We start from the raw sequence: 121,896 nt of genomic DNA, 5'->3' as shown, positions 1-121,896 counted from the left end.
ACCAGCTCACGTCCTTTGTGCCCTCGCTATCAGTATTTCCGTATTACTCTTATCTATAAGGAAATGCAGTTAACAATTTTAGTCAAGCATCTTCCAGGAAGCGCAAATGTTCTGGCGGATAATCTCCAGGCGGCGCCAGCTGGTTATGACAGAACGGCATCTATATCCCTCGACCTTTTTGTCTCTTTTCTCAAAAATCAGTTGTCAACCTTTGTCTCTCCGTGGCAAACCAAATGGCTTGGGCCATGGACGCAGGGTTCTACAGAAGTTTCCGCAGCATTATTGCTCCTTCTTTCCGATAGCGCCACTGTTGCCGCGTCAACCCTGGTTTTCGGAGCTCTTGTCGTTTCTGGTGGCTCGTCCTCTGGTTCTCTCACCAAAAACCAATGTCTTTCGTTAGCATCGGCACCAGACGTTACCTTCACGCTTGGACGTGATTTCAGGAGTCCTAGCTCAGACAGACTTTTCTTCGGATATGTCAGCTCGCATCGCCCGATCAATTAGGTCTTTCTCCTCTGCCGCCTTCCAGTCACGCAGGAAGATCTTCTTTGATTGGCGTCAGGAAGATTGATCCGGTCATGGCCTCTGCCCAGCTGATTGCGAGTTTCCTTCTCTGTCTTGTTTAGGGAGCACAATCATGTACTATTGCAGGCTATCACACAGCTATTGCCAGTGTACTTTCTTTCCGTGGTAAACCAGAGGTAGGATCTTCATTTCTTTGTCTGTCTTTATTCGGGGGTTCAATCTGGACAGGCCTAACGTACAGTAGTTAGCTCCACAGTAGAACCTAGAACTCGTTTTAGAGTCATAAATGGGGGCTTCGGCTTCTAATGGGCCTTTAGGATCGGACTCCATAAAGTTTTTAACATTTAAGACTGTCTTTCTGCTTGCTGTTGCCTCAGGCCACATGAGAAGTGATATTTATGCATTGTCTTTTCGCTCTTCGCGTATTTCATGGGCAAGAGCTAGCTCTGCCGTTACCCATTTCAGTGATCCTGAAATTTGGGCAAAGAATTGGGAACCAGGTTTTTCGCCCCATTCCATTAGAATTCCTTTCCTGTCAGTCTCTATTGAGTCTAGGGAGAATTATCAGATGCTTTGTTCCTGTCGGGACCTTAAAATAGGGTCAGCAGGATATCTCCTTCCAGTCCATCTCCACATTGATATGTCAGGTGATCAAGATTGCTTATGAGCCGTCTAATGATCAATCTCATGCGGAATGCAAGGTGAGGGCTCATGAGGTTAGAGCCCTTGCGACTTCTTTGGCTCTCCGCAATAGGTCCTTGTACCAGGACATCAATGTCTTCTGCCGTTTGGCGTGGTCAGTCTACTTTCACCTCCGGTCTCTGTCCTTCCACTCTGATGGACTGTTTTCTGTTTGTGACTGTTCCTCCTCAGTAGACATTAAATGCATTTATGGTCTTTTAACCTTATGCGAGCAGGTTTCACAATGGTGCACCTCTTTCCACGGGGAGGTATATCCGTTTTTACCTTTGTTCATTCAACCCTGTTTTATATTCTCTGCCTGAGGCCTGTCCCCTACATTTACCATTTGACTGGGCTGCCTGGCTTCGGACTCGCCATTACGGTAAGAAAGACAAATTCGCATACTAAAGTTATAGTAGCGTATTACTGTAAAGAAATTGAGGTTTTTCAATATAAAACCAATTTACATGATGTAAAACTAACAATGACTTTATGGGGTTCCACTCTTCTGTCCTCCCTCCCTTTCCTCCTCAGTCATTTGGCCTCGTGGCTACATAGAGGTGTTTAGGAAGGGACATCTTATTTACATTTTATATACTCTCGTCGAGTACGAAATAAGGTACGGTAGGGAGACGGGATTCTCAAATATAATGTTTTCAGGGCTATAAAAATTGGTGTATGTAGTGAATTTGAATTCTAAAGTTATAGTAAGTATTATATCATGAAAGTGGCTTAACATTGAAAAAAAACTCTAATTTCCTTATAAAAGACTTCTTCTCTAAAACTAAGCACGATATATAACAACTCATATTGCAAAGGTAGTATCTGTATGGGGCGAGGATGCAAAATTATAAAAAGGGTGTGGCTTATCCCCTTGGGCCTGAGGGGCGGGGCCAAAAGGGGTCAATTTGTTTATTTCCATATAAACGACTTTTTCTCTGAAATTAAGTATGGGATAGTACTCATATTGCGATGGTAGCATCCTTAAGGGAATTCAAAATTGTAAAAATGCTGGGACTGACTCTCTACCACTATTGATTAGCACTCATAATCATATGATATTAAAAGCATCATTATATGATGGAGATTTAAAATTAAGCAAATCGTGGAGCCTGATTTGCTATTTCCAATTGTAAGAGTTTTTGTGACAATTACTTCATAAAACAGGTGATTCTTCGTGATCTATTTTGTTGACTCACGGAAGGATATTCTTAACCAAGATCAATAGGTACAATATACGTGTATATTTCGAAGGCAGTTTTGGTTTATGCTTGCAGTTCGATAAAATGCACATCAATTTAACAAGATATTAAAAAAAATATTATTAGAATATTAGAAAAATATTAATTTGAAATACTCCTTCACATAAAAATAAAAATAAATGGAGAAAAATAATCTGGAAATCTAAATATTTCGATGAAACATTGTTAGATTTAAAATTAAAAATAAAATCCTTTTACCATGGGGATTAGATAAAGATAAAAGTAAAAATCGTATGTACTGGGCTTAAACGGTCTAGGTCTGTTGCTAGGAATTTCCATTTAATTTCAAAAGAATTCCGGTCTCATTCATAAACGCCACACGTCGCGTTATCACATAACTTCACTCGGTCCTTTGGACCAGTTGAGCTAAAATGAGTAAATGCTATGGCAAGCCAATTTAAAATTTATTGAAGGAGCCATCCAGAATTTGATCGAATTATATAAGATATCATATATTATTATATTCGATATCAGGCCCTTCAGGTCAGATGAGCTTTACAAATGTCTATACAAGCGTGGGGTTATACGGAACTCAGGTCTGGTTCCTAGTTCAGTTAAAGCTTAAACGGAACTCGGGTCTGGTTCCTAGTTCCGTATAAGCTTAAACGGAACTGGAGTCTAGGTGTCAGATCCGTTTAAGGAAACTTGTGATAAGGAGATTAATTCTGTGCTGTAGTATTCATGGAAGCTCTAAGTTCGATTCCTGTATATAATAGGTAATTGAACATGCAGTTAGAGATAGGAATCCTAATAAACGGAACTCCGCTCGTTGGCCAGTATGTTTGTTAAACGGAACTCGGGTCTGGTTCCTAGTTCCGTATAAGCTTAAACGGAACTCGGGTCTGGTTCCTAGTTCCGTATAAGCTTAAACGGAACTCGGGTCTGGTTCCTAGTTCCGTTTAAGTTAAACGGAACTGGAGTCTAGGTGTCAGATCCGTTTAAGGAAACTTGTGATAAGGAGATTAATTCTGTGCTGTAGTATTCATGGAAGCTCTAAGTTCGATTCCTGTATATAATAGGTAATTGAACATGCAGTTAGAGATAGGAATCCTAATAAACGGAACTCCGCTCGTTGGCCAGTATGTATGTTAAACGGAACTCGGGTCTGGTTCCTAGTTCCGTATAAGCTTAAACGGAACTCGGGTCTGGTTCCTAGTTCCGTATAAGCTTAAACGGAACTCGGGTCTGGTTCCTAGTTCCGTTTAAGTTAAACGGAACTGGAGTCTAGGTGTCAGATCCGTTTAAGGAAACTTGTGTTAAGGAGATTAATTCTGTGCTGTATTATTCATGGAAGCTCTAAGTTCGATTCCTGTATATAATAGGTAATTGAACATGCAGTTAGAGATAGGAATCCTAATAAACGGAACTCCGCTCGTTGGCCAGTATGTATGTTAAACGGAACTCGGGTCTGGTTCCTAGTTCCGTATAAGCTTAAACGGAACTTGGGTCTGGTTCCTAGTTCCGTTTAAGTTAAACGGAACTCGGGTCTGGTTCCTAGTTCCGTTTATTAAACGGAACTAGGAACTAGGAACTCGCAACCAACTTCAGCCCTCCATCTGTATCTTCCACAACTGCATGTCTCACTTCATCACAGTTTATCACCAATGTCTGCCTTAGTAATCTTGTATTCATATAATCTTGGCTCTCTGAAGTGACGATACGTCTGCTCAAGTCGCCATATTGAATTCTTTCGTTTCCCATATTTGGAAAGTGGCATGCATTTAATGTATTCATGCGCGCTTGTTAAACATATTCCATACAATATTGTGAATAATTGGTTTTTTTTCGTATGCTTTTTTGTATTGAATTGAATAGCAAAGACTTTTATTCATAATCCATTAGCATGTAAACATTTTTTTATTTATTTTTATGCATTTTCAAACAAAATTAAAGTGGCTATTTAAACACGACAAACACTTTTAGCACAATATTGAGCCTCAGATAGGGAAGTTAATAATAATAATACAATGTAAAACTGGTATCATAGATGTGGTAATAGTCCTAGGGTAACATGGGTAAGAATTGTATGTACTCTAGTGTAACCTAACCGAGACTTATTGCCACATGTTTCACAACTGAAAGAACAACAGAATACAATATTTACATTTATTACAATTTACAGCATAGACTATACAGAATATACAATATCCAATAGCCATCCACACTCCATATACACTCCCACAATACTCCCACAATACTCGTTCAGTGAATCACACTTTAATAAGTATATATTATATATTTATATTACAATACTATATGTTACAACAACTTTAGAATTTACACCTATCTAGTAATAATACAACAATTTCCTAACACTAATTCATTCCCTCTATATAAAGTTCATGAGCTCCATACCGCTACATTGTACACTGCTGCTTCCACAAATCCCATACACAATGTCAATGATATCCCGGTGTGTTCCCTCTGTCATTCCATATACTCCATATACAGATATGGCCAGTTGTGCCTGACATCAGGCGCTGTACTGTAAGACCGTATCCAGGACTAACAGCAGACGGTAATTATACATGTGTAATAGTTCTCGAGCGCTCCTTAAGGTATATGGTCGTGAACCAATCATCAACGACCTAGCACTAATAATCTCACTGCCGTAACACACAGCTGGGCCTCCATAGTGTACAATATATCGTACATGTAGTGCACCATAAATCCTGTAAGGGTCTCAATCCCTCACCAGGAATCATCCCACCAGGCATCAACACCAAATGTTCATATTTCTGGGTAGTTGTGTATCTGTATATGACTGTTCAGGCTCCCATATAGTGTAGATGATATGGCGTAGACATGTGCATGGAGCTACAATATATAATTAATAAAACCTATCAGAATACTACCTAACTTTGATATAGTATAATTATACTATAATAAATACAGGTATTGAATACCAAACACGGCAATACACATCATCGCTCTCTACGTCGCATACGCGTACCTGTTAGTTCAATACTGTCAACAAATCATCATTCACGAGCTTATACACCTTTACGCTCACGGTAGTTCATATACTGTTACACGACATATACAGGTAAATTAAACATATATTGACTTACCGTGACTGCATTTCACGCTCCCAATGACTATATGGAATGCAAGTACCTCCTAATCCATCAAGATGTCTGCCGTATTCCTCAAGCTTAGCTTACCTTTCTGACTCACGCATGCGTAGTTCCTATTATGAAGTTACGCGTGAGAAATGGCGCGTAATTTAAATGTGCAAACATCTATACTTACCCAATACTTTACTAAACATATGTACACGTCATGAGGCGGTATGTGACATCTAGTATTATCACCATACCCCTAGTTTAAGCGTCTTGTTTAAGCCGATATATAGACACGTCATTATTTTAATATGAGTAAAAGTAGTTTTTCAAGGAGTTATACTTTAGTGCAAAACATGCATTATATAAAGACACATATTTGATTTAAGCCTTATTGGGGGATTTGCGGTCCTTTAATTCTCCCAGAATTGCAGACAAATTGAATAGCGGCGTTATAATTAATTTGTCTACAATCCTGGGAGAGTTATAGAACTATAAATCCCAAAGAAGGCAATTTAGTGCTTATACTTCCGTTTTTGTTATGCTCAAGCCAACCTGTTATGTACACTGTAATCATCTTTACATCTTTATCATGGACAATTGTTTATAAAAAGTATTAAAAAGATAAATAAAAAATGGTTCATTTTCAGGTATAATAATGTATATTATAAAACATTTCTAAGTTAAAAAATACGTAATGGAAAAAAAAGATAAACTGATAGTAATTGACATTCTAATTTCATTTCGGCTGAATAAACGAAATATGCTGAATAACAATTACATAATATTACTCCTCACTGTAATATGACAAAAGCCACTGAAAAGAGTATGAGACAAAAGCCACTAAAGAGAGTATGAGACAAAAGCCACTAAAACGGTATGAAACAATAGCCAATAGAAGGTGTATGAGTCACAAACCTTTTATAGAAATGTAGTGCTCGACTTATGTTGTAATGATATATAGGTTTTTATCAATAGATGAATTTTGAAATCATTATACAATCCGACAATTTCATAGGAATATGCATATTTAAAGGGATAAAGGCTTTAAATTATTTACAAGGACTTACAAAAACGCAGTTTGAAAAAAATCATATGTACCCTCTTAACGCACTCTTAACGCACGTTAAATCTGATGTAAGTCAACGCAGTTCGAAATATTTTTTTCAAAATGGTTTGTAACACGCCATTCTATTCAACTTTCTTCCGGATGGGCTTCATATCAACGGTATGTCCAATCTGGTAACAGTTTAGCGCTTAAGTATTGTAATAACTTTGTATACCTCATTATTGTATACATTATCGACTGAGGTGTTATATATATTCATTACCGTTACAATGTTGATTTTTGTTGTACACTAAATAATGTCATTTTGTTAGCGCCGTTATTATGATTATCATGAATTATAGAGGTCACACAAGGAGTGGTTGTTGTTCAATGTTGTTTCAGCGCTCAGTTGTTTCTCACGAGTGAGTTATTTTTTAAAGCAACAAAAATTCACAACCAAGCTTATTGAACGATTTTCATGTCCTTTATATTTAAGAAATCAACAGTTCCCAGAGACAAATACGGCGATCAACAATAGTATTCTTTAATAAATAATCTGACGAGTGAGGACTATCGGTAGACATCTGATGTAAAGTTTTTGAGCGTCAACTGAACTAAATTTGAACCTTAACATTCAGAACAAACTCACCCGAAATCTTTGTTAGCCCCTTAGTACATTTACTAATCTTATCTGTAATATACTCTACCGAGAACATTCCTCTTTCACTGACTTCGAAAGATAACGATTTTGAAATCCATCTCGGGTAAAGTTTGAATAGTTAACAGGAAAGTTACATAAACATTAAGTTCAGCAGGGAGAAGGGTATCGGCGGTAGAAGATGAAACTTACAACTTTCATTGGATTGCTGACTTTTTGTGTCGTGCAGGCAAAGGTAAATTTTTATTTTATCGATCGTTTTTTAATCAGCTGGTTCCATACATGTATATCTTACGTCGATCTTCTAAACACAAGTAGGACATAGAGCCACATTGTTTCGTTGCATAAAACCATCCACATCGAAAACGCTTCGTTAATATTTTCTCTCTACAGGAGATACTTATTGCCAACTGTTTTTCGCGTCAACTATATTTTTTGCGACAATTTAATTTCGCGGAATTCACACATGACGGTGTTCTTAACACCTGCAAAATGTTATTCAACGCAAAAATTTATTTTTTGTTTGATATATTTAGATACTCTATAAATCAGATGTTCGTCATGTAAATATGATGTTTTCGCGGCAGCATTTGCACCTCGAATATAACACCGAATTGTTTTTTTTTATATAATTCAATGTTAAGATAATTTGTTCTATATGCTAGCTACGAATATTTCTGTGAATTGATGTTAATGTTCTAAACCGCGAACCCATGAATATATGTTATGTAACCACTGAATGTCGGTGTAATCATATTTTGTAAGTATGTTGTACTTTCGTCTTTTAGTGCATAGGTGTTGACGTGCTATAAGTATGATTTTCACTCTTATTATTTCGCTTTTTGAAGTTTGTTAAGTCGTTTTATATGTTTTAAAATTCCTTTTTTGTATATAATATCTGATGTATCTCCTTCGTAAAATTATTTCAAAGCAATTATACATACAATACATACAGATAGTCAAATATTAATACGACTTTTGCTATATATTTGGTTTTTGTATTAACAGATTACTCTTTTTTTACAACCCGAGAAGAACACTTTATGGAAAATGATAACTCAGCACAAACAATCTTTGAAAATGAAGCACATCGTTTAGTTCATGGTGTTAGTGTTGTTGATAAGGAGATATCACATACATATATATTTATCCTGCAACTGTCCCACATACTGATGGATAACTACTGCCGGATTAACTTGTGCTTTATCCGTCAATACGAAATCCTTTATCCGTCAATATGATCACGTGAATTTGTTCCCCATCTGATGGAACAATTTCTAACTTGACCCCGAACTTTAACCTTACGGTGAATGAAACGTCATTCAATCCCGCTAAAAAGTGACGTCACTTTCATCGGAATTGTTTTAAGATATCGATAATCTCGTATGGCGGCGTCGTCTTTTTCTTGGCTCATGATAAAGGTATGTACTGTAAAGTAACTCTTTGAGGGGTAATTATTGTTTTTTTCAGTGTTTTCACATTGTTTCAGGGATATTACACATTTAATAGAAATGTTATTACTGTTTGCAAACGCCCTTATATATTTCCCACGGCAGTAAAAAGGAGTACACTCTCATTCGGTTTCAAAGAAGCGTTTCGCTTCGAGCGAAACCAAGTAAATAACTGGCAATTTGCATTCGTTTTTAATGTCAGAATAGTTGCAGGATAAACAGAATACACCATTAGTATCTTACAATACAAGTTTTGTTTTGGCGCTCGACACGGAAAGCCGAGATGACCAGTCAAAGCCTCGTCATCTCGGCTTTCCTAAGTCTCGCACCAAAATAAACTTTGTATTGTAAGATACTAACCATGTATTCTCTATTTAGATGTCGTTTAAGTTAACGTTGCGGTCTACTGTAGAGTTAATAACATGACATACAATATCAATATGCATTAAAATCTAAATCATTGGCGTTGAGATGTAAAGAAACAGAGAGAGAGAGAGACCGACACAAACAGTAAAAGAGAGTGTGAGGGAGAAATAAGTCATTTGGCATAGATGACTCGAAAAGGAGCCTCTGAACCAAAGACACATTTACATCATAACAACCGTGTACATTTCGTATTTCTGGGGACTGAGGCTATCTACCGATAAAGTATACAGAATACCTGATTCACGCAAATAGACCTTAAAACAAACAACAGCCTCTGTAAAGTTTACATATAATGCTTATCATTGTTGGTTGTATTTCTCACATATATTCATTTAGGACATTGGTGTTCAGTCATAGAACAGAAATAAACTGAAAACCTAATTATTTCCTTGGAAGAATGTCAGGAGTTTGAATCAAAATGTTCGTGGTTTTTAGGTCATATTGTCATCGTGTTTTGTCCGTCGTCGTGCGTCGTGCGCCGAGCGTCGTGCGTAAGACTATTTATACAAAAGCCTACTCCTCCTTCATCCTTTGATGGATTTCATCCATATTTGGTTTGAAGGACAATCATATTTTATATAAATGAGTCTGGTCCGACCCCTAGGGTCAGAGGGGCGGGGCCCCAAATGGGCAAATTTTCTTAATTTGAACTTTAAAAAATCCTACTCCTCCTTCATCCTTGGATGGATTTCATCCATATTTGGTGTGAAACTTCATTAGGGAAGGACAATCATATTTTTTATAAGCCTGGTCTGACCCCTAGGGTCAGAGGGGCGGAGCCCCAAATCGGCAAATTTTCTTATTTTAGCTTTAAAATCCTACTCCTCCTTCATCCATGGATGGATTTCATCCATATTTAGTGTGAAACATCATTGGCGAAGGACAATCATATCTTATATATATGAGATAGGTCTGACTCCAAGGGGCTGAGGGGTGGGGCCCGAAAAGGGGAAATTTTCTTAATCAAAGCTTTAAAATCCTACTCCTCCTTCATCATTGGATGGATTTCATCTATATTTGGTGTTAAACATCATTTGAGAAGGATAATCATATTTTATATAAATGAGCCTAGTCCGACCCCTTGGGGCTAAGGGGTGGGCCCCAAAAGGGCAAATTTTCTTAATTTTAGCTTTAAAATCCTACTCCTCCTTCATCCTTAGATGGATTTCATCTATATTTGTTGTTTAACATCATTTGGGAAGAACAATCATATTTTATATAAATGAGCCTGGTCCGACCCCTAGGGGCTGAGGGGTGGGCCCCAAAAGGGCAAATTTTCTTAATTTTAGCTGGCCCACTTCCTGTTTTTAGGTTTCGGTCTCCGATCTCAATGAAAATTGGTCAATAGGGGTTTTATATGATGCCGAACAACATGCAAACATTTTCGTAAAGATTTTGGTATTCCAAGATGGCCGCTGGCCCACTTCCTCTTTTAAGGTTTTAGTCTCCGATCTCAATGAAAATTGGTCTTAGGGGGTTGATGCCGAACAACATGCAAAAATTTTCGTAAAGATTTTGGTATTCCAAGATAGCCGCTGGCCCACTTCCTGTGTTCGGGTTCAGTCTCCGTTCTCGATGAAAATTGGTCTATAGGGGTTTTAATTGATTCAGGAGGGGGAATTTTAGGTGAGGACAATCATATTTTATAAAGGACCGAGCTAAGACCCATTGGGATAGTACAGCGGAGGTCCAAAATGAGAGCTTTGCTGAAATTTGGCTTTGAAATCTGACTCCTTATATTAATCCTTGAATGGGTTACAACCATATATGGATGGAGGGCTACCAAGTTTGTTCAACAAATGACATTTACCTATTTCAGAAACTTACATATTCAATTAAGGAGTTCCTTGTATTGTTTATATTAATTATTAACCACTACTTTATAAATACTGTGACTTTGTTGTTTTGTGCCATGAGTCAGTTGACCGTTAAGGCCCATGGGCCTCTTGTTTTGTTTTTTTGTTTTTTTTTTGCGACCGGTAAAGACCTGCATATATATAAATATAATGTAAACTAAAACATTTTATGTAGCTGGTTATTTTAGCTGCTTCATTTTTGTCGTAGAAAGTCTTAACCGTTTTCATTTGCAGCCATTACACATTTTATCTTTCCTAATGCCTCCCTTGGCACCGCCTCACTTTTGGCCTTGAGTTGAGCGTTCGCCCCTGTGAGGAAGGCTCTGGGTTCTGTCCCCTGGCCGAGACACACCAAAGTCTATAAAAGTGGTAGTTTCTGCTCCTGCTTAGCGTTCAGCATACAGGGAGTGGGACGACTGGTTCGCCCGTTGTCAGTATAATGTGACCGGGTGGGGTGTATTGCTTGGTGTCTTCGGCGGCATGCTTCAGTGATATAGCACTATAAAAAGGGCAACAGTTCCACTATACAAGAAGACACAACATGAATATACCGCATTCTCCCAAAACACGCACCTCGCACAACATACACGCAACACACCGCATACATGGGAGGCCGTCCTTACATGACCATAGCTGTTAATAGGACGTTAATTAATCAAACAAACAAACAAACCATTACACATCATACAAAAAGGGTATACAAAATGGAGCATGTGCAATTAAGATATATCTCTCAAAAGATAAAGTTATAAATGATTTGAAAATACCAAATCATGAAAAAAAAATAAAGTTCATTCTACCTTTCTGAACATGTAGACTTTTTATTACCACCTTATATATTTTGATCTCCATGATTTGATTTAAATACCTAAGGTACCAAGACCTACGCCAACCCGTCATTTCGACCATTTTGTCCAACTTGATGCAACGGGTCAGTACTGGCTGTTTTGGACCTCCAATGACACCCACGTGACCTTTGAGACTCACGTGAATACGCATGGATATGTCGGATTCGGAATCTCGCCGAATGGAAACATGTTTCCGGCTGATGTTATCGTCGGAGGGGTCAAGGACGGACAAACTTACTTCAAGGTACATTTAATTTCTATTATTTCATATTATAATGAGAGTAACGTTCCTATTATTATACTACTGTCTACTTTCTTTTTATTTTGAATTGTTTCATGATCACATATTCACATGTAAATCAAAAGAAACAACTCACGTTCGTGTTTTATCTAACTTCATGTACATTATTGCAACGAAATGCCGAAAACGCCGAAGACAAACAGCATGCCACATATTAGCTAATAATGACAGGTTCTGCTGTCCGACCGTGGAAAGCTTACCAATGACATAATTTATGATTGGTTTGGAAGGCGGTTAATGGCTACGAGACAAAGCCCAATAGCCACCTACAGTATTATACGTGCTTAACTGGAATATGGAAATCCGGTAACAAGTGTGGAAATAATATCAAAATTTAACACGATAAAGCAAACGTAAACGATGCGAAAACACGGAATTTCTCGGAATAGAACGTAAGTTGTTTGAATATGCTTCTATGCTAATCAATGAAGACTATGAATTTTACATGTACATTTAATTTATTTTAAAGGATTATCATACAACTGCACATGCGCCACCGATCGAAGATCAATCACAAGACTGGATTCTCATCGCTGGTAAAGAAACTGCTTCCGGTACTGTCCTAACGTTTGTGCGCAAACTCAACACCTGTGATAGCGCTGGTGACATAATTATTACGGTAAGAATTGTTTATGTTACGTTCATCCAGAGGATTAAAAGTACAAGATGCGTTATAGAGTTAGTAGCTTAGTGATTAGTAGTAGTACTAATTAATTAGTTATCAAACTACTTAATATTGTTATCATATTGACTCATCGTTGATCATTCACGTTATTGATTTCCTGATTATTTTATGTTCCAAACTTTAATAATGAGTAAAACAAAACAAAATAAAATATTTCAATTTCAATTTTGCAATAGCTGTTGTGTATCGTTTAATAGGATGACACCACTAGAATCATCTACTCCTACCACCACGACGATGTAGACGGTTATCTCCCCTACCACGGCGCCACCAGGCGGGGAACAAAGAGCATCATGTTGCTATCGTCGTCTCTGACCGCTGAGGACGTCAATATTCCTGATGATGTAGTCACATACGACTTCGTTCGTGACAATGTAAGCAGTTAAAGTCATAAGCATTTGTAATATGATCTTATCCATGTTGCCTGACGAATGTTGTGTATGGAAATTGCATTCCGTAATTCTTTATCATAATATGTTATATCGGATTTATTATAAAGAAAAATGGAGTATAATTCAAGTAGAGCGGGGCTGCAATTGTTGAATCAGGTATACAGCCTTGACATTTATATTAGACTATATACACAAAGATGGGTGGAGTTTTGCAAAGTAACATTTACCATTTACCATGATATTTTCAGCAATATTTCCATGGTAACGGAAAAAGTGCAAAAAATGAAAACCTAAAAACAGCAAAAGGCACTACTAGACCATAAGAACAATGTGTCTATGAGGTTTCGTGGAAATATCTCTGCTGGTTTTAGAGTTATGCTCCGGAAATGAACCTGCTACAAAAATATGATATTTTCAGCAATGTTTCTATGGTTACAGAAAAAAAGCACAAAAAGTGAAAACCTAAAAATAGCCAAAGGCACTACTAGACCATATGAACAATGTGTCTATGAAGTTTCATGGAAATATCTCTGCTGGTTTTAGAGTTGTGCTCCGGAAACGATTCTTTCACAAAAATCTGCCATTTTCAGCAATGTTTCCATGGTTACAGAAAAAAGTACAAAAAGTGAAAACCTTAAAATAGCAAAAGGCACTACTAGACCATAAGACTAATGTGCCTATGGAGTTCCGTGCATATATCTCAACCGGTTTTCCAGTTATGCTGCAGAAACGAACCTGGTACAAAAATATGATATTTTCAGCAATGTTTCCAAGCTTACGGAAAAAGTGCAAAAAATGAAAACCTAAAAATAGCCAAAGGCACTACTAGATCATAAGAACAATGTGTCTATGAAGTTTCATGAAAATATCTCTGCTGGTTTTAGAGTTGTGCTCCGGAAACGATTCTTACACAAAAAACTGCCATTTTCAGCAATGTTTCCATGGTTACAGAAAAGAAAAAAGTACAAAAAGTGAAAACCTTAAAATAGCAAAAGGCACTACTAGACAATAAGACCAATGTGTCTATGAAGTTTCGTGGAAATATCTCTTCTGGTTTTAGAGTTATGCTCCGGAAACGAACCTGGTACAAAAATATGATATTTTCAGCAATGTTTCCATGGTTACGGAAAAAATGCAAAAAATGAAAACCTAAAAATAGCAAAAGGCACTACTAGACCATAAGAACAATGTGTGTATGAAGTTTCGTGGAAATATCCGTACTGGTTTTAGAGTTATGCTCCGGAAACCATTCGTACGGACGGACGGACGGACGGACGGAACCCATTTGTATATCCCCCGCCAACTTCGTTGGGCGGGGATAATTATGTGATCTATTTACACTACTGATGTATTTTTTTAATATAACTAAACTGACTAAGATATATTATTTGTGTTAATAATTTTTCTTCCTCCCAGTATCATGTTCCGTCTGATACCACCACCTACTCTTGCCGAGCCTTTAAATTCCCTCCCCTGGCCAAAAAACATCACATGATCAAGGTAAGTCAGTTTTCACAGTAAAATGACATTGTGAGTTAACTATTTTCAGAAAAAAATGTCCAGCAAAATTTTCAAACTAATAATTTGAATGAACGTCTCTAAATATTTTCTTTCTTTAAGATACATATTTCACGAGAAAGTTCAAACGCTCAAAATTTGATATTTTGCGTATAATTGCATGAAATGTAATTGCATTACTACTTCATAGTCTTAAATCGCAAATATATGTATTTACCTTTTTACACTCTTAGATTGCGAAAATGTTTTTTTTTTTTCGAAACCGCAAAACAATTTATACACGAAAGTAAAGTGATGTGCGTTATTCAATGAGACCAATCATATACTTGTTAGCCATATTTCCGGAAAATAACTTAACTATATAGTCCGTAATTGAAGACCTTTCTTTTTAGTACGAACCCGTTGTAACTCCTGGAAATGAACTGAACACTCATCACATCCTCATCTTTAAATGTCCCAAACCTGCGTCCGAACTGGCAGCTTATGATGGCGCCACCTTTCGGTGCGAAAGACCCGAGACTGTACCGGAGGCTCTTCGTGAGTGTGTAACACAAGCGGTCGTTGCATGGGCGATAGGCGGAGAGGTATAACGATATCTAGATATTGCTACAATTGTATCGATAGGCGGAAAGGTACCGATATCTAGATGTTACTATCGACAGAAAAAAATTACTAAACTCCTTGATTAGACATGGCTTTCTATTCTTGTTTCTTATCACAACTAGGGCAGGATCAATATATTGATATACCGATATGTATTGGTTTTCATAAGCGTATCGAATATCGATACGCAAACATGCTGTATGTCGCTGTATCGTTTTGATACCTCAACCTACTCTTTTTATTATAGAAAGAGGAAATTCCAAACAAAATTTATACTTAAACATCATTCAAGTAAAAGCATTTCAATCAAAAGGAAGTGTTTAAAGCATGTGTCACCTAGATGGATTAGAAATGTTTTTTTCATAGCTAAGAATATGAATTGACAGAAATTAATCTACATAAATGGTGAACCAAATCAAATGTTTGGTAGGTTTTTGCCAGGTTATAGAATGTTTTATCAAAATTGTCTTTTATCATCACAATATTCAAAACACAATGGTCAACTGAATTTGAAAAAAAGAGGTCCAGTATATCGTCAATACGTATCGTGTATTGTTTCAGTGTTTTGTCAATACGTATCGTATCGTTTAGACCTTCCAATACCCAGCCCTATCAATAACAATATGTTATAAATTAATGTTTTTGAGTTCGTTTCTGAGATTTATTTGTAACAGTTTCTTATGTCAAGTGTAGCATTCAAAGTGCAAGTCACCTTTCATTATTTTTTTTGAAAATATGATTTATGTTACAAAAAGTGAAATAGTTTAATATAGTTACTTGTGACCTCCTTATATATTTTTTGAAAATATGTAAGTGTCTTTTTTATAATTATATCCTTTTATCATGTTTTTTTGATGTTCAAAAACATTTGTGTGGTTCAAAGTGTCAGGGACTAGTTAACGTCTCTGAAATAATTTACTGATCTGAACTAAATAATGCATCAACAACTTCCATTGTGTTGTCTGTATAATATTTCCAAGCTATAATTATCCTTTTGGCCGTGACGTCAAAGCCATTGAAAAAATTCGGTTCCTAGTCTGAAATCATGACTCAAACTCATATGATAAAACAATTATTTGGTTCCATAGTCTTCTTTGGTCTGACGATAAACTTTGTTTGCTGATGAAGTTCAACATTATTTCTGTAAATTTCGGGTATTTTTGTGTGTTATTTATTTCTCTTCTTTCAAAGTCTATGTCTTCATTAAAAAATGTCCCTATATTCCTCTTATACTAGTGTTTATCTTTTTCTTAGGCGTTTTATTACCCGCCTGAAGCAGGATACTCCCTTGGAGCTCCTGGGGACCCAGACTTCTTTGTTATGGAGACCCACTACGACAATCCGATGGCAAAATCAGGTATGTGATGTCACTGGTATAAACGTATGTCAATGGCCTGTCTCATTTGTCCATTGGACAATCTATTGTTAATTACATAATATGCGACCATGTATATTTTTGTGTGCCTTTTCATGCATTCCTTTTGTCGATTCATGCCAGTTATACTGAATTGGTACCGCCTTATGGCACTTTTGGATTTTTAATATTGTATTGTTACTCGGGTATTAAACGTAAACATGATTGTATGTATATTTACAGACATTATTGACAGTTCTGGGATCAGAATCACCATGACACCAACACTCCGAACACACGATGCTGGGCTCCTACAGGTTGGAATCTCTGTAACCCCTTACCAAATTGTCCCTCCTCACGAACCAGCGTTTGTTTCTCAAGGGTTCTGTGCGTCAGAAATTCTTGCAAAGGTTAGTACTCCATGCAATCTGATTAAAATACAGATCCTTTTTATCACTACGTTTGATAAGAGGATCTGAGAAAATCCCATTAGGGGTCATGTCCAGGTGACCTTTGAAAATGGCCAATCAAATAGCTACTTGCAAAAGTCAATTTTAGGGGACGAGATTGTTTGAAAAAACTGTTAGAATTATTTTGGTTGACGTAGTCATCTCGCCCAAAGAGCACAACAAAGCTTAAGATGTATATTTACTGCGACGAAATATCGTTTTCAATTAATGTAGCAATGTGTAGAAAAAAGATTTGGTATGATTCCATGTGGTATAAAGGTCATCTGGACGTGACCCCCTATGGGATTTTGTCAGATCCTCTATTTATCGGAGTGGTTATGAGGATCTGTGTTTTAATCAGATTGTACTTCATGGTTTTATCTATGTTCTGTGCTTTTCTCCCCTTAGACTAATATATGACTCTCATAACTTTGTTAAAACGTCTATATTGCACTGATGTATGATGTAAAATATTGAAGCAGGAATGTTTTTTTACACTTTTTTATATAAGAGTTGTCTCCCCTGAATTATTTGATGGAAATTAACAATACACTAATTAAATTAATTATATACAAGCATGATTTAGATGTAGTAATAGGTAAATAGTGAAAATATCTCTAGCTAATGTAAAAGTGGTAAAAAATTGTGTTCAAAATTAAAATAATCAATTTGGATATGGAAATTGGTTTGGGAGTCCTGTTAAAGGAAAATATTGTTATCTACATGTATAATATAAATACTGTTTCTTGAGATAGAAATATACTGTAACAGTTAAGTCAGTATAAATTTTCAATCGGAAAAAAATTACATATTAGTGTTACTGTATGTAAAATCTGCTTATTTCTAATGCAATCACATTTTAACGAGATGATCTTTAAGCTGTCAGCGTAATGATAAATTCGTGCATTGATATGTAATGGTAGCTTTATAAAGCTTTTATAAAACATGTAATTTGCGCAATCATTTGTAAATCGCAAATTATTATTCTTTCGTAATATGCAAATTCAATTTGCGAACATCTAGTGCAAACTTTTCTAAAACAGTATTACTACTCGCATATACAAATTAACAGTATTCATGTTCACGTGTGCATTAGAACCTTGTTATTTACCTTACAGGGTGTTCCTGTAGAAGGTATAGAGGCTTTTGCCATTCTACAACATTCCCATTTGCTGGGTAAAGAGATGATCTCGCGTCACTATAGAAACGGACGAGAACTTGAACCGCTGGCCTCCGACAAACACTACGATTTCGACTTCCAAGACATGCGATACCTTCCAAAGAAACGAAAAATATACGCTGTATGTTAAACCATATTTTATACAGATCTCTTATGTTTACTGGAGTTTTATAACTAGGGATATCTCTACAGATTGTAGAAATATTTATAAAAAGATGGAATGTGTTTATCATTTGACAATATTGATGCCATTGAAGAAATAACACTTATTCAAATAATACAAATACAAAATAGGTTTGTATCTAATCAGATATTAATTTGAACAGATTTAAGAATGGAACTGTAGCACGACTAATAGGAGTGCATCCTGAAAAAAGCATTTAGATTGCAAAATGATTTACCATACAAGATAAGTTAAAATCCTGAAATAATTGACGTGTAACAACAAATTAGTCGTATTCATCGTCTTTCGTTTTTCTTTTTATTATTTATACATATATTTGCAGACTGACAAACTGGAAGTAAAATGTGTTTATGACACGACACAGAAGCAGAACCTTACCTTTGTAAGTACCTTATGGTACCAAATAAAAAAATGTAATTTAAATATATGAAAAAATGTAGAAAAATGACAAACATCGGAGATTTCTTAATTTACTATGTGATGGAGATAGACTAGTCAAACATGGCTATAGCGAATATAACAAAATACCTAAACATGGTCTTAAAAGCTAAGTGATATTTTAAGGTTTAAGACCCTATTTAAACTAGTAATTTTTGCATGCCTGTTTATCACTTGTTAGGTATACTTGAACATAGTAAAGTTGATACGGAGTGCGTATGCATCAGTCCATACCCGGCATTAATGTTGCTTCGAAGATTGTTGTGTTTGTAAATTTGGGCAAAATATGCAAAGAACTGTACATTTCAGTCCTGATAAGTCCACAGGGTTCACTACATATTTCTATCACCAAATAACCATACCATTATCTCTACTAGTGTTGATATCATTAACAGGGAATCTGGTTTTCCCGATTTCGGCTTTACAAATATTTGGCAAGTTGTTCATTTCGTCTTTGATTTAAATGAATAATTTTATCTATGCTTATAATAACATTAAATGGAAGCCGATAATAGTTTGTAATCAATACTCAGACTACCAAGGCTTGAACAAAATAATAGATTTACTTGTTCTGTTCGTAATGTAGGGAGGCCTTTCTACTCAGGAAGAAATGTGTCTGTCTTTCATCGCCTATTACCCACGTATGCCCCTGGAATTATGTCAAAGTTTCCCCCTGTATAACACCGTGACGGATTACAATCACGTGATTCCTGTTTTGAAATCCTGGAACTGGACTGATCCTGACGTCCGGTCTAAATTCCAGACAGTCCTGGACAAGTCAATCCATTATCACTATGGAACCGGAGATTCAAAGGCAATAGAAGTAAGTTTAAAATAATATTTTCGATAAGGAGCGCGTTAAACATTAATAGCCTAGAAACACACATGTTCTAATGTCAGTTAGTGTAATGTTTATAACCGTGAAGTGTCTAGTACCGTGAACAGTGTATATTAGCTCGCTCTCCGCCATTACACATTGGCGGGGCTACATTGTGGGCCGAACCGGAATCTGTGCTAGTAGAGTAAAGTAACTTTTTTGTAAAACTACTGCAATCACTAACAGTAGTGTGTTTTACCTTTTAGATGTTTAATAATGTATTGAAAGTTCTTCTAGTTTACAAAAGAGAACAACTTACAGGTAGCTAATTGTTGTAGTTGCGAACCTTACGCGAGTTCGGCTCAGTTTTCGGTATAGCGTACACATCCGACCTACTTTATCGTACAGGGATAGGATCAGGGATTTCAATATTATCAATTAAGATTTTTAACACTACCATGGAATTTGCTGATATTTTGTGTTTTATTTTTCAAGGAATATAGAACAATAGTTTATGAAATAATTTGCTTCGTGTTTTTGTGAAAATATTTCATATCGAATTATCCTTTTAAAAGTTTCATAATGTGACAAAGGCATGTTACCTTGGTAATACATCTACACTAATATCTCCCTATCTTGTGAACACATTTTGTTTCTGTGTATGAACGCAAAACGTTCTTGTAGTCCAGTGACGTAATATATCTGTGGATGGAAACGCCGGATTTCTTCTGTTTTCAATCAATAAATTTTGATAAATGAAAACTCACACTTATGGGTATGGAATATAAAGGAATATAAACTTTATCAAACTCGATTAATAATTTGACATAATAAAGGCTAGTGACATAGTTCATATATAAAATACAAGATCCTAATTTACAGCACCATTTGTAATACGTTTATATAAGATATGATTTATTTTGCAGAGCAACGTAATAACAACAGAGTACCCCACAAATTACCCGTATGTAGAGCCTGATGACACCAGCTGTCGCTACCATAACGGTCCGCTTCCTGATCTTGGCTTCATCGGTAGGAAGTGACGTCACAATCAACGTCATAATCTTGACATCGCTATAAACGGATCTGATAAACGTTTACCATATCATTCTTTCAATTGAAATTTAAATTCTTTGTATTTTGTACAGTTTATATGTCGGCCTCACCGGATGAAATGTTCTGAGGGTAATGTATATTGACGAAAGTAAATGTAAGCAAAACTACTCATTCAATTTCTCCTTTCTTTGCAAATAATGTTTTGTTATATTGTCATGACCTTATCACTATCATCTACAGAACACACTATGAACGCACTGTCATATACTACAAAACCGTACATTTGCTTAATGTGTCTAAAGTGCCTCCCTCTACTGTCACATTAATATGTTTGTATCTGGGCTACGTTCTAAAGTCGGATCTTCGTTATCAACACGGATGGCTTAAAGGGACAATTCGCTCTAAGACTTCATTAAAACTTGCACATATTTCGGAAACAAACCAGTTCTAATGGAAATTAGATTAGTTGGTTTTACTGTGATATGTCAGAAAAGCCCACTGCAGTCAAATGTATGTGAAATGTTCAATCGCCATTACACATAGCCTTGTATGCCGAACCCTGACCCTTGCCTGTGTAGTAAAGCATTTTTTGTCTAGAAATACTCAAATCGCTCTTACAGTTGTGGTAACATTATTAGATGCATGTTCTTGTCTAAAAATAATTTCATCAACTCCTCAGTGGTTATGTATTGCATTTGTTTAACGTGCGTGACTTTGACTCGGGTAAGGGAACAGCGTACATGTTGTATCTGCTTAATCGTGTTGATCAACGATCTGGAATTTCAATGGTATTAATCAAAATACTTAACAATGTTGTGGAATTTGTCGCTATTTCTAGTCATATGTTTCATAAGGACTGTAGAACAATACATTAATGTCATATTTTGCTTCGTGGTTATGTAACGAATTAGCCTTACTGAATTGTCCCTTTAATTCTTTTACGTAACCAAGAAGCAAAATATGGCATAAATGTATTGTTCTACATTTCTTATGAAACATCAAATATTGACAAATTCCACGTCACTATTTAGTATTTGAATTGATACCGTTGTAATTACAAATCGTTGATCAATACGGTTAAGCAGGTACAAAATGTACGCTGTACCCATACCCGAGCCGAAGTCACGCATGACACACAAATGAACTACATAACCCCTGAGGAGGTGATAGAATTATTAGAATTATCTTTAGGCGAGACAATTCACCTAATAAGGTAAACACACTACTGTCAGAGCGATTTGAGCAGTTCTAGACAAAAGTTGAATTACTGTACTAGTAAGGGACAGTGTTCGGCATACAAGATGTTCGACCACAGTGTGTAATGACGGACAGCGAGCGGGTTTTAACATTACACACGCATTTCACCAATATAGGCTTTTCTGGCATATCACAGGGAAATCGACTGATTTATATTCTATTAGAACTGGGTTTTTTTCCAATATATGTACAAATTTCAATTTTCTCTTAGACTGAATTGTACCTTTAAAGGTACACTATACGTAACTCCTCATTTTTTTCTTCTGTGATCAAAAACATATACAATGATCGAACATTGAACCAATTACCTAGAATAAAGATGATAGACGTATATTTTAACATTAGTCCGTGCAAATAAACCTATGGTATCGAGCGGTCGAAAATCATCTTGTTAACAAACCTGCCAATCTGATTAAAATACAGAACCTTATTATCACTACGTTGGATAAGAGGCTTGAACGGATTGGATATAAGGATCTGTGTTTTAATCAGATTGCAAACCTGCCATCTTCAAACATTTGTCATTGCATAACCGACAATTACCGAAGCCGTATTAGGTCTACACATTTACTCTTTGATGTAAAACACAATCCACTTGTTTCAAAGTAAGTTTACTAAAAGTTATCCAGTTTGTAATTACGTTGTCGGCTATTTAAACCTGATCTGTAGGTATGTGCGGAAATTTGTTAATAATTCAAAACAGTTTTTTTTACCTAAATTGTTCAGTAAAATCAAGTCTCAGGATAATATACAAACATAAACATATGGACAGGCCGAGCTTATATTTATATTAAATGAGATGGTACAGAGTACATGTAGCGTTATTGAGTAAGCCTACATTGTATATATGTACATACATTTGTATCTCTTTCTATATATGCATGTACATGTAGATACAATTTAGGTGTGTGTGACATTCAATACTACCAGAAACATATATGTATATTGTACAATATATGTTTCTTGTGCTAGCGTGTAGTTTCCGTCGCCGACTTTCATTCTCTGAAAATACACTTCATATAAATGATTAGTTTCTTGATTAGAATCTATATTATTAAGTATTTCGAAGTATGATTTATAAACGAGTAATAAAGTAATTATATGTATATATTGTGTTTATAATATGTCTTAATGATTTTAAAAGCCATGTTTACAACATATATGCCGGCTATACTACATGGCGCAAAGTTTTTTTTTTAATTAGACATATAAATCATATATCAAATGATTATATAAGTAAGATGTAAACTATTGATGTTTTATTTCTCTTTCATATAATCTAATTTCATATGTTACACTCATATCTATTAGTTTTAAAGTTATTTTTTCAAAGACCGAAAGAATTGTACGTCTAGAATTGTGATTTTCGTATTTTACATACTTTTATAATAATACAAATTTAGTTGTGGCGCAGTGACATTTTATCCAATACTTCAGTATGGCCAAAGACTGCCGCTTTTAAATTTCCCCGCGAAACCATTTTGTGTCTATGGGGATATGAAGTCATAGAAAAAAAACCGGACGGACACTCTTAATCATAGACACTATGAAAATAAAAACAAGTATCCGAGAATGGCACGGATACCCGACGTTATCGTGACGTCACAATATAAACATTAACGTTGCGTATTGATTTGGAAACAAATCATCTGGGATGATCCTTTGGAAAATCATAGGAATCCTACGTGGAAACATATTTTATTTTGTCAAGCAATCTGAAAAATAAATAATAAAAGTAGTTATGTTACTATTTTTAATTTTTTATGAAATTTTATGTATTTTTTATGAAATAAATCTTGTTTCTTTCATACCCAGATGAAATTAGAAAATAGTGACACCAATGCTTAAGAAACAGAAGAGAAGAAATGTAGCGGCCAGACTGTGATTTGGACCCGGAAACTCCGTACACTAGCCGAATGCTCTACTGCTGAGCTACCTGCAGCTAGTCGCCGATGATCGACTCAGTCTCACTACAAAATGTACACACTGATTTAGCCAAACAATGCTTATTTTAACAAAATATTTTACAAAATGGAATAACAATAAATATGTTTATTTATTCATAAAACATTACTTACTTCCCCAGAAGAACTGCTCGCAATCGTTCGGCCTAGTTTATAACATTAATATTATATCAGGTTTATATAGTCGATAAATTCGTAGTTTGTTTTAACGCTAACATGTTTGTTTCTGTTTTTCCCGCGTGAAGTCGATCGGGTCACGTGATACTTACCGGAAATCGAGAGCTTCGTGAACTTTTTCGTATCCTTTCGGTTTGTATTTATTGTGGGCTGCGATTAATTTAATTTTTTTTCGAAGCTTCACAGTTGGTGTCGATAACATTTAACCTTACTTTAGTCATTATTTTATGCAGAGAAAACGTGTATATTTCTTGTAAATGTTATTGATTACAAAGAAAACTGAAAAGTTACGTATAGTGTGCCTTTAAGCGGGGTTCAATTCAAATACGGACATAAATAAGTTGCCATTGACAGCTTTCAGATGCCGTTCTTTATTTACCTTTTATTGCACTATTTGCTGTTATAGGCACCCCGTGCTGAATTATTTGATAAGTTAAACAACCGGTCAATCAACACATTGCATCATAGATCTAAATTGAGTTTGATTTGTTAGTCAGGTAACAACATACGATAACTTGCATTTCTTTAATTAATGAAATATTAGGGTATCGTCGTCATCCTTAATCTTTTAGGGTTTATTTTCATTGTCGTTATACTTACCCATGAATTATGTGATAGCTTGGTGATCTGTGTGCTTCAATCTATGTGTATATAAAATCAGGGAGTGTGATCCATTGGTACACATAAAAAACCATAGAGTGATTGAATAATGATACAATATTAATACTCTTCAATCCTGGAGGTCTTTGTTAATGATGTCTCTGCAAACCTGTGATTGTATTCTGAGAGTCTGAAAGACTGGCAGTCCGGACACAAAAGTCAGTGACCGGATTCCAATAACGATACATATTGACTATAAGAATACAAACATTGTCAGGCCGGAAACATTATAATCTGGACTATTTAGGCAGGGAATGAAGGCGTTCGGATTATCAAGATTTCACTATATATACTACCAATAGCATTGATTGTATTGATGTTGTTATAGTTAGCCCTACTCACAGATTTTACGACGCGCAAAAAAACAAAAGAAAAAAAGACAGAAAGAAAAGTGCTAAAAATACTGAAAGGTTGTTTACTAGGCTTTGTAATCCATTTCCAGAAAATGGGGTAATTATCTTTAAATTGCTCTGAACACCACAAAAATCAGAAAAGATATTTTAGCTTATATTAAAGACACTTCCGTACTGATCAATGTGGTATATGATTTGATGGGATTATAGGCGAATTTTATTTCATATCAAAAGTCGAATTACGAGGATTCGTGTAAAATTCGTTAGTCGGAAAAGTACACACTGTATAGGTTTTATTGAAAAAGCTCACCGCGTATATGATTCGCAAACTATAGCTGTGTGATCTCAGATAAAATATAAGGTTGGTTTACGTGACTGTTTGCAAAAGAGTTTCACACGAAAGAAGATGTCGAACAAATATCTAAATTTACACGAAGATATGACTAATTATCTTATTTCCATGACTACTGTCAACAACTTAAATGGACCAGATGTTTTTCCTGGTGATATTCCAAACAATTTTCCTGTCAAAATCATTCAATATAAATCCCCTAGATATTTTGACCTTTTGAAGTTTAACTTATTCAATCGCTATAAATATATCGCAAGAACTACATACACGTTAGATATTACAAGTTATCTAAATTTTTCAGAAAGAATGTATAATACATTTTTTTTTTATTAACGCTGTTCTTATAAAACTACAACACGTACGAATACAAAACAATGTGGTTTTAAGAGGCTAATACATTTCAATTTTAATAGATACAATGTACCGTAGCAGATATTACATTTAGTGTTTCATGCTTGTTAAAACTAAGGCAAACTATTATGCTTTCGAGCCCTTAAAATTTCAGAAAATCCCGAGTTCCGGTAGAAGACACAAATTTTGCAACAGATCTGACGTTAAAAGCCTAGTGACAGACATCCTACAATCTTTTCCTTTTATTTTGTTCGATACAGATACACATGACGCAGCAAATAAAGTTATAGTGTTTTCAGATTCTACGTAAAAACAAATAATAGACGTGATCGAAGTACACATGCACATCCACCTGTATCTCTCGAAATTATCAATTAAGGACGTTCCCAACAGTGATCGAATGCGCCGTTCGTTCGGACCTCCTCGGGTCAATGAGTGCATTCGGAACTGCACATGAAAACTCTTTTGTGACTAAGATTATGAAAGAATAGCGATCTATATGTTTATCCAATCTGATTAATTTTAAAAATGCAGATCCTTATAACCACTCCGTTAACTAGAGGATCTGAGAACATCCCATAAAGGGTCGTGTTTCGGATGACCTTTCTACCACGTATACTTCAGATCACATACATTTTCTACACATTGCTACGTCAATTAATAACTCCATTTTGTCCCAGTATACATATACATTTAGCTTTGTTGTGCTCTTTGGACGAATTGACAACGTACACGAGAATGATTCGGACAGCTTTTTCAAACTATTTCGTCCCCAGTCAAGACTCTGGCAGTGCCAATTTGATTGGCCATTTCCAAAGGTCATCTTGACGTGACCCCTAATGGGATGTGGTCAGATCCTCATATCAAACGTGTAGTGATAATAGGGATCTGTATTTTAATCAGATTGTTTGATATCCTTCTACCAATATCTTACCTTTTAAACATTTAAAATAAGGATCGTATAAACAGATAAACGGCGGTAATTTGTCGATATTGTACTTAGTTCAGTTTGCCTGAAAGTTGACACCGGGTGAAAAATCAAAGTTTGAACGATGCAGCGACCTAGTTTTGACAAAAGTAGAAAAAATATTGTCATAATCTTTGAATTGTGGCTAGGCTAATGCTACATGTATCTATTTTGGAAAAGCAAATTACATATAATCGTAACAAACGGTCTGATATATGACGATACGGTCTTAGTAACTGAATAAAAATGAGATTTCATAACAATCAAAGAATTAAAACAATTTCTGTTCAAACTCCGTTTTAAACTGTGAATATTCGACACTTGATATACATGTTTTTAAGGGAGATGAATAATTAAACCAAGATATTCCAATTTTGCCGAGTAATCATCTAGTATAAAACTACAGATACATAAATACGTTCATCTCTCCATCGCCCCATCACTGCTTTTCGTTCAATTTGTACAAGCCAATTTTATGAATATTGCTAATATGATCTTCAATAAGTACTAACACGTTCGGGAAATAAGACTTTTTTTTCTCTGTATATATGTACGATAAGCCATAGCCCTAACTACTGTAATTAGATGATGCATATTTTTTCTGTTTTGTTTTAATGCATGGAAGTACTCAGATTCAGTTGATCAAATGCTATCTAACGAAAAAGCACATGTAAGCTAGTGTCAACAACAGCATCATATCTGTGATTTAGAAACAAAACATATACTTGTAGGCATAGACAAATTACTTTCCTGTCTTCAGTAATCAGCTGAACGTAGATCGAGGATTCTGAATAAGAGATTTTTTTCTTAGGCGCACACCTGCAGTACAGTTAATCTTCAGGATCCAAAAATCTGTTTTAGTTTACTTCTGATAACAAATAGATATCTACATGTATTAAATATGCATGCAGATATCTCCTCAACAAGAGGCCCATGGGCCTTAACGGTCATCTGACTATTGACACAATACAACATAGTCATTTCAAAATTTTAGCCATTTTGACCCTTGTGATCTTGAATGAAGGTCAAGGTCATTCATTTGAACACACTTGGTAGTCCTTCATCCCAGCATGCTATAGGCCAAATGTCAGTACCATGGGTCTGTCAGTTATTGAGAAGAAGTCGTTTGAATGAAAAGTTTACGCACGGCACGGCGCGACAGCGCACGACGACGGACGGTGCATGATGACATTACAACCTTCGGGTCAGATGACCTAAAATGACATACAAAGACATACAGTTGTGTAGGATGACATCGATTTTAGCGACATTTTTGTGATCAAGTTGAAGTAATCAACTTCGATCTTTGTCACGTAGACGCTTTTCATCGCTACAATTTTGGCGCCAAATTCAAATTTATGTTTGAATATCTGCCTCAAACGACTAATGAAGCTAAGATATCTTGGCAATGGAAAGGTAGATTTTGATAAAACATTTGTCCGCAAAAACAATACAAAAACATGGATTGTCTAAAGGGTAATTGAAGTGGAATCTTCACACGGAATTTTCCATAATAATTTTTCGGATATTATATCCAAGCGAAATAATGGCTTATTTGTGCCATTTCTTAGCTTTGTATAGCATCAAATCGGTGGCATCGTGACACAAAGTTAACAGTTATAACAATTTATATTATCAGACTATTACATTTTATAATGTTGAATATATAAGATGTACTTCATACAAATATTACCGCTCGATTTCGGTCTAATAATATAATTGTGAAAAAAGTCAATTTTTAGGGGGTAGGGGTATAGAAAGGCTAATTACTCAAAAATCCCGCGGTCATTTTTTTATATTCTCTCGTCGTAACCCAAACAACTGTCTTATTGTGTTGACAAAAAATAAAGAAAATTAAACGACACAATTTTTTGATATTATGTATTTAAGTTGAAATTCAAATGTAAAAATTGGCCCATTTAAGGCCTCATTTAATGTATTTTTAAGATTGGAAACGACATTGAGGTAATTGATAGCCATATAAACTTGCATATCAACGATAAAAAATGTTTTTTTTTAATATTTAAGTCAATCACCAAGTTTTGAAAATATGTGGATAAAATTGTATATTGAGAAAAACAGACGGTAAAGTAGGGTTTTTGAGAGTACAATATTTCCAAAATCGCTCTTTCAAATTTCAAATAAAAGCCTTAATAAACAGTTTATAAACCAGTCTTTCAGTGAACAAATTTTAGAGAAAATTAAACGAGAGGAAATTGTTTAGGCCTACCTGTATCGAACCACCTTAACTATTATTATAGTGTTGGTTTTTTTCGAGGGTCAATATTTTGGTCTTTGCATTTTCATAACCTGGTTATTAGGTTATATATTATTCAACATTTTTTCAATATTTCGCGAATCAAATTTTAGCGATTACTGTAATGTATTATGCAATCGCGACAATACCATTCTAACGATAACAAGTGGCTATGCGCTAATACCATTCGTTAGCAGTGTCGCATTGTTTAAGCTCACTTCCATTGACCACCTGATTCACTTCAGCTAAACATTTTGAAATCTCTGAGCCTTTATCTACACCATACTCCTGACTAGATCGACAACATTCCTGTTTTGCTGACAACAGCAGATAAACATTGCGAATTCCACTTCAGTTAAAGGATAGTCACAAAGGATTATTTTTAGGTCAGTTAGAGGACGTTCAACATGAAACTTTTCATCGCACTGCTGGCGCTATATTTGGTACAAGCCAAGGTACGAATTTATATGTTTTAAGTTGCAATGAAGTTTTGAAATATAAGCAAATTTGTATTTACAATTGCTAAAGTAACAATTAGTAGTGATAAAAGATAAATTGCTATTAAGGCATTTTCTATTTGTTTTACTAAACATATTTGTATAAAACAAACAGTGATTGTGTTAAGTGCACTCTCGATTAATTTATTACCGTTTATGTTCAATTTTTAATAGGGTCATTGCTAGCCGTTACTTATCAAGTTAGAATTTCATTTTATGTCTTGTAAATATACGCTAATCAAACCACAGTGGTAGAATGATATCGTGCGGTATCGCATTTGTTTCATAAGCACAGCATTTTAACATTTTCTAATAGAAATCCAGCTCACTATTATATATTCCGCATTTTTGACAGTCAACTCTGACAGTCGATGCAATTGTTTTACAGCAAAAACTAAATATGTATATAAACCTAACCTATTTATTGATACACATATCGCACATAACTACGCAATTAAAAAACTCTTGTTGTTTACTTTTAAAATAGGTAATGCTTGTTCTGTTTTGCAATCAAATTACAAACGTTAGGCAAAATGAGCTATTATATATCACGTGAGGTTCACGTGAAGCGAGGCAAAAAGTCATGTGAAAATCACGTGAAAGGGCCTTCACATGAAATTCATGTAAAGAAATGTTGCCTGCGTATAGTCATTGATGGAAAGCCCTTTATTAATGCGTGAAATGATTGTGAGCTTTTCCGTTTGTAATTTGATCTTGAGTGAATAGGTATCAGTAATGATTTTGATATGTTTATAATGTCACCTGCTATATCGATACAGTATGCTTTAACTGATTAGCCATTCAGGGAGAGGATTACTTGATGTGAAGGGATAAACAAAGATAAACGCTGTAACATAAACTCAGATAAAATGGGCGCCAGGGTTGTTCCTGAAGTCTGGAACTGTTATTGTTTGTTTGTTTGTTTGATTAAAGCTGACAATGCAAATTAAAAAGCATGCAATTGAAATTTAAGAATTTTTTTTTTTTTGGAAAATTGTTTTTGAGACATTCCCCAGTTATGACGGTGTCGTATCCAAGGAAGTGGCAGCCATTTTTATTTTTGCTCTGCTTAGTAACCTTCACTGGCCAACCCCCTATATAAAGCACAGGACTAGACAAATGTAAATGACAACTTAGAGGATTTGATGTAATTTGTTGCCAAACAAGCTCCATATACTTTTATAGGTAAGTGTTTTGTTTACGTAATAGTAGGTGATACACAGTGGACAACTGACAGGTGTGTATGTACGTGTATAGACTGAGCGCACGTGTGTCGATTCACGCACTTTATGTAGGGGTCGGTGAGAGCACCGGATACAGACAAAGCGAAAAACAAAAATAGCTGACCTCGATAGGGGGTTGTCTCATAAACGATTCTTGAAATACAAGTGTGCTTATTTTTTTTAATCTCAATTTAAAACTTTTTAACTTGCATTGTCAGCTTTAACTAACGTAAACAGAAACAAAAGATCTTATCTTTTTTTTTACTTGTTGCTGATATCGGTATTGCCTCGGAGCGACAGTGTTAGGATCGACAAAATGATTGACTTATTGCGATCACAGTACGCGACACTTTGACAGAACAATCCTGTAGCCATATCTGGTAACTTTGTTGTATTGTCACACTGTCTCTCTTCGCTTTGTCACACCGAATTCATCTCGTCGGGGCATACGCGTTTATAAATACCACAAAAAGAGTATTCTGAATCTCTATTCGGGTATGTCGCATGGTGCTTCCTCTATGGTGAAGTACCATGTAATATTGTAGTCAGCATTTATCAAAAAATTTAAGAAGCATTTTGCTCATTTAAGGTCAAATATTTGTTAAAAGGCGTCGCTTTTACATGTTTCTGTTAATGACGGAATGCTGGAAGCAGCTGACATGGAAGATCACGTATCTGTAGTTAAACAATCGTTATAAAATGTTTAAGCAATTACAATAAAACTTTAAATCTAATTGTTTTATTTTAGCCATAATCGTAGGTATGATAACCTCTTAGATTTGGTTCCTAATGGTCAAATTGAATATGTTGTTTTAATTGCAAAAACTTCCAGGTACCGAGGCCGACACCAACCCGACATTTCGACCATTATGTCCAGCTTGATGCAGCTGGACAGTACTGGCTTTTCTGGACAGCTAATGACACTCACGTGACATTTGAGACTCATGTAAGCACACATGGCTACATCGGTTTTGGGTTATCCCCCAACGGTAAGATGTTCCCGGCCGATGTTGTCGTAGGAGGGGTCAAAGACGGACACACCTACTTCAAGGTATGTATATCATTATTCGTCGTGTCTTTTGATATAGCGGGTGAGGTTACATAGCATCACCTCCATAATTTTGTATAACTTCTTTTTTCCATTTTCTACATTTGTATCGGTTCAAAAACACGATAAGATAAAAACACCAATGGATACAAATCTATAATTTTATTTATAGGATGAAATAAATATTAGTAGTATATAGTTTCCGTTATTCGATGATATTTTGTAAGAAAGGATTTATGCGCGAATGTTTAATCCGATACCAATACACCTATTATTATTGCAACATATTTTATTATTACGCGAGAGAGGAATATTCGCTCTACAATCAATAAATGTCTCGTCACTTTAATATACATGTTACAAGTATGTATTTCCAGTTTGGGATTTGGACGTTTAAGGTTTCCAATAATAAGGTTAGTTTAATAAACGACGTAAAACATTTTATAGGAATTTGACTCAATATCGACAACATTAAATATGGAAGCAGTAATTAAGAAACAAACATGTGTAGGTGCAATTCATCTGCTTGGACATGGCGTATCTGTGAAGAGTTTTGTATTATAATAAGTACCATTAGTTATATTTTCTGTATCATGTTTTCTATTTCTTTTGTAATTTCTCGTTTTATATTGTATTGTAACAAATTCCTGTTTTTAATTTAACGGACTTTTTGACAATCTAGTCAACAACACGTCTTATGATTGCGGAGAGTAATACTATTTTTGAATCGTACATCGAGTTCAAAGTGTGTTATAAAACAAAACATTAACATGCCAACAGGATTAGACAGTAAGTCCGCTTCTGGTACAAGTGAAACAAACAAAATGAACAGTTTATACTTAAGGAAACATTAAAAGAAAATATAGAGATATATAATCGTTATTCCTATTTACTGTAACTCATGTTTTTAGTTTTGTTTTTAAAGATTTACCGAATTATATATTCGACATGCTTCTAAGCATGTTCTTGATACTATTCTATTTAACTGTACTAGTTCTAGTTACCACTACACAAGGACAACAACCTTCGCAAGACAAAAAACAAAGGAATCAATAACAAACTGGAAAGCTGTCCCCGCTTATATTATTTCATTGGATATATATAATAAAGAAATGCAATATCTTGCACGTTTACATTTTATTTGGTTTCCAGGACTATCATACCATTGGTCACGCGCCACCAATCGAAGACCAGTCACAGGATTGGACTCTTATCGCTGGCAAGGAAACTGCTTCCGGTACTGTCTTGACATTTGTACGCAAACTCAACACATGTGATAGCAATGATGATATTACAATCACGGTAAGTAAACTAATTATATAGATTAAAATATTGGCTCTTATAGGATATTTTTGAGATTTCATGTCAGTCAGTGGTTGTAATTATACAGCTCAAAAGACTTTTAGACAGAAACAATGGTACAGCGATACCGCTTATCATTTAGCAAAACTTGTTACGGTAAATAGTTTGGATCTCTTTGATCTACTGCACAGCTCGGCGACGATCAGTTTGCAAAACGTTTCTGATTGGTCGACCAATCAGGGAATAGTATCGGCGTGAGTGTAACAATTTGATTGACTTATAGTTTTGGAAAAAGGCGGGGCCATTGTTCGTCGTATTTTTTTTAATTTAATAGTGTGTATCATGGCTTTATAAGTGATCTACGTCCTTAATTGTACCAAAGATACACATAATTGCACGACACCAGAAAAACGAATGATTTGATAATTGTTTTCTCTCTTTCGTCTGCCTACATATAGCTTAGGTTTTAATTCAGTTTAAAATACGTTTTGCTAACTGCAATCTGTAACCAAACAGGAACGCTACACATTACATGTATGTTAACACTTGAAGTAGGAAGTTCTTAGGCTCCGCGTGAATCATTGGCAGATAGCAACATTACTGTCGAATATTGGATATTTGAATGTAATCTGATAGAGAGGGTTAAATTCCATCATGTTTTGAATATTCCACATTTGCAAATTTTCAGGTCATATACAGTAGCAACAAATATGATTGGTTGAACTTTTACAAAACTGTTTAAAAGGTTATTGTTTTCATAAATTATTTTCGTCTGGTGAACTATTTTTCTAAAGCAAATTTTCAATAATTGATACATGTAATTATTGCATGGTACTAACATACTATTTTCCTACTTTATGTTACACATACAAATGTAGTTGGTTACAAAATGCACGCTGCGTTTAGCAAATGTAAATATTTGAATATCATCCAAACAATTGTAAAGCAAAAATAGAAACGGCTTTTACCGTCAAAAATTCAACGTTGCTTTTCAAACGTTCAACATTGGTCCCACCCACAAGCAAAAATATTAGTCAATAAAAGTGTTACAGTCACGCCGATACTGTTCTCTTATTGGTCAACAAATCAGAAACGATTTGCAAACTGATCGTCGCCAAGTTACATGGGAGATCAGAGGGATCCAAACTATTTATCGTTAGAAGTTTTGCTAAATAATAAGCGGTATCGCTGTATCTTGATTAGAGTGCATGATAGGCTGGATATGTATATATGTACATATAATACTGTAGGCTGTTGAAATGAAAACGAATACTGTGATCATAATGTCCAGATTACTTATGTTTCTCATTATTGCAATGCAATAGAAAAAATTGTTAACTAGAGAAGGTTTACAATATATTAAACGATATAAGAGGTGTTTTACAAAAATTAAAGCTAGAATTAGATGAGGTTAAGATATATAGACAATTGGTTGGTAAATAAGACGTGACGTCTTATTAAGAGCAAAAGGCATGTCAGACGTTCAAAAATTACAAAGATTTTTGTGATCATTTTAAAAGTTCTTCGGTTTAAGTGTGAATAGTTACTAAATTTTGACATCAATCATAAATTTACTATTTGATAATAATGGAAGAATTTGACATTTCTTAGGCTTGATTATATTTACTCTATTTGTATATCATTTGTGACATTTGAGATAAAAATTCATGTGTCTTATTCGTCCGTCTGTCTGTCTGTCCGGATTTGGTTTCCAGGCAATAACTTAAAAAAACCCACTGGATTTTCATCAAGATTCACACAATGATAACATATGGGAAAATATAGCTTTGGATTGAATTTGGGATCAAAAGGTCGACTACAAAGGTCACTATTACTAAAAATAGACTTTTCTATAAATTATTAGTTTCCAGACAATAACTTGAGAACACATTAACGGAATTTGTTCAAACTTCATACAATGGTAACATAGGTGAAAACATAGCTTGGGATTAAATTTGGGGTCAAAAGATCACAGTTACTAAAATAGTTTGTTTCACAAATTTTCGATTACTTGAGACAGAATTTGTTCAAACTTATAGCTGATAGCAAAACTAAGCAATAATGACTGACCATATATTAGAAAAGTGTAATTGACGACAGGGGACGTGTGTTGCTTGTAAGCTTGTTTACTTCACTACCTTTTATGATAGATTGTGTTGCCTTCTCTTTTATGTAACATGATTTATGTCATATCCATTATAACTGCCTGAATGACACTGACCTCGGCTAATTATTCTCACAATAAGTGATAACTGCCAAGTTTAACTCTTACACCTTGTTTGTATGTAAAAGTATTTAAGCGAGATCACATTATGTTTTCTTTGTAAAGAAGTAAGGGACACATGCGGTACACTCTGGACAATCCGGAATATCATTCCGTCAAGTCGAAGTTATCATAATTAGATTTCAAAGTTAAACTTCAACATTTCCTTTTGTCATCTTTATGATTAAACAAAATTTGTGGAAGTTCCGTATGTTATATATATATATATATATATTGCATTAAACGATGTCTACTAATATAACGTCATTACCGTGTGAAAAAAATGTTTCTCAATCGTATATTCAAATTTATATTATATAGCTCAAAATTGCTGCTCAAGACAATGTTCCAATAATTCGTCTTTCATTAAACAACCGGCAAGGTCTGATTTGAACCAATCAAACGAAATCATTTTTCTTTAGAACGCCATTAATATCTTTTTCCAGTCATTTTAATGATCCGTTCATTACATATTTGTTTGTGAGATAATAAACATATTTATCTGTAAACAAACAGGGAAAAGATAGCCCTACTTAAACAACTACATGTATGAATAAACAATGTGTTAATTGTTGTTTAGGATGACACTACCAGAATTATCTACTCCTACCATTCGGACGATATGACTAGTTATCTCCCCTACCATGGCGCCATCAAGCGGGGAACAAAGAGCGTCATGTTACTATCTTCGTCTCTGACGGCAGAGGATGTCAACATACCAAATGATGGAACCACTTTCGACTTCCTACAAGACAACGTAAGAAATAATAAAATGATTTTGTTTGAGATTTGTGTATAACGAATTATTATCATATGCAGTGAAAGAACACTATGTATGTCTGAATGTATTATTTATACAGTGTATATTCACGAAATGCTATCTGTTTGAATAGGATATTTTGAATCATTTTTTATAAATCCTATTTTATAAAGTCTATTTGATATCAACATAAACTAAAAAAAATCGTAGGTTCTGTGCAGTAGTTACTAAAAATGCAACTAAAATATATTTCAATAACAGTATCATATCATCATATTATAATATGAAAGTTATATTCTTTCCATATCTGATATAGTTAATCTTAAAATATATACCAGTGCATTATGAATTTCTGGAAAGTGTTTCGAATTGTGTATAAAATATAGACATTATCAAACATCACTGTTATTGCCCTACATGGTAGCTTACATCTACTGACAGCATTAATAAACAACACCAGTCAATCTTTGACTGAACTATATTGATCACAGACAGGAAACAAAGTTTTCTATTTGTTTTATTCCTAACCTGTAGTATCATGTTCCGTCTGAAACGACCACCTACGCATGCCGAGCCTTCAAATTACCTCCTCTGACCAAAAAACATCACATGATCAAGGTAAGTCACGTGTCCGGTTTGGTGACCAACTATGTTATGATGTTTTTATCATAAATTCAGGATATTTCATTAATGCAAATACCCAAAGAGATTCATCAGAAGTGAAAGGATACATGCTCTTACATGGTATACCTGTTATAATGATATAGATCTTGTAAAGGTAAGAAACTGATCTGAAGAACCTATATCGATACCTTTTGCATTTCGAAAACGGTGCAACTCCGATATGTATATTACGTTTGTTTACTACAAAAGAATTTCTCAAAGGTTATGACATCGAAAAATATACAATTAACAGAGTTTGTGTACGCTTAAAAGAATAATGGTTCACCGACCAGTGTTTTGTATTACTTATATATGGGGCCGCGGTGGCCGAGTGGTTAAGATGTCCCGACATATTACCACAAGCCCTCCACCTCTGGGATGCGGGTTCGAATCCCATGTGGGGCATTTGCCAGGTACTGACCGCTGGCCGGTGGTTTTTCTCCGGGTACTCCGGCTTTCCTCCACCAACAAACCTGACACGTCCTTACATGACCCTGGCTGTTAATAGGACGTAAAACTAAACAAACCAAACCAAAAAGTATTACTTATTTTTTCCAGTACGAACCCATTATAACCAAAGGGAATGAATTAAACACTCACCATATCCTCATCTTTAAATGCCCTTAACCAGCATCCGAGATGTCCGCTTATGATGGCACTGTGTTTCGATGTGAACACGCTCACAATGCTCCTGGACTTCTTCGTGAATGTCTATCACAGGTGGTCGTGGCATGGGCGATCGGCGGATAGGTAATTGAACTGACAAAGTGTTCATGGTCAGCAAAAAAGGACACAATATACTAATCAATGACTTTTTTATATAGTTTGAATATGTCTAAGTATTTTATGTTTGTATTGCGAAATTTTGCCAATGAAATGCATTGTCTCACTTCCTTACCTCGCAAGTTTGGGAGGGATTAGTCATCGCATTGTGACACTCGTAATAATAAACACATGCATAAAGATATATTCATTATCATTTGCTGTATAATATCAACTTAATTTGAAAAAGAAATTTGATAACATTGCCGTGTTTTACTTTTAGTCTACATATTAAGACGTACAATGAATGTGATATTTTTTCTTTTCTTTTAAATCCTTTCCTATTTAGAACTATCAATTTAATGACGAATATTTTATATTATACTGTCTTTTGTAGTTAAAGTGAATAGTTGGGCAAAGAAATTCAGTCTAAATGCGTTCATTGGGCTTCCAAAAGTTCTCACATATTAAAACGACGGCCAAGTTCTGCTTACGTTTCCCAGTTCTGACCATTGAAATAAAGAAAAGTTGATAGCATTGAAAGCGAGGCTGCGTGGAAATGTAACCACGGACATAGTCAGCCGGGAGGACGTTTTAGGATTCCTGTACTTTTAATTAATTTCTTCGTACGCAGACAGATTTTGACGAGATATTTTATTTTTCTATTTCATAATAACACTCACATAATTTTTACCGACTTTAGCCATTCTTGCCCGACTGTTCACTTTAATTATTGTATCATACGTTTTCATTTAATTAGAGTTTATTGGTCATATTCTTCCACGTAGGCGTTTTACTACCCTCCGGAAGCTGGATACTCTCTCGGATCTTCCGGAGATCCCGATTTCTTTGTGATGGAGACCCATTACGACAATCCGATGGCAAGATCAGGTATGTAACCAATCTGATCCTCTATGGAACGGGGTGTTTATAAAGGTATGTATTTAAATCATATTGGGCATGCAACATCTTAACAAAGGTGAATCACATGAGCATATATATATAGTTAAAATGAGATCAGTCATTATATACCTATGGTATACACTGTGTCCAAAGTATTTTTGACGTAACTTAACATGAAAAAAAAACTTTTTAAAGATATTTTTATATTAAGCTTTTAGAACTTTTACTTCGATACGTTGAATTATGGATCAACTTTGTATAAATAAGTTGTTACTATAGAGTCCTACATCATATTGATTGTTTAGCACAGTTACACTGAAGATAAACAAATATTTTCTGTATATTTTTGCATTATGCACATTTGAGAATATATCCCTCCAACGGAAATGGTTTGCACACTGTATATACTATTGAACAGCAAATATGGCATACGCTAAATGTACTTAACTAAAAAAGCGTCGGATTACCAGATTACCACACAATGACATTGTATTTCTACGTCATGTTACATTCTAAACATGTACAGAATCTGTATATCTTATTTAACAAAAAATAACCTACCCTTGTAGACAATGTTAATAATTCCCCTTTTTATACATTGTTGATAACCTCCTCTTGACATTTTTGGTAACCTATTTTCGTAGACATTGTTGATAGCTCCGGTATCCGAATTACTATGACACCAACTCTCAGACCACACGATGCGGGACTATTAGAAACTGGTGTAGCTGTAAATAAACACCAGATCATCCCTCCTCATGATCCCGGATTCGTATCTCAAGGTTTCTGCGCTGCTGAAATCCTGAAAAAGGTAAGAAATGAATTTAGTTGAATTGTATTTGAGGAAACGAATATGAGTTCGTCAACATCTGACATTGGTAGATAGAAGTAAACATCATATATATCAACCAGCAGTTTACTCGAGTTAGTATAGTTAAATTGTAAGTTGTAGTTCCATCACTGTATATCAACGAGTTGCCTCCCTAGCGGGTAGGTGGCCTTTGTGATGTCGTTATATTGTGATCGAACTTCACGTCGTTTTCTCTGGAAATATATGCTACATTCACAAACACATGAAGTCACAATCAGTACATACCACTAAGAGAAGATAATTAAATAATATGCAAATACAAAGTATACTTAGTAGTTTGTATCATTTTTTATTTACAAAAATTATTAGATCAAGGCACTGTAAAACGATTTGAATCACCAATCCGCTGCTGGTAACCGGTTGTTTAATTAAGACATCCAAGGCACCAAGCGTATAAATACTTTGGTCAATTCAAAAGGTTATCACAAGAATGGGACAAAATAGCATCCATTCTCGTTTCTGTAATACAATCAACACACGTATAGCCTGATCCTTTTGTAATCATAAAAACAAATACACAAGTCAGGTGATTTTAGGAGTTGCTATTTCATTAAAGGGCGTTCCTGCTGAAGGAATTGAGGTATTTGCCATACTCCAACATTCCCATCTGCTGGGTAGAGAGATGACCACGCGCCACTATAGAAACGGACGTGAAATCGAACCAATGGCCTCAGACAAACACTACGACTTCGACTTCCAAGACATGCGCTACCTTCCGAAGAAAAGAATGATCTACCCAGTATGTTAACTTAAATATAGATTTGAATAATGATTTAAGAGTATTTAGAATTTAAAAAAAAACTAATCTTGAATGTAAGTAATTCGAAGCTATTTTTAAGAGTTTGTAGAATATTGAATAATGACAAATGACTTTAAAGGAAGAGGCTAATCGTCCTTTTTCATACCAATCAAAACACCATCTGACATTTCAGCAATTGACCTTATTTACTACATGCATACTTATCTCTTAGTATTAATTTTATCAAAAATCTTTTTTTTATTATTTTTGTTTTGAAAACTGTTAACATTATTAATGGCCATATCTCCTATCAATATTTATTTTCTTATACTTTTTGAAAATACACAAAATGTTAAATCTCTCTTTATGCATGACACATTATAAATACATGTATAAACTGTCAGGTGCATACTGTGCAATCTTTATATACTCGTTACAGGGTGACAAACTGGAAGTTAAGTGTGTTTACGACACGACACACAAACAGGGATTCACCTTTGTAAGTACATTGTATATAAAATCACACGTTCCAAATAATCAACAGATGTAACGTAAGATATTTGTTTTAAGGACATACGTTAAATTACATATACAATGTTTATACGTTTTCTGTTAACCCACTGTACATGTGTGACCTTGTAAAAAACGTAGTTGACATTGATCAGAACATGGACATTAGGTTTGACGTCATAATTATCGTGCCAGTCGAGCACAGGAGAAGACAGTATAATTGGCTGTTATGTTGTGTCTATCCTGAAAAAAAATACATGTTTATTAATCATAGGTACAAATTGTCTTGAGGTGCTCAAATTGTCAGTAAGTGGAAATATCAGTGTTGAATTTCTTTCAGTTTAGAATCATATTGGGATGAATAATTATATGCGCCTTTGTAATTTACCCTCGTAAACTTGTCATTGTTGCAGCTAAATGCTTTAATAAGACTAAATATTCTTAGCCAAGTTTTTTGCAAGGGTACAAAAACAAATGACAAATATTGCTTAACGAGTATTGATCAAAGGCAGTCGTATTTTCTAGTGCGAGTGTATTCGCTCTATTATTTTCCTTGTCGGGTGTAGAGTCTGTGTACATAAGCTATATAAGCAGATTCCAACTGCGCACGCGATACCGGAAGTCGGTGTCTGACACTGTCTAATACAGTTTAATTGATTTCGCCGTGATTTAAGTGAATTCAACCTCCCAAAACATATACTAAGACATACTTGCCAGCAATCAACAATAAATTAAGAACAGTGACATTACACAGTGCTTCGTTTACCAAATCCTGTGACCACAGTCCGAATTTGCTGCAGTTCTAAAAATATTTCTAAAATCACTCGTCCTTGCGTAAGAGAAACAAAAAAGACAATATAAAATATCAGTCAGGGTGTCTGAGCTTTAGATCTAATGTACCCTAGAAAGGCGTTCAAGCATGGCACAGGTAAGTCACCACGTGCAAGTGGATAGTGTTCTAGCGGACGATTATTTTCAACAGCGATGTCAATATATATATAATGATAAACACTTCTATGTATAAAGAACACACTTAACAATGTTCAAAGGATAATGAGCGAAAGTGCTACGTACACGGGGACACCTGTTGCCGAGGATGATTTCATACTGGAAATTAAGGTTATGGAGTAGTTAGCGAGCACTTCATATTTCATGTTTCAATATCTTTCTGATGAATATTTGCAATCATAAGGAAATGCCAGTTTTGTTCTGTTTGTGAATTGTAGGGCGGCCTCTCTACCCAGGAAGAAATGTGTCTGTCGTTCATCGCCTATTACCCACGCATGCCCCTAGAACTATGCCAAAGTTTCCCACTGTATGACACCGTGGCGTCTGACTTCAGACACGTCGCCCCTGTTTTGAGATCTTGGAACTGGACCGACCCTGCAGTCCACACTAAGTTCCGGACAGCTTTAGACAATTCGCAACATTACCACTATGGCACCGGTGAAACTGCACAGATTGACGTGAGTTTACAACGTACTTCATCTATGACTGGCAATATCTCTTCCATGTCTTTCCAAATGTGGTATGGGTATTGCGTCTGAGACCAACTCAAGTTTTTATTCGGGAATAAGATATTCCTTTATTGTGTATTATTTTATTTAACCATGCCTAAGATGTCTTGATGCAGTTTTGCATTTTGTATGTTATGATTTAAACTAACAGAAAAACCATATAAACCGATGTAATTACATTATAAATATGTGTGTTCATTTGTGATAGCTGAACTTAAAGTCTTGTTTATAGTGCTTCCGGGCTGTATTTACCGTTCTACAAAAGCCAGATGGCCAGGCCAAATAATATACACCAAGGAAACCATGCCATAATGTGTACTACACTGATCATTTGCTATCAAATCTAGATTATTTTACCTTATATGATATGACATTTTTAAAAAAGTTAAAATAAATATTTTATCTTTCAGGGCAATGTAATATCAACAGAACATCCTACGAACTACCCGTATGTTAAGCCGCATGACACTACATGCCATTAACACAGCGATTATCAACATGATTTTCACTTCCTACAAGAAATGACGTCAGTGTCTCTTTAAGGCATTACTACACTGTATAAACAATAATCAATTGTGTCTGCTGTGTGAATTAATCTTGATTGGTTTCCGTTACGCCTTATTAATATAATCTTGCCGTTATGTAAACGGAAGTAAGTGTAATCAAAGTAATTGGTCATGTTTCTGATGTATGTATGTCCTTTCTCATATAAACCTGTCTTTCTAAAAATGAGCTGGATTTTACACGGACTTACGACATATCCTGTTGGAGCATTTTACAAGTAAGAAAACATAGCTTATCCGTATTAAATATTCAAAGAAATTGTCAGCAGAGTATCAAAATACGACGAAATAAAACGGAGTCACTTACATTCTTGTATTCGTTAAATCTGATTTATTATCGTATTTTCTTGGTTAATTCTTAATTTTAATACGGTTTAAATCAAATGGATCATCATACCAGAACCATAATTGGCAAATATCGGGATTCCCAATTTTCCTTTCAGACATAAAGATATTATGTTGAAAAACTTTCTCCTTCTGTATGAAACTTAATAAAACACATTTCTCGAGTGCAAAGTGATAAATCGCCGGTCCCTGGTATGTTTCGACACTTTACTACCGAAGACTAATTATATATTTTTGTTGTAAAAGAAATATTTCATGCGCTCCTTTCAAAATTTTTAAAATGCATCTTAAAATTCTGTAATACTAGTATATTCATAATGAGGTTGCACTTAATGACTAGTTCCTAATTCAACACTTCTTTATTTTCTTGTATTACAATGCTTAGAGAGCCATAATACCTCATGTCATTGAGATCATAAAATGATGCCTGATACAATGCTATGATTTATTAGAATACCGACTCCTGTTTGGCTATGCACATGTGCACTATGCCGCAATGGTGTCCGCTTTAGTGAAAATATTGTAATGTCACTCTGACGTTATCATGTCGTTATGCTCGAGCAGGGCGTTAAATAACTGAGGAGGTTGTGGTGGGATACGTGGAGGAAACTCTTTGTACTTCGAAATAGTTATTTCTGCTGTTAGATCTACGAAATTTGGTACAAATGGATCACATGGTATTTAAAGTCTCATTATGTTTTTATGAATGCTTTACGAACTTAACATCGATGATCCTTTTTAATTTATCTTTACTTAATTTTGTTCAAATGTGTACAGTTTCGACAAAAGTGCATATTTAAATATAAATAGAACACGTAAATATGTATGTCTAAAAATAGTCTGTGTGCCTGTAATGTACCAAGATGATCACCAGGTACATCGCAGCGACACCACGGGGAATTTAAGAACATGTTTAGATTAAGTCAAAATTTTACAACGTTCATTCTTATAAAACTGGTTCTTCTTTCTAAAATGAAAAATCACAATACTTCAGTAGAACTATATACTCCATTCTGACGACTTTCAACATGCACTTGTACGCAAAAACTATAAAAGAGCGAAGTATTACTAAGTAGAGGAGAATACCTGTCAATTGCCCCTTAATCCAGCGCTTGTACCCGCTACGCTCCAACCTGTTCAGAGTACATTGTATGTTTTCGTGTAAAACTATTTGTTCGCTTAATACTTCAAGATGCTCCACCGCTGTCAAATGGTATTTTTTCACTGTGAAAAACAGGAGCAGACGATTTAGTATTTTCTTTAGTTACAAAAGTTACTTACCTTACACCATTAGCACTATTGAAATGTTTGATCTTCTTATTTTACTTCAAGTTAAAAATATGAAAAAATAATTAATTGCATCTCTAAAACATTCCGTGACACTATATCTATATGGAATGAAGTACTGATTGCGCATGCACCAAAGGCGAAGTAAATTATTTTATATTATTTTTTGTGTTAATTAGGCATATATACACGATTAAACACCAATTACTGTTCAAATGATTAATATCATTGATGCTCTGTCGGCGGTGAAGCATTTTAAATAAAGAATTTGAAGATTTTTAGTAGGATTTTAATTAATGTTTAAATATATTCATTTAAAAAACGACAAAAATAAGATGACAATGAATGTATTAGCGTCGTCTGTCAATATCAGTTGACAAACATACCTAGGGTTAAATGTTATACAGGCGGTTCTCATATGTAATGTTTACCTACGAGTGGACTGTGGCACCAACAGAGCGTAACAACGGGATCCTTCATCATTGCTACAATCAGGACTAATTACGACATTATTAATTAAGAATTATCGCCATTAGGATATCTACTCTATCATTTTGCGAAATTTTGTATATTTTGTTCGATTAAATATATCACGAAAATAAAATTGAACTTTATAACGTTATGAACATCACGGTATTTATATTTTGATGCAATAATATTTAATTTAATAACCCATATATCACTTCATGCAATATGTATGCAAAAATAATATAATCTATTGATAACAGGCTTTCACAACTTGCATCAAATACTAACCGACGCCGACACCAACACCAGGATGATGCCATAAGCGAGCTCATTATCAAACATTTCCAAGAACTAGTTTGTTGACTTTACAAACACTTCAGAGACAAATATCGAACCTAAAGACACAATATCAATCATGTCATAAACACAACAAATTCGGTTACAAAATGTGTGCAATTAACTTTTACATGTTTGTGGGTTCTGTCCCCTGGCCGAGACACATCAAAGTCTATAAAAGTGGTAGTTTCTGCTCCTGCTTAGTGCTCAGCATACAGGAAGTGGGACGACTGGTTCGCCCGTTGTCAGTATAATGTGACCGGGTGTGGTGTGTTGCTTGGTGTCTTCGGCGGCATGCTTCAGTGATATAGCACTATAAAAAGGGCAATAGTTCCACTATACAAGAAGACACAACATGAATATATCGCAGTCTCCCAAAACACACACCTCGCACAACATACACACAACACACCGCATACATGGGAGGCCGTCCTTACATGACCATGGCTGTTAATAGGACGTTAATTAATCAAACAAACAAACAAAATACATGTTTTTGAATGCGGAGCATTTACATTTAAGAGGTATGCGATAAATACTGGGTGAGTGTCAAAGGAATCAAAATTATATAACGACTCAGAGTTTGTGGTCAAACATCATCCTTATCGGCCATGCTTCTTTGTTAAGATGCTCCACCGTCGCCGACAGAACATAAACGATACGCACCAATTTCACAAATAATTGGTGCATAATTGTGTGTATATATGTCATATTAACACAAAAATAATATAATTTATTTTGTTTTTGATTCATGCGCAATCAGTACTTCATTCCATATAGGTCATAGTGGCACGATTATTTTTATATTGAAGTAAAATGAGAAGCTCAAACATTTCAATGGTGATAATAGTGCATAGTAACTTTTTTAGCTGAAGAAAAATACTAATTATTCTACACCCGTTTTTGATAAAGAAAAAAATGTTATTTGTCAATGGTGGAGCATCTTTAACGAAACAATCTGACTAAAATGCATACCTTTATCATCACTTTGGTAGATAAATCAAACGGAGTGCTCATTAGGATATGTTTGTTAATCGGATTAATTTATAAATGTTTTATAGACATATACGTAACTAGCATCTGAATATGATATAATAATTTTGATGTATGTGTTCGAGCACTTCATAGGACGTCATCACGCCAAACGTTGACGTTCTAGTTGCCCATTCACTAACATTTCGATGGGTATAATTCTTTCCGAATTTGGTCAGATGTGAAATTAAAAAATATTCATTATCTCTATATTATTTACTGACCAGTTTATGCTGTGTTTAAGAACGATGGAAAAGGGAGACAAGGGCCCAATGGGCCCGAATCGCCCACCTGCAATATGGTAATCACGCGTGGTTCATACTTAACAAATAGAGTAAATAAGAATGTATATCATCTCTAAGCACATTAGAGGCCCCTTTGCCTCTTGGTTATTGAAAAGAAGTCGTTTAAAGATTTAAGCCTATTTGACCCCTGTGACCTTGAATGAAGGTCATGGTCATTCCTTTGAACAAACTTGATAGCCCTTGATCCCAGTATGCCACAGGCCCAATATCAGGTCCCTAGGCTGTTTGGTTATTAAGAAGAAGTCGTTTTAAATTTTTTAGCCTTTTTGACCCCTGAGACCTTGAATGAAGGTCAAGGTCATTCATTTGAACAAACTTGGTAGCCCTTCATCCCAGCATGCCACAGGCCCAATATCAGGTCCCTAGGCTGTTTGGTTATTAAGAAGAAGTTGTTTAAAGATTTTAGCATTTTTGAACCCTACGACCTTGAATGAAGGTAGCCCTCTATCCCAGTATGTCACAGGCCTAAGATCAGGTTCCTATGCCCCTTGGTTATGAAGCAGAAGTCTTAACAAGATATTTTAACTTGGTAGCCCTACATCCCAGCATGTCACAGGCCCAATTTCAGGTCTCTAGGCCTCTTGGTTATAAAGAAGAAGTCTGTTGTAGATTTTCACCTATTAGACCCCTGTGACCTTGAATGAAGGTCAAGGTCATTCATTTGAACAAACTTGGTAGCCCTTCATCCGGACGGCACGACAGACGGCCGAACGGACGGCACGACAGACGGCCGAACGGACGGCCGGACGAGGGGCAGGTGAGCTAAAAATTAAATTAAATTGCCTAAAGACATCACTAACTTTTGGCATCTCCGTATTCTGTTTGGTATCTGGATACTTACGCAGTAAATTGAAAACAATGTATGATAATCATCAAGTGAAAATAATAGCGTGGGAGTTTATAAGTAAACTGCATGAATATAGTCATACATTGCTATTGTCTTATGATTTAGGCAATATGATAATTATTATACTTTATGATTTGAGGAAAGATAAAACAGCAATCATCTTTTAATTAGGTTTTTCTTATGGTGTGGTATAGTGTGCTTTTGCATACTTAAAGTGTACACGGAATGGAAAATGATATTAAGATATGTTATTCTGTTTGATCTCCTGACAAGAATGTTGAAAACCGCATCAAAATCGGCCGCTTCAGTACCGAGATACCGCCTTCCGAAGTGCTCGATTTTTACCTGTATATCAACTGCTGATTTGGGGAATAACCGGATGTGACGTCACGAGGACAACGGCAGTGAGGTGTTTGGTAGTGGGGTTATAGCACAAAGGTGGACATATATGTATTCCTAAAATGGGGTTACGAGAATTTTACAGATATATATACAGTATACAGTTATGGTGACGATTTAATTATATATAAAATAGGAAATATTGCAACTGAAATCATGCTAAATACATAAGTAGATTAGCGGAAATTATAAGTTATTTATGTTTCTGGTATAAGCCAGGTGTACCTTGTGTAAAAACTTTTAAGTAGAGATCTTATCTCTGTTTTAACAGCTTACTAAATTATCAAACCTGGGGAATATTCAATTTTAATAATGTCATTTAAAAAGAGACGAATTCGAAAAATGATGTTCATATAATTATCCATTTGAATATGTTTCTGAATAAATAAAAATTCACTTGGCCTATGGATTTCAAGAATCATCATAACGAAAAGAAAAGGTGTTAAATGTATTTCATAGTTCAATACACGTAAATATCATAGACATAAATTGGGAGGGGGAGTAAATAAAAAAAAATAAACCACTTGAGAAATTGAATTTAAAATACATAATTCATTTATAGATGTAACAAGTCTATCTTCCTTTTATAGCTACATGTACATGAACATGTATGAGAACATGTGTTATTTTAACAATATTACATTTACAACCATAACAGTACATTTATTGGTCATATAGATTATCATTATTAGTATTATATAATGATCGATATTGACCAAAATTCACAAAGAATTGGATATCCAATATCTAGCAACTACCAGAAATATAAAAAAAATATGACATTGTGCATCATATTTGCATTGTTCTTTCTCGACATGCCATTTATAAATAATTTTGTAGTCTCTGTTATAAAAATACATATACATATAACTAGAAATATATATACGAGACAAATGTATACATTGGTCATTCTGAAATATACAATTATGTATACATCTAGTGATTTAAACACTTGTTATATGTTATGTTCGAACGGTATATTTTACTGTAAACCAAGTATTTATAAGTGTAAACAAATATGACATTATACATCAATTAAATGATGGTCCATCGCTAACTTACCTGTGATCTTACTTTTGACACCTGACGTGAGCTAATCAACGAAGCGTGACAGGTCACTAAACACCTTTCTTACGTAATCTGGTTATTAGCCCCCTCATTAGTCTCGGTTGACCACGCGTTTTAGTTACTGCAGTATACAGGTAAAGAGATAAACGCAGCACGACATTAATATTGGCTATTCGGAAGTACAGTTCTGATTTTGTTCTGTACTTGATATCTGTAACTTGGATTAGACATAGACATCTTCATTCTTTTTTTCGTCTGACTCGTGCATGATTTATTTTTTCAATTAAAGACACTAATAAATGAAATTGAGCGAAATATCAACAAGTCGTCGGATGTACTGTATTATATGAAAAATGGATCGATTTCAGATATAACGCAATTAGTAGATGCATTTACATATATGCAAAAAATTCTGCTTAGAATCATAATTTAATTCGTATGGGTAGGTTATATGAAAAAGTCAGAAATTTGTAAAGCGGGTTTGACCAGTACAACGACCCGAGTCGGGTTTTGGATAACATAGTCAAGAATCCTTTACATAATATTCATGTATATGTGGTTCAAAATACCGTAGATTTACAACGTACGTGGATTATTATACACATTATATTGTGTATAATTGTGCAGAAATCGCGCAGAAATGTTCATTTATCTACGACAGGTACATCAATATATGCATGGTATAAATCCCTATTTTCAAGCGTATTCCAAACTCATATCTGTGATTGAGGATAATATTAAATAGGTATCGGACATGTACACATGTATTTGTGTCTGTAAAGATCGATATTTACAAGCAGATAGTTTATATCAGATTGCAGACGCAGAAAATCGCCACTCTATCTTATGCGAGTAGAGTAGGTCCCGTTGTCCTCGTGACGTCACAGGTCAGGGGTCCCGAATCGGGGTCAATGGCTTGGGGCTTCAGGTGTGTTCTAGAGAAAAGTCGCATTATCTCTAATACCGTATTCGCTATGAAACTCGTACTTTCTCCATTCTAAAGTTTATACAGTGACACATTTATCAAGCCTTATATACCAAACCATTCCGTGTACACTTTAATGAGACTGAATGTATTGATTCCATTTTTGAAAATAAACTTTTTTAAAAATGCATTCTGCACTGTTTTTTATAGTAATTTTCTTTTAGGGCTGATTGAACATTGTCACTTCTTCTGCAACAAAGCATGCATTATGTAAGCTCCTACCAACCACGTCTGTTAGAATAGTTGAGTATATTCCTGTAAACCCAATGGTCATAATTTTCGTATTCATAAACTCTATGTTTGGGTTAATCAACTCTCACATGTTGCTTAGTTTACCACAACACAATTATATATCCTGTAGCGAATTTATTTTTAACATCCAGTTTAGATACTTTAGTTTGGCGACTTTACTTCATGTAAAGCAAAGCCGATATTTGTTTTACTCTATCCATTTCTCAAGCATGTTTTTCATTTTGTTTTGTCAAATATGCAAGAAAACACTAAATCACACATTTTAAAATTCCTTTCAGTTTCTAGTATGACTTATCATGTAATCACCAGTAAAGACGTTGACATTTTAGAAATGATGAATATTTGTTTCAGAAAGATGAGTATTGGTATTTTAGATTCAACAGGTTTATATTTGATGAATGTGTTAGTATGGTTGACTGCACTCATAAACACGTGAGTGAAAATGTGCATGCTTTACCTGTTACTGGTATGACAGTTAAAGAATAGGACGATATTGATGAATGCACATTGTTGTTATTTCCAGCATATGCTACCCACTTGGTTTATAAGTGATGAATGTTTTGTATAATTGGGTTTTTAACATAAAATGAACTATGTTTTAGGTTAGAGATAAGCCTCGCACTATACTATATGTGTGAGAAAGAACAGTACTCGGCTCTAACGGCCCTTGTTCCTACACTCTCTCACACATATAGTAGTTTTCGGCTTATCTCCTTAACATAAAAACATATGAAGTTCTCTGTGAATTCAGAAATGCATTAGTCAGTTGCCTTTTATCGCAGCTCTTAGACACATGACAGATACAATCGCTACTAGAGATAAAATTACACTACTTCAATCTAAACTATGTCGAAATGACTGCCGTATCTTTCCATTTAAACATATTTATTTCGTAATACATCTGACTTCAGTGTTCTTTATTACGTAGCCACACATGACATGTACGATCTTCGACATGGATTTTAAGTAAATAAAAAAAATTGATTTAAAAATTAATTAATATTATAAGAGTATTAGGCCAAATATCAGGTGGATATTGGTTACATTTCCAGGTCGATTATGTTTACATTTGACATGTAAAATGTAAATATTGTGTGTGAATTTAACATTCGATAGATTCACTTACGCATTCATGTAAAAATACACAAAACAAAAAATGAAGACAGCATTTACTACCTTCACGTAAAATTGGTCGGCGCATCCTTTTATATAAAATTAATAACATATACAGAATCGATGGACATTTACATGAATACAAATGTGTACGAGCTGTTGTAAATAGGTCTCAATGATGTTTATCTGTTTGTAATATACATGTTATTGGAACTGCCCCAAAAATCATAACTTGTTATAGCAATAATACCTATTAGTATACATAAAGAATACCACTACACCAGAAGACACAACAGGAATATAATGCGGTCTACCAAAACCTACACCTCGCACTTCACACACGCAAGACACCATGTACACGTGCGGCCGCCCTTAAATGACCATGACAGTTAATGAAAGGATGTGAATATAATAAACAAACCAAAAGCGATAACCGCATTTTCCATTTAATTTGCAGGCTGTCCCCGATCTGACGAACATTTGAACATTAATTATTTTGAGGTACATTGCAGTATTTTTAGTTTTAACAGTTTAACGTCCTATTAACAGCCATCGAAGGACGTGCCAGATTTGTTGATGGAAGAATACCGGAGTACCAGAAGAAAACCATCTAACAGCGGTCAGTACCCGGTAACTGCCCCACGTGGGATTCGTACCCGCATCTGTGAGGTGGAGGACTTGTGGCAATGTCGGGACATCACTCGGCCACCGCGGCACCCGTGTATTGCAGTATAGTTTAAACGACAAAATATTGTTTTCATTGAGATTAACACATTCTTTACTCAATTCATATGGTTTGTCTTTCGTGTAATCCCTTCATAAATGATGATTGAATGTTCTAATTACTATAAATTAAAAAACAACATATTTTACAAAACCAAGAAACATTGATATGCGCCTGAATAACTATTGTCCTATAAAATGAAATAGTTTGGTTGTTCGGTTGTTCGCGGCCACGAGGTACATTAGATAAACATGTGATAGTTGTCCCGAGACATAGGATCACTGTCATTCCATATGGTTTTCTTACTACTCCCACAACTCCCTGGATAATATCGATAGGATATATTTCGCAACAGATCGCGCAACACTATATAAATACACATATCACGACCACCCGAACTATCCGCAAAAAGGCTGTGTAGAGGATGTCTCTACCTAAAGTACTGATATTGGCCGGCTGTCTGGTCTGTTTGCTGCATGTAGTCAAGGCAAACGATCAAGTAAGTGAGATACCTGTTTGAGTCTATGCCGCGGTAGAGGAGATTCAGTTAATTATCTATTACAGTACACAACGTTTGAACGAACCCCTGGAGACCAATGAAGTTATTTTCTGTAAGCATTGTAAGATACATGCATATTGCAAAATATCTTGTAGGAACCTACCAGGGAATGGGAAATACTACGTTATACAGGTGTAGCAATGATTTTTTGTAAGCGTGTTATAAACGTGTTTTTTGTAGTATGCCATATACACTTCTCTAACCTGCTATCGCATTTTTTATATTGTTATTATTATATTCTTTTATACACGTGAGATAATATTTCGTTCTATTTGTGGTCGAGTTTGTTCTGCAAAACTAAATAGACTCAAATATAAATCGTAAGAATGACTAGTAGAATTATCTGTATAGCTTATTACTATAAACAATTACAGAAACGTGGTTCTTGTGAATAATTTTACAGAGGAGACGGTGACATGTGTTTTTTATCGGTTGATGTGTTGTATATAGGTACTTGTAGTGTTAGAGAAATGTGTTTCAGAAAAAAACTTTTCTTATATTTTTTATTTAACTTTATTTAGGTTTTTATAATGTATTTGTTTAACGTCTGCTGTATTAAAAATCAAAATCATTTTTTCACTGTATTTGCTCAATATTTTGGATTTATTATACATTGGCAAATTTTCAATCTTCTAGATACCCAAGCCAACGCCCTCGCGCCACTTTGACCATTATGTCCAGTTGGATACCACTGGTCAGTACTGGCTGTTTTGGACTTACAATGACACCCACGTGACCTTTGAGACCCATGTTAACACACATGGATATGTCGGATTTGGAATCTCGCCGAATGGAAAGATGTTTCCGGCTGATGTCATCGTGGGCGGAGTCAAGGACGGTCAATCTTATTTCAAGGTTTGTAGCGATAGTAAGTTTTATCTTTGATTAATTCACTTTATATTTCCTTATAGCATGAACTCAATAATTGTTTAATTCTAATTTCATGAAGGACTACCACACTATCCAGCATGCTCCGCCGATAGTTGACCAATCACAAGACTGGTTTCTCCTTTCCGCCAGCGAAACTGCGTCCGGCACGGTCCTTACCTTTGTGCGCAAACTCCACACGTGTGACAGCAACGATGATATGGTGATCACGGTATGCTTTGTTATGTTTTGGATTAAATTTAGTTGATCAGATTAGCGTCACTAGGGTCAGTCAAGGACGGCATTTTATGTATTTAATGTGTTACGGTGTCTAAATGTATGTACGATTTGGAAGATTGGATTTAAGCAGATATATAACATCAATGATATATAAAGGTATATTCCCTATTAATCAATAGTCTCCAAACATTACGTTCATCTAAGGCATAATTTATTAATAATCCAACTTAAAGGACTTCTAAAAAGATGTTTTGTGAAATAAAAAATACATTGATGTATTGATGTAAAATATATAGAAAGAGTTAGTATGTGTCGTTGTACATTCGGAATAGTTCGAAGACGAACCAATCCAGTGTGCCGAACTTGATATATTTCCTTTAGCAGGCATTACAAACCAATATATATATAAATATATATACATAAATACATTACGATGATCCAAAGTCAAAAGAGCTTAGACAATATTCATTATTGGAATATATATATATTCATACACATCCAATTAACACAAACGTAAGTATATGTATAAAATTAGTTTTGCTTTTCTTATCTGCACAATCAGAACCTCATTTTACATTGAATCCTTAATTTAGATGCAATTTATTTTTAGGTAGAATAGGAAGCTCAAACTTCTGTTTCATAAGAAAATTCTAATAAGTATGCTCCTGTTTTAAAATATATCATAAGAAAATTCTAATAAGTATGCTCCTGTTTTAAAATATATCATAAAAATCATAATTAAACTTTCTAAACGCTTTTTATTTAATTTATCTACAGAGCGACACCTCGCGAATCATCTACTCCTACCATCCTAATGACGTCACGGATGACAACATCCCCTACCATGGCGCCACCAGGCGAGGAACAAAGAGTGTAATGTTGTTGACCTCCTCCCTTACAGCTGAAGATGTCGGATTTCCCAGTGACGTCACGACGTTTGATATGGTGCACGACAATGCAAGTCTTCGAGCATTTACTTTTATTAAAATGTTACCAAAAAACATATGGATAACGATAAAAGCTTTGCTGTTGTCAACACCTCTTTCATATAAGAAATTGCAATTTCCTTTTTGGTAAAGTTCTCCCGATTACAGATTCTCTAAAATCTAATAAAATATTGTCTAAAATAAGCCTGAGTAAATAACCTATAAAATATTACTAAGAAGAAAATGTAAATACTATAACACTCAAGGCCTTAAATCAAATAACTTTCCTAAACCGTTTTTGAATCAAATCCAATAATAACCTGCATATCTACCAAAGAGTTATTTACATAATGTATACCGATTGCAAATTGTGTTAATTTCATCGATATTAAATTTTTGATGAAAACAATCTACCACTCACGTCTACGTAATGTGGAATTTAACAAATACATTTTATATCGCATATACACTCGCGTAAGACCCTCTATTTACAGTTACAGACTGTCATGCTCTGTTTTACAGTACCATGTGCCGGCAGTTGGTACGACCTACTCCTGTAGGAGTTTCATGTTACCCAAATTATCCAGCAAGCACCACATGATCAAGGTATGTTACATGATATTCTATATTACCAATATGTACAATGCAAATTCATCAAGTGTGTAAAGGGTTGATGAAGTAACTTATTTTATGAAATACTTGTATGTTATTGTAAATCATTATTTGTTGTAAATTGCTGACATTGTTTGGAGATTTCTTCAATACACCTTACCCATTATTATTTATTGTTGTTAAAATGTTGAAATTGGATCGGATGGCTTCCATGTAAAACCAAAGGTATATCACTGAGTATCTGTATATTTACAATTATACTTAGACATTGCCTATATGTTTGCACATAATAATTGTTAATTAAAGGAAATTCACATACTTTAAGCTAATTCAAAGTACTATTAGTACTATTAAAGAATACCATATATATGGATTTTTATGCAATTAGGTTTATCTTTCATGAATGACATACCTTTAATCCTTTTTTATAGAATTAAAATGTTGCGAAATGTGTTTTGTTCCTAGAAAATCATTTATTTCAAATTATCAAAATAGATATATTTATCTCTTATACGTCACAACACAAGAATATATCATGCATGAGAAGCAATTACTTCACTTTCAAAAACTGACATAGCTCACCATAAGGGTTTAATTTTCGTTTTTTTGTGTTACGCTCCCTCGTTGATATATTTAAAGGAACAATCTGATTAAAATACATATCCTTAATATCACTACGTCTGATTCTCTATTGAACGGAGTGGTTATAAGGATCTGTATTTTAATCAGATCGTTAAAGAGACACACATGAATGTACACTACGAAACTGTGGTTACAGGATTAGGCCAGTTAAAAGCAAAGATAGACATATTTTAAAAACAGTCCTATCATCTATTTTTAATCGAAACTAAGCTTACCAAAATTGTTTGACTAATATATTTCCTGTCAACAGCGGGGTCTTGTAAGGACGGCCTCCCTTGTTGTATGTTCGTGGTGTGTCCTCTTGTAAAGTGAAACTATTGCCCTTTTATACTGATATACATGCATCACTGATGCATGCTGCAGAAGAAACCAAGCACCCCCCTATCCGGTCACATAATTGTTCTTTTATCCAAAGTTATATATAGACATTAAATCACATGTGAATACATAGACCTTAAATCACGGTGACAATAAGCACTATCTATATCTCCCCATCAATTTAAAAAATATAAAATAGAAAAAGTTCATAATAGATATATTGAGTTACTGGTTTTATATAACCATTTCCATATGGTTTTGGTATGTTATTTAAACCGTTTAATAATTATATGTCATTTTATGAAATGTTTGTCTTAGTATCTACTTTCCTTTATGATAACTACTTTACTTCTTTCTTTCAGTATGAGCCAGTCCTGACTCCCGGGAATGAACTAAACGTCCACCACATTGTCGTGTACAGATGTGACAAGCGGGCTTCTGAACTGACCCAGTACAATGGAACAGTATTTATGTGTGAAACTGGTGCTACTGCCCCGGAACCACTTCGAGGCTGTCTATTCGCGGTTGTGATTGCGTGGGCTGTCGGGGGAGGGGTACGTATATACAACGGATATAATATGGCGAATTTGATAATAACTTTGGATTGGTTATGTTCTCTTCAACGCTACTGTTTAGAATGTTTTTCCACCGAGACATCGCGGTTGATTGCGGCCGAAATATTTGACTTTATGAAACACTCCACCGCTGACAAACGGTATTCTCTATTGAAAACAGGAGCAGACGAATTAGTATTTTTGTTCAGTTACAAAAAAATACTTGCTTTACACCATTACCACCATTGAAAAATTTGAACTTCTTATTTTACTTAAAGATAAAAGTATTGAAAATAATTAATTGCATTCCGAAAACATTCCATGGCGATATGTCCTATATGGAAAGAAGTACTGATTGCGCATGCACCAAAATCAAAATAAATTATTTCATATTCATTTTTGTTTTAATTCGATAAATAGATACATAATTATTGTCTAAATGTTGAGCATCGTTTTTGCTCTATAGGCGGTGGAGCATCTTCAAAAAATGTGTATTAATAAAGGATTGTTTCCCTTGGTAGGCATTTTACTACCCCCCTGATGCTGGATACTCCCTTGGTACTGACGACGATCCCGATTTTGTCGTCATGCAGACACATTACGACAATCCTCAATGGAAATCAGGTACATGCAATATAGGAATATGTTAACAATATAAAGAGTCCTTACAGACTGTGTAAATCGATTTGAAACCATATATATTTCAAAGCAAATCAATGTAAATGAGCACATCATATAAATATTTAGCAAACTGTGTTATTACTTGTTTTCTAGTTAAAAAATCATCTATATTTTTCGCTCTATAGGTATAGTTGACAGTTCCGGTATACGGATTTCCATGACCCCAACACTCCGAACTCACGACGCCGGCGCTCTCACTGTGGCTATGGGTGTGTCCAAGATGCACATTATTCCACCTATGGAAGCAGCATTTGTCTCACAGGGATTTTGTCCTCAACAATTGCTGCAGAAGGTACGTAAACCTTTGACTTAAGGAAAGGCTATCTTGTATCGATAGAGAAGACTTTCTTACATGTGTTCATTTTTTCATGAGCATTGGTTTCTCTAGAGGGCTTAAAATTGTCTAAATTTTGTTTACTTTAAAGCAATAAATATGAATGGTGGTGAATTTGATATGTATACGGCGCACATGTTCGCTTATTATTATTTGTGTAACAGAACTTTAGGATTGCCATCATAATCTCATCCGGTCAATTGAATAAAATTCATTTAAATAATTTAACACATTTTATAGAATGTGAGTATTATATCTTTGCATTCAATATCTGTTTCATTATAACTGAAATATTCAGGGAATACCTCCAGAGGGCATCCGGGCATTCGCACTGCTACAGCACTCCCATCTACTGGGCAAAGAAATGGTAACCCGTCACTTCCGCAATGGGAGAGAACTCAAACCCCTTGCAGTGGACAGACACTATGATTTTAACTACCAGGATACACGGTACATGACAGAGGAACGACTGATCTATCCGGTAATAATTAAAACTTATTTATATTTATTTTATTATAGATCAATCTGATCCATATTCGTATTTTAACTGTTATAGAGGGCAATGTGAGAACAAGGACCTTGATTTTAATCGGATTGAATACTGTCACCCAACTTTCGTTTGTGTTTAGTTTACTGTCTTGCCTTTCTTGATCAGAGTAAAGTTTTTTCTTTGCAAATTACTACCTATGCCATATTTATTAAAAAAAATATATTCGCATTTTAATCTTTGAGAACTTGTTTTAAAATGGGAGAAATTCAGTAACCGCGAAAAATGTTAACAATATTGATAATATGAATTATGAAGGGTTTCGCGATTTTAAACCAGTTTTAATTAGTAATTTTCATTAACAGCAAATATTCGAATTTAATCAGAATTATATGTTCATATATTTCACTGTTTTAAATTAACCTTATGGAATGAATGCTTTGCCTGACACAACCGAATTCGTTGAAAATGAGAAATATCGACCGTCTAATGAACGCATTAAAATGCAACAACAATACTGTTTAACAATTTATACATTTTTTATCATTAATTGAATTATCATTTCCAGACAGACAGTCTTGAGATAAAATGCATTTACGACTCGACCGGAAAAAGGAATATAACATATGTAAGTAAAGCGTTTAATAACAGTTTAAGCTTTAAAGAGACAATTCACTTAGGCTAATTCTTTTACATAAGCAAGAAGCAAAATATGGCATAGATGTATTGTTCAACATTTCTTATGAAACATATAACATAAAATATTGACAAATCCCACGTCATTGTTTAGTATTTTAATTAATATCGTTGAAATATCAAATCGTTGATCAATAGGATTAAGCAGGTACAACATGGACGTTGTACCTATACCCGAGCCAAAGACACGCATGTTAAACAAATAAACTACATAACTACTGAAAAGGTGATAAAATAATTTTTAGGCAAGACAATTCACCTAATAAGGTAAACACACTCCTCTCAGAGCGATTTGAGCAGTTCTAGACAAAAGTTGCATTACTCTACGAGCAAGGGACAGGGTTCGGCATGCAAGAAGTTCGACCACAATGTGTAACGGCGGACAGCGAGCGAGTTTGAACATCTACACACATGTCACAACTATGGGCATTTCAGGCATATTACAGTAAAACCGACTGATCTAATTTCCATTATGACTGGATTTTTCCCGATATACATACAAATTGTAATGTTCTCTTCGACTGAATTGTCCCTTTAAATAATATACTAGGGAGATTTCTGTGTGACACTGTGACTAGGAAAGTTATATGCTGGGTTAACAAGTTTGACATGTTATTTTTTCTTCAGTAATCTACTGAAGAACATCAGGTTCGATGAATAATGCTGTGGGAAGCCAACATACATGCATTAGTTACAACACATAATATATGCACTCTAAAATTCCTATGCCTCATGTAGAATACCGTACTATACTACCACTAATACACTATAGAAATGTAAAGTGAAAATGAAGATCGCAGTTGGCTTCATGATCTGACCGTATATTCCCATTTCATTACACTGTAAATGCTTTTTAAGCAGTACTGCTAAAACATTTTCAGCTTTTATTTGTACCTGTAAAATTCGTGTGTACAAAAAAACACGGAACATAAAAAATAATATATGACATTATTTTATTATTTTAATCAACCAACCAACAAACAAACAATTAAACATACAAACAAACCATTGATGTTTTACTCTGCTTTCCGTGTAGGGAGGATATTCTACACAGGAGGAAATGTGCGAGGCGTTCATTCTGTATTACCCGCGTGTACCCCTCGACATCTGCGGAAGTGTTCCTCTCTATAACAAAATAGCTTCCACCGATCACCTTTTCAATGTGATCCATTCCTGGAACTGGACGGACCCCGCTGTTAGAGCAAACTTTAAGACGGCGCTCGATACCTCCAATTTCTATCATTTTGCTATGGGAAGCACATCCGCCGTAAATGTGAGATCATCAATAATATTTTGAAGCCTTCACGTTGTAAATTATATATCTTGTTTCTCTCTAACCCATTAAATAAGTTCTTATTTCTCATTAATGCTATTTTTTTTTTCCATTTCGTATCAATATGTAATAAAAGTTGTTTTATATTATGCTTGTAATCAATTAAAAGAAAATGTTCATTTACGAATGTTCAGATACGTAGAACATTTGTTCATAGATCGAAAGCCGACACGTCCATTTACGAATGCTAACAGATATTTATAATATTTGTTCATACATTGAAAGTCTTAACAATTTCATGTGTACACTATTTAATCATATTTCTTGTTGCAGGGAAGTCTGATGACAACGCATCAGGAGACAAGTTACCCCTATGTGGAGCCCATAGACACCAGCTGTCCGGTTCATGCGGGGCCAATTGTGGGCTGATTCTAATTTCTTCCATCTCAGATTACTACACCAAGATTAGGAACATTGATACCTTTCATTATTGTCATGTTATTTTATCCCGTACACAGACGTGAAATATGATTTGATTTGATAATATGGGTATTGTGTATAAATGCGTAATAAAAGGAGTTCATGATATATTTGGTTTGATGTATTAGTTTTAACGTCCTATGAACAGCTAACGCCAATATAATAGGCAACAATAAAAAAACAATCTGCGGTCAGTACCTGGCGCCTGTAAATCACACATCTCGCACTTGCTAGTTTGTTTTGTTTTACTAGATTTAACATGGAACATGTGGGCAATGTGTTGCGGTGTATAAATTCCTCCTCTAAGCTTGTTTTTTGGGGGGAGGGGCTGTAGTATAGCTATGTTGTGTTTCCATGTAATATTTGAACTCTTGCTTGTGGTAATATATTGGGACACATTATCCTGTAGTAGGCTACATGTATATGCAACGTGGATATCGCGGAAGTGATAAGATACCAGCGATGTCTGTAGAGTGTAGGAAGTGCGGGTGTGTGTTTTGAGAGACTTCGGTATATTCGTGTTGTGTCTTCTTGTGAGGTGTGGTGCTTGGTGTCTTCGGTAGCATGCTTCATTGATATAATACTATAAAAATAGCAAGTGTTCATCAATGAAGCATGCTGCCGAAGACACCAAGCACCACACCTCATCCTGTCACCTTATACTGAAAAACAAATCTTATTTGAATTATAACAGACATATAAATGAAGCGAGTATTCATTCAAAGCCGGTTAATTGGATTAGTATGTACCAAATAATATTCAATATAAAATATACGTATACAAATCCAATACAAATAATCGTCTTAAATATCAACAAAAATAAAAGATAAATTAAGACATTCTTTCATAAAAAGCCGTATTTATCTGGTCACTGCCAATCTGAATTTAGCTTTGAATCTATCAAAAATAATAAAAGTCTATATGCCCTTGGAAAGCATCAAAACTTGAAATGATCTTTGCTATTATCTATAGTGAGTCAAACGCCATCTAGTGACTGTACTTTATGATCTCAGTTCTTATCTCTAGACCTAAATGTCACCGTTGTGTAGGTACATGTATATCTTACAAACACTTCTCAATTAGGTGATTAAAACGAAAGCACCTAGAGGGATATAAGGCCAGGAACATCAGAGCATAATTATGACGCGGCTTCCTTCACTGGTACTCTTCATCTGTTCATTGACATTTAGTATTGTCCAGGCGATCAATCCTGTCAGTAAGGTTAGTATTCTAACGAATAATATCCCCCGCTTTGAACTTTGAATTTTTGTTCGTTTGTTTGATTAATCGTCGTCCTATTAACAGCTATGGTCATGTAAGGACGGCCTCCCATGTATGCGGTGTTGTTGCATGCATGTTGTGCGAGGTGCGTGTTTTAGGAGACTGTGGTATATTCATGTTGTGTCTTCTTGTATCGTAGAACTGTTGCCCTTTTTATGGTGTTATATCACTGAAGCATGCCGTCGAAGACACCAAGCAAAACACCCCACCCGGTCACATTATACTGACAACGGTCGAACAAGTTGTCCCACTTCCTGTATGCTGAGCGCTAAGCAGGAGCAAACACTACCACTTTTATAGACTTTGGTCTGTCTCGGCCAGGGGACAGAACCCAGAGCCTTCCTAACAGGGGCGAAACATTGATACATGACATTTAAGTGAATAGTAATACAGGGTAGTGATAACTCGATGACCCATTGAGCCAATGGGGTCAACACAAAATCGTGCATTAAAACAAGACAATAATCTGACATATTATTGACGTATAGAAAAAAAATACATCAACTGTAACTAACTTACAACCCAAAATTGTGCATTAAAACAAGACAATAATCTGACATATTATAGACGTATAGAAAAAAATACATCAACTGTAACTAACTTAACCTATTAGAACAACATAAGAAAAATATTTACATTTATATGTTTATCAACTACTACTAAAGGTCATGTTAAATGAATCAAAGTAAAAATACATTCATGACATAATGATCAAGGACATAATCTTACATTTAAATAATTTCCATGTACGTTTGCAATAAATGTATTTTCAATTGGGTAAATTCCAGTTAATCACTCTATAGTAGCTATATGACGTCAAAGTTGGTAAAAGTGTCGTGAAATAGAAAATTAAAATATTCCGTCAATGTCGCTTTGCATGCGAAGAAATTATTTCATTTTATTTAGAATTCCTGAAACGTCCTTCAGTATGGCTATGTCCGTGGTTACATTTCCACGTAGCCTCGCTATCAAATAGTCAGAAGAATTTAGTTTTAAAAGTGAACTAAATTTACATGGGCCTTTATTTAATCAATGGTCAAAACTGGGAAAAGTAATTAGAACTGAAACCGCCGTTTTATATGTAAAGACTTTTGTAAGGCCAATGAACACATTTACTGGTTTTCTTCCCAAGACTATTAACTTTAATAGGAGTGGTAATATATTATTAAAATAATATAATATATGTTGTATCTCCCATGACCATAATATACTATAATTATATTACCAAGGAACAAATATATGAGGATGTGTATTTCGAGATATTTAGTTTTTATCCAAATATTTGAAAAAATGATCGAACATTAGGCATATCTTCCTAAGAAACAACAAATATATATTGAAATACATAAGATATACTACTGTCAAATGTCAATTACAAGAGAATCACCATAAAGCAGAGGTGATTTGTGTGGTCATGATGCGGACAAGCAGACATGGCTTGACATCGCGTCAATTAATCGTCACACAATAGTATTAAATGTAGATATAGAAGAACCATACCACTCTATTTCGCGACATTAGGTAACACGAAAAGAAGTAATGCAAGTCATAGCGACGTTGAAATATGTACACAAGTTACGGCATACCTGTGGCTTACACAACTTTGCCATTATGAACGTGAATGCAAAGGTGAATATGTGAATGAGTCGCATTGATTGGCTAGGAGATTGGTCTTTATCCAATGCCCGTATACACCACGAGTCTCTTCCTTCATCACGTATGTTAATTGCATATTTATCAAACTATGAATAGAAAACGTAATCATCATTTGAATAATAACTAATGTTTAATCGTGTATCTAGGTGTCTGATTAACCCAAAATTACAAACTGTGAATAGAAAACGTAATCATCATTTGAATAATAACTAATGTTTAATCGTGTATCTAGGTGTCTGATTAACCCAAAATTACAAACTGTGAATAGAAAACGTAATCATCATTTGAATAATAACTAATGTTTAATCGTGTATCTAGGTGTCTGATTAACCCAAAATTACAAACTGTGAATAGAAAACGTAATCATCATTTGAATAATAACTAATGTTTAATCGTGTATCTAGGTGTCTGATTAACCCAAAATTACAAACTGTGAATAAAGAAACGTAATCATCATTTGAATAATAACTAATGTTTAATCGTGTATCTAGGTGTCTGATTAACCCAAAATTACAAACTGTGAATAGAAAACGTAATCATCATTTGAATAATAACTAATGTTTAATCGTGTATCTAGGTGTCTGATTAACCCAAAATTACAAACTGTGAATAGAAAACGTAATCATCATTTGAATAATAACTAATGTTTAATCGTGTATCTAGGTGTCTGATTAACCCAAAATTACAAACTGTGAATAGAAAACGTAATCATCATTTGAATAATAACTAATGTTTAATCGTGTTATCTAGGTGTCTGATTAACCCAAAATTACAAACTGTGAATAGAAAACGTAATCATCATTTGAATAATAACTAATGTTTAATCGTGTATCTAGGTGTCTGATTAACCCAAAATTACAAACTGTGAATAGAAAACGTAATCATCATTTGAATAATAACTAATGTTTAATCGTGTATCTAGGTGTCTGATTAACCCAAAATTACAAACTGTGAATAGAAAACGTAATCATCATTTGAATAATAACTAATGTTTAATCGTGTATCTAGGTGTCTGAATAACCCAAAATACAAACTGTGAATAGAAAACGTAATCATCATTTGAATAATAACTAATGTTTAATCGTGTATCTAGGTGTCTGATTAACCCAAAATACAAACTGTGAATAGAAAACGTAATCATCATTTGAATAATAACTAATGTTTAATCGTGTATCTAGGTGTCTGATTAACCCAAAATTACAAACTGTGAATAGAAAACGTAATCATCATTTGAATAATAACTAATGTTTAATCGTGTATCTAGGTGTCTGATTAACCCAAAATTACAAACTGTGAATAGAAAACGTAATCATCATTTGAATAATAACTAATGTTTAATCGTGTATCTAGGTGTCTGATTAACCCAAAATTACAAACTGTGAATAGAAAACGTAATCATCATTTGAATAATAACTAATGTTTAATCGTGTATCTAGGTGTCTGATTAACCCAAAATTACAAACTGTGAATAGAAAACGTAATCATCATTTGAATAATAACTAATGTTTAATCGTGTATCTAGGTGTCTGATTAACCCAAAATTACAAACTGTGAATAGAAAACGTAATCATCATTTGAATAATAACTAATGTTTAATCGTGTATCTAGGTGTCTGATTAACCCAAAATTACAAACTGTGAATAGAAAACGTAATCATCATTTGAATAATAACTAATGTTTAATCGTGTATCTAGGTGTCTGATTAACCCAAAATTACAAACTGTGAATAGAAAACGTAATCATCATTTGAATAATAACTAATGTTTAATCGTGTATCTAGGTGTCTGATTAACCCAAAATTACAAACTGTGAATAGAAAACGTAATCATCATTTGAATAATAACTAATGTTTAATCGTGTATCTAGGTGTCTGATTAACCCAAAATTACAAACTGTGAATAGAAAACGTAATCATCATTTAATAATAACTAATGTTTAATTATCTAGGTGTCTGATTAACCCAAAATTACAAACTGTGAATAGAAAACGTAATCATCATTTGAATAATAACTAATGTTTAATCGTGTATCTAGGTGTCTGATTAACCCAAAATTACAAACTGTGAATAGAAAACGTAATCATCATTTGAATAATAACTAATGTTTAATCGTGTATCTAGGTGTCTGATTAACCCAAAATTACAAACAGTGAATAGAAAAATAATCATCATTTGAATAATAACTAATGTTTAATCGTGTATCTAGGTGTCTGATTAACCCAAAATTACAAACTGTGAATAGAAAACGTAATCATCATTTGAATAATAACTAATGTTTAATCGTGTATCTAGGTGTCTGATTAACCCAAAATTACAAACTGTGAATAGAAAAACGTAATCAATCATTTGAATAATAACTAATTTTTAATCGTGATCTAGGTGTCTGATTAACCCAAAATTACAAACTGTGAATAGAAAACGTAATCATCATTTGAATAATAACTAATGTTTAATCGTGTATCTAGGTGTCTGATTAACCCAAAATTACAAACTGTGAATAGAAAACGTAATCATCATTTGAATAATAACTAATGTTTAATCGTGTATCTAGGTGTCTGATTAACCCAAAATTACAAACTGTGAATAGAAAACGTAATCATCATTTGAATAATAACTAATGTTTAATCGTGTATCTAGGTGTCTGATTAACCCAAAATTACAAACTGTGAATAGAAAACGTAATCATCATTTGAATAATAACTAATGTTTAATCGTGTATCTAGTGTCTATCTAGGTGAAAAGTCTGATTAACCCAAAATTACAAACTGTGAATAGAAAACGTAATCATCATTTGAATAATAACTAATGTTTAATCGTGTATCTAGGTGTCTGATATAACCCAAAATTACAAACTGTGAATAGAAAACGTAATCATCATTTGAATAATAACTAATGTTTAATCGTGTATCTAGGTGTCTGATTAACCCAAAATTACAAACTGTGAATAGAAAACGTAATCATCATTTGAATAATAACTAATGTTTAATCGTGTATCTAGGTGTCTGATTAACCCAAAATTACAAACTGTGAATAGAAAACGTAATCATCATTTGAATAATAACTAATGTTTAATCGTGTATCTAGGTGTCCTGATTAACCCAAAATACAAACTGTGAATAGAAAACGTAATCATCATTTGAATAATAACTAATGTTTAATCGTGTATCTAGGTGTCTGATTAACCCAAAATTACAAACTGTGAATAGAAAACGTAATCATCATTTGAATAATAACTAATGTTTAATCGTGTATCTAGGTGTCTGATTAACCCAAAATTACAAACTGTGAATAGAAAACGTAATCATCATTTGAATAATAACTAATGTTTAATCGTGTATCTAGGTGTCTGATTAACCCAAAATTACAAACTGTGAATAGAAAACGTAATCATCATTTGAATAATAACTAATGTTTAATCGTGTATCTAGGTGTCTGATTAACCCAAAATTACAAACTGTGAATAGAAAACGTAATCATCATTTGAATAATAACTAATGTTTAATCGTGTATCTAGGTGTCTGATTAACCCAAAATACAAACTGTGAATAGAAAACGTAATCATCATTTGAATAATAACTAATGTTTAATCGTGTATCTAGGTGTCTGATTAACCCAAAATTACAAACTGTGAATAGAAAACGTAATCATCATTTGAATAATAACTAATGTTTAATCGTGTATCTAGGTGTCTGATTAACCCAAAATTACAAACTGTGAATAGAAAACGTAATCATCATTTGAATAATAACTAATGTTTAATCGTGTATCTAGGTGTCTGATTAACCCAAAATTACAAACTGTGAATAGAAAACGTAATCATCATTTGAATAATAACTAATGTTTAATCGTGTATCTAGGTGTCTGATTAACCCAAAATTACAAACTGTGAATAGAAAACGTAATCATCATTTGAATAATAACTAATGTTTAATCGTGTATCTAGGTGTCTGATTAACCCAAAATTACAAACTGTGAATAGAAAACGTAATCATCATTTGAATAATAACTAATGTTTAATCGTGTATCTAGGTGTCTGATTAACCCCAAAATTACAAACTGTGAATAGAAAACGTAATCATCATTTGAATAATAACTAATGTTTAATCGTGTATCTAGGTGTCTGATTAACCCAAAATTACAAACTGTGAATAGAAAACGTAATCATCATTTGAATAATAACTAATGTTTAATCGTGTATCTAGGTGTCTGATTAACCCAAAATTACAAACTGTGAATAGAAAACGTAATCATCATTTGAATAATAACTAATGTTTAATCGTGTATCTAGGTGTCTGATTAACCCAAAATTACAAACTGTGAATAGAAAACGTAATCATCATTTGAATAATAACTAATGTTTAATCGTGTATCTAGGTGTCTGATTAACCCAAAATTACAAACTGTGAATAGAAAACGTAATCATCATTTGAATAATAACTAATGTTTAATCGTGTATCTAGGTGTCTGATTAACCCAAAATTACAAACTGTGAATAGAAAACGTAATCATCATTTGAATAATAACTAATGTTTAATCGTGTATCTAGGTGTCTGATTAACCCAAAATTACAAACTGTGAATAGAAAACGTAATCATCATTTGAATAATAACTAATGTTTAATCGTGTATCTAGGTGTCTGATTAACCCAAAATTACAAACTGTGAATAGAAAACGTAATCATCATTTGAATAATAACTAATGTTTAATCGTGTATCTAGGTGTCTGATTAACCCAAAATTACAAACTGTGAATAGAAAACGTAATCATCATTTGAATAATAACTAATGTTTAATCGTGTATCTAGGTGTCTGATTAACCCAAAATTACAAACTGTGAATAAAAACGTAATCATTTATTTGAATAATAACTAATGTTTAATCGTGTATCTAGGTGTCTGATTAACCCAAAATTACAAACTGTGAATAGAAAACGTAAGCAATTTGAATTAACTAATGTTTAATTGTAGTCTAGGTGTCTGTGATAACCCAAAATTACAAACTGTGAATAGAAAACGTAATCATCATTTGAATTAATAACTAATGTTTAATCGTGTATCTAGGATGTCTGATTATTATCCCCAAAATTACAAACTGTGAATAGAAAACGTAATCATCATTTGAATAATAACTAATGTTTAATCGTGTATCTAGGTGTCTGATTAACCCAAAATTACAAACTGTGAATAGAAAACGTAATCATCATTTGTAGCTCAATACCTGGGGTTTGTGATACTAAAACGGCATGGGTAAAATATAATTTACCGTCGATTAGTCCCACCTTCCGGTATATATGACGTCACACAATTTTAAGATTAAAATTCAACAACTTCATTATACTAACAAGAGCTGTTGGAGAACATTCAACAACTTCATTATACTAACAAGAGCTGTTGGAGAACAGCAAAGCTCGCCTATTCAGAAGAAGTTAATGTTCAAGTATTTACTATTTAAAAATGGAAATATGACAAATTAACAGACTCAAAAACCCCCTAAAGGGCCCCAAATTGGTTGTATTATCACGTTCAGCATACATACACATTAGGAAAATAAAATCATAAACGTTTATAATGACTTATGCTTAAACAATTGACGAAACAGAAACTTGCTCAAAATCTTTAACATGGAAATATGACAAATTAACAGACTCAAAAACCCCATAAAGGGCCTTAAATTGGTTGTATTATCACGTTCAGCATCCATACACATTAGGAAAATAAAATCATAAACATTTATGATGCCTTAAGCTTAAACAATTGACGAAACAGAAACTTGCTCAAAAACTTTAACGTGAAATGGGACGCCAACGCTGACGCCGGGGTGACAACATTAGCTCCCCCTATTCTTCGAATAGGCGAGCTAAAAATGTGCTTGTTAAATTAGCTGTTAAAAGGTTGCGATTGATTAATTGCTTTTCATTTAACCAAACTAACAATCATATGAGAAAGGGAAAACGATAAATGACATAACATGAAAATCATGTGGTCTTTGAAAAAAACAATGAAATAACGAAAAATGATAAAAAAGATTATATATAACTTTACCAACTGCGAAAATGTTTACACTGATATATTTACCATTGTTTGACATTGTCACTATATAAACTTACCAACTATGCTTGCGCGTTACCATTCCATGACTGCCAACCGGCGCAAGAATATTTTGACACCGTGTCATGTAAACTTTGTTTGTTTGATTAATTAACGTCCTATTAACAGCTATGGTCATCTAAGGACGACTGCGAAAATGTTTACACTGATATATTTACCATTGTTTGACATTGTCACTATATAAACTTACCAACTATGCTTGCGCGTTACCATTCCATGACTGCCAACCGGCGCAAGAATATTTTGACACCGTGTCATGTAAACTTTGTTTGTTTGATTAATTAACGTCCTATTAACAGCTATGGTCATCTAAGGGCGACCTCCTATGTATGCTGTGTGCTGCGTGTAACCAAATTGAGTTTACCTCCCCTTGTACGTTGAAACCACTTTCTAATGAGATTACAGTTTGTGATATAAATTCACTATAAAAATCAATTATGAAAAAAATCTTTAAAATAAAATTAATGTGAATGCTATTAAATAAACTAAATAATTAAACACCGCCGGGCTGCAGCGTTGTTTTTATCGTCTGCTATTTGTCAACAAACGTTGACAGTGGCGAATCCTCGGACATGTCAGACTTAGATATATCGGCAAATTGGGAAATTTCATTATCCATAGAAGAAGATACAGAGCTTGATCAAGACTTGATCAACTATATAGGAAATCTAAACATAGATGGTTTAGCGAGTGCGCTAGAGCTGGCGAATAGTATCGACCAGGAGCTGACCAAACAGGCCATAACTGACCTCCGCCCGCCAGAGTCTCCCGCAGTACCTAAACGATTCACGGACACAACCCATGACGAAATAGCCAATAGTTTTGAAAGCAGACAGATAAAATCAACAAAGAAGAATACAGCCTGTGGCATTAGGATATTTCAAGGTAAGAAATCAAAGCAGAAAAAAAGTTTCAGAGTTTGTGGCTCAGTAGCTTGTCGATAGTGTCACAACGTATATAATCAATTGAAAACGTTTATTGTTGCAAATTTTAAGCAATCAACAAAATGGCTTCAAACGTTACACGTTTGACGTTAATCTTAACTTCCCTCGCATTTCAAAAACTTTTACATTCCAGATTGGAACATTGAGAAACATGGAACACCAGTAGATATGACAAGTTTATTTGCCGAGGACCTAGCTGAAATTTCATACATTTCTATGTTGCAACGAGACAAAAATCGGAAAAGGAACACAAACACGCTGAAAAAAATCAGAGGAGCCATAAATAGATACTTTGTTGATAAGGGGAGAAATTTGGACAAAGTTAGGGACCTTTAATTTAAATAGGCAAACGGAGTCTTAGACGGCTTATTAAAACAGAGGGAAAGGACTGGCGAAAGTAAGGCAACTGACCACAAGCCAATCATTGAACCCGATGGATTTACACAAAATAGCCACCTACCTTTCTAGAGCACCCTCCTCTCCCATATTCCTACGGCACTGTTTAAAATTTATCGGTACAATTTATTACACCCGGGATGGAGTTCCATCACCAAATAACACCACAGTCCTTGGAGCTTAACAATGATGAATCCGAGGAATATGTTACAATGATGCACACGACGCAGCAAAGAAATCACCAGGGAGGTTAAATTCTCAGTGCGCTTCATTACGTTTTCTTTTCCTCACATGGCATTCATATTGCTCATGAATGCCAACTAAAAGCAGTTCAATCCTTAACGCAGAGCCTTGCATCGCGAGAATACATTGACCAATAATTAATTTGTTAATTTTTGATAAACTACAGATACTTTGCACTTTCACAGCTAAATTAAAGAATGACATATTATCTATTGATACTGTACATGTATTGTTTGTTTGTTTCATTTTTTAACGTCCTACTAACAGCCAATGTCATGTAAGGACGGCCTCCCATGTATGCAGTGTGTAGCATGTGTGAAGTGCGAAGTCAGTGTTTTGGAAGACTGCGGTATGTTTGTTTGTGTCTTCTTGGGTAGTGGAACTATTGCCCTTTTATAGTGCTGTATCACTGAAGCATGCCGCCGAAGACACCAAGCAAGTCATCCCACCCGGTACTGTATTGTTACTTTCTTTTTTATATGTTAGACACGAATTATACTATCATAGTTGGTCTGTATTTTCCGTTTCGATATTTGTTTAAACGTTAAATAATAATACAGATTTGTTTTTTGGTTATCAATATTGTTGTCTGCGATAAGCATCAGTCATCAGAAATGTATTCATACGGAAACTTTCAGGTTTTTTATATGAACAAAACGACGATGAATTTGTTTGTGTAGATGGTGAAGACATGGGCACATTACTTGAATCAATTGATATGGGAGTGTTGCTAGCGGATTCCATGTTATCCCAGGTTGAACAATTAATATCCGTAGCACTAACAAGAGGCCCATGGGCCTTAACGGCCACCTGAGTTATATAATGAAACAAATTTAAGACATATAAACACTATATGCTGGGCCTTGAAGTTGGTCAGTGATTTATAAATTTGACTTTTTAGACTATGAAGAGTATTTGCTTCCATCAAACCTGTGAACTTAGAGGTATTTTTTGAAATTTTAATCATTTTGACCCTGTTTGGTCCTGCCCCTCTGGTCCCTCAGGGGGTCATCGAGGACGGATATGGATGTTAAAATGCTATATCTTAGGCTAATAATTCTTCTCAAGTTTGACTAATTTCCTACGAAAATTGGGCAAATAATGTTCACAAAAATGTTTTTCCTATATAAACTAAGGTAAACTTGACCCCTCCCTAGGGGGAAATGTGAGACCCCAAGGTCATATAATTCACAATTTTTTTTATAACACCTTTCCATCTATAATTATTTGATTCTACTATATCCAGAATTTTAGAAGATTTTTGAAGTTTTAGCCTATTTGACCCTTTTTTTAGCCCCGCCCCTCTGCCCCAGGGGGTCGGCCAGGACCAATGTGGGTATGATATTAAAATGCTATCTCAGGCTAATAATTCTAACCAAGTTTGACTCATTTCCTATGAAAATTGAGCAAAAAATGCTCATAAATGTGTTTCCCTATATAAACTATAGTAAACTTGACCCCCTCCCCAGGGGGAAACGTGAGACTCCAGGGTCATATAATTCACAATTTTTGTAAAGGCCCTTAAGACCTTTCTATTTATGAAAAGTATTTGATTCTACCATTTCCAGAATTTCAGAAGAAGATTTTAAGGCCCCTTGGAGTCAGTCATAGAATTTTTTTTAAATAGGATTAAATGGCCATCTCATACTGATAATTCTGACAACATTTGACTCATTTCCTATTACAAATGACCAAATAATGCACAAAAATGTGTTTTCCCAATATAAACTATAGTAAACTTAACCCCCTCCCCAGGGGGAAACTAGAGACCCCAGGGTAATATAGTTCACAATTTTTATAAAGGACCTTAAGACCTTTCTATCTATGAAGAGTATTTGATTCTACCACATCTGTGAGTAAAGAAGAAGATTTTTGAAATTTTACTCAATTTTACCCCTTTTGTGCCCTCCCATAGCCCCCTGGGGGTGGGGACCATATAATTCACGATTTTGATTGGCCTTATGCCTTAGAAGGTTTGTGCAACATTTCATTGAAATTGCTTCAGCAGTTTTGGAGAAGAAGTCGAAAATATAAATTGTTTACGGACATACGACGCACGGCGGACGGCGCACGACGGACGACGGACGACGACGGACAAAAGGCGATTAGAATAGGTCACTTGAGACTTCGTCTCAGGTGACCTAAAAAGTCCAGCCGATCCCGACCTTCCTCCCCAGAGAAGCCTTCAACTAGTTCGTCTACATTTAGAGATACTACTATGCCAAACCAAAAGTCAGAATAAACCACACTAAACAGTAGTTTTGTTAGTGACAAGCCTAGTAGATTCAAAACTGTATCCGAAAAACAAATAAAGGACTACGAAGAGAGCAATCAAAGCAAAGCGACGACAATATAAGGATTTTATTTGTTTGATTATTTTAACGTCCAATTAACAGCCGGGGTCATGTAAGGACGGCCTCCCATATATGAAGTGTGTAGCGTGAGTGAAGTGCAGGTGCGCGTTATGGGAGACTGTGGTATGTTCGTGTTGTGTCTTCTTTTATAATTGTTGCCCTTTTCATAGTGCTTTATCACCGAAGCAAGGAAATGCTTAAAAGTGAATATAGCATTCCACAATCATTCCACCAATACATGATTGAAAACTTCGTAGTTGCTTCTGATATGAAGTAATTATGCTTCTACAAATCATCAAATGCATTAATTAATATTGTAATGTTAAGATTATAATGACATTATGCGCACATGTGTTAACCACCTGTCAAAATTTGGTGGTAGGTCAAGATACAATTCGGACTAATCACAAGTCATGTTCTCTTTTAGAATGGCATGTTGAAGTGTATGGCATTGAACTTGATATGGCCATTTTTAGGAAAGACGATTTGAACAAAATTCTCGCAAAGTTTTATTACGAGGCAAGGCCTAAAACGTTCAACAACGTGAGGAGAAGATGGGTCTCGCCCCTCAACATGCCGTGAAATATCATAAAAACTCTCTAAAAAATCTAAGGGCTGCTTTTAACAGGAAATTACGAGATCTGGGCAAATATATCGTTAGCTTGTTTGTTTGATTAATTAACGTCCTATTAACAGCTATGGTCATGTAAGGACGGCCTCCAATGTATGCGGTATGTTGCGTGTATGTTGTGCGAGGTGCGTGTTTTGGGAGACTGAGACGGCGGTATATTCGTGTATCGTGGAACTGTTGCCCTTTTTATGTTGCTATATCACTGAAGCATGCCGCCGAAGACACCAAGCAACACACCTCACCCGGTCACATTATACTGACAACAATATCGTTAGAGATAGTTTTTAAGTAGTCGAACAAAACGTTGAATGGCCCTTTTTAAGGACAGAATGATATCGGGTATGTCAAGACCAATCATATCAAAAAACCACCTAAGTATTACCTTGAACCTGGTGCACTTTCTTCTCCTGTGGTCCTACGTCAAGCCATGTGGTATTCCTTGACGATACACTTCGTTTCCAGGGGTCGAGTTCCATCAACAACTCCGTGTCGACATTTTTGTTTCAAAACTGACGAAAACGGATAATACGCCACACTAATTCATGAAATAAAAAAGTCTGACAAACGCATGTATGCGACAGGTGCAGGGAATTGCCCCGTGAAACTTCTCCGGGCACTAATAAGCAAAACAGATCCAAAAGCCGAAAAAAACTTTTTAACAAACACACAGTTGATCCTCGTCCAAATGTCTGGGTACACCGATAAACCGCTCGCTCAGCTTTATGTCCGATTGTCAGGATGCTCCTGCTATGTTAACTATTTTACTATAAGTTTACTATGGTTACTCAATTGTGACAGGTCATTCATACACCTGTAATGCATGTGCTGTTCCTAGGTAAGTTGTAAATATGTTTCCACGAGGTAGGCCAATACTGACACTTCTCAGGTAAGTTGAGGAAAGCTAAAAATCATGTGCTGGGCATAAGCATGGGGTTAACTTCACGAGCTATCCAAAGTAAGAGTGGGTGCTAATTATGGCTTTGTGCTTGTAAATATGCTACTTCCAAGCTGTATGCTTCGAAGCTGTGACGTCTGTGGCTGTGTATCTCTAGTAAAACCTGTGTCCAGGGTTTTTAGGATGAATTAACTTAAGAGTTGATGTAACCTCTAAATATGACTTTGATGAGTCGGTGTATGACCTCTATGACCTGTATGTAACCTGACGATATCTAGGACTCAGATGAACCTATATAACGACCCTGAGGAGCTCATTCGACCTGGAGTTGCTGGTTTGATCTGGAGTCTACATTTCAAGGATACAATGGAAAGACCAGTATAGTCTGACCAGAGACTAATATTTCACCTGTGAAAGACATTCGCGTGTGTGAATTTAGGATTATTTGGAATTGGACATTAGGCTAGTCGTGTCATTTAATGTAGATTAGATATATTTAAGTGGGTGAAAGTGAAACATGTGAAAGTGGTTAGTTGTCAATTCCTGATTGTGTTGTTGTGTTTCGTTTGTAAATAAATGTACATGTTTTTGTTATTTTGGTGTTTGTCAATTGTTGAAACAAGGACGACGGCAAATTACGTTCCCCAAACCTCGTGACACCGATATCTGTAAAGGCGCCGGCCTTGACAAAAATACACGGCACATTATTTACGTGCCACCTCAATAAACGTAATGTCGGAATGTGATTTTTCCATCCGCAGTATAATGTTCATGACCTGTCATCATAGAAATCTCAACCACTCCCTCTGAAACAGTTATCACACATTTCGGTGAGCGATACAATTAGCCATCAAAAATTTGCCAAAAACGATTAATGCTCATTCACAGAAGGGTTCCTGTTGCAATCAGTTTTTTCACAGATTAAACTATACATTTGAAAATTGACATAATGACATGCCTCTTTAATCTCTCGATTCGGCTTGAGCAGGATCACTGACTAGCGCAAGTCCTCCTATAAATGCGCATGCGATTATGATGAATCTAACCGTATTGACAAAAGTTCGCTTTTAAATGCAATTGGAATCTACATTTATATGTGAAAATTAAAATGTTTATGAAATATTGTACAAATAGAATAAAACAAGATGAAATTATTGTGGAACTTTATTTTGTGTACTATTTAAACTTGATAAAATTTCCCGCCAAATTGGAGCTAGCTGTTCCGCCATTAAATTAATTGACTTGCTATTGCATCAATCGCATAACATTGAAAAAAAATTTTTTTTACCGGACCATTAAATTTAAAGGAAATGGTGTGTCGAATTTTTTTGTACAGATATTTCAACATGAAGCGCTAACGCGCATCATTTAAAATATTCAACCAAAGAAATACAGTATAAACACCAGTAAACAACAAAAAATAATAATCATTCCTTAATTGAAGAGATCACTTAAAATGTATGATTGATTATGTAATAGTCAATAGCGTTTTATGCAAATTAGTTAACAAATTTATTATTAACGCAAAACCCATAACTACGTGTAATAATATTTAAGTATAATAACCGCCAACAGCACACAAATGATATTTATTATTTGAACTAAAATTTATGTTTAATCGTGTATATAGATATGTCTAATCAATTTTAGTTCTGGTGCATGCACGATCAGTACTTCATTCAATATAAAACATTGTGCCATTGTTTTTTTTCCCATGATGAAATTAAGTATTTTGAAGTAAAATTAGAAACTCAAATTTTCAATGGTGTTAAGTAACTTTTTAACTTCAGAAAAACTTATTCGTCTGCTCCTGTTTCCGAGAAAAAAAATGAGGATATTTAAAATGATACAAGATAAAGACATGATTCATGAAGAATTCCCATGGCCCGTATTACAATTACATGCATGTGGACAATATTCGACAAAACGTGTGTTGGTAAAACGTCATACAAGTACTTGCATGTCAAGTGAGACACTCTAAAGCTTCAGATGCCACCTTGAAGGTGTATTTATATTGTCATTATGTTATAATAGTTCTACAGAATTTTAAAACATGGTCATACATATTGTGCATGTTATTCATCCCATAATTATGCACGTTTCACAATGGAAAACCGATGTGATCAATTTCATAGCAGTTGGTTATCGTTTATGTTTACACACTCCAGTGTGTAAACACCTATGACCCCTCTGATTGGTCAATTCCAAGATCACTTGATTCCGATTGGCTCTCAACCTCGGGCTACTTTTCATAGCGCATTTTCTTTTAAATAACATTGTATTTACTTTTTAGCAGACAGTTGATTATTCAAAGTATAAAACAATAGAATATTGGCTCTCTATTTAGGCACTATATTTTATGATGGAAAGATACATGTATCACTTCACAATGTATGGTGGTAAGTTTCCCTGAATGAAGACGAGAAAATGGTCACCTCGGTATAAATATAGAGCTAAAGTTATGGGATAAATAAGCTCCCCAACGCGTGACTGTTGTTTATCATGTTTATCTAAACTCTCGTTAGTTAATTTTCAAATCTTTAAAAGACACTCGCTAAAGCTCGTGTCTTTTCATAATTTGAAAATTATCTAACTCGAGTTCGATAAACATGATAAACAACAGTCACTTGTTGGGGAACCTCTATGTTCTTATGGCACCAATTTCAATTTCTGTTGTTTTAGTGTAATCTAGACGAGATGTAGTCAAAATAGTTCCGTTTGTAAGCGTTATTCACAGCGTTACCAAACTGCAGTTACAAAACAAAGTCAATTACATATATATCATACTAAAACACCGATTGCATGGTTTTGTTATTACCTTACAGATACCAAAGCCGACACCCACGCGACATTTTGACCATTTTGTCCAGCTAGATAGTACTGGTCAGTACTGGCTGTTTTGGACCGCCAATGATACCCACATTACATTTGAAACTCATGTTAACACGCATGGATATATTGGTTTCGGGATTTCTCCAAATGGAAATATGTTTCCAGCAGATGTCATTGTGGGCGGGGTCAAGGACGGCCAAACCTATTTTAAGGTACGTATTAATGACATCATTAACAAATGAACACCCGTTCAACTAATGCTTTTATAACCGCGTTCTCTATGTCTCGTTTTCATTAACATTTACCAGGATTATCATACTACCCATCATGCACCACCGATCGTCGACCAATCACAAGACTGGTTTCTTCTCGCTGGCAAGGAAACTGCTTCCGGTACTGTTCTAACCTTTGTACGCAAGCTCAATACCTGTGACGATCCAGATGACATGATTATTACGGTAGGTATAATTGAATAATAGATGTGTAGTGCATGCATGTACTTTTTGAATACCAGAATATCAAGGAAAGCCATAATTTCAATTTAAATGATAAACTTGTCAAGGTTGTATTAAAAAGAACAATATATATTTGTTCATTTGTTATATAAAATTTTTGTAATAACAATTATGTTATGACACGTTTTGGTCAAACTCAAGTCAATACCCTTCTCAGATATATTAAAAATGTATTTTGTTTTATAAATAAAATGCTTAATAAAGTGTTTAGAATGTTGTTTACTGGTGTGTAAATGTGAAGCTGGATCGATTTTCTTGTTTTATAGATTTGAAGATTATGCACACAATTTATACATTTATGTTAATAGTAATCCTATGAAATTAATTTGCTTGCAGCGCAATTCCAAGACTACCAGATAATAACAAACATTAACTTTTTTCGTGTTGTGCCGAAAGCAATGAAGGGTGTTGTAATCGCGCGTTTGTTGAGCGTGATGGTAGGTTATGGCAGTTCCTGAATTTGAACTTGCATGTGATCATTGTATTTGTCAGGGCGATACAACGAGGATCATTTATTCATACCATCCGGATGATGTGACGAGTTACCTCCCCTACCATGGTGCCACCAGGCGGGGAGCAAAAAGCGTCATGTTGTTGACTGCTTCTCTTACAGACGATGACATCACTATCCCTAACGATACAATCACATTTGATTTTGTTCATGACAACGTAAGTCGGCATATATTATTCAATTTACATTTTGTTTCTTTGTTTGATTAAATTAACTTCATATTTACAATCATGGTACGACATGTTTATACTTCTACAAAGCAGGATGCAGTTCGATATATGAGGCTTAATTTCATATTGATTAAAACATATTTTATTGCAAAATGCGCAATGATATTGGGCACAAGTTGCACAACTGATATAAAGTCCGTTCCCAAAAAATTTAAAAAATCAGATTGCATAGACAAGATCGCATTTACAATATAAGAGATGCATAATATATAAAGTTGTATTTGAGACACAGAGAGAGGGAAAGAGTGAGGGAAGAGAGAGATTGGGGGAAGGAGAGGGAGAGAGATACTTTATAACCAGTGTGCTCCTCGACCTGATAATTTTATCTCCTAATATACTTTCATTTTAAAATATATCCCTCCGATAAAGGCGACAGAAGTTCTAAACCACTTTTCATAAATTTCAAATTATCAATTTCCTATTGACAGCCATATAAGAAAATTCTAGAAGCTGCGGTGTTTTGTCTCATTGGTATAGGTCATCTCTTTGAAAGAATACCTTTGAAATAATGTATTTTCAAGTATTTTCTTAGACGGAGTTGATACATTATTGGATTTAAATAAAAGAAATGCTAAAATAATCGTTTGTATTATTTACGATGCAGTATCACGTTCCAAACCGCACCACGACCTACTGGTGTCGAGCATTCATGCTGCCAACCCTAGCCTCTAAACATCACATGATTAAGGTAAAGTTCTCATTTCAATTTACATATTTCTGTGTATAGAAGTGAAAAGACGCAATATATAAATTGCTTTTACTTTCACCCCCGTCGTTCATCATTTATAACATATCTTTCATTTCCTTCACAAAAAGGTATGTATGCCAAAGTTGCTTTTATCTTTACATTTATGACCAGTAGCAATTTCTTTTCTGCACCTGAGGGTCAAAGTCCAGAGTTATACAAACTGTTCCCCTTCTCTCAAAGATGTTTCAACCCCAATTTGGTTAATATCCATTCACAACTATATGACTAGAAGCGATTGAACCAAATATTGATGGACGGCGGACAGGCAGGCGAACGGAAGGCATGGTAGCTAAGTCCGTATTGATCAGATGTTGTCATGTTATTTACAGTACGAACCAATAGTAACATCAGGGAACGAGGCGGTGGTGCATCACATTGTAGTATACGGATGTCCACAACGTGCCGCTGAGCTCGCCCCTTACGATGGATCCCAATATCGATGCGACTATGTTAAACATCGACCAGAAGCTCTTAAATATTGTTACAAATCCTTCGTTGCGTGGGCTGTTGGCGGACAGGTGAGTAATGTTCAGTCATGTTTTTTAGAATTACAATCTATAATGCATTTAATATGATTAAAATGCATATTCTTGTAATCACTTTTTCATATGTATTTCCTTTTCCTGATAGAATTATGTGATATAGATTTCCTGTTATTATATCCTTTTGATTATATAATCTTCAAAATAATAGATATCTTTCTGGTACCTTATAAATAACAGATACTTATGACAAAATGAATCTCCGCGAGAGAGAAATATAGCTTGTCTTACTGAATTATTTTGCCATTTTAAGATGCTCCGGCGCTGACAAAGGTATTCTCTCACTATTAAAACATGGGCATTAATTATTTTATTTTGAAGTAAAATTAGAAGCTCAAACTTTTCAAAAGTTGTAATGGTGTAAATTAAGCAACTTTTGCAAAAAAATACTTATTCGTCTTCTCCTAATTTTTACAGAGGAGGAAAAATATCATTTGTCAGCAGTGGACCATCTTTAACAATTACTATTCGATTTTCTCAAGTGAACTGAATAGGTCAAGCATATTAAGATTCTATTTGAAGGCGTTTTTCACACACCTGCCGTAACGTGTAATTTACTCGCGTTATCATCAATCATTTTGATTATGTTTTTTGGCCAGTACGTCGTCCTAACACAAGTTTAAAAATGGTATCTGCGTTTCCTTTGTGTACTACTGTGATTGACCAAATTGTTTCAAGTACAATATTCATTTTTGCTATGAAAAGGCTGAGATAGAAAATCCGGGATCAGCCAAAAAAGGAATCAGAATTCTACACTATCAACCTATGTTCTAACTGCAGCACCAAGGTCAGTAGTCATTGTTCTGTTACAGACGTTTTACTACCCGCCCGACGCAGGGTTCTCACTTGGAACTGATAATGACCCGGATTTTTTTGTTATGGAAACTCACTACAATAACCCAATGGCTAGGACAGGTATATATTGCCTGGTTTCGTTATTTTTTGCTTAGACAACATGGAAATACTGACCGTTTACGACAGGTATCTTTAGAATAGTTAAGTTTGTCCTCAGGATAAATATTGTATAATTGTTAGTTTAATTTGGCACAGCAATGAGTACGTATCAAGATTTAAAACCTTAAATATTTCATATATACAGACTTGGTGCATGTTTTTTTATGTTCGAAAAACAGGGGTTGTATTAATAAAAATGTTAACAATTAATTGATTAAATTATCAATGCTCTTAATAGACGAGTTTATTTCAGTGCCTCGTCCTCAACTTTAGCCTGGAAGTTCTTTTGAATTCTCTTGCATGTTTTGTTAATAATCAGATTAACACCCTAACACCCTGCTCTGGTGAAAAGTCATTTTTCAGACTAAACTGTTTGATATAATTGCCCCTTATTGCACCTACTCCTTTGAAGATGAAAATACCTCTTTTTGTCGATTTCTGACAGAAAGAGTACTGAAGACTTATTTTTTTTCTAAAACTTTGCAGTTCAACAGAAACAGTTAAAAAACGTTGCTCTTTCCATTAAGCCATTATAAAAATAGGTGGTCATTGAGGTTGGTTTTTTGTACCGTTACAAAATTTCCCAGTATCTCTCTCTCTCTAAAATTTCAAATACACGTTAATCTCACTAAAATGAAAAATAAAAGAATAATAGCTTATTACTCCACATGTAACTGCTTAAAATTTTCATTCCGGTGAACCTTAAAAAGACGTACAGCAAAAATGAACGTTATAAAGCTAATATGTCGTTGCACAGGCGATTTATGTGAAAAGGTGGAAGTAAAAATGAAGGTTCACTCCTACACGAAGTGTACGAATTGCGCCTTTTAAAATAGCCGCCAAATTGGTAATTTCCTAAAAATTGTTATACATAGAAATTCTACAATCAATAGAAATATAATTTTTGAACATCTAAAAAACCCTCTTTAATTAATGTTGAAACGAGACTTAAGCGGGCCTGAAACTTCACCAGAGCAGATCCTATACAGTCAATGACTGCCTCTTCTGCATGCAGTATGTTGGGTGTGTATATATCTTCCTTAGACGTATGCGATCAATTCGTGTTGTGTCTTTATAATTGTAGAAACTCATATCTATTTAATACATTGCTCCGCACTTACAACGGGCAAACCACCAGTCATCCATGCTTCCTTTATGATGAACAGTCAGCAGGTGCAAATAATATCACATTATGTTTTATATACTGTATACTATTTCCATGACAGGTATTGTTGACAGTTCCGGTATCCGCATCACCATGACACCAACACTTCGAAAACACGATGCTGGGCTCCTGCTTATCGGAATGGGTGTCTCTCATCAACATATTATTCCACCAAATGAACCCAACTTTCTATCACAAGCATTTTGCCCGGCCGATTTTCTCGCTAAGGTTTGTAGATATTTTTTTTCTATTTTCTTTTAATACAGTTCCGTCATTGTTTTACGGATGCTCTATCATCCGTTTATAACAGGTAGAACATGATCGGCGCCGCTGTGCAACAAGAACAGGTTCACAGTATATATTAACAATGATGTTACGTCACAAATCTAACGCGGCAGGGAAATTGGCAACTCAAAATGCAGTTTAATGAGTAATAACCATGATATAAAGAAGACTTGTTTGAGAACGACTGGCCTGTGACAGCCATTAACGACCTCATCATGCGAGTACTTGTTGTGTCCATCAATCTACCATGCAGTCACAATTTATTCATTGTAATAGCAAAGTCTGTAGGATTTCACCGCGGCATGTTTCCTATTTCATATCGGTATCTGTAATTATCAATGAATTTTGCAGTAGTACGTTTTGATAAAGTACTTATGAAGACATATACAAAGTTTTGTTTGTTTGTTTGTTTGATTAATTAACGTCCTATTAACAGCACTTATACAAAGAAAGAATGAAACCACACCAAACGGTATTATAGAATTCTAAATAACGATATAATATATTACATTTGCGTAAACAGTAGTGGTGGGCCGATTATCGATTTTCATCCAAAACAGTTGATATGTCAATATTTTTGACATATAGTTTAACAGCTATATTTTATTGCTACTGGGTTACCGTTAAATATACGGTTTATTATCAAATGGAAATGAAAATAAATATTATAGGAGTGTCTTAATTAAGACTTGGAAGATTTGTATGAATATTCGATATCCGAAGAAAATAACACTGACAAGTGTAATAACCGAAAATTCTAATATTCAAAATATTGTTTACATCTACTAGCAACCGATCATACAATTGATTATCAATCAATCCATGACTTCCGATTACTAAGAACAACTAGATTATGATATCAAACCGATTGTTTACTGATTTTATTGTATGCGTCTTTCGTTTCAGGGAATACCACAAGAAGGAATACATGTGTTTGCAGTCCTACAACACTCTCATCTACTTTGAAAAGAAATGATTACTCGTATACACCGTAACGGTCGTGAGATCAAACCTCTTGTGGTCGACAGGCATTACGACTTCGATTTCCAAGACATGCGCTACCTCTCCGAGAAAAGAACAATCTTTCCGGTAACTGTAAAATGTAGTAAAGAATGAAAACATATCAGACCGGTTGTTCTTGTAACGGTTTTCTTGCAAATTTTATACAACTGAAATATATAACATCGGACAGACATGTTCTTGATTTGTAAATATTTCTATAAATTATATCCATATTTTAATAGGCAACTGTTCTTTTTCTAGACGGACAAACTCGAGCTTAACTGTCTATACGACTCGAGCCACCTTCAGAATTTTACATTTGTAAGTAGAACACCATTATTCTGTCGGCGACTACCAAATGCGGTTCTATATCAAGAGGAACATCAAGCATTACCATTATATTTCGAATATTTCCAGCATAAAAAATAAAAACAAAAATAATAACTAAAAATTGAAACTTTAAAATTTAATGATCTGATGTCAAATAAGAAAATAGAGCAATCTAAAGTTTTCTATATATTGTTACCGGCATAACAAATTAATACAAATTTGGAAACAAAATGATAAGACAAATTTGAGCTTGAAAATTAATAGTTATGTCAAATAAGAAAATATAGGACTTTAATGTTCTCTTTGTAAGGGAGGACTTTCCACATCCGAAGAGATGTGCGAGGCTTTCATCCTCTACTACCCCCGTATGCCTGTTAACTACTGCGGCAGTATACCGACCTACGATGCCATCACAGACAACCCCGATCATGTCATGCCAATACTGAAGACATGGAACTGGACAGATGAAGCAGTAAGGACTAGTTTCAAGTCGAAGCTCGACATATCGAAGTATGAACACTTCGTTTATGGAGATGTCGTCTCAATAACGGTAAATATCGTTATAGAAAATTCTTGAAACTAAGACGTTATAACAGGTTAGTTTCATACTGTTTCCTGAACACTATTTTTAACATTACGTTCTTGAATGTATACTTGTATACTTAATTCTAGTTAAAAGATTTATATGACTTATATATGATATGTATGTGCCATATTTTTCATACCCGCGAAACTTTGAATATGTTATTCGTTACCAAAAGTTACTAACATTTTGAGAATAACAGTATTTTTTATGCATAGGTTTTAATTTAACAAGTTCATACAAGAGCTGAAAATGATATTTGGCAGTATTCCTAAAAATCATTATATCTACATCAATAGTAAAGTCAAATGAGTACATACGGTCAAACCATGAAGCCAAATTGTTTCTCATAAATTGTAATGTGACTTCTCCATGTATATTTCCCCCTAAACGTACATACGACATAAAAACATTTTTTTACAGTACATAGTGTTGACTTGTAACTAACGTTTATAAGGCATCCGAAGTCATGTTAATGATTTTCAATGCTTAATTAATCAAACCTTATGGGTTAAAGACGAAAACATAACATTTCCAAATTTTTGCCCAATTACGGCACATAACTTTAGCTAAAAACCTGTCTTAACTTTGGTTACCGATATTCCGGTTAAAAAGTTATTTTTTCTTTGAGTCCAAACAAGTAAAAACGCATGCTCACCGGTGTATAATGCATTTACACATTTTGACTATATATTAATTTTATATGTCCCTTGATTGGTCTCTTTGCGGTATTTTTTTTAATTACATCGCTGAAAGAATTTAGTTTTCTAATGTTCAATATGGTTTCCAGTAATAACTTCCACAAATGTTATGCAGCTGAAGAAATCGACTTCTTGTTATGTTAATACTCAAAGGAGAAGGTACGTTAAGACTCGAATATGGCCTCAAAATTAATTCTCCAGTAAAGAACAACATATTTTGCCATATAACAGCTGAATACATTTGCTAACACATTACATCTCGAAAATATCCCGCATGTGCCAATTATGTTCACTATGACGTCATCAACATGCAGTTTCCCGCCATTTTTCACAAAAATCCTTGAAAAAAATCATACTTTTTGAGTGGTTTTCTCTAAAAATGAATGTGGCCGCCTTCGTGGAGCAGAAAGAGATTTTCACACGTTGTGTATCGTGTATTTACGCATACCTATGCAAAATGTAAAGTTGCTCCAAGGTGGCGGCCAAATCCATTTCAAGCCTTTTCTAACCTAAAGATGATGAATTTCTTGCAAAATTTGGCGAGAAGAGGAAAATCATCAATTTGATGACGTCATAGGTGGGACACATCGTGTACATGGTTATAAAAAAATTATGTTTTGATGAATGGCAAGTATGAGAGTATTTATTGATATGAAATTGATGGGGATCAGAGTTAATTTTTTTCGGCCTGAAAAAATTAGGCCAAATACTGGTCCTATCATATCTACTCCTTTGCATTTATTTTATTTGAGAAATGAACACTCCATCGAATCGGATGAAAATCTGACGCCATAAAAAATAATAAGTCGTTATTTTTATTACATTTACAAAATATCCTTTTTCTGTTCTTTTCATAACTAATATGTTTATGATGATTGCTGTTGGTTACGGCGTGTAAAAGATTCACAAAATGTCTTAAAATTCTCACGAATATCAAACTATATCGAAATATTGTAGCATAAATGAAATGTCAACTTCCGGTATGTAATAAATAACATATATCTTTGATTCAATAAATTGTCAAGGAAATTGACGAAATTGTGGACATCGTAGATGATATTGATTTAGTGTTTGTTTCTCTGTCTGTTATAATTTATTTGTTAATTTGTTTTCATCTTGAGTATGTATATGGCATAACCATTAAATTTGATTCATCAACACGTCAACGAAAACATAATGTTTGGGTTGAAAGTTAAAAAGATAATATTAATTAAAGTATATCGAGGCGTTCCGTATACATCACATAGCTTCATGGCAACCTATTGTTACATATCTAAATCGTACATTGTACAATAATTATAATTGAACGGAGTTGATACATTTATTGGATTTTAAATAAAAGAAATGCTAAAATAATCGTTTGTACTTTTTTTACGTATGCAGTATCACGTTCCAAACCGCAACCACGACCTTAACTGGTTGTCGAGCATTTCATGCTGCCAAACCCTAGGCCTCTAAACATCACATGATTAAGGTATAAGTTCTTCATTTCAATTTACATATTTCTGTGTCATAGAAGTGAAAAGACGCATATATAAATTGCTTTTACTTATCACCCCGTCGTTCATCAATTTATAACATATCTTTCATTTCCTTCATCAAAAAGGTATGTATGGCCAAAGTTGCTTTTAGTCTTTACATTTTATGACCAGTAGCCAATTCTTTTCTGCACCTGAGGGTCAAAGTCCAGAGTTATAACAAACTGTTCCCCGTTTCTTCATAAGATTGTTTCATCCCCAATTTGGTTAATTATCCATTCACTAACTATATGACTAGAAGCGCCGATTGAAACCAATTTATTGATGGACGGCGGACAGGCAGTGCGTACGGCAAGGGAAATGGTAGCTAAGTACGTAATTGTTTTCTGATGTAGTCTTGTGTTTTACACGTACTATCCAATTGTTACATCAGGGGAACGAGGCGGTGGTGCTATCACATTTGTAGTATATACGGTTGTCCACAACGGTGCCGCTGAGCTAGACCCCTTTACGATGGATTCCCCCAATATCGATGGGGACTATGGTTAACATTCGACAAGAAGCATCTTTAAATATAGTTAATCATAATCCTTCCGTTGCACGTGGCTGTTGGCGGAAGGCGTGTGTTTATGTTCAGTCATGTTTTTTAGGAATTACAATCTATAATGCATTTAATATGATTAAAATGCATATTCTTGTAATCAATTTTTCATATGTATTTCCTTTTCCTGATAGAATTATGTTGATATAGATTTCCTGTTATTTTATCCTTTTGATTATATATTCTTCAAAATAATAGATATCTTTCTGGTAACTTATAAAAAACAGATTACTTATATGACAAAATGAATCTCCGCGACGAGAGAAATATAGCTTGTCTTACTGAATTATTTTGCCATTTTAAGATGCTCCGGCGCTGACAAAGGTATTCTCTCACACTATTGAAACATGGGCATTAATTAATTTTATCTTGAAGTAAAAAATTAGAAGAAGCTCAAACTTTTCAAAAGTTGTAATGGTGTTAAATTAAAGCAACTTTTGCAAAAAAATACTTATTCGTCTTCTCCTAATTTTTACAGAGGAGGAAAAATATCATTTGTCAGCAGGGTACCATCTTTTTAAAACAAATTACTATTCGATTTTATACAAGTGATGCTGAATACGGTCAGAGCTTATTAAAGATTCTATTTTGAAGGCCGTTTTTTCCACACCACCTGCCCGTAACGTGTTAATTTTACTCGCGTGATCAAATCATTCATTTTGATTTTGTGTTTTTTGGACAGTATACGTCGTACTAACACAAGTTTAAAAATTTGTGGTATCTGCGGTTACCTTTGTGTACTACTGTGATTTGAACCAATTTGTTTCAAAGTACAATATTTCATTTTTGCTATGAAAAAGGCAGAGATAGATAATCCGGGGTTCAGCCAAATAAAAAAATAAAAAAAAAAAAGCAATCAGGAAATTCAGAATTCTACACTATCAACCTATGTTCTATACTGTTGCACCTAGGTCAGTAAGTCATTGTTCTGTTACAGACGTTTTTACTACCCGCCCGACGCAGGGTTCTCACTTGGTAACTGATAATGACCCGATTTTTTTTTGTTATGGAAACTCATTACTACAATAACCCAATGGCTAGGGACAGGTTATATATTGCCTGGTTTCGTTATTTTTTGCTTAGACAACATGGAAATACTGACCGTTTACGACAGGTATCTTTAGAATAGTTAAGTTTGTCCTCAGGATAATATTGTATAGTTGTTAGTTTAATTTGGCACAGCAATGAGTACGTATCAAGATTTTAAAACCTTAAATATTTCATATATACAGACTTGGTGCATGTTTTTTATGTTCGAAAAATCAGGGGTTGTATTAATAAAAATGTTAACAATTAATTGATTAAATTATCAATGCTCTTAATAGCCGAGTTTATTTCAGTACCTCGTCCTCAACTTTAGCCTGGAAGTTCTTTTGAATTCTCTTGCATGTTTTGTTAATCAATCAGATTAACACCCCCTAACACCCTGCTCTGGTGAAAAGTCATTTTTCAGACTAACTGTTTGATTATAATCGCCCTTATTGCACCTACTCCTTTGAAGATGAAAATACCTCTTTTTGTCGATTTCTGACAGAAAGAGTACTGAGAAGACTTATTTTTTTCTAAAACTTTGCAGTTTCAACAGAAAACAGTTAAAAAACGTTGCTCTTTCCATAAGCCATTATAAAATAGGTGGTCATTGAGGGTTGGTTTTTTTTGTACCGTTACAAAAATTTCCAGTATCTTTCTCTCTCTAAAATTTCAAATACACGTTAATCTCACTAAAATGAAAAAATAAAAGAATAATAGCTTATAACTCCACATGTAACTGCTTAAAATTTTCATTCCGGTGAACCTTAAAAAAGACTTACAGCAAAAATGAACGTTATAAAGCTAATATGTCGTTGCACAGGCGATTTATGTGAAAAGGTGGAAGTAAAAATGAAGGTTCACTCCTACACGAAGTGTACGAATTGCGCCTTTTAAAATAGCCGCCAAATTGGTAATTTCCTAAAAATTGTTATTCATAGAAATTCTACAATCAATAGAAATATAATTTTTGAACATCTAAAAAACCCTCTTTAATTAATGTTGAAACGAGACTTAAGCGGGCCTGAAACTTCACCAGAGCAGATCCTATACAGTCAATGACTGCCTGTCTTCTGCATTGCAGTATGTTGGGTGTGTATATATCTTCCTTAGACGTATGCGATCAATTCGTGTTGTGTCTTTATAATTGTAGAAACTAATATCTATTTAATTACATTGCTCCCGCACTTACAACGGGCAAACCACCAGTCAATCCATGCTTCCTTTATGATGAACAGTCAGCAGGTGCAAATAATATCACATTATGTTTTATATACTGTATACTTATTTCCATGACAGGTATTGTTGACAGTTCCGGTATCCGCATCACCATGACACCAACACTTCGAAAACACGATGCTGGGCTCCTGCTTATCGGAATGGGTGTCTCTCATCAACATATTATTCCACCAAATGAACCCAACTTTCTATCACAAGCATTTTGCCCGGCGATTTTCTCGCTAAGGTTCGTAGATATTTTTTTCTATTTTCTTTAAATACAGTTCCGTCATTGTTTTACGGATGCTCTATCATCCGTTTATAAGAGGTAGAACATGATCGGCGCCGCTGTGCTACAAGAACAGGTTCACAGTATATATTAACAATGATGTTACGTCACAAATCTAACGCGGCAGGGAAATTGGCAACTCAAAATGCAGTTTAATGAGTAATAACCATGATATAAAGAAGACTTGTTTGGGAACAACTGGCCTGTGACAGCCATTAACGACCTCATCATGCGAGTACTTGTTGTGTCCATCAATCTACCATGCAGTCACAATTTATTCATTGTAATAGCAAAGTCTGTAGGATTTCACCGTGGCATGTTTCCTATTTCATATCGGTATCTGTAATTATCAATGAATTTTGCAGTAGTACGTTTTGATAAAGTACTTATGAAGACATATACAAAGTTTTGTTTGTTTGTTTGTTTGTTTGATTAATTAACGTCCTATTAACAGCACTTATACAAAGAAAGAATGAAACCACACCAAACGGTATTATAGAATTCTAAATAACGATATAATATATTACATTTGCGTAAACAGTAGTGGTGGGCCGATTATCGATTTTCATCCAAAACAGTTGATATGTCAATATTTTTGACATATAGTTTAACAGCTATATTTTATTGCTACTGGGTTACCGTTAAATATACGGTTTATTATCAAATGGAAATGAAAATAAATATTATAGGAGTGTCTTAATTAAGACTTGGAAGATTTGTATGAATATTCGATATCCGAAGAAAATAACACTGACAAGTGTAATAACCAAAAATTCTAATATTCAAAATATTGTTTACATCTACTAGCAACCGATCATACAATTTATTATCAATCAATCCATGACTTCCGATTACTAAGAACTACTAGATTATGATATCAAACCGATTGTTTACTGATTTTATTGTATGCGTCTTTCGTTTCAGGGAATACCACAAGAAGGAATACATGTGTTTTGCAGTCCTACAACACTCTCATCTACTTGGAAAAGAAATGATTACTCGTATACACCGTAACGGTCGTGAGATCAAACCTCTTGTGGTCGACAGGCATTACGACTTCGATTTCCAAGACATGCGCTACCTCTCCGAGAAAAGAACAATCTTTCCGGTAACTGTAAAATGTAGTAAAGAATGAAAACATATCAGACCGGTTGTTCTTGTAACGGTTTTCTTGCAAATTTTATACAACTGAAATATATAACATCGGACAGACATGTTCTTGATTTGTAAATATTTCTATAAATTATATCCATATTTTAATAGGCAACTGTTCTTTTTCTAGACGGACAAACTCGAGCTTAACTGTCTATACGACTCGAGCCACCTTCAGAATTTTACATTTGTAAGTAGAACACCATTATTCTGTCAGCGACTACCAAATGCGGTTCTATATCAAGAGAAACATCAAGCATTACCATCATATTTCGAATATTTCCAGCATAAAAAAATAAAAACAAAAATAATAACTAAAAATTGAAACTTTAAAATTTAATGATCTGATGTCAAATAAGAAAATACAGCAATCTAAATTTTTTATATATTGTTACCGGCATAACAAAATTAATACAAATTTGGAAACAAAATGATAAGACAAATTTGAGCTTGAAAATTAATAGTTTATGTCAAATAAGAAAATATAGGACTTTAATGTTTTCTTTGTAAGGGAGGACTTTCCACATCCGAAGAGATGTGCGAGGCTTTCATCCTCTACTACCCCCGTATGCCTGTTAACTACTGCGGCAGTATACCGACCTACGATGCCATCACAGACAACCCCGATCATGTCATGCCAATACTGAAGACATGGAACTGGACAGATGAAGCAGTAAGGACTAGTTTCAAGTCGAAGCTCGACATATCGAAGTATGAACACTTCGTTTATGGAGATGTCGTCTCAATAACGGTAAATATCGTTATAGAAAATTCTTGAAACTAAGACGTTATAACAGGTTAGTTTCATACTGTTTCCTGAACTATTTTTAACATTACGTTCTTGAATGTATACTTGTATACTTAATTCTAGTTAAAAGATTTATATGACTTATATATGATATGTATGTGCCATATTTTTCATACCCGCGAAACTTTGAATATGTTATTCGTTACCAAAAGTTACTAACATTTTGAGAATAACAGTATTTTTTATGCATAGGTTTTAATTTAACAAGTTCATACAAGAGCTGAAAATGATATTTGGCAGTATTCCTAAAAATCATTATATCTACATCAATAGTGAAGTAAAATGAGTACATACGGTCAAACCATGAAGCCAAATTGTTTCTCATAAATTGTAATGTGACTTCTCCATGTATATTTCCCCCTAAACGTACATACGACATAAAAACATTTTTTTACAGTACATAGTGTTGACTTGTAACTAACGTTTATAAGGCATCCGAAGTCATGTTAATGATTTGCAATGCTTAATTAATCAAACCTTATGGGTTAAAGACGAAAACATAACATTTCCAAATTTTTGCCCAATTACGGCACATAACTTTAGCTAAAAACCTGTCTTAACTTTGGTTACCGATATTCCGGTTAAAAAGTTATTTTTTCTTTGAGTCCAAACAAGTAAAAACGCATGCTCACCGGTGTATAATGCATTTACACATTTTGACTATATATTAATTTTATATGTCCCTTGATTGGTCTCTTTGCGGTATTTTTTTAATTACATCGCTGAAAGAATTTAGTTTTCTAATGTTCAATATGGTTTCCAGTAATAACTTCCACAAATGTTATGCAGCTGAAGAAATCGACTTCTTGTTATGTTAATACTCAAAGGAGAAGGTACGTTAAGACTCGAATATGGCCTCAAAATTAATTCTCCAGTAAAGAACAACATATTTTGCCATATAACAGCTGAATACATTTGCTAACACATTACATCTCGAAAATATCCCGCATGTGCCAATTATGTTCACTATGACGTCATCAACATGCAGTTTCCCGCCATTTTTCACAAAAATCCTTGAAAAATCATACTTTTTGAGTGGTTTTCTCTAAAAATGAATGTGGCCGCCTTCGTGGAGCAGAAAGAGATTTTCACACGTTGTGTATCGTGTATTTACGCATATCTATGCAAAATGTAAAGTTGCTCCAAGGTGGCGGCCAAATCCATTTCAAGCCTTTTCTAACCTAAAGATGATGAATTTCTTGCAAAATTTGGCGAGAAGAGGAAAATCATCAATTTGATGACGTCATAGGTGGGACACATCGTGTACATGGTTATAAAAAAATATGTTTTGATGAATGGCAAGTATGAGAGTATTTATTGATATGAAATTGATGGGGATCAGAGTTAATTTTTTTCGGCCTGAAAAAATTAGGCCAAATACTGGTCCTATCATATCTACTCCTTTGCATTTATTTTATTTGAGAAATGAACACTCCATCGAATCGGATGAAAATCTGACGCCATAAAAAATAATAAGTCGTTATTTTTATTACATTTACAAAATATCTTTTTTCTGTTCTTTTCATAACTAATATGTTTATGATGATTGCTGTTGGTTACGGCGTGTAAAAGATTCACAAAATGTCTTAACATTCTCACGAAAATCAAACTATATCGAAATATTGTAGCATAAATGAAATGTCAACTTCCGGTATGTAATAAATAACATATATCTTTGATTCAATAAATTGTCAAGGAAATTGACGAAATTGTGGACATCGTAGATGATATTGATTTAGTGTTTGTTTCTCTGTCTGTTATAATTTATTTGTTAATATGTTTTCATCTTAAGTATGTATATGGCATAACCATTAAATTTGATTCATCAACACGTCAACGAAAACATAATGTTTGGGTTGAAAGTTAAAAAGATAATATTAATTAAAGTATATCGAGGCGTTCCGTATACATCACATACCTTCATGGCAACCTATTGTTACATATCTAAATCGTGCATTGTACAATAATTATAATGTTATTTATTGTAGTCAACACGTTTGTTTACGGAGAATGGAACAGACTACCCTTACGTGGAACCAACAGACACCAGATGTCAACATCAAAGCTCTAACTAAAATGCTCGTTTAATCGACAATGTTTTCAAAACATTTATCGATTCACTCGGTTTAACACATTGGTGTCTTAGATTGCGTGTAGTGTATATACGAATTTCAGGTAAAAAAATAAATTGTTTTTCATAAACATTATTTTTTTTTTGCTTTATGGGTATATTAACTTATTGTTAATGTCACATTACAACTGTTAATACATGTATTGGTGGCGAGATCAGAAACAGGTGTAAAACATTTGATAGAAACAACAATCAATGGGCTATGTCACCAGTAATGTGGAACACACTGCAATAGAAACAAGAGGCCCAGAGGGCCTGTATCACTCACCTGGTTTGAAATGCCAAGTAATGTTCTAAATACAGGTTCATTGTTTCTTTTCTGAAGGAATTCGAATATTTAACTCTAATTCCCCTACTGGGCCCTACCCATCCTACCCCCCGGGGGGGGGGGGGGGGGTGTCAGAGCCAACATCTATAAAAGTGGGGGGGGGGGGGCAGAGCCAACATCTATAGAAGTTAAGTTCTCCTTCCCCAATGGATATTTGTGGCCAAATTTGGTCACACAATCCATGCAGAACTCTAGGAGAAGTAGCGATTTATATATAGGTTTAATCTCTATTTCCCCTATTGCTCCCCCCTCCTGCCCCCGAGGGTCAGAGCAAAACTTTATACAAGTTCTGTTCCCCTTCCCCCACGGATGTTTGTGGCCAAATTTGGTTATAATCCATATAGAACTCTAGGACAAGTAGCGATTTATAGGATTTACCTCTATTTCCCCTATTGGGCCCCACCCCTCCTGCCCCCGGGGGGTCAGAGCCAAACTTTATACAAGTTCTGTTCCCCTTCCCCCAAGGATGTTTGTGGCCAAATTTGGTTACAATCCATGCAGAACTCTATGACAAGTAGCGATTTATAGGATTTACCTCTATTTCTCCTATTGGGCCCCGCCCCTCCTGCCCCCGGGGGGTCAGAGCCAAACTTTATACAAGTTCTGTTCCCCTTCCCCCAAGGATGTTATTGGCCAAATTTGGTTACAATCCATGCAGAACTCTAGGACAAGTAGCGATTTATAGGATTTACCTCTGTTTCCCTTCTTGGGCCCCGCATTTCCTGCCCCCGGTGGTCAGAGCCAAACTTTATACAAGTTCTGTTCCCCTTTCCCCAAGGATGTTTGTGGCCAAATTTGGTTACAATCCATGCAGAAATCTATGACTAGTAGCGATTTAAAGGAAATGTTGACGGACGGACGAAGGACGCCACGCCATGACATAAGCTCACCGGTCCTTCGGACCATATGAGCTAAAAACTGTTTATATTCTTGTTGTAGTAAATAAATGAATGTCATTCCATAAACGTATATGGTTACCTTGAAAAATTGTAAGTACTAGACTTTCTAAAGGCCTGGTCCCACTGAAGAGCCGATTATTTACGGATGAATTTAGTTTATAAATTTCGGCCGTTCGTTGTAATACGCAACAAAATTGGTTTTAATACGCAACAAAATTGGTTTTAAATAACAAATTACGTATAAATTACGATATATTAATAACATTCTGCGAATTTATTACGAACAAAAGCGGATATTTCACAAATACAAGCAAATACGATAACGGGATGCTCTCCCATGAAGTGTACAACCGGTTAGATTATCCAACAATGCGGATATGTAACAAACAATTAAGAATATATAACGCATATATTGAGGAAACAGATTGGAAGTATTGCAATTGTCACGGAAATATTACGAATCTATTAATAATGCATTGTGCAGACGTAGCGGAAAGAACGGTTGTATTGCGCATGTAGGGCATCTGAATTACGTAGGTAAAAGAAGCGCGCTCGGGCCTTTGGGTATCGCTTTTCATCACGACTGCAGCAAAGATAAGCAAGCTGCAACTTTCATCCTACCTCCTCCTGATACAAAGAAGGACCAATCTAATTCAAATTCAAATTAAAGCAGACAACTTTTTCTTTTCTGTCTTTGAAACAATTTCATGACTTTAACAAGTAGATTAATATGTTGTTGGATACCATTGTTACGCTGCATTGGTATTATTGCCGATGACCCATTATTACACCTGTACTTCCTGACGGACAAGAAATAATAGACAAATATGTCAATTTTTGCCATATTTATACAGTAGTTTTGGTTTACGCAACACGTTTGTTATACATTCGCAAATTATACTGAAATCAATTGCAAAACAGATGCAATGCAAACGCTGAACTCAATATGCATTCGCTACAAATTATTTTAATTTGTGATGTCAACGTGATAGGTACGCTATACATTCGTTTTACACACTGTCCCAGTTCGCTATAAAGCCACAAAACCCAGTCAGTTGCAGATATCAACAAATAACAGCGGATATACAGCGCATATAGTAAGCATGTATTGAGTATGTATTGCGTACGAATAGCGTATCTAATGCGAATGATTTCCGCAATCAAAATTTTGTGCATTTCAAAAATCCTGAGAACGGAAAAACATGCCATTTGGGATAATTGCGGACGTGTGCGGATGTTGGGCGACAGATACAAGTACGATTTACGAATATTGCATATGTTCAGCGAATATCAGCCAATTTTGTGCGCAATATATTCGCACATCTTCCTAAATGCCAGTGGGACCGGGCCTTAACAAAGAGTATCATGACAGCCAATGAAGTGAGCCGTGTCACAGATGTGAATCATTGAAAGAATAATGTAGTAATAAACATTCAGGTGATATGATTGGTAAGTAAATAATCAGTTTATATCATAAATGTAGGATATTGCTATATATATCCAAATGCAAAGTTACCTGACACTCGCTAATTGTCATCACTTGATATTTTGCAGCATTACAATCAATGAGACAGAATTGTGGCTCTGATGACGCGAGACAGTCTGTAAACACCTTCTAACTCTCGACAGATTGATAACAATTGGCAGTATATCAAATTGTGATAACTCTTCACAAAAGTTGCAAATATACTGGATTTCTTTTTGCATTTTGGTTTTTTTTAATTCGCATTATGAAACATTGTATATGGTGTTTTAAATTAGCATTATGAAACAATGCGAATGGGAAGCGCTAGCAAATATGTCTGTTGTCGAGAGCTACATGTATGATGTCGCAGCTAGTTTACTATATGCCTGATAGTCATACTTATATTCATTAAGTCATCCTTAGAATCATTTCACTGATTCCAAAGTAATCCTGATAATCTTGAGTCTTCAACAATTATGAATCTGCTTCAGATGACTAGCCAATGAGTCCTGTAATTATACAATCTAACATAATCATAATATTCCTTAATTTGTTATGAAAAAGTTACAGAATCCTCTTACAATGACAGTAGGAAGACATTTGACTACTGTATACAAATACTTTGGGTTAAGAAGCAGCATTATAATTAATTTGTCTGCCATAGCTGATACGCATTGACAAAATACAATGTTTATACTGCTAGTAAAACTTTACTTTAAACCAAATATTGTAATATTGAGCCAGTGTAAAATTACCATGTCCAATGTATTAAAGTGTACGGGTTATTATTTATTTTATAGTGTTATTATACATATTCTCTTAATCCATGAAGTTATTTATGTAGTGACTTTATAATCAATGTTTTAAGTTCATACCTCCAATTTCGAAATCCCAGATAATAATTGTCTAAATTAAATCAAGCATTACAATTTTGGTATCAATTTAAAGAAACTCTGTATTCACATGCGTGTTATATACATACTTATTGCACCTCGGACAGAAATGTCCCCAAATGATTGGCGGAGAGCCGTCACGTGTTGACCCCCTGATACTTTATAGGGGGTCAGTAAATTTTATTATAGTGCAATATGGCTGCTCTCACCCTCGCTTCAAAATATTAGCACATTCTCTTCAACTAAATATACATTTTCATTACCGTTAAACTATATGTTACTTGTTATTTTTTGTGTAAAAAAAACTTTAATTGTTTTGATGCTTTAAATTAAATGAAATGCATCTTTTTTAAATATGAGTTGTTTCTCCTATGCCAGTTTGAAAGTTGATGACGCGACGAAAGTCAAACGTAACAATTCAAACGTTTTCTAGACTATGATTACAGATCAATCCTCACTCTACAATCAATTTATCGGCATAATTTTTACGTTATTACCTCAGCAAGAATGCAGAGATGATCAAGTAGATAGCGCTTTAAATGTTGGATGGCTGTTTGTCACTTTTGTTTGTGAAGCTTCCAATATACAGCCAGTTTGGTGTCGTATTGAGTTAGGCCTAACTTACTGTGCACTAGGAATGTCGAATTTATATTGTTGTTTTAAAGATATTCTGTACGAATACTGCAGGTTCCATATACATTTTGTACAATATATGATATAAAAAGAAATACATAAATAAATATGTAGTCCTACTGTCTAAGCCACTTCTGAATTATTTTAAAATCGGCGATTGTTTGTATCCTTCAGCCAGCATGATTCAAGTTTGATTTCAGGTTTTTGACAAAAACAAATGGGATACAAAGACCTTATGAAACAAGAGGCCCAGAGGGCCTGTATCGCTCACCCTGGTTTGAATGCCTAGGAATGTTCATGAATACAAGTTCATTGTGTTCTTTTCTGAAGGAATTTGAATATTTTACTCTGCGTTTTCCTCTAATTCCCCTTTTGGCCCCCACTCTTTCTGCTCATTGGTTTATACACAAGTTCATGTTAAGCCCCACTCTTTCTGCTCCAGGACCAACTAAAGGTATCCCTAACCTACACAGTCAGGCATTAATGAAGGATAAATGTTAAGGGTACGAAAAGGCAAGTAAGGATTGTATAACACATGAATGATAAACGTTTACTGCGGCTGTCGGCCATCTTGTTGACCGATCAGTCCCAAAATGGCAATATGCACAACTAGGGGTCCTAGGGGAACCTACATATGAAATTTGAGAAAGTTTCCCTTCAGTGCTTTCTGAGAAATAGCGGTAACAAAAACTTTAACTATCAAAATCCAAGATGGCTAGACCTGGCGGCCATCTTGTTGACCGATCAGTCCCAAATGCAATATGCACTTCTAGGGTCCTAGGGGAACCTACATTTGAAATTGAGAAAGATCCCTTCAGTACTTTCTGGAGAACTTAGCCGTAACAAACTTTAACTATCAAAATCCAAGATGGCGGACTGGTCGGCCATCTTGTTGACCGATCAGTCCCAAAATGCAATATGCACAACTAGGGTCCTAGGGGAACCTACATATGAAAGCATTTGAGAAAGATCCCTTCTGTGTACTTTTTATGAGAAATAGCGGGTAACAAACTTTTAAAACTATCAAAACTCCAAGATGGCTGCCTGGCGGGCCGATCTTGTTGACCACGATCAGTCCCAAAATACAATATGCACAACTAGGGTCCTAGGGGGAACCTACCTATATGAAATTTGAGAAAGATCCCTTCAGTACTTTTAGAGAAATAGCGGTAACAAGAATTGTTAACGGACGGACGGACGACGGACCACGGACGAAAGGCGATTTGAATAGCCCACCATCTGATGATGGTGGGCTAAAAATACGATTATGTCTCACGACATTGAACAAAGTGTACATGTCGGAGACATCGTAGTACTTATCTCGTATGTGCTTAAAATCCTCTCTGCGGTCTCTCCGACTGGACAGTTTAGGATTAAGTGTAGGTTGAATTTAAAACAGTTTATTGTTTGTTTCGGTAGACCACCTTTGTTGCCAATGATGTTTGATGGCTAACTGAATTGAAGGTTTGATGTCGGTGTATGGTAGTTTCAAATCTGTTTGTGCTAGGCGAAGAGCAGTCTTAGCTGCTTTATCAGCCTGTTCATTCCCATTTATACCCACATGACTGGGAATCCAGAGATAAGTAATTTGAGTTTTAGAAGATAATCGAAATGTTCGGATTAAAAGATTTTGAATTAGAGTATTTGTAGGGTTTCTTGATTTCAAAGCCTGAAGAACCGAAGAGAGTCTGAACAGATGATTGCCTTTTCAATGCGGTGTTCTTCGATGTGATAAGAGCCAGACCGATAGCACAAGCTTCCGCAGAGAAAATGGAGGCAACATCTGGAAGTCGGATAGAGAACAGTGATTATATGTACAGCATGCTGCCGCAACTTTATCACCATCTTTTGAGCCGTCAGTGTAGATCTTAACAAGATCAGGAAAGTCCTGATGCACTCCCGAAAGGAGATTTTATGTTCTTCGGGTAATGCACTGGTCTTTGCCCTCTCATGCAAAGATAAATTGATATCAGGTGTTTGAATGAGCCATGGAGGTATCATCCGATATGGTGTCGAAATTTATATTTAGTACTTCGTCAATGGTTGAAATTCTGTCGAAATGTTGGTATATTTTGTCTGAATATGTCCTGGTGTTGTGGATTAAATACAAGATCGAATGCGGGGTTTTTGGGATTGGATTTCAGTTGAGCAGCATACTGTAAGGATGATTTCTTTTGTCTATCGTCTAGAGATGGCTCATTAGCTTCCACATGGAGACTCCTCACAGGTGTTGTTCGAAAAGCTCCAAGTGCCAGACGCAGTCCCTGATTCTGGATAGGGTCAAGCATCTATAGATAGGAGCTGCGAGCCGATCCATAGACAATCAAGCTGTAGTCAAGTTTTGATCTAATAAGTGCCCGGTAGATACGCAGTAGCATTTCACGGTCTGCACCCCAATCAGAATGGGACAGAACATGTAGAATGTTCAGCGCCTTTGAGCACTTATCCTTCAAATGTTTCATGTGTGGCACAAAGGACAGTTTCGAATCAAATATTATTCCAGGAAATTTAGTATGTTCAACTACTGGAATTTTAATTCCATTGAGTGTGAGGTCTAGATCATTGTGTGGTTTTCGTTTTTGACAGAAATGCATGCAGACATGCATGATCTGTTTTCTTGATCTGTTTTTGACAGAAATGCATGCAGACATGCATGATCTGTTTTCTTGATCTGTAGCAGATCAAGAAATCATCCACAAAGAGAGACCCTTCTGTAGATTGACCAAGACATTTGGTTATGCTGTTAATTTTTAAGCCAAAAGGTGTGACAGACAGGATACCACCCTGAGGGACACCCATCTCCTGTTTTTGTGTTTCGGAATAAGTTGAACCTATTCAAACTTTGAAATGCCTGTCAGATATAAAATTTGAAATAAACTTAAATTACCACGTATACCGATATCATGGAGATCGTTCATGATTCCATATTTTCAAGGTCAAATAATACGGCCACAAGATGTTCTTTCTTGGCAAATGGTTCTCGTATAAATGTTTCTAGTCTAACTAAATGGTCTACCGTTCCCCTGCGGTTTCTAAAGCCGCTTTTCGAAGGACTTAAAATATTGTTTGTTTCCAGGAACCAAACTAATCTAGTATTTATCATACGTTCAAGAGTTTTACAAATGCAGCTCGTCAGTAAGATAGGACGATAGTTATTGGCATCAGTAGCATCCTTCCCGGGCTTCAGAAGGGGTATAATAGTAAATTCCTTCCAAGACTCGGGAATTTTGCCAGAAGAATAGACTTGGTTAAACACAGTTAAAAGACAGTTTAGTGAAGCGTCTGGTAATTGTTTTAAAAACATTTATGGAATTTCGTCTGGTCCAGCTGCCATTTGTCCTTTGATTTCTTGAGGGACTTGAGCAGTTCTGGTAGCTCGAAAGGCCTATTGTAACTTTCAGTATTGGAGGATTTAAAATTTAGACGTCTCTTTTCCTTCTCTTTTTTAAATTTTTGGAATTTTTTGGAATGACTTTTGACCAATAAATGTTCAGCGAAATTTTTGGCAAAGGCGTAAGCTATTTCGGATTTAGTAGAAAAGATTTTATTTTTGTTAATGAGGTGGGAGGATGGTGTTGTTTTTCTTTTCCCACTAATTTTGCCAATCATTTCCCAAACTTTCTTCGAAGATGTATTGGAGTTAATTTTTGAAACGTACTCTTTCCAAGTACTTTTCTTGTCGGACTTAATAGACCTTCGAGCTTTAGCTCTCCATATTTTAAAATTGATATAGTTTGAGACGGTTGGTGAAGCCAAGTACCGCCTCAGTGCTGAATTTCTACCAGATCTATTGATAAATGAATTATTTGACAGAAGGAACTTTGTAGGATTTGGCACAGATTTTGGTATGGTTTTTGTAGCGATAGAAGTGAGCGTTTCTGTGAAAATTTTAATGGGGTCATCAAGGTTCAAAAAATTATCCGCGATGAGCTCCTCGGCGCATAAGGTTTTAAACAGAGCCCAATCCGCATTATGTAAATTCCAACGAGGAACCGGCTCCTCAAGTTTTGGTGACCCTATTTTTTTAATATAATTGGAAAGTGATCGCTCCCACAAAGATCATCGTTGACCATCCAATCATAATCCAGAAGAATTGATGGATGGCTTGTTAGATAGGTCAATGTTGGTAAGCGAGCCAGAGGCAGGGTGTAAATATGTTGGGACATTGGTGTTTATAAAGACAATAAGCTGTTTTTATTAATAAACTCTTCGATACGTCCTACCTCTATCGTCAGTGCCTGGGGAGGTTCCAGAGGCTATTATGACCTATTAAGTCACCCATGATAATATATGGCACTGGTAGTTGTGATACGATGTTACTCAGTTCATCACAACTTAATGGAGTATTTGGAGGTAAATATATATAACAGACCGTTATTTTACGGTGAAGAGTTGCGCTTATAGCAACAGCTTGTAGGGTGGTATTTAGCTGGATGTGTCTGTTGGGGGACGTTTTTATGCACCGCCAACGCCACACCACCTGCCCTGCCGCCTGTTGTTGGGGTGTTGTTGTATAGTGTAAATTGTCCGAGATTGATTGTGTCTTCAGTATTATTTCTTCTATGTTCGCTTTAAATCCGCGTATGTTCCATTGTATGATAGTGTTTGTCCCCAAGGATGTTTCTGGGCCAAATTTGGTTAAAATCCAAGCAGAAAACTATATGACTATTAGCGATTTATAGGATTTACATCTATTTCCCCTATTGGGCCCCGCCCCCTCCTGTCCCCGGGGGTCAGAGCTCAACATTTATACAATTTTCTGTTCTCCTTCCCCCAAGGATGCATTTCTGGCCAAATTTGGTTACAATCAATGTAGAACTCTAGGATAAGTAGCGATTTATAAGATTACCTCTATTTCCCCTATTGGGTCCCACCTCTCTTGCCCCAGGGGGCGATCAGAGCCAAACTTTATACAAGTTCTGTTCCCCTTTCGCCAAGGATGTTTGTGGCCAAATTTAGTTACAATCCATGCAGAACTCTAGGTCAAGTAGCGATTTATAGGATTTACCTCTATTTCTCCTATTGGGACCGCCCCTCCTACCCCCAGGGGGGTCAGAACCAAAATTTTTATACAAATTCTGTTCCTCTTCCCCCAAGGATGATTTTGGCCAAATTTGGTTACAATCCATGCAGAACTCTAGGACAAGTAGCGATTTATAGGATTTACCTCTTATTTCCCCTATTGGGCCCCGCCCCTCCTGCCCCGCCCCCGGGGTCACAGCCAAAATTTATAACAAGTTTCCTGTTCCCCCTTCCTCAAGGATATTTATGGCCAAATTTGGTTACAATCCATGCAGAACTCTAGGACAAGTAGCGTTTTATAGGATTTACCTTTATTTTCCCTATTGGGGCCCCGCCCCTCCTGCCCCCGGGGGGTCAGAGCCAAAATTTGTACATGTTCTGTTCCCCTTCCCCCAAGGATGTTTGTGGCTAAATTTGGTTACAATGCAGAACTCCTTGACTAGAAGCCTTCGGGCCAGGTGAGCTAAAAAACCAAAGGTCCCCGATGCGATAAATTCTTTTATATAGTCGGTTACTGACCCCCTATAGAGGGTCAGCAAGAAGTATAGAATGCTCGTGCATATGCCCTTGCCCTCTGTAATTCTTACTTACCCTCTATGCCTTTAAAAGGGGTCAGTATATACTGACTATATAACTAATAATGTGTTGTGTATGGATATATATATAGTTTGAATCAATATGCCAAAAGAAAGTCATGCATTGTTTTGCCTACAAATTATGCACATGCTTTGTGGGTGATAATTGGGCATATTGACAATCTAGCAAATTGACTGCATTAACTTTTATGTCATCACATTGAAAAATAATACTAAAAGTGAATCGTGTCAACTGCTAATTCAACAAGCTTCTTCAAATTTTGTTTCTTGCATTGTAATAAAATTAAAATATCGATGATATGGATGTTAGCAGGAATACAAATACACTTTTAATGTTGTAAGTTACACTACATATGGCAATGTTTATCAAATAGGTTTTATATAATAATATACCGACCAATGGGCAAATAAGCAAAAAACGAAATGAAACTTACGGATATTCAATGCTTCTGTCTCCAAATACGAAAAGAATTTCGTAGGTGGCTTGCCACACGCAATGTTCAAATGTTCTTCGGTGTTTTTCAGATTACGAGAATTGCATTAAATACGCTGATTCAGTATAAAGTTGGAAAATATCTCTTGGACTTGCAAGTTGACATTCACTTGATCAGTTCTAACACACGGAACTCCCAAAGTCCGCTTTGCGTGGATGACATCTTTGTTTGCATTGGGTTGTTGTTTACACTATTGCTGAGCGTTAAGATATTTCATTTTTACTGTATCCTCGTATTTAATATTTTCTCGTAAATGAAAGGATGTGTAAGTTGGTAATCATGGGAAATGATTATGAGCCAGCGTAACTAAGATTTTGATTGTTTGATTAAATTAATTAACGTCCTATTAACAGCTCATGGCTCATGTAAGGACGGCCTTCCATGTATCGTGATGTGTGGTGTGCGTGTATGATGTGGGAAGTTCGTGTTTTTGGGGAGGGGTGGGGGGGGGGGGGGGGGGGTGAAAGGGGGGTTGCGGTATATTCGTGTTGTGTCTTCTTGTATAGTGGAACCGTTGCACTTTTTATAGTGCTATATCACTGAAGCATGCCGCCGAAGACATCAAACAACACACCCCACCCGGTCACATTATACGACAACGGGCGAACCAGTCGTCCCACTCCCTGTATGCTGAGCATTAAGCAGGAGTTAAGAATCTATCCTGTTTGTGAGCTTGTGCATAGATTCATCCAAAATTTGATGCTTCAAAAGGATGTCCCAAGTAGGCCTTAACGGCCTTGTGTATCGCGTGTTTTTGTGGGTAATGGCGTAAGCATGTTACTGTGAGTTATGATGATTGCCCAGGGAAGACTGCGGTAAATGTTCGCAAAGTTGTGATCTTCTCTGTACTTATACAGGAACAACATGTTTTTGATGCCCTATTTTTCATAGTGCTAATCACTACCATTCCATCAATTGACGAAGTAACACCAAGCAACACACACCCACCCGTCACTTTTATACTGACAACGGGCGAACCAGTCGTCCCCACTCCCTTTTTGTGCTGAACGCTAAAGATGCAGGATTTATCGTCCTATTTAATCTAGATGGTAAACTACCACTTTTATAGACTTTGGTGTGTTTCGGCCAGTAAATGTTATTTTGAAATACAGAACCTTCCTCAAAGGGCCAGAAACTCCACCTACATATGGCAATCGAACTTGATTCAAGACCCTTAATCGTCAACATTTGACCTATGTTACCAATTATTTGAAATTATGGTTTTAGTATTAGTGTTGCTCAATTGCAGGGAAAATGGCAGAAACGACTAGAATTATTTGATTAAATCAAAGGGCCATAACTCTGCTGATTAATTTTGGCTGCCCCCTCAACCTTATTAAACATTGAAATTCTGTTGACTTTGTTTGTTTGAACATTAGGTCCTATTAACAGCTATGGTCATTAATGGACGGCCTTCCAATCGTGTTGTCTTTTACGTTGTATTTTGAAGTTAGTTATTACACAGAAACTGAAGAAAAATGACCATTTGTAGTAAATTAAAGGGCCATAACTCTGATAAATAACATCTGCTGAAAGATCGCGATCGAATCAATGGCTAGGCACTCAAGGCATATCAAACTTGTTACCAAGTTTTGAAGACAATCGGTTAATATTTATGACAGTCGTATTGTACGGGAAGTGGCAGAAAATGACCTTTTTTAATAACTCCGCTAGATAAGGGTCTGTTTAAAGTCGCGATCGAACTTGGCTGAGTAACCCTTAAGGTATTTTAACCTTGTATTACTAAGTTTACCTTTTTTACATTTGTTACACTCATTTGCACACACATGGCAGGAAAATGACGTTTTTAGTAATTCAAATGGCCATTAAACTCCGCAAAAAATAAGGTAACATTGACAGTTGCGATCGAACCTTTCTTAGCCGAGAATTAAAGCGTTTAAAAACCATTGTCACTAAGTTTTGAAGCTCAAAAACGGTTTTTACATTAATTAACAGGTATTGCAAGGAAACGGACATGACGGACAACCCCAAATCAATAATATGCCCTGTTTGCAGAAAGCGGGGGATAAAAATCTGCGATGTTTTGGGACCACAAGTCAAAACGGCACAATTGTTAGCCTAATGTGTTAGATAATGGCATGTTAAATGCTTCAGGGAGAACTCGGTTGTCTCCAATGTCTGTTTTAAGAGTAATGGACTAATGCCAGACGTATTGAAGAATTCATGGAATTTGATACGTCCAGTTGCCTTATTTGTTTGATTTGATTAATTATAGTCGCCTTATTACCAGCTATTGTAAATGTAATGATCGGTATCACAATGTATGCGGTATTGGCATGTATAGTTGTGCAAGGTGCGTGTTCTTGTTTTTGGGTAGAAACTGCGGTATATTTCTTGTTGTGTTTTTGTATAGTGGATCTGTTGTCCTTTTTATTGTGGATTCATAACTGAAGCATTGCTGACGGAGGACTTTGTTTGTTTGTTTGATTTATTAACGTTTCCTTTTAACAGCTCATGGTCATGTAAGGACGGCCTCAAAACCCTCCATGTATGCGCGGTTGGTGTTGCGTGGAATGTGTGCGCAAGGTTGAGTGTAATGGGAGAGCGGTATGTTCGGTGTTGTGTCTTCATTGTTATTAGGTGGAACTGTTTGCCCTTTTTTATTAGTGCTTATATCATTGAAGAGCAATTTACGTCCGAGCACGTAGGGACAACCAAGCAACAAAACCCCACCCTGGGTCACATTATATGACACTGGGGCGAACCAGTCAGTCCCACTCCCTAGGTATGCTGAACGCTAGCCAGGAGCAGAAACTACACCAGAAGCATTCACACCCACCAGGGCATATCATTATACTGATCAATGTCGTTGTTCTCCCAACTTTAGGGACATAATGGGGGCCGTTTAAGTGAGAATCGGATTGGTGTGGTGACTAAGATTGGGGAGGAATGTGGTAATTTCAGACATATTGTTTAAACGCTGAGTGAGCTGCTTGTTTAGATGCCAATCATCTCCTAGAGCCCATTGCTATTCTGTTAGATAAGCCAGGGAAAATCCATATCTCTAATTTTAAGTTCTTCCTTCGCCACATGAGCTTTTAATTTTTCAACCGCTTGGACGTTTACGATTGCTTATACAGGATCGGGCAGAATAAATGACTGCAAATAGTAGTTAAAATTATTTTCTTGTCATTTTGTTGATTAAATTAACGTTACCTATTTTAACAGTTGATGGTCATATATGGACAGGCATCCCAATGAGGTAAGGCAGAGTGCGTTGCCGAGTATAGTTCGCGCGTGTTTTGTGTTTTAGGAGAACGTGCTGGTATAAACCGTGTGTTATGGTCTTTCTTTGTATCTCTGTGGAACGATAGTTTGACCCTTTTTATAGTGATAATATCACTAGGAGCTTCGCCGAACGAAGTACACCCAAAGCAAACCAACACCCACCCGGTCAATTTTTAAACGACAACGGAGCGAACAAGATACGTACCTCATACCTTTTTGCTTGATTGCGAATAAGAAGGAGCTGTATAATCTTATACCAACACGCTTTTATTGACTTTGGTGTGTCTCGGCTCCATGGGCCAGAACCCAGACCTTCCTCACCGGGGCGAAGCGCTTCAACTAATAGGCCAAAAGTGCGGTGGTGTCAAGTGAGACTCTAGGAAGAACAAAGTAATTTAGGGAGAAAGAAAAGATAAGATCCTAAAATTTAGTCGTCTTTTTCCGATCATGCAATAGGGGGCAGCAGGTACATATTCTTACGCCCTACCTGCAGGGCCAATGATAAATATGTATTATTTATGTATGAAAATTACTGAGCGCAGGATCGGTCAATTTTAAAACGGATCTATATCATAGAAAAAACTATTCAAAACAGTTAATATGACTATGATCTTGATATAGAAATGTGAAATATATACGTATTTCACAAAATTCAATTAATACTAGGGCACAAAGATCAATTGATATTCGGATGAAAAGGACTCTAACGTTTGGTACATATATACGGCCGGGCAGGATCGGGTCTTTCGAATAATTATAAACATTCATATAAATCACTACTAGGTAGCAAATCTTGTGAACACGGCCTCACATGTACCCAGTGTGTAGCATGTGTAAAGTTGTTAGAGAATGCGGTATGTCCAGTATATATTCTTCTAACAGTTATGGAGTCGTCTCGAATAGTGGAACTGTTGCACTTACATAGTGCTATATCACTGAAGCATGCGGCCGAAGACAAAAACAACACATCCCACTTGGTCACATTAAACTGGCAACGGGCGAACCAGTCGTCCTACTCCCTGTATGCTGAACTCTAAGTAGAAACTACCACTTTTATAGACTTTGAAGTGTCTCGGCAAGGGGACAGAATCCAGAGCCTCCCTCATAATCCGCTACCTGCAGGACACAACCAAAAGACTACTCTATACTAAGTAAAGACACATTTGATTTGTTTGTTTGATTTATTAACGTCCTATTAACAGCTATGGTCATGTATGGACGGCATCCAATGTATGTGAGTGTTGCGTGTATGTTGTGGGAGGTGTGTGTTTGGGAGACTGCGGTATATTCTTGTATTTTGAATTTTTTATAGTGCTATATCACTGAAGCATGCTGGCCGAAGACACCAAGCAGCACACCATTGATGCGAGTTGCGTGTTTTGGACCACCCAGTTTCCAGTTGAGTAATAAGACATTTAAGCTATTACATTGACAGCAGAATAAAGGCAGTATTCCGAAGGTTTTTTGATTTAGAAGTATCCAGTGTCACTGCTATAAAATGGTGATACAAGCTGTACCATTTGCAAAAATAGGCAGAAATCTGCATTCTTTATCTCCTGTGGACATGCGTTTTGTTTGGTATTTTGTTCTTCACTTGGATTCAACAAGCAGACAATGTGCTGTATGTATAACTAAAAAACACCAAGTCAACAACATTTACATCTGGTATAGCACTAGCAGTCTGATTTGTTTGTTTTTTGATTTATTAACGTCCTATTAACCATGGTCTAAATGAAAACGACAAGGATCTTCATCAATCGACTACTCGGTTTATATTTTAACAAACTATTGTAAAGTGAATAGAGTGATTCCAATCACTATTTACAGATTGTCCATTAAAGATCAGGTTCTATGTAATCAAGCTTGCCATAGATGTACTAAAAATAGGTTTCTTTGTTTGATTAATTAACGTCCTATTAACAACTATGGTCATGTAAGGACGGCCTCTCATATATACGGTATGTTGCGTATATGTTGTGCGAAGTGCGTGTTTTGGGAGACTGCAGATTATTCATGTTATGTCTTCTTGTATAGTGGAAATGTTGCCCTTGATATATCTGTGTCACTGAAGCATGCCGCCGAAGACACCAAGCAACACGTCCCACTCTTCGGTCACATTATACTGACAACGGGCGAACCAGGTCGTTCCGCACTTGACTCTATATGCTTCATCGCTAAGCAGGAGCAGAAAACTACCACTTTTATAGACTTTGGTGTGTCTCGGCCAGGGGGATGTTGAACCCAAGCCTTCCTCACAGGGGCAAAACGCTCAACTCAAGGCCAAAAGTGAGGCGTTGCCAAGGGAGGCATTAGGAAACAAAGTCAGTATAGGAAGAAGAGAAAAGAAAAGATCCAAAATTTAGTCGCCTTTTACACGATCATACAATAGGGGCAGCGGTAGAACAGGTACAATTCTAACGCCCTACCTGCAGGGCCAGACCTTGAATGAAGGTCAATGTCATTCATTTGAACAAAATTGGTAGCCCTTCATCCAAGCATGTTGCAGGCCCAATATCAGGTCCCAAGGTTGTTTGGTTATTAAGAAGAGTCGTGTTTAAAGTTTTTAGCCTATTTGACCCCTTTGACCTTGGGTGAACGTCAAGGTCATGCATTTTAACAAACTTTGTAGCCCTTTATCCCAGCATGATACATGCCAAATATCAAGTCTCTAGGCCTCTTGGTTATTAAGAACGGTACGATTTAAAGATTTTTTCATCTATATTTGACCCCTTGTGACTTTGAATGAAGGTCAAGGTCATTTAAATGAAAGAGCATGCCTGCAGGTATGTTAAGAATTGTATACCAGCATGCCTCCTATTGCATGAGATTATGCGACTCTAGAAAATTTGGATATTATATTTTCTTGTCTTAAAGATTTATCCTTCTAATGCCTCCCTTGGCACCGCCTCACTTTTGAACACTCAAGTTGACGTTCGCCCCTGTAATGAGGAATACCTCTGGTTCTGTCCCCTGGCCGAGACACACCAAATAATCTATAAAATTGGTTAGTTTCTTCGCCTGCAGCGCTCAGCAAAAAGTCTTTTGGGAAGATTTTAGCCCTCTTTTGACGTACAATGTGACCGGGTGGGTGTATGTTCGCTTGAAACTGGGTCAAGGTGGCATGCTTCAGTGATATACAAATCTAAAAAGGGAACCAGTTTCCACTATAGCAAGAAGACACAACTGAATATACGTTTCTAGTCGTGATACCAAGAATGGACGCATCCTCGCACAACATACACGCAAACACCGCATACCTTGTGACCGTCTTAAATGACCAAGGTTAATTGACGTTCGATTCATTACATCAAAACAAACTAAGGTAACCCTTCAAATCCCAGCATGCCACATCCAAATTATCAGGTCTCTATGTTGGTTATTTGGAGAAGTCGTTTACTGGATTTTAACTGGGATCATATTTGAGAGAAACTGTTACCTGAACTTGAATGTTGCCCTAAACATGCTACATTCATTAGGTGACAAACATTGTAGCACCTTCATAAAGCATGTTCACAGGCACAATATCAGTACCTAGGCCCATGAACACTAACTGGTTAAACTAAAAGATTGTTTTTTCGAAATAAATTCAAGTTAAATTGAAGTAGACTGTTACCTTCAATTCACAGCCGACAAGGCATTAATTTTCAGTATTTCCCAGGAAACACTCTTTATGCAAATTAAGATGTCCTAGATATGTAGGAATTTGATAAGGCCTATCAGGACCATATTTGACCTTGTGTGACCTTACCATTGTTTGTTCAACAAGATCATTCATTTTAACCTTTTCAGACTTCCCTTCATCCCAGCATGCAATAATCAAATTTCAGGAGTTTCTGTAATGAACAAAATGATTGGCGACCCACCTGCATCATAGCATTTTAGCTCATTTGCCTTAGGCAGGTGAGTTAAACACGAGTCAGATGAACCGTTATTAGGGATGAGAAAGGAGCCCATATATTTGACATTCCTAATGTTGGTTATTGAAATGTTGCACGTGTTCTTGTTTAAAAATTGTACTCCTCCAAAATCCTTAAAAGGGTCAAACCAGCACCTGCGTTGAACACTGTAGCAAAACAAAATTATTCAAGTGAACAAACTCGAACAACCGTAGACTGAATTCCATTCCACGAGAAGCCTAAATATAAGCTAAAATTATTTAAAAAATGTACATCTATGAAAGTATGTAACTAAGATAGCCTAGAGAAAATACATTTGATATTTGGCCAACAGCATACTAGGAATGAAGGCTACCAAGTTTGTTCAACAAATGACCTTTACCTATTTCAGAAACTTACATAATAAATTAAGGAAGTTCCCTTGTATTGCTTATATTAATTGTTTTACCACTACTTTATACTGTGACTGTTGTAGATTGAGCTGCAGCGAGTGGCACCTTGAATTCAGGTCAATGAGCCTCGATTGTTGGCAACATTATGAAATGTTGCACGTGTTCTTCGAGCAGTTTGTATACTCCAAACAAAAGATAAGACACATACCAATTACACTCTGCATTGGTAGGCACGCAGAACCCTCCTAAGAAAATAGTATGCAATCAATGTACACAAGATCCAAATCTAGCCAAGGATATAAAGCCCGTTTGATTAATTAACGTCCATTACAACAACTATTTCCAGGTAAACCCATGTTCATGAACATTTTACTTGTTGCATGTTATACCGCATGACAGGTCAATAGCGTTGGAGACACGGTATCATTACAAATTGTTAATTCAAAATTAAACAGTGCTAACTCACTTGGAAGCTATGACCCCGTTGACACCAAGAACACACCCCACCCTTCATTTGGTACTAATCGGGCGAACCACTTCGTCCCACTTAATATTCTGAGCGCCAAAAGGGACTTGTTACAGACTGTTTGGTCCTGTTGGTCTCGGTGAAAACACAGATTTAACCCAAGCCTTTTCACAGGCAAATGATTAGTCAAACTGCAACGCTATGGGTTATATGCAGCCATAGGGTTCCATAGGCAAAAAAGATAACATGCATAGATAAGATTAAGGAAAACCTTGAATATACAGGGCTTTAGTATTTTGAGAGAAATCATAGCAATGGGGGTTTGACATACAAAAATTCTAAGGCTGTTAAACTACTTGCATCGTCTAGCGCAACAGTTAAGGCCCACGACGCACAAACTGGGATTATATTGGATATCAAATTGAAGATTAATTTCAGTTGCCTTCATTTTCTGAATATCACGCTGGGCCTCAACAGCACATCCACATGTAATATCCGCGAAAGTGGGTGTGCTGATATGTTGTATTGACGTGCTATCATGTTCGTATCTTCTGAACCAGTAGCGTCCCAGTCTCGGTCAACGTGGTTTACAGCTTTCTGATACAGAAACTTGCCTTCTTTTCGCAAGAATTGCATTTGAATATAAAGAGTTTAACTCTGCCAAGTGCGTGAAATCAGTCGAAAAATGCATGGTAAAATGCTGCGAAAAAACGAACTCGGGTATAGCTGAAGTTGAAATCAAATTCGCATATGTCCCTTGTCACATTGGAAGAACAGTCCAAAGTCCAATATTGTGACAAAAATTATGCAGCGTTTCAAGCCAGCAATGATTTGACAGTTCCTTTTTCAGGTAACATCTGAATGTATTAGCCTGACATTAAAAGTGTTTGAATTTTGGGTTATCCTACACATGCATTACCGATTGAAAGATGGTACGTGAAGGAGCAGTCACTTTGATAATAAGACACGCACCATATTTGTCCAAATATGAGGTACCTGCACAGTTACATGACCAGGCAAGTAACATCTTTGCGACATCACTCAGATTACTATGATGGCCAGAGTTGGGTATAAAGGTTAATTCGTAAGCATTACTTTGGCTGTGAATTGAATCCTAAGTACCATGATCTTACGATTAACATTCCAAAGAATCAGCATAATGTTAGTTTTTCTGACTACTTTATTTTAAGCATGTCCAATAGGCCCTATTATTTCCAAGGTAATGTCTGTATTTGAAGGCTATGGGCCATTTTACATCGACTTCTTCTCCAATTGTGAACTGGCCAAGAGAGGAAATAATTTCATTGAAATTATGCAACATAGGACTATGGTATAAGGCCCATATTAAATTATGAAACCAGCTACACGAAACTCTGCATAATTTGTCACTTTAGCTCAATTTTAAGTAACAAAAACGGTGTATTTCGACCTAAGGTATGAACTACCTGACAAATTTGAGTCAGGCTTCCATTATTTATCAACTAAATCTAGATCATAATGGAATCTATTTATTTTATTCAGGAAATGCCTTGATAAGTTTAATGAAAAATAAGGTTTAAAAGAAAATGACTAGTTACAAGCAAAGACCCCAGGAAGACTACTCACCACAGGGCAACGGTCCATGGTCCTACCCCACAAGGGTCCCCTCCCGTCCAATGGTTAATGTTGGTTACAAAAACATTAACTATCGCCTAAACTAGGAGCGAATATTAAAAATTTCCATACCCGTCAGTACTTTAGATTATGTCCTAGAATTGGAGAGCCAAAGCAGCATGGGCTCAAAATGACATGTGAAAGTGTCGTTCAACACCTTAAGTCAGTCTGAACACTCTTACACGAAACTATTTTCCTATTTCAAACTACAAGTCCTTCATTAACACAGAACCTTATAAAATACAAGTCTCAGGGAATAGTTATGTTGCACAAGGACAAAGTGATATTCAAAAAGACTAAATCTATGATATTTGCGCCAAAATTTTTTGACAGCTTAATGAACTACCAGTTTCATTTTCAACAAAAAAACATCGCTTAACCCTGTTATCAGAAGACATGACAAGCAATGTTCCTGACATGCAGGTAATGTCCTGTAATTATTAATGAAGGATTTGGTTGTATACTTTAAATTTTCTATATTGCCAGCAAACGCACTTTATCTACTGCTCCAGGGGTCAGAGTCAAAATGTATACAGTTTTGTTTGTTTGAGTTTTAAGCGCCTTTTACGATCATGCAAAGATTGTCCTCTCAACAATCTTAAAAAAAAAAGTTATATGCTACACGCAGACGATTCCATCAGGCTGCAACATATCACATAAATATCATATAAAGGAGCTATTAACCGGCATGTTATTCATATTGGGCGGAATATTGACAGATTTACTTGGTGGCAAGTCTTCTTAGAAACGACTTAGAAGATAGTACGGGAGAGTCTGGCGAGACGCTATCACTTTGATAACGAAGGCTATCCAGTCGCAGATGCTTTTTCTTCACCTCTGATGTATGCCCCAGCTGTCGACCCTAAATACAAATCCTTACGTTTTGTCCTGGATGTTGAACGCGAGACCGTAATAGAGAATGTCAGTGTCCAGCTTTGCAAGACGGATATGGATACTAATGTATCAGTCATGGTGAAAACTGAGCACGAGTCTACATCCCTGAAGAAAAACTGTACCGTGTCTGATTACATTCGTGGCTACATGGTGGATTTAACAAGCTCCGACAAACGATTCTGTAACCGACGTTGAATATAAAGAGTTTGCCCCTGATCAAGTGCATGAAAACGACCCACTTGCATGGTGGCGCAAAAACGAACTCGGGTACCCCGCAGTTGCCAAATTGGCAAAAAAGTATCTGTCCCAAGTGAGAGGACAGTCTCTGCTGCTGGTCCATTTGTGACAAAATTACGGTCATCATTGGATCCAGACAATGTTGACATGATCCTGTTCTTAAATAAAAATTAAGAGACAGTACGGCCTGCAGCTGTGAAAGTCCTCAAGCAACATTACCTTTGAAGAATGGTGCGATTGATCAATCGGTGAATGATCGCGACCTTCCGATACTGCCAGCATTACCGCACAATGAAGACGAAAAGCCAATCACGACTCTGCCAGACTGGCCTAACCAGTGATATAAAAGATCAAACTGTGAATAATCACTGATAAGAAATTAACAAATAAAGCATCATGTTAGTTTTGCTGTTATTCTGTGTTTTAATTCCCATGTTTCAATACATAACCTGATTACGTACGTTTTCTTTGGCAGGTATGATAAAACAGGTAATTACAGTATTTTATTTCTTGCCTAGTACTTCCTGTTGCGCATGTGCAAAAACATTTCCTCACGGACTGGTATATGTGTTAGACTAACACTTTATGGCAGCTCATTAGCAATTATGAATGTCTAATAGAAATGGAGTAGTTTGTTTGATTAATTAACGTCCTATTAACAGCTATGGTCATGTAAGGACGGCCTCCCATGTATGCGGTGTGTTGCGTGTGTGTCTGATTTTGACCTTAGGGAAATTTGTGCCGTAGAGACAACGATCAAAGGTTATTTGATTGCCATATCTAGCTGTCAATACTAAGCAAAATGTATTTCAATGGTTGTTTATATCCATTGAATTACAAGGTAAGACATATTCAGGTATGGCTTTGACGGTCAGTCTGTACAGTTCTTATTTGTCTCAAGAAGTCCTCCTACAGTTTTAAGTTACTATAGCAAAACTAATAAAATAGCGATTTAATACAACCAGCATTGAGCGAGCCATATTTGGAGGGATCACTGCTCTTGGTACGTTTTGTTTATTAATATTAGTTGTTGAGAGACAGCTTCCTTCTTTATTTTATAACTTAGCTTTGTATGCTTAATCAACATGGTTTTTTTTCTTCTTTGTCCTTAACACCACATTGATTTGTATATATTTTATTGAGTAGCGTTTTTTTTAATTATCTTAATATTTGTTCATACTATATATTTAAAACATCTTTATTTAACGTGATGGGATAAATAATCAAACTATCCTATTGATCATTCTGATACCAAAATAACTTATATCTTATTAATCATTCTGATTCCAACATAACTTGTTGAATTATCTACTTGTTTGTTGGTTTAATTATTTCAACGTCCTAATAACAGCCAGGGTCATGAAAGGACGGCATCCCATGTATGCAGTGTGTAGCGTGTGTGAAGTGCGAGGTGTGTGCTTTGGGAGCCTGCGGTATGTTCGTGTTGTGTCTTCTTGTATAATGGAAGTGTTGCCCTTTTTTATAGTGCTATATCACTGAAACATGTCACCGAAGACTCCAAGCAACACACCCCACCCGGTCACATTATACTTGCAGCGGGCGAATCAGTCGTCCCACTCCCTGCATGTTAAGCCTAAGCAGGAGCAGAAACAACCACTTTTATAAACTTTGGTATCTCGGCCAGGGGACACAACCTCGAACCTTCCTCATAGGGGCGAACGCTCAACTGAGGCGGTGCCAAGGAAGGCATTAGGAAGGATAAAGTCAAATAGGAAGAAAATATAAGATATTAAATTTAGTCGCCTTTTACGATCACGCAACAGGAGCAGCATACTGTTCTATCTATTAAATTAGCCCAAAGCTGTGTACATTTTTTTTTACTTTTGCGGACCTCCAAGCATTTGGAATATTATGACTATTTACAGATGTATAACGTCTGTCCACATTTGTATTCTAATGACAGACTGCTAGTTCAGATCGCGTTTTATATTGTTTGGTGTGAAATGATATTCGTTTGTCATGAAAAATATCCATCAAATTATTGAAACTTTCAACATAAAATGTGTCACGTGCAAGGGCATAATCCTGTGGAGACTTATATAAAACTGAATTTATGATGACTCTAACAAAAGTTGCGAAGCAATTTTGTCTGAAAGAATTTGTCTTAACTTGCCCCTTCCTCTAATACTGTTCTCATATTCTACTCTGATGGCTGGCTGCAGAATGAATATCATAAAACTCCAAACGTTTTTCTTTTGCAATGCAACCTATTCCTGCTCCGTTTGAAATCTGGTGTAATGAACTGGAAGCACTCCATTACAAACCATTCTGTAATTCACAAGGTATCTGTTGTTGGCAAGATACGGTGAAGACGACCACAGAATGGAGCGATGCTTGTCTTTGTTACAACTAAATCGGACTACAGATGCATGTCCTTTCATTATAATTTTCTTCACATGAACATTTCCTTGGCATATAGCCCGGCGGATTGGTGAAACAATTGTGCTATTATGGTTACAAGCATGAAACCTGACATATATGGCAAGAAACATATTCCGAGTGAATTTTGATTAGGAGCCACTTGAAAAAAAAATTTCTAGACAGATATGGCGGCCATTTTTCAAAATGGCCGCTACTAACACTAAAAACATCAATTTCCTTCAAATATATGAACCTTTTCATTGTTGTTGTCACTAAAAATACCAAACAATGGTAGAATAACGTATTAGTATACACCGAAAATATGTTATCAAGTAAGAATTTGCATTATTGTCATCAAAGCAACAAAATGCCGAGTAAGCAAAACGCAATATAGGACCATATTTTACATTTCAAGTTATGAATTGATAAAGACCGATTGTATAATATATTCACAAGAATGATATCTTTACTTTTGATTGGAATATTTGTCAAATATTATGGACCCATATGGATCATGTCCGAGTTTAAACAAAGGATGGACTCAGATATTCAGATGGGGTCATCTACTTAAAAAAAAGAACCCCCTGTTTTCAATTTTTGGTGGAAATGTATCAGATATTATTTTATATACATGATGATATTAGGATTTCTAGCAGATCTTTCATAGAGTAATTTATAGAAATCATTGTGGTTTATGAAGGGGAAAAGGCGACAGCAGATCACCAAGTAAGTATCCAAATACATTAATTTAAGAAACGATTGTATAGTTCGAATCTGATAGTAGTAAAGAGGCTTAATTCAACTTAATTCGACATTACAAAGAGAAACTCCCAGTTGTGAAAGGATTTACGTTTGGTTTTGTTATTGGAGTAGCATTCTTGTCACAGAAATGCGAATCATAGTGGAATTTGAAAAATGAAAGGCGTCCGCAGAATACCAACCACGCTTCCAAATATCACAATGCAAACATTTTCTGTCAGTCTATATGTTAAATGTTAATATACCTGTCTTCACTTACTCTGAAGACCACTCGTAGGTTTCACATTCAAGAAAAGACCTAATTCGACTTAACAATATGTCACCGTGAAAATACTTCAGTTCGCATTAGTTACCACCCTCCATGAAACCGCTATCATCGTCCATAGCAGCTTCCAACCATCCTTAATGACCCATCCCCATTTTTCAGGACTCAGGCAATGATCACTTTGGCCTGCCTTGCTATGTAAACATCTATGGTTTTAGCATAATTTTAGCATACATAAGCAGTGCAAACTTTTCTAATGTACTGAAATCCTCACTTGGTATATATTCTGGTTCCCCTGATAATATTGGAAATGCTTGATTTTCTTCTCCGTATATCTTATATGTATCCCAAGCAGTGTTCGTGCATTGTGCTTTACACATCTGGTGTAGGCATGGGTTAATGATTTCTCGGGGCCACAAGCGAAGGCAGTGTCCTGAGCAGGGATGTATCGATAATTCCAAGTTTCAAAGGCATACTTCGCTGATGCTGAATTTCGTAACAGCTGTTACTACTAAGAGTACGCATATGAATGATCATCCTCGTGTTGCCTTCCTTATGATTGCAGTGCGAGATAAGTTCTTGTACAGATAAGACAGGAAAAACATATTGTGCGTAGTTTTCGAATGTTATGACACAACCTTACCTGAAGATGTTTACTGTAACTGCTCCGTCAAATCTTCTGTTTCCAGAGCTTTCACATACGTCTCGAGGTAATAAGATCATATTTCAAACCGTACTTAAGTTGAGAGAGTGATGGTGGACAGGCGTGGTTTTTAGCTAGGTCTTGACTGGCAAGCGATATAAAGTCTTAAGGAAAGTGATTATGTTTTCAATGAGGATACATGTATTTGAAAACTTGTTTAAGATGTCTCTCTTGCGGATGGTTGGCTGAATTTGGCCAGTTTATTCTTTCTTATTGGCTCTGCAATTGCGTTTGATCTGTCCACGAGGTGATCTTTAGTAAAGGCCTAAAATTTTTGGTTGCCTTTAAATTCATTGTCCATATTCTGAATTATGTGACTATCAACGAGTCGGCTATATCCCTTGTTTGTTTGTTTGTTTGATTAATTAACGTCCTATTAACAGCTATGGTCATGTGCCTCCCATGCATGCGGTGTGTTGCGTGTATGTTGTGCGAGGTGCATGTTGTGTAGAGTCTTACAAGATCAAGACTCTATGAATGGATTCCAGTTAAAACGTCAACCAAGTTTCGGGCATATTTGACAAGTGCGTGATGACTTGTTTAGTTCTATGCGTTTATTTATGTTTGTTGGGGTTTTTAAAGTGAATAGTCGGGCAAAGAAAACCAGTCTAAATGCGTTCATTGGCCTTCCAAAAGTTCTCACATATTAATACGGCGGTCAAGTTCTGCTTAGTTTCCCAGTTCTGACCATAAAAGTAAAGAAACGTTGAAAGCATTGAAAGCGAGGCTGCGTGGAAATGTAACCACGGACAAAATGAGCCGGGAGGACGTTTGAAAAAATTCCATACTTTAAATTAATTTCTTCGTACGCAGACTGATTTTGACGAGAGATTTTATTTTTCCATTTCGTAAGAAATTATACTGGATACATTCACACCATTTTTACCGACTTTAGCCATATAATATTGTTCACATATTTACCCTTTACATGCGAGGTGCACGTGCTGACAAATATGCAGAACGATAGAATACATCAAAGAAATCTTGGTTATTTAAGATATTGTGTACCGAAGAATTTAAAACAAGGCATGTGTTTCTAAAACATCTACATAATAATGACCACTTTCGTTATTTTTAAGATAATGCTTGTTAGGCGTGATAAAAACAATTCCGAATAGCATCTTATTTTAAATGTTCCATAAATGACGGATATTTTCAAGTTTTGACGGAAATTCAATATGGCGTCCATTTTGACTATGGCACAACCGGAAGTGCGTCCAATATTAGAAAAAGTCTTGCCTATTGTGGAATGGTACTGGGATCATGTTGAAAACAATAAGCCACCAAAGAATTGAAAAAAGGTTATGTTGAAAATTGGACATTGATTTTTGGAAAAGCAATTAATTTCACCTTTTTTGGCAGTCATTTTGAACTCTGGTGGTATTGAAATTTAATCATTTGGAATCTATCATACCACACGCATCATTTCCTGCATTTTGGAAACTGTTTTGTAGCATTTAACTGATATTTGACAATCCTATATAGATTTTTCTATTTTAGCGAAAATTCTGAATGGCGCATGTAGCTAAAGACATGATTTCAGGTGGCTCCTAATCTTAATTTACCTATAATATATTTATCTAGAAGCATACTAAGTTTCATGCTTGTAACCAAAATAGCACATTTCTTGTGTATTTGTGCACAAATCCGCTGAGCTAATAGCCTAGAATGATTTTGTGTGACTTAACACAATTACTCTAAAAGACACGTGCGCAGTCAGAAAAATATTTTGATCCGATTTTTGTTCCTCTGCTTGTAGGAAGGTGTTGAAGTTTAGAATTCTTTTCTGGTCTTGGTTGCCCTTATGTTCCGGAAGGAAATATTCTAATACTTCACTCATTATGTCTCCACTGTTCCCTGGGTGTCCTGCCTTTCTACATATCAAGTATCTTACTTCATGCATTTTTTGTTGAATAGCTCTTTTCTTCGTTTTACTCCCGGTATTTCCATCTTAAAACATACTGGTCTTTTTCTTTTTCCTTCTATATCTATAATATATTGTCAGTAAGGTTTATGAATGAAGCGATGTTGCTCTTCAGTTTAGTATAAATGACTAAATGAAGTCACTATATGTTACATGGAGACAGATGTACCAGTCATGAATTATTTGTGTATTTATTGAACATAACTTTTCTTTTTGGGAAAAAAATCACATCCGATATCAACCATTCACATTGTATCAGATTCACTGCTGTGTCTCACAGACTAAAGTTTTTTAATTCTATAAAATAATATATAAGGTATAACTGATTTTCAAATTGTATGTTATATCCTTGAGCATCCTTCTTTGTTTGTTTGAGTTTTACGGCCCATCGACAACTAAGGTCATTTAGGGCCAAAGTACAAGTCATGCATTAATATCAGGATAAAAGATCAGGGTAAGAAAAGGCAAGTAAGGACTAAAACACAGATTGTAAACGTTTATTTGATAAAAAAAGGTTTGCATGGGATAAAATAGTTTTGGCTAAAACACATGAGA

At 35.4% G+C, this 121,896-nt stretch overlaps 3 protein-coding genes across 3 annotated transcripts; all 3 read left to right on the top strand.

Moving 5' to 3' along the window:
- Window positions 1–7,336: 7,336 nt before the first annotated feature.
- Window positions 7,337–43,065, top strand: LOC138308663 (uncharacterized). Its single transcript, XM_069249699.1, is given in 23 exon segments — window positions 7,337–7,471; window positions 11,843–12,061; window positions 12,588–12,737; window positions 13,001–13,177; window positions 14,612–14,695; window positions 15,106–15,297; window positions 16,571–16,673; window positions 16,914–17,080; window positions 18,238–18,420; window positions 18,806–18,865; window positions 19,508–19,744; window positions 20,665–20,778; window positions 31,685–31,903; window positions 33,053–33,202; window positions 36,046–36,222; window positions 36,760–36,843; window positions 37,447–37,638; window positions 38,439–38,541; window positions 39,198–39,364; window positions 39,981–40,163; window positions 40,603–40,662; window positions 41,900–42,139; window positions 42,601–43,065. Coding segments are annotated over 23 exon segments (3,387 nt in total). The 5' UTR covers window positions 7,337–7,417; the 3' UTR covers window positions 42,673–43,065.
- A 9,112-nt stretch (window positions 43,066–52,177) lies between these two features.
- On the top strand, window positions 52,178–60,691 carry LOC138309199 (DBH-like monooxygenase protein 1). The gene is made up of 12 exons (XM_069250350.1): window positions 52,178–52,413; window positions 53,110–53,328; window positions 53,423–53,572; window positions 54,358–54,537; window positions 55,029–55,112; window positions 56,441–56,632; window positions 57,154–57,256; window positions 57,439–57,605; window positions 57,946–58,128; window positions 58,703–58,762; window positions 59,867–60,103; window positions 60,437–60,691. Exons 1-12 carry the CDS (start codon window positions 52,339–52,341, stop codon window positions 60,530–60,532), a joined length of 1,746 nt encoding a protein of 581 aa, XP_069106451.1. The 5' UTR covers window positions 52,178–52,338; the 3' UTR covers window positions 60,533–60,691.
- A 955-nt stretch (window positions 60,692–61,646) lies between these two features.
- On the top strand, window positions 61,647–94,262 carry LOC138309001 (DBH-like monooxygenase protein 1). The gene is given in 12 exon segments (XM_069250091.1): window positions 61,647–61,804; window positions 77,913–78,131; window positions 78,228–78,377; window positions 78,927–79,103; window positions 79,780–79,863; window positions 80,253–80,441; window positions 81,278–81,380; window positions 82,646–82,812; window positions 83,776–83,958; window positions 84,133–84,192; window positions 84,512–84,751; window positions 94,049–94,262. Coding segments are annotated over 12 exon segments (1,740 nt in total). The 5' UTR covers window positions 61,647–61,723; the 3' UTR covers window positions 94,136–94,262.
- The last annotated feature ends 27,634 nt before the right edge of the window (window positions 94,263–121,896 follow it).

The sequence above is a fragment of the Argopecten irradians genome, chromosome 15, assembly GCF_041381155.1.
Source record: "Argopecten irradians isolate NY chromosome 15, Ai_NY, whole genome shotgun sequence".
Taxonomy (NCBI): domain Eukaryota; kingdom Metazoa; phylum Mollusca; class Bivalvia; order Pectinida; family Pectinidae; genus Argopecten; species Argopecten irradians.
This window is presented reverse-complemented; position numbering and strand designations above follow the sequence as displayed.

What these genes read in the sequence shown, in the direction of transcription:
- LOC138309199 (XM_069250350.1), top strand. Translation starts at nt 52,339, where the DNA reads ATGTCTCTACCTAAAGTACTGATATTGGCCGGCTGTCTGGTCTGTTTG. An exon ending in TTGATATGGTGCACGACAAT is followed by an intron (nt 54,538 to 55,028) that starts GCAAGTCTTCGA and finishes TCTGTTTTACAG; the next exon opens with TACCATGTGCCGGCAGTTGG. An exon ending in GAAAAAGGAATATAACATAT is followed by an intron (nt 58,763 to 59,866) that starts GTAAGTAAAGCG and finishes CTTTCCGTGTAG; the next exon opens with GGAGGATATTCTACACAGGA.